Below are 144,179 nucleotides of genomic sequence, written 5' to 3' on the forward strand. Positions count from 1 at the left end.
TACCATGTACACTCTGAGTGGCACATATTTATTGTGCCAACTTGAAATTTTGCTCAATATTTTGAATGGGGTTTGGAATCCAGATCGTTAATGTTTTGTACATCCTTAATTAGTGTGGAATAAGTGATACTATCTATGAGTTCTGGAAATTGCTGCTTCTTGAGGTCTGTCAGCATCGAGCAGATCAACTCTGGGCGGGAAGCTGGATGGGGTTGGTTGCTTGGTTTAGTTAGTTGCCATTGTTCTGTTTTGAAGATGCTAGTAAGGTACAACACAACCTGTTTGTCCATAATCTGTAATCCCTTTAGACTGATTTTGCTGCAGGGCATTATAAAGACTGAGAGGCCTATCACACCCCTGTAAGAAGTGGTAGGAGACCACCGCAGTACTGAATGTCACATAATTACGGCTGTGCAGGTGGCAATATCTGTTACCACCACCACCCATAAAGAAACACTGAGCTGAGAAGAAGCTTTATGAGGAGTAATTGATAGACCTACCGAGGGAACCAGGATGACTTCATAGCCAACTAATAATCATTCTAGTGATTGACATTCTGAGAGATCTGGCCTGTTTAAATGAAAGGGTTTTAAATTCCAGAATGGAAAGCCCATTCATCCACTCTCCTTATCACTTTTCAAAGCTTTCCTTCTTCCTCTCACCCTCTTGTTTTTTATGGCCTTCTAAGGGGAGCAGCGGGCACAAAAATACTAACTGGTTTAATGCCTGAAGCTTGATACAGTGATGAAGGAGATGGTATGATGAGATTGTCTGCAATGGCATGCTCCCCATCTCCAACTACTAGTAACAAATACCTCCAAGTGAATTCTTTCCCAGATGTCTGGCTGGGGGTCTTACCGATATGCTTAAGGTCTAACTGATCGCCATATTTGGGGTTGGGAAGGAATTTTCCCCCAGGTCAGATTGGCAAAGACCCTGGAGTTGTTGGTTTTTTGTTTTGTTTTGTTTTTTGTTTTTGCTTCCTCTGCAGCATGGGGCACGGGTCACTTACTGGTTTGAACTAGTGTAAATGGTGAATTCTTTGTAACTTGAAGTCTTTAAATCACGATTTGAGGACTTCAGTAACCAGCCAGAGAGAAGGGTCTATTACAGAAGTGGGTGGATGAGGTTCTGTGGCCTGTGATATGCAGGAGGGCTGACTAGATGATCAGGATGGTCCCATCTGACCTGAAAGTCTATGAGTCTAATCTGCCAGCCTAGCCATGCAACAAGTGCTGCTTGGCCAGACAAGAAAATATGTCCCTTTGTCTCCTCCTTGGTTTACAGTATTTATTCAAGGCCTGAGATCAGCTCAGGTAAAATATCAAAATGTGGGCCAGTATAAAGAAATAACCCCCTTTCTTTCTGTGACACTATTTTGTTACAGGAAGACATTAACCTTAATCTTAGGATCATTTAAATATCCCCTGTGGACAACTCAAAGAGGTGGCATTATATAGAATGTCTACAAATCATTGCCATTAACTTGCAGTGTGCCAAGGAAGCCTCATTAGAAGAACTCTGGATCCGTATCAACCCAACAAATTGAACAGACTTAAGAAATGACCTGTTTCCTGTCATTCATAGCTTTAAACTCTCATGCTAGTTCTGGTACAGACACTCCTGTTCTATCACACTATGCCCAAATGGTGGTAACATACTCATTCGATTTATCTGAACTAGAAATGCATAAGTGTCTTGCTCTTGACATTGCTATTCAGATTATTTCTTTTCCTTTGTTCAAGTGCTTATTTTTAATAGCAACTTGGGCTCCAAAATATGGAAACTTTTCTTTCAACAAGGCTCTGTGGGTTCACTTGATGTTCTCCAGCTGTATTTTCCTATTACTCAACAGAGTTCTTAATGTAAACGATTAAGAGCTTGTCATATATTCTTGGCGTATGTTATTTTAACTTAGCAGTTGGCCAACTTGATACCATTCAAATACTGCTATACAGGACTAGATTGTGTGTCTCTGGATGAGTTGCCAAACGGTAACATATCTTTTAACATATTTACTTTTAACTAGTAGGAGACATCTCCGCAATCCTGGCCACAGGATTCTCAGATGGCTTAGCCCAGTAACTTTCATGCTACTGTGACACATGACATGGAGTGACTGACCCAGTGATTCACCACTGGAAATAGTCTTTGAAATTCATAAATTCAAGGCAAGCCTGTTTTACTGGGACTGATAGTGCTGTATTAGTTGCTGGAAGTTAATGAGGTCCTGTGTTTGAGTACAACCAGATTAAAATGAAAAACGAACCACATTATATTCTGTTTCAACAATTATTATCAGTTGGTTGTAATATAAATATGCAAATTTTTCAGCTTGAACTTTAACATCCTCTGTAGAGACCATTCATCTCTTTAAAGTATTAATTTAAGTTGTAAAAGGATCCATACATCACTACATGTCATTTTGAAAACAAATATTAATCAATTTTACACTCTGAATTGCCACTGAGCAAGTGTAATGTCCATTATTTTGGAGCAAGTCAGTGGCAAGAAATTTACATATTCATCTTTGGCTTAAGAAATCATATGATAATACAAGTACAACACAAGAAATTGAACAGACTTAAGACCTTATCATCATCTATTCAGTGGCATAAAGACTGCCTTTGCATTCCCAATGCGTTGGTTTGCAGAGTAGAGATATATGTCTCATTCCTATCTGTATAACCTTGAAAGCCAGAGACAGCTGAAGTGTAGTCATAAGTTTTATCTCCCACAAATAAATAAATATAAGACAGAGAAAAAGAAGCAAAATGAGCTTAAAGGATGTAATAATTTCAAATGTTGTGATTAGCTTTTCGATCGGAATGTTTCTGGCTATTTAGCCATATTATTCTGTATGACTAGAAGCTAGGAAGAGTGTTATTTCAAACTTTAGCTAGAAACATTACCATTTCACTTTGTCTATGTCTGTTGTTGTTTAACTAGACTAGAGTCCACCTTAAATTATGTTCCCTAACTCATTTTTCTAAGCGGATCATTCTTAAGGGTAATACAGCAGCTCCAAAATGTGTCTTTTGTTAAGTTTTGTAGCATGGTAACAAGGTGTTTTGTTTTTAAAAGAATGTGAAAGACACTGCAAACAATGTACTCTCTCAGTTCAATTGGCTGACTTCCCACTGAAAGCAAACAGAAGCATGCAACACTGTTCAGAGCATCCAGATTCAGTAGGCAGCCTCTGTCACTTAACCTGCTCCTCCTCTCTTTCTTCCTGAGTGAATTCGAGTGCATGAGCATGGTTGTTGTCTTTCAGTCAGTATTAAAGCGGTTTGGCATTGGGATCTGAGGAAAGTTTGTCTGTCTGCTATCCTGAAAATATTTCATTACGGTGTATACTGCATGAACATCAGTTGCTGGTGCAGGAATCATTGGAAAGCAGCCATAAAATAAAATAGCAGACAGAAAAACTTTTCTCAAATCAGTCCATTATACAACTAATGACAAATATGTTGAGGTGTTACGTGATACAAACAAGCTCACACTGTTATGGGATTACAGACTGTTGCTTTAATTAAAGGCAAAACGGTACAGGAAAATATTTCTCAAACTTTCCAAAACACTACTATTTTGAACACGTAGTTGCACAGAGCTAAAAGCCCCTGCTGATTTCCTTTGTCGCACACTGCAGCTCATAATACAATAGACTTCTAAATCTATTTATGATCAAGAACTCCATCAGTCCTCTTGTCCCAGGTTGAGGCTGTACAAGGAGGAACCAAAATCATGCATCTCCTGCCTGCAATGGAGGGAGGCCATGCACTCACTCTACATCTAAAGTGGGATGCAGGGGGGAGGCCAGGAGTGGGCCTGTGGGGGAGCCACAGGTTCTGCCTTTACACAGATTCAGCGTTTCTCATGTCCTGTGCTAGAGGTGGAGGGGAGGGCTTTAATTCCAGCCTATAAGGGGTGGACTATGCTATAGGGCTCCATGCAGTTGCCTCATATGGGGGATGGATTTATTCTAACCCCCTCACCTGCCTAAAAACAGGTTATGCAATGGAAAATGAACCCCCATTCCATTCCTGGGCTTTATGCAAGTGAAGCTCATTTCAGCCTCCCAGACCTACTAGTCCAGGTAGATAAAGAACACAGCTCTCACCAATTCCAGCAGTTCTAATTCTTTCACAGGATGAGGATGTAAAAACTGTTGCTGTTTTCACCTCCTCCAAATTTCACTCCCTTTGAAATTTCCGACAAAAATGGCTATGTTCATGTCAAAAGCATGCATTTTAACATTTCCATTGTTCAGCCATTTCTGCCCCAAATAGAACACGTCTTCTCAGTCCCTCAGTACTTTGCCCTAGCAATTCTTTTCGTGGAAATGGGATCATTTTTAAGTTCATATGGAAATGTGGGGGGAAATCAACAAGACCCCAAAACAAAAATACAGATTGCAGGTGGCTCTGCTTTCCATTAAGAATAGTTCCAGTCCTTTAGGAGCCTTTCCCTTTTCATGTGCAGTAATCCTTTCATTAATATTTTTGTACCTGTGTGACATCAGCAATATAAGTTAGGCTTCAGTGGTGTGATACCTTCCACCCTCCCCCCGCCCCAGGCACTCCGTCTCCCTGACAATAGCCCTTCTTCAAGACCAGGCTCCCATCACAGGTTATCCTCTTTTTATTGTAGGTTTTCCTTAGACCCCAATCTTATTTTAATGGAGAATTTTTATAACAGATCATCTGTCTGTAAAATGTTTCCTTTCAAGTAGTTCCCTGAAAAGAGGATTCTATGTAGCTCAATATAACATAAGGCTTTCCATTCAGAGCTGTCTCTAGTTATACATATTTCAGCTACAGCATATTAAAATGAAAACAAAAATGATACAAACTGAGGCTTCTGGCCACTAAAAACATAGCATATGGACTGCATTGTATGAAGCCTGCAGTTGCTTTCGTATCATCCTTAAAGGCCATAAATATGGCTGGGGAGGAATGTGTTACTCTTGTTTATGGTAACTGATGCCGCAGCAAATCTTAGGAATGATTTACAAGCGAGGTAATATCAATGTGCAACTGAAACTCTTACTCTTCCTTGTTCTTTCATAGGAACTTTAAGGAAGATCAAATATCCAGTGGGCTCTCCTGGTGTTAATCAGCAGAGTTCCATTAAGCCCCGTGAAACTATGTCAAGTTCTGCTATCTGCGGATCTGGCCCGGGGTTTTATAACAAGGGTCAGGGAATTCCTAATTAATATGAAATTAAAGTTTGCTACCAAATTCTCTCATAGACAATATGCTCAATTTTTCAGGGAAGAATCAAATTGACATTTGATAACTGCTTAAAAAACATACCAGGTCCAATTGTGCAGCTATTGAAGCCAATGGCAAAGCTCCCTCGACTGGTATTAAGAGCAGCAGCAAGCTGACATTTGTAAAATCCTAGCAACACTCGATTGAGCTGGAGAGGGCCTCTGGGTCGCTCACACGAGCCCCTGGTTGAAGTTTCCAGCACTCTGATTTTTTTTTCCCCATGTGAGGTTGGGACAAAGGAGCCACTAGTTCACCTTCTCTTGTGAGGGCTGCCAGAGCTTTTACAAGAGGAACCACACATGAGTAGACCAGCTTCTGCACCCTAGCGGCACCCAGAGGAGTGGGAGCTCCTGCCAGCAAAAGCTGCAAGACAACCATGCTGCTGCTGAAAAATACAGCTGGCATCTCCAGAAGCTTAGGAAAGTTGCATCTAACAAGTGCTGGGAGGACCGGGAGCGTGGTGGACTGCTTGAGGACTGGGTGACATGGCAGGGGCCTCCAGCCACAGCCTGGAGGCCAAAGGTGAAATTTGTTAGTCTCGAAGGTGCCACAAGCCCTCCTTTTCTTTTTACTTTCTGTGAAGTATTTCATTGTTCTTGTCAATTGCAGTTGAAAGGTACCCGGAAAACATCACTGAGGTGGAACATTTTTGAGAAAACCCTGTGTTTAAAACTTGTTGCAAGCAGCACATAAAAAGAAAAAAGAATTGAAATATTAAAAATGATGATTGTGATGTAGTTCTCAGTGTCACTTCTCCACTCCTTGCCCCTGCCTCCCCAGTCTCAAAACAAATTAAGACAAGAAAAACAAAGCAAGTTCTTCTCAATACTGGCCCTGAATGAGGTGCCCGCATGCTATCTATGGGCCAAATCCTCGGCTGCTGCACAGTACCATAGCTCCAATGAAGTCCATGGAACTATGTTGATTTGCACAAGCTGAGGATCTGGCCCTTAGGATTCTGTGCAGAGATTTTCAGCTGAAAGATTAGAGAATGAGGAAGTCTCAGATCTCATTGTAAACTCAAAAGGGAAATTTTATACTTATCTGGCTTAACACCATTTTCCAAAGATTGATACCAAGGAGTAAGTTGGTGGGATAGATTTTCAGTGTTTTAACCAATTTTGTTTCTTCCTTTCCAGCATACTATTTTATATCTAACATATTACCAATATTAAGGAAAACTAGATCTATTAGACAATTACCTAAGGGGACCGTGAAACTAGACTCTGCACTATAAAGCAAATGAAGTTATGACAGCTGTGACCCAAGAGGAATCAAGGCTGAATAAAGACTGTCTCGGTAGCAGACAAATGATGATAAAGTGATCCTTTTAGCCAACAGTCAATGGAAATTGACAAGGCCAAACCCCCAACTAATGAACAGCCCAACCTTTGCTACCGGTGAAATGTACTGAAAGTTTAATCTCAATAAGGATCAAAATAAATTTGCCCAAACATTTTAACAAAAGAGTGGCATGTATCATTAGATGTCCACCAAGCTGGAGGGGAGTCTTTATATTCCTACTATAACAGGTGCACAAAATTGTCTTAACAGAACAATACCTTATTTTTCTTCTGAAATTGAATTTCAGATGGTACCTACGTCACACAGACCTAATAATACAGAAAGCAATTGTCTCAATGATTTCTATTAAATCTGTGCATTTCCAGATTCTTATAGAGTAATGTCAGTTACAGAACAATGTCAAGCTGATGGACGTAGCACAGCACTAAAGGAAAAAAAACCACGCACACAATGGGCCAGCTGCACATTAATAAATATGTAATGTTTGATTAAAAATATGGATAGTATTTTTCCCCCAATTGCTGACTACCCCTAAGGCAGGAGATGTGATCTGGCTTCCACTGATGGGTTTATTTCTCACTTGCTTTGAAAATACAAACTAAAATGTTTTCCTGTCCCAGCTGTTTCCCATTGTTCATGTTTATCAGCTCAAAGGGTGAACAGAAGAATAAAAAATACGCCTGCATTTCAAATGTGCCAGTCAGTCAATCTATTGTTAAAGAAGAAAGCCTAATTGTCTCTGCTGGCAAACTTCTTTTTGGTGAATGTCCAGTTTTTAAGAAAAGCTATTCAGCTGTGCCATTTGTTTAATACATGCATAGAAAAGCACATAAAATCACAAGTTTTCTGTTGGGGGGGAGAAAAAAAATCACATCTATAAGTTATAGCCTGGAAACACTCTGGTCATGGTTTGAATAATTATCTATATATCCTTTATTTGATCCTTTATCAGGCTATAAGCAAATGCTTAGAGCTGACTGTGCCACTAAGAAAACTTCAGGGAGCAAAAGATATAATGGTGACCTAAAATTGGGTAAAATCCTGGTCCTACTGACATCAGTGGGAGTTCTGCCATTGAATTCAGTGGGGCCAGAATGCCATGTAGTGCATAATGGCTGCTTTATATGTGTCTTTCCTTTCTGTTTGTTTGTTATCATTTCTTCATTGTGAAGTTGGCTTTGTAGTGATAAAGAACTGGCTCATGAAGTCCTTTGACTTCACTGTGGGCATTAGATTGGGATGGGGAAAAGGTAGTGGTACTCTTTTAAGCGCCTCCCTCAAAGTAAGTTCTGCCCATGGAAGTTGTCAAGATGAGAAACCACTCACAGATTGTGCAGATGGTCAAAATATGATCATGCTGCTCCACTGGGCTCCTTCAGTCGGGCTTCCACAAATCCATGTGCTCAGCTGCTTGATGGGGGTGGGGGGGAGTGGTGGTATCTCCCAAATACCACCAACTTGTGGCACCAAAATGTCACTCTCAGCAAATCATGCAGGTCTGTGACCCTCCCTCTGTAGTAGTTAACAATGTTGACATCTAAATTACCTTCCCTGGACACCTGAGTTAACATCTCAGTGAAATGAATGGAGACATTCACACCTCAGAGCTATTGCTCCAGGTTCTCTGCAAATTTATATAGACGTGTCTGCATCAGTTACACTCACTTCACATTTTTGAAGTTTTCTTTGGAAGTATAAGAGCTAGAGACCTTTTTTTAAAATTGAAATCTGAGGATCTGGGAAATGACATAGCACAGAATGAACTCAGAATGGTTCAGAAATACCTATGGAAGAGATATAATTATAGAGTGAATTCCATAGGTGTTCAAAGCAATTTCTATAGATCCCTATTAAACTTCTGTAGAATCCCCATTACATTCTGTCGGACCTTTCCATCAAGGTTCTGGCTGTTTCAGAGCCCTGTTTCCATGGGACTACTAGTAAAAGTAAAGATATTTCAGGAGGGGAAGTAGGATCAAGCCCAATTTCAGAAATATTGAAAACAAAATTCAGGAATAAAAGATAATTTAAAATATTGTATTGAGCAAGGATATACGGCTTTCATTGTTCACAAATTTAGAGGTTGATCCTGCAACTGGATCCTGCAAAAATGTGCTGCCATGGATCCAGGTGGAGGGTCCTGCCATCCAGTGCCCTGCTAGGTGTTATCTCCATCCCTGACCGGTATTTGTCTAACCTGTTCTTAAAAAATCTCCAATAATGGAGAGATTCTACAATCTCGCTAGTTAATTTATTCCAGTGCTTAAGTACCCTGACAGTTGGGAAGTTTTTCCTAATGTCTAAGCTAAGTCTCCCATGACCAGTTTAATTAGTAATTTGAGTTGTGATGAAAAACTACCTAAAATGTACTCAGAAGAATGTAATAATTTCTCAAGATCCCATAAAGGTCCAGCTAAATAACAGACACTTGTTATCTTTAGACACTCTGCCTCTGAACTACACCAATGAAGATCCGGCCTTTGGTAGCTCTCCAGGGATGCATATTTTGGGCCTTGTTCTCCAGTGCCCGAGGGTTTGTGTTGTCATTTATACCAGTACAGGGTGTGTGTACAATATTACCAAGTCAGAACTGTAGCATTTTTACCCACTTTGCACTCCAGGGCCACAAGGCAATGAAGAATTAGGCCCATAGGTCCCATGATTATCAGTCAACCCTACATATATAAAACCTGAGTTCATAAAAACACAGAAACATTGACCCATAAGCACTGACCTGAAGGAGCAGTTCAAGAAGCTTAGCAAGTATTGGAACTGCTACTCCCATGGGCTAGGCTGGTATATTCCATCCCTAGAAGGGAAGTTGTCCATGCAAGCCAGGTCATCACAGTCTATTTAAGAGATTTTAAACATTTCAGAATGGAGTGCGTTTTGAAAAATTCTTGTACAGTGGTTGCCATTAGAAAGTCAGCATGTGCCAACGCTTACCACCCCCCCAAAAAAAATTTGGTCACAGCCTAAACAAACAAAATTCAACTCTCAAATGAATAAAGCCCCAATACGACAACTAGATCTATGTGGATAGCCTCCTGCAAATCAGATTACAGGACTAAGGTCTTTGGAAGTATCAAAGATAAGGACAGATCCACACCATCAATCAGATACAATATATATTTACAGCAGAAGTGGAAACAAAAAGAAGCACCATGGGAAATTTTAATAGAACCCTTTTCTCTGGTTTATAAGAATATTCTTTCACATTATTTTCTCCCTTCCCCCTTAATTTTTTGTTAAAGCTAATTTTCTCAGTTTGAAGCTTTTCTTTAGTTTTTGCTCACTGGGAGACACAGAATAATTGGCAAGACTTGGCAGAATTAGTGATATTATTGAACCTGTAATTGTCTAGTGTCTCAGCTTACAAGATAGAAAGTCAATACAATATGATGTCCCCCAAGCCAAATTAATATAATGTAAAATGTGCTGGATTTTTTTCAGAGCTATTTGAAATCCTGCATTGTCTATACTTAGCGATTCAGAAACTATTAGTTTAGCATAGTTAGCCAAGCAAAAATTGCTGCCTTTTCTCTCCTGGGATAAAGTTACCTCCTCCTGTCTAGTTTGACTTTACTCTGTTGGGTCTAAACGGCAAAAACATTTTCCCACCAGGTTCTGGTCTGATGGATTTCCTTACATTGGCCCAGATCATCCCCTGGGGCTCTGAAGGAGGCACACAACCATAACTTAACTCTGCACAAGCAACCTTTACTTTGCATTCCCTGACATTTAAGTGTTTCACTTTGCAACTGTAATATTCTTTTAATGTAGCATTTTGTACGGAATTCTTTACTTAACTGGACTCATAGTGACTTATATTTTCATATTTTATTGTTGAATGTATCATTACTCCCTTGCCTTTCATAAATTCTCTAGGACAGTGACCATATCTACCTCTGGTTTTGTACAGCTCCCAGCACAACCAGACTCCAACCCTGCATAAGATTTTTGGACACTATTGTAAGTCATTATGAATAAGTTATTAAGCATGCGGTATTTAAATAACAAAAGTGCATAAAGTGGTTTCTTTTTTCAAGGCTTCCTTGCAAATATAGAGTGGGATTTTCAAAGCACTGGCCTATTTCTGCTCCCATTGAAATCAATGAAAATTTTACTATTGTTTCAGTTGGAATCTGAGTTAGACCAATGCGCTAAGCACTTCTGAAAGGCAGCGTATAGATTTTTCACGAAGAATAGAACGATTACCGATTTTCTACTTTTAACTATTTTTTTAATACTGTCAGAGAGAACTGGCTTCTTGTAAACCCATCAGTTACATGAAAAATGGCATCAGGAGTTTACTGTTTTTTTCTTCATGTGGTAATTTCGTGGTAGCCACAATGCAATATGTTATTTTATATGATGTGTTGTCATCTTGCAATAATCAGGACAATTAATTTTGTAGCAAATTATGGTCACCCAAAATAACTTTTGACATGGCCTAATGGTGTTATGTATGATCTGTGTCAACAGTTGCTCTGATAAGCCAATCATAAGCCATACTTTTTAAAAGGCATAATCAATCGTTCTGACATAAGGAAGTCCAGTCCATCAATCTGACATTAAAATGTCATAATCCATTGATCTCACATTAGATTAATGGATTTTGATTACTTTTGAAAAGGCATTCAGATGAACCAGTTGCATGAGCAGTCCTGAAATTATCGTTTCAATAAGGTCATTAAAACACTGACTCAGTGACTAAGTCCCTTCACTCTTCTCTTGAAATTTATTAATAGCGTCCATCATTTCTAACATAATTGTTTTGAAACTTCAAACAATCTTAGATCCAGGTATTATCTAGTAAAATAAAAAAATAAACCAAGACACCTGTGGAAAAGAATAAGCTGAATGGATTGAATTCCCTATTGGGGGTCATTCTACCTCTGCTCTCATAATTTGTGATGTCAACACAGCCTTTCAAAGAAGTTACTTCCTGCTGCCCATCTGTTCTTTTCTGTATCTCCCAATGACATATCACCATTGGTAGCAACAATTTCTTACCCAGGGCTGTCAGAAAAAGAATAGTTTAGGAGCTTAGAAACGAAGTTCAAGCTATAAGTTTCTTTGAAGTTTGATCTGCTATTCAGTAAAGCACAATGTAGAAGAAATGGTAAACATGTTGACAAAAGGGGGAAGAGAGGATGGAGAATTACTCATGACAGGCAGAGATTGGATTTACATACATATCCAATATGTCATTTAGGCCCTGATCCTGCAAAGTGTTACGTCTAGACTTAACCGTAAGTGCGTGAGTAGTACCATTGAATTCAATGGAAATAGCCATATGATTTTAGTTAAGCAAGTTGCATCAGTATTTGCAGGACCTGAGCATTAGGGTTTAGTGGGATATACATTTTTCAGCTGGGTTAACTGTTTAAGACAGAATCAAACTCTTACTGCGTGACTTTTTGTAAAATGTGTTACTGTTGTAGTGTAAAAAACACCTGTCAGGAATGATCTAGTTACTACATGGTCCTGCCTTGAGTGCAGGGGACTGGACTAGATGAGCTATTGAGGTCCCTTCCAAGCCTACACTTTTATGGTTCTATATGAGCTGAGAGCTGATTGATTGGAGTATTCTAAATATCCACATTAATATTCACATTTAATAAAATCTTTGGCTCAAGTCCTCAGGGATGGCCAAGCTGCACATGGGGTGGGGGGCAGAGGTGGCTCTTATATCACTTCTCCCCACCTCCAAGAGCATGAGGCTGGCAGGAGCTGATTTGGCTCTGGCATAATTTAGCTGATGAGGTGGTTCATTATCCCCAAATCACCAGAGCAGTGTGTGTGCTGGCTACTGGGCTGCCCTGATATACTCATGTTCCAGTGCAGGGGCTGCAAATGGGTGGTGTAGAACTGCCTATTCCAGCTTTATGCCACCAGGGCATTCCTTATACAAGGGATTCTCCCTTTGCCCAGGCTGCTTTGCACTGTGCAGCAGGATGCGGAGCTGAGGCTCAGGCCCACTGAAATCATGTGATGAGTCATTCATGATTAAATGTGTTACCGTCTAGTTAAAAAGCAGGTTATACACAGAGAGCTGTGCTTTATCGCAAATTATACATTCCATAACTGATATGTACAACACAGATATAACAACTCTGGTAAATTAGGGAAACAATTGCTGCATCACCTGACTGAAATTCAGGCTTTTGCATTTTGGCTGTTGTTTCAAAGCATGTTTTACCACTGTGACCTCAATATCATCACTTGAAACAGGGTTTGAGCGAAAGTCCATTGAATCCTCTGGAAGTCATTCCTTTGACTTCAGTGGGCTTTGGGTTGGGCCTAAAGAGACCTAGATACAGGCCAACCCACCAATGAGTTCCCAGTTTTTCTGGATGTAGATCACCAGAAATACCTGTCCCCATCCTACAATCTGAGAATGCTGCCCGCCCACAGGGCTTGCAGCCCTCTCAACACAGGGCCACATTATTTGCTGGCTATTTCTAGAATTTTTAATTGCTCTGTACTATAAACTCTTCGGTGCTGGGAGTGTCTCTTTGTTATATTTGTGTACAGTGTCAGCACAATGGGCCCCAGTCTCAGTACAAATAATAGTTATATCACCCTGTACTGTACCATGAGTAGCTCAAGTTCTTGAACAAACAGAAAACAAAAGTCCTTTATAAATATTACTCTTTGTATTAAAATAGCACCTAGAGATCCAACTGAGACCAGAGCCCTAGAGTGTTAGTCACTGTACAAACACTTAGGAAGAGTGAGTCCCAAAGAGCGTTCAGTCTAAATAAGAGAAATGAAGACAGAGGGAAGAAGTGTTTTATCCCACGTCACATAGAAAGTCAGGGCACAGATGGTAATGGAACTCAGCGTTCCTGACTCCTTATCCAGTGCCCAGCCACTGGCCTTTGCTGCCTCGCAAATACCAGAAGACAACATGCAAGGGAGACATCACAAATATAAAGATCCAAAGCCTTAAAAGTGTTAAAGTACCAGTTTGTTAGTTTTGTTTTTAAATGTACAATGCCATCCATTTAATTCAGCCACTAATTCAGTTGATCCTCCATAGAATCAGTGTGAGAACTGAAATTTCTGGTCTGTGAAGAATGTCCAAGATTTTGACATTTGTTTTCATTCCTAATAAGAACAAAAATCTTCAACATTTCTGTGAAACAGAATTTTCAAAAAATGTTTCAGATGGATTGTAATGTTCCATTTCGATAAAATCAAAGTATGTTGTTCCAATTAAGATTTTCAGAAACTAAAATTAATTTGAAAAATAACATAAAGTAAATTTGAAACGAAAATTCCCAAAAGTCAAAACATTCTATTCTGAATGTCAAAACAGAACATTTCAACAACAAAGTGCTTCATTCTGAGGGGGGTGTTAATGAAATTAGTCAAAATCAACACATTCAGCATTTTCTGATGGGAAACATGTTCTGTGGGAAAATTTTCAAACAGATTTAGTAATCGGATCAAAACGTTGGGAGGCAAAAAGCAATTTACATGCTATGAGCCTGATTCTGCGGCATGCAGAATTCTCGTTGACTCCAGGGGGCGTGCAGGATCTGGACCTTCACTTTGATCAATGCTGATCCCTTCAGGCAGAGTTTATTGGCTAATTCAATCAGGCTGGCTATTTAATTAATAAAGAAAGTCAAAATTCCTCTTGAGATGGAAGGATAGAGAGTCCAGAATTGACCTGTAGTGGTGATGCGGATAAAAGATAACTGCAATGAAGAACTTCATTATTCCACTTTGCTATTGACGTTAGAAGCACTGCCATATGCCATGCAAGCTGTGACATGCACCCTGGTGATCTCAGGCACCACGAGATACCCATTTCTTTCTGTATTTCAGTCAAAATGGACTTGATCAGACTAAGGAGTAGGCACTGTATATTATTTTATATTTTAAGATGTCACCCAACAATGGCAATGGTGAAAGAGTTTTATTCACGAATCTGCAGAATGACATTTCTGGATAGGACTGTTCAGTTAGAAAGCATGGGAGATGCGCCTTTCCATGGATATTGCACAAAGGGCTCTGGAGAAACACTGCATGTGCAGAACTGCCCGAGCTTCTGGGGTCCCCGAAAAATGAGGAAAAGCAGGGTCCAGAGCTCAGCGTTGGGCAGTGTTAGCAAGGGATCATCAGTAACAGAGATCTTTAAGGAGAGTCATAGTGAAAACCTTTTAACGCTAATGATCGGTTTGCCCTCACCAAGTTCCCTTCGCCAGGAGAAAAGCCTGAAATGAACCCTGACATGGTTCCAGTATCCAAGGGGAGAGGCTGGCCTTGCAGAGCCCCAGCAGTAGCACAGGTCGGTATGTGAAAGGCAGGCTGCTGGGAAAGCAGGTTGAAAATCGTCTGTCAAAACATTTTTTCCTATGGACAAAATGGAAGTTTTTTGTGAAAATTTTAGATGTTTTTGTCCAGAAAATGGAAACAAGAAATGTCTGGGTTTTAACTCCAAAAATTTCAAAAAACATTTATAGAAAAATGAAAAAAAATCATTTTTCTTGATTTTTTTTTTCTTTAAACAGGAAGGAAAAGCTTCACCATCAGCTCTACATGCAGGGGCCAAATTAATTCATTAAGAAATGTTATTATTTCTTTACGCGTCTTGCAGTCGTGCTTAGGAACCCCAGTCACAGGCCTTATTGTGCTAGGTGAGACGAGCTGAAGAGAAGCCATCATCACTGATGGAGCGCAAAGGCAGGGTGAGACATAGGGGGCAGATGGTTGATGCTGAAAGAGACCAGGAGATAGTTGGAGAGGGGTAACTCTGCAACAGAGAGATCAGGGAGAGCAGTGCTTGGTGAAGACCAAGTCATATGAGTGGCCTTGGAAGCCTGAATGGCATTTTTTTTATCTCCGCTTCTGTAGCACTAGAAATGGATTTGATGAGTATTTCACATTCTGGGGTGCCATCCAGACCAGTGAGGGGGCTGTGTCACCATCTGCCCTGTAATTCTGGGTGTCTCACCATGCTTTGCTGTTGTCTCACAAACAGCCAAACAGCATGCCAGTCACACCCTGAGTGTCTGTGTGTAACTACCGTAGAGTTGCCAATTTTGGTTGGACGTATTCCTGGAGGTTTCATCACATGACATAATCTTTAATTAAAGATTAATCTTTAATTCCTGGGGACTCCCGGCCAATCCTGGAAGGTTGGCAACCCAAGTTACAGCCCTGATTCAGCAGCCTGTCAGCAGCACTCTAGTCACACACTGGCTTCCACCAGCCATGGTTACTACTTGCAGGTTAACCCCAACACAGTCCCAGTCCTGAATTATCCCCCAGAAGTGTGTTCTGCACCATCCAGCGCTCTCCTGGGCAGTTCAGATACTACAGCTCTGTTGCCCATGGCAGGGGTCAAATCGTACTTTAACTGGAGTTACCCAAATAGTTCAGTCTAAACACAATATTGGATTAGCACTGATTAAAACAAGAAACACGTTTATTTAACTACAAAGAGAGTCGTACTTTTAAGTGAGTACAAATATAAGGTTTTAAAGTCAGAATTTCTTACAAGAGAAATAAAGATAAAGCACTTTCTAGTAGCTAAAACTTAACACGCTAGACATGGTTCAAGGCAAAAGCTTTACCACATGTTCCCAACAACATTGCTGACCAGATTCTGAAGTTTGGAACTCCCGCAAAGTCAAGGGCTGGTTCATTTGTCATCTTAGGTGAAAGAGAGAGAGAAAGAGAAAGAACCTGGGATGGTTTTGCCCTCACTTTTACAGTTTAGTCATCCTATGACATGCATTTTCCTGAGGGTTCCCCCTAGATAAAGTTTCTTCCGGCTGTGAGGACTGAGACGTGGAGTCTCCTGGTAAAAGAGGTTCCATGTTGTTGCTTGTTAAAATGCAGATTGATCTGTTCCTACTCCCTCCCCCTCGCCCCCCAGTCATTGCCAAAGAATGCCCACTTAATGCAAATCAACTTTGACGACATCTGGCTGGAGGCATCAACTTGTCCTTTGCCTTTGAGGAACCGGTTTACCCCCACTTGCTGTCCCAAAGTCCCCGTTTACTACTTATATGTAAATTGAGGTAAACACACATTTCTTTTCTTTTTGCGAATACAGACTATGCATCTGAGGAAGTGAGCTGTAGCTCACGAAAGCTTATGCTCTAATAAATTGGTTAGTCTCTAAGGTGCCACAAGTACTCCTTTTCTTTTTGCGAATACAGACTAACACGGCTGCTACTCTGAAAACTAACACGGCTGTTACTCTGAAACCACACATTTCTTTGTTTCAGATAGAGCTGTTTAACACCTTGTGCCAAGGCTATCTGGGTTTGAATATTTGCGAACATCATCATATGGGGGAATTCATAACTTTACATATAATGTTGCTACATACATGGTGCCATGATAATATTGACCAGTGAATTGTTAGTTTTCAAATGATACCTCACAAGACATATGTTATACAAAGGGTGTGAATACAAGGGTGCATTGGGTCACAATGGGGTTGAAGGTTTTATGCTTTTCTCTCTATCCTGACAACTGACAAAAAAACCTGAGCCACCAAACAACCACAAACCAACACTTTTGTGAAAATCTGGCAACTTTTTAAAAAGCAAAATTTATTTTCTTTTGCACCATCTCTACATGCAAATATCCAAGGGGCTTTCCAACATATCTCTGTTGCCCTAACAGCTGAGTCATTTAGAGGGATTGCTTATTGAGAACTTCAGCAGAAACTTGTACCCTGTCCGAACTTGAGTCAAAAGGTAAACTTTAGAAAAATGCATGCCGCTTTTAGATGTGCAAGGCTAAATTTACATTTCTTGTATCAAAGGTACCCCTCCCCCCCAACTCTTTAAGTGCTGCTGGTCTGCGTGTGCATCAGTTGGTTGGTTGGTTTGATCTTCTGATCTTTATTCACTCATTTTTTTTATTTTCTCGTGCAAATAATATGAACTTAGATGTGCAATCCATAAGAGACAGTAAATGCTAAAGCCTATGAGGGCAAGAGTTGATGTTGGCTTGAGCAATGTCCTTTCTCATGGCATTTATGCAGATTTTCTTGAAACATAGAAATTAAACTATAAGATTCCTAGTTCTCCACCTCCCAGCTCATATAAGCATGGGACAGAATCTCCATCTCTCTACAGTGCCAATTAGGTGCCTGACTCTCATTCTTTCATATGGATCCTTTTGTCCCCTGCCTAGACAATCTCCAAAGAACAGGAACAAAATGTTCCATAGTTTGGCCTAGGAAACTGACTATTGAGAAGCAAGCTTTTCTGTGTCACTGTGCTATGAATCCAGAAGATGCAAGGAAGGGAAATTGGGCAGGAAGGAATAGTAAGAATAGATTATCTAGGAAAGAGGCTTTTTGTATAAAATTTGGTGTTAATATTGCGGGGGGGTTAATTAAGGCACTGTACTGGGAGTCAAGACATCTGGCTTAAATTCCTGTCTCTGCGGCAATCTCCTTGTGTGACCTTGGGCAAGTCATTTAATCTCTGTGCCTCCATTCCCTGCCTGTAAAATAGGGACAATCACACTTCCTTTTTGCTATCCTTAGTCTTGTTTATTTAGATTGAAAGTTCCTGCGAGCTGGGATTGTGTCTTGATGTGTGTCTCTACAGTGTCTAGCACATGTCCCTGATCTCATCTGTGTTCTCTAGATTTTCTAGTAATAAAATAATAATAATTAATTTTATAAAATCTTCCTGATTTGCTAAAGAGTTTCCAGAGTTATATTGATCATTAAAAGCCTGCATCTGAGAAGCCAATGTATTTGATTTGTAATGAATGTAACCCTTCAGTAAGATCACAGCTGTAATGTTACAACATCACTCATGAAAAGAATGGTCCCTGTAGGAAAACCTGCTGCTCTTTTTTCTCTTTAACCTCAATAGAGCGGTTCTTTTGTTAATTACAGTTACTGCACACTGTGATATTGAAGTGCTCTGTTCTCAAACATATTCTTATTTATTTTAGTCCTTTTTTTCCCAGGTAATGAAATGTCAGAACCCTACTTTTTCTGGTTTTGTAGTATGTTGATCAAAGTGACCTTTGCTTTGCAGCAGACACAAATCAATATAGCGCTCTGCAACATTTGACAGATAAAGGTGCAACATATAATAAATGACAATCACTGACGAGGAGAGCAAGAAAATACCTGCCAACTTCAGTTCATACTAGCAATTTTCAGACAATGCAGCATGTTATGTTCAAAGCAAAATTCATTTGTCCATCTAATAACAGAGATGGAGGATATTAAAGGACTCAGTTTTGTTAAAGAAATGTTTCATCTCACAGTAATAATTCAGCGTCTAGTCAGGGCCTACAGTGGTTGGTTGTGAGTAAAGTTATTATATTTTGAAGAGAGGTTAGAAGTGCAATTTTCCTCACCGGCGGTAGGGGGTGGGATTTATTCATGAAATGAAACCGTAATTTTATATCTATAATATAAACATGGAACATGGCAAATTTCCAAAGTGTTTCTTAATGCTCCAATATATGTTTCACACCAACGTGTGTATGCAAAAGCCCATATTTGCACAAGCAAAATGGTAAACGTGTGCAGATGTACCTGTTTTCCACTTGTAATGCCAGTTTACTGCAGGGGCTTTGTGGGGTCTCTCACATCTGCTCCAAATAGGGTCAGATGGCATTCTCATCCTGTTCTGAATAAAGGCTTCATGAACTGTGTAAAATCAGACTTACCTCCTTCCAGGGGTTTGGCTTTTTCAGTAACTCAAATAACAACCGAACTTTGAAAGCTCAGGCTAAGCTTTCTAGCCAAGCCAGACTGTTCCTAAAGTTTCCTGCAGGACCTTGCTGTCCCTAATTCCCTCTGATCAGAAGATCATACCCTCCTTTGACATCCTGCCGCACCTACCTCCAGGAGTCACCAAAATGAACTCCAGGGAAAGGCTGGTTGGAAGTTTTCCATTGGAAAATGCTGTTTCATCAAAATCAAAATATTTCATGAGTTCCACCTGGTTTCCTGCCAGCTCACCTACCCACCAGTTGGGCTGCCTCAGGGTCAGGGCTTCCAGGGTCCCAGGCTTCTAGACTCAGCAGGCTACTGCAGCTCCAGTTGCCTCAGGAAGCCTCAGAAACATTTTTTTAAAGGGGTTGAAATGTTGAAATGAAATTTTTGGAATTCCATCCTGCAAGAAATTTCAAAATCTCATTTTTCATTTAGCTTTGGAGCATTCCTTCCCCCCCCCCCCGAATTTCCCACAGAATGGGATTAACGGAAGGGCCCTATAAGATGCAACCTACCTCTCTGTTCTAGAAACCATTTGAAAACTTGGCCCCAAGACTACTATTGTGTGTTTCCTTGATGAACATACCCATGTGCGTGCAGTTATTAGCCTTAATCTAGAATACTTGGTATGATCCCTTATATAACAATATATCACTGCATTATTTGAATTATTACAATGATGACGAACAGAGCCGTAACATTCAGATAGCAAATGAATGCAGCAACGAGATGAAGCATGACTGAGGTGGGTCTGTGAGTACTTGTAGGATTCCTGAAGGATCTGGGTGATTAGCACTTAAATTCTATGTATATACCTGTAAACTCCTCTCTTATATTCATTACCCACAGGTAGCCTCCAGGTTACCTGAAGCTCCATAGAATTAAGCAAAGAGATAAATAAAGGCGGATGAGCCTACTTTGGGGGATTTTATGTTACACAAGATTCTTCCTAATGGACAGTAACTAGAACCACAATGAACTTGTTGCTAGTTTATTTATTTTACGTTTGCAGTGTTTGTACAACCGCAGCATACATGGCTTTCTCTGGTTCTATGCAGAAGGCTAGAAACCTGATTGTTTGCATTTTCCTAGCTGCTAGTCTGTGTGACAGCTATAGCTTGCTGACTGGCACGAAGTGTGAGACCCTTCCGTTTTGTGTTGCAGCAATATGTGTGCACTACTTTCTGTGGGTTTTGGTACACATGTCCAACCTCCAAATTGCACCGTGAGTTTTGTATTTGACCAAAGCCAAAATCCCAAAGCAAAGCTCTATAACTCCATCTTGATTTCAATGAGAAAGCTTTGACAAAGCCCAAATTGCCCATGATTTTGACACAAACTGTAACCTGGCCCATGTTGGCTCACAGTTGGTCCTAGATGGACTGAGATGATTTTTAGCAAGCCTGGTTCCAGTTTCCAGTTTTTTATTCAGCCAGTACACAAATCCCTTGGGTTAGTTTTATTGTGAACTTTTGCACAGTTCTCATGGGAGATTCTCCAGCAAATGTCTCCATGGACAATATAATATGATATTGTCAAAGTTGTATGGGAGTTTTGGACACTTAATTCCCCTTTAAATTAACTGGAAATTAAATGTGTGCAATGCTGTGTACGTCCTTGTAACTGGCTTGATATTACCTGACACCACAACTTTGAGCTGTTTTTCCCCTCTACAGCTGGGGCTGTTAAGGAGCGGTTAGTCCACCTTGTATTGACCAGCAGGACAAACGTGCTTAGTTTTCAAATGTATTGTAGGTGTTCAAATGTCGTGTGGGTTATATGTGTTCATAGATTTCTTTCTCCACATTTTTCCATTGTATCCATCACCGTAGCATCTAGGCGCCTCAGATCACTAAATTCAGGTATTGCAATAGTGATAAATAACTTCCATGGAGATGAACAAATTAAATTATTGTCATTACAACCCAATCCGTCATTTGTCACTGAATGCTCTTCTCCACCATATATATGTTCAGCCAAAGCTGCATGGTCATCTTGGTCTGAAGCTTGTTAAACTTAAAACTCGTGCTCCAGGCCCTCCATCAGTCTGTATTAGAAATCAGGATGAGACTTTATGGAGAGGTCAGATTATCCCACATCTGGCTACTATGAAGTTTCACCTTCCTCTGAAATGCTACACTGGCCCGTGTCACAGACAGGACACTGGCCTAGATGGACCTGTCCAAAGTAGCTACAGGAGAGGACCCTTTCTCAGAATGTTCTACCATGATAGAGCACCTTGGATACTTTCCTGTATTCTGCTCTTTCCATATTAGCATGCACTATTTTTACATATTCTTCATAAAAGGCCTTTATTCACCTGCTGTTTTTATTATAAACTCATAACCTGGTATTTATGAATTACGACCTGTTTCATAGCTATTTTAATTTAGGAACATATTTATATACTTAAGGAATGATTCCAGTGTGTGTTTTGATGCAAATACTCTCATATTTCAAATTCGCAATAGAACTTACCCAGTAATCGACATCTAAAGTAGATGAGTCTAAATTTAAGGGCACCTCAAATCAAAGTATGAGTCTGTAAAGCCTATTCCAGAGCCTTTTGACTTCAGTGGGCTTTGGATCAGACTGTTAGTCCTTTTCTTTTAATTTGCCTTCATATGGAAACATCTGATTGCCTCTAATCATGTTTGTTGGACCTCTTCCATTTCTGTTCTGACCTGTTTGAGATATGGTGACCCAAACCGCACATGGCCTGGTATTCAAGGAGAGAATTTATCACTAATTTCTATAATGTCATTATGTTTTCTGTATTATTTTCTAACCCTTTCTTAATGCAAACATACTTTGTATTTGCAAAAAGAAAAGGAGTACTAGTGGCACCTTAGAGACTAACCAATTTGTATTTGCTTTTTTGATCACAGCAGAACATAGAGCAGATGTTTCCATTGAAGTATCCACAGTGATTTTTTTTCCTGACCTGTTGAAGCCACTTTAAGACTGATCTAAGTGTATGAGTAGTTTAAATTGCTCCTTCCAATGCTTTTACACCTGACCGGTCTGCATTACATTTTATCTGCCATCAAATAAAGTGTCCTGTTTCTCAATTTCCCACAATCCTGTTTAGTTTTAATCAAAACAATAATTTTGCATCATAACATTTTGCAATTTCACAATTCACCTCCTCTTCCAGGTCATTTTGAACAATATTGGTCCTAGTTTCAGCCCTCTTAGGGTCAGCTAAGAGATGTGAAAGACCGAGTAGCTGCTGACCTTGCTTGTACAGGGAAGTGCTGTTGTGTAAGATCAGCAGATGCTATTTCTTTCAAGATAGTGTCTGGTTCCTTCAGAACTACTAAGTGTAGAAATTACTGGTAATACAAGCCTAAAACATCACAATTAGTCATGTCCTTCTGGTGATTACCAGTTATGAAAATACAACGCAGCTCCCAGGATCTATATTCTAAAATTGTATTATTAACTTTGCTATTGTATACTTTTGGGAGGGAGGAGGGTCTACATGCATCATAAATTTGCTATGGGGATTGTCACCCCAAATCGCAAATGGTTAACTGTGAACAACAGATTTATTACCTGGCATAATTAATTGCCTAGATAGTGACATTTCCCATATTATAGACAATTGTGAATTATGAGCCCAGCTGTTAGCCTTCTCATTCACTGAAATCGGTTGATAAATATGTTTATTCGAGGTCAGCTCAGCCTCATCCATTAGAAATATTGTTTTTCTAAACATTACATTGATTTAATTTAACTCTAATCAATTTAAAATGGTTCTGACAATTAACAAAAGCTTCAAATATGACCTTAAAGTAATAGGATTCATTAGCTATGTTTAGGATTAAACTTATCCTAATAGGGCTATTTTTCTTCTGAGGGCCTTTGGTAAGCCTACTGGTGGTCAGTCAAAACCAAATCAATTATTATAAATTATACAGTTTAAGTTGATTATGTAGTGCCTGCTAATTTGTATAAATTAGGACCTCAAACAATAGAAGCAATTTATTAATAACTATCTGTATCCTGAACCTGTATCACACTTTGTTACAGCTGCAGGGTCATCTGTTAACCAACAAGTATTATATTCTCGCAGCCAGACATGTATGCTAATTAAACCCATAATTAATTGTAACAGTTATAGTTAAAGTCAAAATGCTGACAGCCTTTTTGCCCTATTATTCATGGCAATCAACTGATTCAAAAGGCAATCTAATCAGCAATTCATACGTTAGCCAGGGGATCATAATACAACGACAGTACCAGTGACAGCTGGCACCCACAACAAGTCTTTGGATACAATAAGAAATATAAACCTCTTGAATTGCAATGCTTCAACATGAAGTGTCCCTGTTGTCTTCCAATACAAAAACAAGCATAAGTAATATTTAAGAATTGAAGCCTGAATCCAATAGCTAATGGGAATTCAGCAAGAGCCATCTCTCCATAGAATCTGTCCTGAGTCTTTACTATAATTGTATCGTAGCAATTATAAGAATTCATTACAGCTATTTAATATGCTCTGGGATACAGCTATAGATCTCCAGGAAAACTCTTGGTTACTTGTAGCGTTAAATCCTATTGGCAATAGCCAGAGAACTCTAGAGAGGGTTTTCACATAGCAAAAGCCTGAGTTTAGGTTGGGGTACTGTCACGAGAAGGCTTTCTGCTCAGAGGAGAAAAGCACCAAAAATGCAAAACAGCCCCAAATATTTCTGAGGAATCTTCAAATACTTGAATACTTGCAAGAAGATGAAATGTGGTCCCAGTGATCTGAGCCCAGCACTGGGGACTACTGAATTCTGACACTGACTGTGACTGGGGACAAGCCACTTAATCTTTCTGCCTCCATTTTTCATCTGCAAAATTGTGATACAAAACATTTAGATAGTACAGTGATGGGCCTATAAATATACCACTCTAGGCGCCACCCTGCCCTGCTTATGAGGGTTGTTATGAGGATTGTTTACTTAACGTGTATAAAGTGCTCTGAATATGAATGTATTGTATACCCGGCACCTGAATTAAGCAGCAAGAGCTCCTGCTTTCTGAAGCAAAGCTGTACTAAATGCTGTGGTATTCTATAGAATTTTAATGTAAGCAACTGGTCAGTGGATTACAGCTCCCCATGCAGGGGAGCTGAGTCTGTTCCAGCCCTCTCTCGACTTTAGCTCAAGCGGTAGAGACCCATGCATTCAGCTCTGGCAGCTTCCAGATCACTCTCCAAGGTGTCAGTCAATATGGCAGCTATGACATGTCATATAAATTGATTGAAAAGTAAGTCTTCTGATAAGTTGCATGGTACCGGAGCAGGTGTCATGCAGAGTCATAAGGGCATCAAACACTGTCTTGGAGCAGTAGGATCAACCTTCTGTTTGAGGGTTTCTAAGCCATGCAGCATCAAAGAACCACAGCTACATGACTTATGAGCTCTTTAGCCATGCAAAAGTGGAGCTTCACTGCTGCATGAGTTCTGGGATGGCAGCCATCTCTCTCTCTCCAAACCTCCTCCTCCTCTCACCAAGACACTGCTTATGCTTTCATGCTGCTGCATCCCCTCTATTCGCACACTCTCCACTCAGCTACAGTGCCCTCCAGTGGACCACTAAACACGTCAAGGAGCTGGAGGGTAGCCAGAAAAGGCCTTTAATAAAGGTGCATGCAGCACAGAGATTTATGTGGCACTTTGACAAACAGGTATATTAAAGAGCTCTTGCCCTGATCGCATAACTGCATTACACACAGGACCCTGTCTGCTATGCTTAAAACACCTACATACAGCCTCAAAGATGCATTTTGGGGGCTTCTGCAGTGCAGATCAGATCAGGAGCAATTGGGCGAAAAAATAAAGAGTAGAGATTCTGATGCTACTTTGAAAACAAATGATCAGTAATGAATCTGCTTTGCAAGCACAGAAATCTGTCGTCGTAATTTTTTTTGTCGCCACCATTACCTTCCACTTCCCATCCCATCCCATCCCATCCCATGTAGTTCTTTGCCCAACATCCTAATTATTTAACTCTATGGGCCAGTTCCTCAACCCCACTTAACTCTACTTTGCTCTGTTCCAGCAAACTTGTGAAGTTGTGGTAGCTAAGGTTCCCCTATGTAAGCCACCCCCACCTTTCAGTGCCCTGGCAGAGGAGACACATAGACTGCCAAGCTCCACAGATTCCTGTCTGACTTGGAAGGGGAGTCATTGCAGTTAGGAACACATTAGAGCAGCTTAGAATTGTGCTAGGGGCTCCCAGCTGTCTTCCTCTCCAGAAGTGGAGGAGAGTGTGAAGTGGCAGTCCTGCGCCCAGCACGACTCAGTCATGAATGTAGGTGATTTTCTGACACTATTGCATCCGGTGGGTGTATATCTTTGTGCCGGTCCCTTTGTGCTTCAGCTGCGCATCATTTCAGATACAATCTCATAGTCAGCCAACCGGAGTGGCCCCAGTTCTCAAGTCCATTTCCAAGTGTCTCCTTCCTGTCGTTAAGCACGGAAAAAGCATATAGCACTAGTCAGTCAGCAAGTCTTTACATACACAGTTGCGCTCACACGTGCAGCTTCTTAAACTTGACTAGCCGTTGGTTCATTAAGCAGACTTACATTGTCAGTGTTAGGTCTGTGACACAAACATATGTGCATCACGAGGAAGTTGCTATGTTACATCTCATGTACAATGTGTGCCTTTAGTGACATTTTTTGCCACAAAATATATTGCACTTGTGATTGTTAATGCTTAAAATAAAACAGAATAATAATCAACCTTTAGCTGCAGTTTCCTCCTGGTTATTGAGCAGCAGTTAATGACTGGCTGAAAAGTATTTGTCAACACAACAGCTGGAGAGCCACACTTCCTTGTAGCTTTATGTCACAGCATATGCCAGCCACTCAGAACATGTGATAATTCACCGGGAGCTGATACTACAATAGCAGATGGGTTGCAGCATTGTGATTCTCACTCTAGCTCCCAGCCCTTGAGGGATCACTAAATAAAATCAAAGCAGATGGACCACGACAAGCTCGTTTGTGGTCACTACGAGCACCTCAACCTCCAGTTGTGATATACTGCACCTTGGTATACAATGACATGTATGGGACCATGACCTAATGAAAATAGCATCAGACTTGGCAAGTGAGGAATGAAGCAGGAAAATATGCGCAAATCTATTTATCACTGAGCTCTTACCTTGCAAAGAGGGTTTATTTTCCCCCCATGTTATCATTTTGTTTCTACGCCCTTAACGGCAAGTTCCAAGAGAGGTGGACACTGGGCCCTCTCCATGGAGCCTGTGGATGCTCAGGAGAGAAGTTAGTGCTCCCACTTCTCATTTCTAGAAGCAAAGGTTATTATAGTTCATGTATATTTCCCAGCGTCCTGTCATTGCTTTCCCCTTCTCAAGTGGAGCAGCTCTGGGCCAGCTTGAGACCACACTTACACCTGTGTTGGGCCCCCAACTCATTAAACCACATGAATATGTGCATTTCTGCATCGGGGTCTATGTTGGAGTCATTCTCTGAATTCACGGATCAATGATTCCGCCCAACCTAATCATATGACCACCAGGCCTTAGAAAGAAATTCATTTTCGCTGTTAATAATCAGTCATCCAGGAAAGGATCCTGAAGGGTCTGCAGGCAAGTTACAGGAGTCAGCCAGAGGAAGAGAAGTGATGTGTAACAGGGTGTGGTTTCTTGATTTCCTTTATTACTACTTGGCCTCCACCCACCCATGAATAAAAAGTTCCAATTTAGGTAATTACATTTGCCAAACTAAATTTCCCTGTAATTTCAATTGGAAACAGTAGGATCCTTTAATACCCATCCTTAACCCCTGCTAGTTTTGCTGTGTGCTGTTAAACAGCTGCTATGTTCAACCCGGAGATGGCTGCATTTCAGAGATTAACAATGTGAGTCAGAGCTGTATCCTATAGTAATACAGTCACAGTGATCTGCTGTAGAGGGGTTTTTTTGTTTAAGAGGTTTTAGCTCTATATCAGTGAAAGCTCCTCTAGAAATATATATAGGGCACAGGTCCAGGAATGCCTGCAACAGGCCCACAGTGATTCAGCTGCTGCTGGATTTTGAAGGCCAGCATATGTGCAGCAATAAGTAGCCAAGAAAACTGTTTTTCTTTCTTTCCTAGGTGTGGATTTTTTCATCAAACCTATTCATTCATCTCAGTGTTATAAATGCATCCAAACTGCTCTGAATGGAAGGCGCAAGCTGAAAAAACCCTTGCCTGAAACTGCTGCCTATTGCCTGTATGAACTGTATAAAAAGCACACATGAATCCACTAGTATTGCTCACTTCAGCGGAAAAACGCCAACAAAGTAGAACAGCCACAGAGAGAGACATCCGCAGTAGCACCATGTTTTTCCTTGAAGTAGAAATGTCACCTAAAGAGGTCGGGCCGGATCCTCAGCTGCTTTAAATTAACATAAATCCGACTTCACTAATGTGTGCGCTTCAGGCCTCCACAGTGCATGTTATTTACCAAGATTTCCCACCTATCAAACTAATTTGTTAAGAGAATTCTGTTTCTCGGCATCCATTTCACTAACTGAACAAATAAAAAAATCACGGTTGCTCTGGTTGACGTCTATACCAGCTAATGCTCTCGCCTTATTTCTGTTACTGTATAAAACACCCCAAACCTTTATTCAGCAGCTTATGAAAGTAAGAGGGTTTCAAACAAACCATTTGATGTTCTAGGCTAGCACTGTGCCTCTCATACTACTGTGCCGGCAGTGCTTGAGTATGCTGAAACGTGCAAAAAAGTAAGCATTTCGTTCATTCCGTTATAAAAATGGTCTCTGAAGGATTGGTTCTCAGTAGTGCTATGGAAAAAGGAGAGAATATACAGTGATGAATGCATTCAGCAATCATTAAAGATATCGACACTCGAGAGAGTTTTCCACAAAGGGTGGACCAAAGATATGTGACACGTGCCTGGGGATCCTTTGTGACAGCCCTTTAAAACAGGAGTTCAGGAAGAATAAGGATGGTCTCATGTGCAAGTTTGACTAACTATACTTTATTGTACTCAATAATAAAACTGCACCATTTTTTTTCTGGTGGAACAGTTTTCCATCGGAAAATGCAGTTCTGGCGACATAAAAATATTTTATGGGCACATGCTAATTTTGATAGGGCAAAGTCAAATTAATTATTTTATTTTTCTCATTTGGTTTTGATAATGTTGAAATGTTTTGTTTAGGCATTTATATTACATTAAAATGTTAATTTCAATGTTATATTTGTATGTAATATTTAATATAGATTATGTTTTGCCATTTAAACATTTCATTTTTGACAGTTCTGAATCAAAATTTTTCAGAATTTCTGTCCTGCCAGAAATCTCAAAAATTCAGCATGAAAACAAAATTTTAAAATGTAAGAATTTATCATTGAATGGAATTTCTGTTCTCCAACTAGCGCAACTGGATAGAAAACTGAAGTCCAGGGACAGTAGGTTGTGTTACCAACGTGATAAGACCGACAGACCCAAGGCATGATCACTGAATCAATCATTGGGCAAATGCTTGTTTAAAGATAATTACACATTCCTCACCTTTAAATATTCAAGGGAAAAGTCACAGAAGAGTTGATGATAGTAATGAGGTTGAAGAGGAGTATTATGGAATGAATCCATATATCTCCTGGTTTCATTTACATATTTAACAGATGCTCGTTTCTCTATCATACAACGACCAACACCTGGTCTGAAAGAAGAGTGGGAAGTCTGCTCACCTTTGGGCAAATATCTATCTCTGCATTCATTAATAGCTGTTGCCCATCTCATTATACATTTAAATGCTACATTATAACCTATTTATTCATTGATTTATTGCAATAGCTGGCTGCAAATAGAATTATCTTTGCAAATTGCTTTGATAGGTGAGAAACCTGGAGAGTAAATAACATGCAGTGTGGCGAATCTAAGTGCAATCTGTATAGCTCACAAGTTATCATCTACTACATGGCATCTTGTTTTATAGCATCAGCTACACATTTAAACTGCCAACTTGTGGACCACTAATGTTTGTGATGATCTAACTGAGGAGTATTTTATACTCACATTCCTCAGTTTCTCATTGTGAAAATAGGGAGGAGGGCAGGAATGTTGAAAAGTAGTGATAGAACAGTAGAAGGAGTTGTGCATCAGAACCACACACATAGAAAGTTTGCAACGCATTTGGGTAAGTTAGGACTATCCTTCTGTTAGTGCATTTCCAGCCAGCTTTCACACTTACAAGGTCTGCATTCATATTCAGAATTTACTGGCCTTAACTACCTTGCAGATGTAACATTGGACAGGGATACTGCCTCACTGTTCACTGTGCTGCAAAGCAGACCAAACGATTCTGTAAAGCTGGGACTGAGTAGGTATGTGTATGCTGTAGCAGCCTGAGCCAAAGCCCCTTGAAGTCCATGTAAAGGAATCATTAACTTCAGTGCAGTGTAGATAAGGCCCTACAAGAGCTAAACATATAGGCTGCAGTAAGGTAGAAGGGCTGCCAGCTAGAGGACATTTCTGTTTTTCTGCTATCTCCCTTTCTTTCATACTGTTTCAGGGACTGATCCAGTCTCTAACTTTGCATTTACATCCTGCCTCATTGAAGTTAATGGCTAAACTCCTTTTGATTGCAATGGCACCAGCATTTCACCCATCACCTTTTAAAGGGTCAGAGTGATGCCATCAGTCTTCTCATAGACTTTAAGGCCAGAAGGGACCATGATGATCATCTAGTCTGACCTCTTGCACATTGCAGGCCACAGAACCTCACCCACCCACTCCCGTAATAAACCCCTAACCTCGGGCTGAGGTTACTGAAGTCCTCACATCATGGTTTAAAGACTTCAAGTTACAGAGAATCCACCATTTACACTAGTTTACACCTGTAAGTGAACTGTGCCCCATGTTGCAGAGGAAGGCAAAAATCCCAGGGTCTCTGCCAACCTGACCCAGGGTGATCAGTTGGATCCTGAGATGGTCAAACTGAACAGTCATTAGTAATGAGTGCTCCTGAAAACTATTTCTGCACTAGTTGACCAGCTCTGTTTAGTGGCTATTAGGGCTGTCAAGAGATTAAAAAATTAATTGCATTGTTAAACAATAATAGAATACCAGGTATTTAAATATTTTTGGATGTTTTCGACATTTTCAAATATATTGATTTCAATTATAACACAGAAAGCAAAGTGTACAGTGCTCAATTTATATTTATTTTTATTATAAATATTTGCACTATAAAAACAAAAGAGAGTGTATTTTTCAATTCATCTAATACAAGTACTGTAGTGCAAACTCTTTATCATGAAAGTTAAACTTACAAATGTATTATTATGTATAAAAAATAACTGCATTCAAAAAGAGAACAATGTAAAACTTTAGAGCCTGTAAGTCTGCCCAGTCCTATTTCTTGTTCAGCCAATTGCTCAGATAAACAAGTTTGTTTACATTTTCAGGAGATAATGCTGCCTGCTTCTTGTTCACAATGTCACCTGAAAGTGAGAACAGGTGTTCTCATGGCACTGTTGTAGCCAGCGTCGCAAGATATTTACATGCCAGATGTGCTAAAGATTCATATGTCCCTTCATGCTTCAACCACCATTCCAGAGGACATGCATCCATGCTGATGATGGATTCTGCTCAATAACAAAGCAGTGCAGACCAACACATATTCATTTTCATCATCTGAGTCAGATGCCACCAGCAGAATTTCTTTCAGTTGATTTTCTTTTTTGGTGATTCAGGTTCTGTAGTTTCCTCATCGGAGTGTTGCTCTTTTAAGACTTCTGAAAGCCTGCTCCACACCTCATCCCTCTCAGATTCTTAAACCTTGGGTCGAGTGCTCTGGCTAGCTTTAGAAATCTCACATTGGTACCTTCTTTGCGTTTTGTCAAATCTGCAGTGAAAGTGTTCTTAAAACAAACAACATGCTGGGTCATCATCTGAGACTGCTATAACATGAAATATATGGCAGAATGCTGGTAAAATAGAGCCGGAGACATACAATTCTCCCCCCAAGGAGTTTAGTCACAAATTTAATTAACTCATTATTTTTTTAACGAGCATCATCAGCATGGAAGCATGTCCTCTGGAATGTTTAACATAAATGGCATGTAAATACCTTGCAATGCTGGCTACAAAAGTCCCATGCAAACGCCTGTTCTCACTTTCTGGTGATATTGTAAGTAAGAAGTGGGCAGCATTATCTCCTGTAAATGTAAACAAACTTGTTTGTCAAAGTGATTGGTTGAATTGATTAATGTCATAGAAAACCTAACCAATGAGGAAAGATTAAAAAACTGGGGCTGTTTAGTTTTGAAAGAAGATGACAGAGGGGGGAAACTGATACCAGTCTTCAAATATGTTAAGTTATAAAAAGGACTGTGATCAATTGCTCACTGAGTGCCCTGAAGGTTGGGCTTAATCTGGGGCAAAGGGGCAAAGGAAGTTTAGTTCAGATATTAGGGAAAACTTTCCAACTGTAAGGATAGTTAAGTTCTGGACTAAGTTTCCAAGGAAGGTTGTGGAATCCCCTTCTTTGACATCATTTGTAAGAATAGGTGTCACCTGTCTGGGATGGTATCGGTTTACTTGATCCTGCACAGGGGACTGGACTTGATGACTTCTCGAGGTCCCTTTCAGCCTTTATTTCTATGATACTATGAAACAGCAGAGAGTGAAAATGCTGCATGTCATATCATTCCTTTGGCCTTAACAAGTCAAAAATTTGTTTCCCGCTCAGTGCCGATTGGAGCAGTATACTGGACCTGTGGATGCTGTTTTTTTCCTGTATACCAAGTGCCTAATGCACCTCTCCTGCCTCAGAGACGCTCCAAGGGGAAAGGAATGGTAAATTATAAACATGTAAGCAGAAAGATGGAGAGTGCAATCCTAAAGAGTCTGCTAACTTGTGTTTAATGATGAATTATAATGTAATGTCAGAGTGATGTCTACATGAAGAGCCTACCAAATGATTTCCCTGTGATCAATGCTATTACAATAAGCACAAAGTAGACTCATAATAAATGGACACAGTGTCCCTAGTGGAGCTTTGCTATGAGTTTTTGTTTGTTTGTTTCATAATCAATTATGCATATTTAGGTTTTTCACTAACATTTCAATAAAATGATTTTCTTTTTGCTGTGAACTAATATCCTCTCAACTTTAGAATAATTGGTTATGAATTTACATTATTTTGTACATTAAATGAGGATTTAATTAATGTGACTGACTGTACACTCAACATGCATTGCACGCAGTCGTTCAGATCTGCTTGGAAAGAAAGCTGGTTTTACTTTGCAAATGAAAAAAGGCACACAGCTATATTAGTGGGGGGGGTGTTTATTAGCTATGACTTTACGTAACTGAATGCCTTCAGCAACACTAAATAAGTCTGGATAATCAGCTCAGCTCTTAAAGGCTTCAAAGTTTCCTCTGAAAGGAGCTGAACACACTCAGAAATGAACTGGCAACCAATGGAGCACACATACGGTATGATGTCACCTAGCTAGCTATCCACTCAACGGCAAGCAGCCATGTGCCGCATCCGCAGGCGCTTCCAAGGTTAACTCCACATGTAGAAACCCTCTTGCCTTGAGGGAACAAAAGCATGGCTGACGTGGTGTGGGCTGCAGGCAAGAGGAACGATCCTAATCCTTTGCCCAGCTGGGGATGAAATAGCGGTCTGGGGCCAGATTCACAAATGTAGTTAGGTGCCTAAAGATGCAGATGGATGCCCAGTGTGATAAGTCAATGGGAGTTGTTGGGGGAACCGAATAGAATTGTAAAAAGCATGCATGCAAGTTCGGCTTCTATCTGCAACTTTAAGGGCCTAAATCCCTTTGTAAAATGGACCTGTGGTCCTGGCCTCTGTGGCTATCAGAAAAAAGTGAGGCCTCCTGTAATACCACCCCAGGGTAGTTCTCTTTGATTGTTAATTGGGAGACACCCTCAGCTGTGGAAGCAGACCTAGTTTTTGCCAAAGTGCTTTCCTTTGCTAATTAGCATGATTTCTGTCTTACGTGGATGGACTAGTGGGCTTTTATCCTAGTCCTTATCTCTATTGGGAAAGCAGAGAGCTAGTTTAATGAGGATAGCACACACATAGCCTCCACTGGTTTTAACCAGCTAAGAAGGGCAAGGATTCATCCCACAAGGTAGCTTTATGGCTTTTGGCCATTTTCTTAGTCCAGGATGACAAAGTCCCTACTTAAGCCAATATGAACTCATCTTTAAGTAATATTTTGGGTGAGACCATTTCAATTGCTTGACTATAAGCCAAGCGTATCACAAACAGGCACTGTCCCCTAGGCACTACCAGAATACAAATGATAATATTCAGTCTATTCTTGTTACCAATCACATTTTGTGATTTTTTTTCCCTCATCATAAGTAATTGTGTTTGTCTGCCAAGTTTTATTTCACACAAACCCACAATACTTATTACTCATTTTCCATCACTCAGTAGCTGCCCAGTGATTTTCCCCAAATCTCATTTTCTACTGTTTTACTAAAGATACAAATGACAGTACCAGGATTGTTCTCACAGGTGCTGGCATTTGCTTTTGAAGAGGTGTGTGTGTGTGTGTGAATTACAGTATATTAAAATCATTGCAATCACCTACAAGCTGTCTTAACCAACATGTCAGTTTAAAAACATTATGTCTCATGTAGCTGTCTGGATGAAGCTCTCAGCAACACTGTGGCTCATGGTTGCTCAGTACTAGGTTTACAATGGTGCCGGGACACCAGGCCCTCATGCAGAAGGGGCCCCTGTGCCCGGACCATGGCTCCAACCCCCCCCACTCCACCCATGCTCCGCACCAAGACCCCACCTACATGCCACCCTGAGGCCCTGCCCCCCCACTTGCCCTCTTTCCCCCAAGGTCCTGCCCACTACTTGCTCCTCTCTGCCCCCCCCACCTTCTGTGCTCCCCTCTCCTCCCCCTCCCCGCCATACGAGCAGTGGGCAGAGCCTGGGGGTGGCGGAGAGGTCTGACCTTGAGCGGAGCACAGGTGGAGCAGGGGGCTGGGCCATGGTCCGGGCACTGGGGCCCACAAAAGATTAATCCGGCCCTGCGGGGACTGAGCAGCCCCTGTTTTTTTCGGTGGGTGCTTGATCCCCAGAGAGTCAGCGCCTGAAAATCAGTACTCCATATGCTTGTCGGTACCACCCCATTCATCCATGATTTTTAACAAGTAATGATCAGGGATGCACTAAACTCATTCCCTAGGCTATCGTGCCCAGATTCCGTGTGTACGTTACATTTACCAAACATTCGCTCATCTGTTCTATGACAAATCATTATTTTAGTGTATTCAGCCTTTATTAATTGTTCAAATTTATTTTCTATATTTTCATTGTGGAGCGTTCTTAGAAAGATTTCAAAATTGGGGATCGGCCCTGCTTTGAGCAGGGGGTTGGACTAGATGACCTCCTGAGGTCCCTTCCAACCCTGATATTTATGATTCTATTCTGTGATTCTCTGAAAATCATGATTATTTTTGACTTAGTGTCATTCCCCTTCCTCATTTTACAGTAGACCTATTTTCTCCATAGTATTAGTTTTTAGTGATATATTTTTCTTCCCGCTCCCCCCATCCCTCTTTTCAACTAGTATTAATTGATTCTGTTTTTGGCTGCCTTTATCCATGTGCTTAAGAAGAAGATACTTGGGGGTACTTCCTCTTTTTTCTATTTCAAGTCATTCCTTTTTAAAATCTCCCAGGCATTCTTCATGAAGCCATATTGGCCAATCCTTATTCACTGCATTTTTCTTTTCCACAGGAGCTTTAATCTGCGCCCTACTTATACGGGGCCCGAGCTAGATACCTGTGTTCACACTGAAGAGTACTTTACTTGGCACATGGTGTTATTAATTCTGTTGAAGTCAAACAACTACTTATTGTGAATTGGACTGGTAGAATCTGACCTCTTGTATTTTAGGATTTATTACCTTTCTTCCATAAACTTCTTATTTCCAAGGTTTGCTTTCTTGCAGTACATATCCTTGTGCTGATGTACTCTAAGATGCCCTAAGAGTCCATTTCTTGCTATGGTGTATTCAAGGCACTCATGGTCACTGGTTGCAAGATTCCCTTCCAGTAATAAGCAGATAGAAAGCAAATAGAGGACTGATTTCCAGACTTTTCTTCTGGATAAGAAACTTGTGGGTTGTAGGTAATGTACATTCAGTGGTAAGTTAGTCAATCAATTTCTAACAACTCACCCACATGCACAGTATCCTGTGTTTCAAAGGGCCCTGAGATTTAGTCCAGGGATTTGTCATTCTTGTTTTCCCGGTTAGCTACAGGAGTTACTACTTTGTTTTTCATTTCTTGGCGACACTCTCAACTTGCAAGTAAAGCTAGTTAAATTTTTTTGTTTTAAACATTTTCACTGAAAGTTCTCTCTTTTTCATCATGTTCCCATCTGCCAACAAAAAAAAAAAAAAAGAAAACCTCCAACCCAATTTGGGTTGAGTTCAGTTCCAAAAGGTTTGGGGGAAGAGGTGGTGATAGGATCCATTGTTTTATCCAAATTACATTTTCATCTGTCTAATTATAGGTCCATTTTACTTAAGTTCAGCCTACATTTAATTTTATAAAAAATAAATTTAATATCAGACACAGGCATTAAATGAGGGTTATAAACCTCAGTGATTTCTAACAGTGAAAACTACTATACAGGCTTACTTAAAATCTTACATCTGTAGCCATTTAAAACTGAGACAGAGCATAAGTGGTGTGTATTTGTGTGTTTTTGTTAAAGCACAAGATTATTATGAGCACCTTGGATAACTAAACAGTACTTTTAACAGACATCAAAGCAACAAGGCATGCATTCCCCTATTGCTTCAGGACATTGGGACTTCAATCACAGGGGTAGGGGGCCAAAATATGTTCTGGTTTTGACCTCTTCAAATATCATTGTCTGGCTCAACTCCTGATGTTTGGTTGTATTTTCCAAGTCAAACTGTGCCTTCTCTTTGTGGTTATTTTTCCCACCCCCGCTCCCTCTTTTTAAATTCCCCAGCTGGATGTAGTGACCATTTAGAAAGAGCAGTTCCCTTTGCTTTTGAACAGTCTGATTGTTTAAATAGGCTTGTTTTAAAAATGCGTTTGATGTCTTGTGAGTCAGCCTTGAACCCTGAGTCCAGGATCATTCTTCGTGAATATCTTTTTAAACGTTTTGTATTTTTCACTAAGATGTGAAGAATTATAATGTAACATTACTTTCCTGCTTTCAGGAAACTCTAGCATAGATTGTATTAAGCATTCAAAGTGAGAGGTCCTTAAAAATTAAACAATTTGTTGATGTCTAGGGTTTGGTTTTTCAATAACTAATTTTTGGGAGTACTTTACTCCACATGCAGCCCTTGAAAAGACATCTCTCTACTCATCTCCTGCTGCTCACTTCTTAGGTAATTTCTGTGGCAGGAAGCCATCAAATGAGGACTCCATAATAGAGCTGGTCAGAAAGAAAAACCAAACAAAAACAAAAACCCTTTTTTCCTTGTGAAAAAAAAAATCTTTTGAAAGATGTTTGGTTTTTCAGAGGAAATTTTGAAATAAAATAAATCAATAAATTTCACAGAGAATTAAAAAAGTTTGTTTTGATTAGGTTTTTCAATGAAGCCCCATTTTTCTGAGAGAAAATGTTTTGGCTGAAAAAATGTTGACTAGCTCTACTTCTAGACTTTTTCTAAAGCAAAGAACAGAGCATTTAGAATGGAAACTATTTGTAATCACCTTCCCAGGTTTCTCAAACCAATTCCGTCTGCTTCATCCTTCAAGAAACCACCAAAATTCCCTTTCAACCAAACATTTCTCATCATTAATCTTAGAAAAAAGGAGAATCTCCATTGGAAAGTGTGAAGTTTTGAATGATGGGACTTTAACACATTAGAGGAGCACCTTTACTTTATTAGATGTCTATAACAAGCACTTTGACTAAGAAACCCTTCTGGGGCTGGATTCAGTATCTGGAGTTCAACTTAACAATACAAAACGGAACCAGGTTGAGCCCCACCCACTAAACTGAGGAAAGTAAACACCACCCCTGGTCACCTCTAAGAGGCAGTACTTCCCCACCTGCTAGCACTGAATCCGTGTATAACAGAAGAAGACTTAAGAAAAGAGACCCCAGCATTAATTCGGGAAAACACCACAACTATGATTGAAAAGCATGTGACCGTAAACCCACACCACAGTACGTGGGCAGTGACTTTTGCCTCAGTTTCCTACTTTGGAGTGTGAAAGGTCAACAAACAAATGTCCCTTTAATTTGCCACACCCCTTTCCTTCAGCTGCACCTCACTCACAGTTAGTTGTCCTTGGTCAGCAAAGACCCAGAGTTCAGAAGCACATTTACATGGGTTCACCACCCACCCTTAATAGGAGTGGGGGGGGTGCTTGAGCAGTGCCGTCCCTCCTGCCACTTACCGCTGTGCTCTGTTGCTGGCCACTCATTGCCACTTCTATGATGCCCCCTCCGAGGTTTCACCTTAACCCATCTGTTGGTGCCTCTTCATTTTCTTTCACTGCAACCCTGTCCTCAGACCAAGTCTAAGGGTTAGTCCCTAGACCTGTCCATCAGTGATTTCAGCTCTAGTAATCAGGGAACAGAAACAAAGACTCTCAATAGAATCCAGCCGGCTGGTCTTTAAACATTGGAGATGGGAAGGATGAAATGGTGTCAGGCAGAGTTTACACCATCAGACCGGTACCCCCGTTTCCACACTCTCCCATTTTCAGTGGGTGTTGGCCTCCCTACCCTTCAAGTGCTGTCCAGTTGAGGACCGCCCCCCACTCCCCCATCAGAGCAGCTACGTATAGTTCTGCTGCCGGTTACTCATGCAATCAGGATAACAGCGCTTCATTACCACTGCATTCAATTTTAAAATGAATTGTAACCCCAAACCAGGCAAACCTGATCACTTTGACAACACAGCTCTGCCGGCTGAATACGTAGGCAGAGTAAGTGTGTCCACGCAAATATGGCTGCTCCTGAAGTCTTTTCCCACCGTTCATCACTAGATGTCAGACCCTGCTCACATTACAGCCATATAAAAATGCAGTGTCTAAGTGATAATCACTTCTTCTGTTCATAGTCACCAGGCGCTAATTGATATTGGCACTGTAAAATGCAAATATGACAGTCTACACCATTGCCAAGGAGGGGGTTTTATAAACTACCCCAGTTTAATTTTTTCTTCCTTTTAAAGCAAGCACAACAGAGAGTCACTACCCTGACCCTCAGACAAAGCTTGGTTTGAATTCACAAGAAACTGTTTTGGTGACTGCCCAGTTAGCTGGGCGCCTCTGTCGGCCAATTTTTAAAGAGGTACAGGTATCGGAAGGAATCAGAAAGTTAGAAACCTATTATAAAGGCCTACAAAGCTGCGCTTTGTTATTTTACATTCTTGACCAACTTGGTTCATCTTAATGGTGGCTTCGTTTTTGTTCTTAAACCCGACCTGCTTTCCTTATTCACGCTTAGATAGCATTTAACTTCATTTAAGCACGCGCACAGCAGCTACAGCTCTAGAACGCAAAAATAGTCCGTAAATATACAGGCCACATTCACAAAAGATAGGGAAGGAGAAAAGAGGTTTTAAAAAAAACAACAAAAAAACAGGGCGAGAGAGATTTTTTGCTCTTCTGTAGAGGGTCAGTTATGAGACTCTAGTAAATACGGGTTTAAAAAAAGAGAGGGGGAGTGTGTTTATTTTACAATAGCCATCAAACTTTCAGCTCTAGCATCTATTTCCCTGCCCGCCACCTCCCACCCCCTGCTTCCTCCCCACAGTCTCAGCGTTGCAACAACAACAACAAAGTCATGCTTGCATGAGGATTTAGCTGTGTGATGTAAATCTTCTGAACTGCTGGCTGAAATCTTTAGTATAATTTTTTTTTTAAAACTTATGCATACGCACAGTAATGCTCCCACCACTTTGCTTGCTTCTGTCCTCTCAAACTATTACTATTCAAAGGTGAAAACTGGGGCTGGCAATTAATTGCAGTTAACTCATGCGATTAACACACAAAAAATCGTGATAAAAAATTAATTGCGATTAATTGCAGTTTTAATCGCACTGTTAAACAAACAACTGAAATGTATTACTTTTTTTGGGGGATGTTTTTCTACATTTTCAAATACATTGATTTCGGTTACAACACAGAATACAAAATGCACACTGCTAACAAATATAAAGCGAGCACTGTGCACTTTGTATTCTGTGTTGTAATTGAAATCAATATATTTGAAAATGTGGGAAACATCCAAAAATGTTTAAATGAATGGTATTCTATTAGTATTAATCACATGATTAAGCACAATTAATTTTTTTAATCTCACGATTAATCGCAATTAATTTTTTTTGATCACTTGATAGCCCTAGTGAAAACTAAAGCAGCCGCAGAAACTAGCTTCCCCTGCTTAGAATAACAACTATTTTTAAAATCTCAGAAAAAAAAATCATTTCCACATGTATTTCAAAATAAAACAATCCAATGACAAATTTATATATCTGAGGTTAAGGCCCTGCTGCTAAGTGTAAAGTATATGAATAACTGTGCTTTCTACATCAATACCTTGTGCTGAAATTCTGATATTATCAAAATCTATTTGAAGAGGGGGAAAAGATTAGCCAGGCTCTGGTGAATGCAGCAGTGCCCTTTTGCCACAAGATGGCACTTTATGCATTCAGTCACAGGAATGCTAACTTCCTCAAACTAATGATGAGTGACAGTTTGTTTTAATACAGCAAGAGGTGTAATTAAAATACATTTGTGTTTGGCCTTTCAGTGAGACGTGTGGAAGAGAGCAGTTGGGGATTGCTGTCTGCATCACAGGGAAATATTTAATCAAATTTTGCAGAGGTTTCCTTTCAAATTCTGTGAGTAAGACAGGCAAAAAGACACAGGGCCAGAAACTCATACCTGACTTTTATTTATGTAACCCACACATCTCCTGGGTGTGGTGCTCTGTCCCATCTACTGGCACCAAGACCACTTAGGGAGAGATTAATGATTAATGACCCTTCGCTACAGCCTTAGCTAACAGCCATAAAAGGCTAAGGCTAAAAGGCAGTAAAGGAACATTAGCAATTGTAGAGCAGCCAGCTCAGGGAGGGCTCCCTGAAGGAGTGCTGGTTCTCAATGGGGTCATAACCCTACCTGCTGAAGCCCAGGAAAAGGTGAGTATACTGATTGCTAATGAAACAAGCCGTGATGTGGTTATGAAACAAGAACAGAAGATAGAAGACCTCTTTGAGCCTGAAACCATCGTGAGACCCCCCAGTGTGAAGCTGAAGTTCCGGCGATAGATCTTGCAAAGTTTGACTTTGGAGACTCACCGCTGTCTGAGGAGTGGAAGGATCCCCTGAGGAAGAAGCTTTGCAAAAGATCCAAGGCATTCTCACTGCATGAGTGGGACATGGAATGTGCAAAAGGAGTGGAACACCACATCCAGATACAAGACTCCCGACCTTTCAGGGAGAGATCTAGGAAGATGGCTCTCTCTGAGATGGAAGACGTGTGGCATTGTCTTCAAGAGCTGATCGCAAATGGCATCATTACAGGGTCCCTCAGCCCATATGCCTCTCCCATCGTGGTGGTCTGTAAGAAGAGCGGGAAAATCCAGATGCACCCTAAACAGCTGCACTGTGGTTGACCAATACACCATGCCTCAGGTACAAGATGCCTTGGACTGTTTGTTGAAGAGCCAGTCGTTCTCAGTGTTGGATCTTCGAAGTGGATACTACCAGATCCCTCTGGGAGAAAAAGATAAAGAGAAGTCAGCCTTGATTTGTCCGTTAGAGTTTCATCAATTTGAGTACATGCTGCAAGGGATTTCTGGAGCACCTGCTACATTTCAGTGTCTTATGGAGAAAGTTGTGGGAGACATGAATTTACCACAAGCGTTAGTTTATTCGGATGACCAGATTGTGTTTGGAAGAAGCTTGGAGGGGCACGAAGAAAGACTTAAAGTTCGAGATCAGTTGGAAGCCTATGGGTTGAAGTTTTCAGTTGACAAATGCGAGTTCTGCAGAACCTCTGTGAAGTATGTGGATCACATTGTGTATCAAGAGGGTGTGAGTACTGATCCTGACGAAATAGGTGCCCTCACTACATGGCCACGGCCAAGTAATTACAGAGCACTCAAGACCTTTAGTGGCTACTACCGCAGATTTGTAAAGAGCTATGCTACCATTGTAAAACCCCTGAAAGATCTTACCCGGGGCTACCAGTCCAGCAAGAACAAATCTAAGACCAAGAATAAGGGGAAGTCCCCAAACATCCCAAGCAGAGACACTATGGCCCCTTAGAACCATTTGGACCACGGTGGGATGAGAGATGTGAAAGGGCTTTTTTGGGAAATCATTAATTGCCTATCTCATGCTCCAGTCCTAGTCTTTGCTGACCCAAGCAAGTCGTTTATCCTGCATACTGATGCCAGTTTGGGAGCAGTCCTGTACCAGAAAGTAGAAGGCAACTGTAAACCTGTAGCCCTTGCCAACCACGGGCTGTCTGATAGTGAAACTCACTGTCCCAAACACAAGCTGGAGTTCTTGGCCTTGAAATTGGCCATCACTGAGAAATTTAGAGACTACTTGTATAGTGCTCAGTTTCAAGTGTGGACAGACAACAATCCACTGATTTTTGTGTTAACAAGTGCTAGGCTGGATGCTACAGGGCAGAGATGAGTGGCTGCCTTGACGAGCTATGAGTTCAGCATTCAGTACTGATCAGGGAGAAGCAATGTAGATGCGAATACATTGTCCCGGCATCTGTTGCTGTGATACCTATGGACAGAGTAAGAGTTATTTGCAGTGTGAGTTGTCGAGAGTCAGAGGCCCATGAGAGCCTTCATGGGTGTGTTGCAGAAGCTCTGGGTCTGCCCTCTGAAAGCATGCCATCTGCCTTAGTGAATTATATTGTGTAGGACTAATCTCCGTGCCCATGCTCAATGCGTCTGTCTGGCAAGAAGCCCAGCTGCAAGATATTGAAATTTGTGATACACTACTTGCCAAAAGGGACGGGAAAAGCCCCAGTGCGATTATCCCACCTAACCCACCTAATAATAAACTATTGAGAGAATGGAACAAACTAAAACTGATTCAGAGAGTGCTGCACCGAATTACCACTGACCCTTCATAGAAGCAACGAATGCAACTAGTGCTACCAAAGGAGTACAGAACCCTGGCCATGAGGGCCCTGCATAATGACTTTGGACATTTAGGAATGGAGGACCCTGGAACTTATTCATAGTAGGTTCTTTTGGCTCCACCTGGCAAAAGGGTTACATTTACTATCAGTCTAGTTCCCTTAGGGGCAGTAGTCTTTCATCATTTTACATGAGCGAGAATCTTGACTATTACAAAGCAGCTGTTTAGAGACCTAGACATATATTCAGATGGTCATGCAAATAAGCGGTGGCTGGCCTTTTCCAGAATCGGTGAAACAGGCACACTGAACAGCTCCTTGTGTAAACACTGGACAACATTACTGCAGTGGAATAGTACATTACAAAGCAAAGGTTGTACTGGGTGAGCCACTTCAACCAGTGCAATCTAAGCAGGTTAGAGTTGTGTGTGTGAACAAGAGCCAAATTCATTTGAAAATCGTTTTATTTATTTTCTTTTCAGAGGGGAAGGAGGATGACTCTGGATGGTGGTGTTCATGCTGGGATCCCTTGCACATATCAACTCAGGAAAAGAAGCTTACAAATGCGGCCATGGAAAGAGCAAAAGCCTGGGACTGAGGAATACTAATGAGTTATTCAGGGTGAATTAACAATTTTTAGATACATTTGAAAGAATTCAAGGAGAAATCTGACCTCCACCTCTGCATCCAAAGGGGAGGGAGGAGAGAAATGGGTAGAAGGGCAGAATCCAAATCTACTTCTGAATTTCACAGGTGGTCCATCTCCCATTTAGATGCACACACCTCTTAAGACTGAGAGAATTCAAAACCCAGATACTAAGGTGGAGACTCAAATATTAGTCTAGTTTTGGCTTGTAGGTAAGAGGACGGGCAGGTGCAGTTAAGGCTCTGGACTAAGACTTACATTCAATTCCTGGTAGGCCTGTCGATTAATCGCAGTTAACTCATGCGATTAACTCAAAAAAATCAATCATGATTAATCACAGTTTTAATCGCATAGTTAAACAATAGAATACCAATTGAAATGTATTAAATAATTGGGATGTTTTTCTACATTTTCAAATATATTGATTTCAGTTACAACACAGAATGCAAAGTGTACAGTACTCACTTTATATTACTTTTGATTACAAATATTTGCACTGTAAAAATTATAAAGAAATAGTATTTTTCAATTCACCTTGTACAAGTACTGTAGTGCAGTCACTTTATCGTGACAGTGCAACTTACAAATGTAGTTTTTTTTGTTATATAACTGCACTCAATAACAAAACAAACTTTAGAGCCTACAAGTCCACTCAGTCCTAATTCTTGTTCAGCCAATTGCTGAGACAAACAAGTTTGTTTACATGTACGGGAGATAATGTTTCCCGCTTCCTATTTGCAGTATCACCAGAGAGTGAGAACAGGAAGTTACATGGCACTTTTGTAGCCGGCATTGCAAGGTATTTACATGCCAGATATGCTAAACATTCATATGCCTCTTCATGTTTCGACCACCATTCCAGAGGGCATGCTTCCATGCTGATGATGCTTGTTTAAAAAAAAAAAAAAAAAAAGCGTTTATTAAATTTACGACTGAACTCCTTGGTGGAGAATTGTATGTTTCCTGCTCCATGCTTTTACCTGCATTCTGTCATATATTTTGTGTTATGGTAGTCTAGGATGACAACCCAGCATACGTTGTTTGATTTAGGAACATTTTCACTGCAGATTTGACAAAACACTAAGATGATTCCAATATCAGATTTCTCAAGATAGCTACAGCATTCTCCCAAGGTTTAAGAATCTGAAGTGCCTTCCAAAATTTGAGAGGGACGAAGCATGGAGCATGCTTTCAGAAGTCTTAAAAGAGCAACACACTGATGCAAACTACAGAACCAGAACCACCGAAAAAGAAAGTCAACCTTTCTGCTGGTGGCATCTGACTCAGGTGATGAAAATGAACATGCGCCTGTCCACTCTGCTTTGGATCATTATCGAGCAGAACCCGTCATCAGCATGGACGCACGTCCTCTGGAATGCTGAAGCATGAAGGGACATACAAATCTTTAGCCCACTGGCACATAAATATCTTCCAATGCTGGCTACAACAGTGTCATGCAAATGCCTGTTCTCACTTTCAGGTGATATTGTAAACAAGAAGCGGGCAGCATTATCTCCTGCAAATGTAAACAATCTTGTTTGTCCGAGCGATCGGCTGAACAAGAAGTCGGACTGAGTGGACTTGTAGGCTCTAAAGTTTTACATTGTTTTATTTTTGAATGCAGTTTTTTTTTTACATAATGTACATTTGTAAGTTCACCTTTCATGATAAAAAGATTGCACAACAGTACTTGAATTGAAAAATACTATTTTTTTTTATAGTGTAAATATGTGTAATCAAAAATATAAAGGAAGCTCTGTACACTTTGTATTCTGTGTTGTTAGTGAAATCAATATATTTGAAAATGTAGAAAACATCCAAAAATATTTAAATAAATTGTATTCTATTATTAACAGCACAATTAATCATGATTAATTTTTATAATTGCTTGACAGCGCTAGTTCCTAGTTATGCCAGCAGACTTCCTGTATGACTTTGAGCAAATTACCCAATTGCTTTGTGCCTCTCCTCCCACCCCCACCAGTGTGGTGGGAGGTAAACACCTACAGAATCAATCCACTTAAAGACAGTGCTGATTTCTATAAAGGGATGAATTGGGGAGGGACACTTAGGCTTCACCTACACTAGCAAGTTTTACAGCATAACTGTCAGCTAGGAGTGTGGGAGGAGAAGGGATCACAACTCTTGGCTGACATATCTATGCCTGCAAAACTATACTACCACAAGAGTGTTTTTTGGCAACCTAGCTAATGTTGTTCAGGGAGCTGGTTTCGCTATGCCAGCACAATTCTTTCTGTCAGCTTATGCTCTGCCAGCAGCTCTGTTGTGTAGACAAGCCATTAGAAAACCATTGTTCCAAATGCCATAGAGTTAGCGCTAGCTAGATATAGAATAAGGAATCTACCTTCTTTTTCTTGTTTACAAGTAGTTTACTGTAATTTTTAGACAGTAACTTGCAATTAGTTTGTTATAACTCAAAGTATGCTTATTGGTTATGTTCTACTGAATGTATTCATCCTATTTATATGCATGTATCATTTTTATATCTGAAGTTATAAATGTTGGCTCTGTGCTTGTATTTAAAGCATTTGCAGTAGAAAGCACCCAAAGCAGATTCAATCAACATAGGGGTTAGTCGAGTAAATGGGAGTACTTGGCTAACAATAGACCTTGATAGATGCCAATCCACATCTGAGCATTCCTGGGAACATTCCTGTAGAGAACTGAGTCATGCATGGACATGTGACTCCAAAACTCCATCTTGTAGCTGTGATTCTACACAGGGGGAGAGGGGTTTCCAGCCACAAGACAGAAACTATATACGCCCATGGGATACCCCTTCATTTTGTCTTCTGCTGGCTCAAGAGACAGCCTCTCCACCCCAAACAGATGCCTGAAAGAAACTAGAACAAAAGGACAGTAAGTACAGGGATGTGAGTGATTGCTGGACCCAGACTAGGAGGAAGTCCAGTCTGTAAAAGAAGCTTATTGGAACATCTCTGAGGGTGAACTGGATAGCTGGGTGTTGGAGACAGGAATACATCTTAAGTGGTTTTCAGTTAAACCTGCAGCTTTTGGGGGTTGTGGTTCAGTTAGGTCTGTGGTTGTAGCAGGCCTGGCACAACCAGGCAAGGCCCTGAAGTCCCAAGCTGCCAGGAAAAACAGGCTCAGAGGTAGAACCAACACATCAGGTGGCAGTTCCCAAGGGGGATTTCTGTGACCTAACCCATTACAATTCTCATCAGCAAGCCAGCCTTTGTGCTTCTGGCATGGATGACTAGGGCACAGATGATGGAAAGGATGACAGGTTTCACGGGTTACTATGGGACAATTGGGGTTTTCTGGGGCAAGTCTTGATTTCAGGTCTACAGCTACAGATTAAACCGATACTATGAACGAGAGGTTAACTGCTTAAACCAGGACACTGCTGTGAAGGTGAGAGCAGCTCTAGCTTGTCTATTAAGAGTCATAGGGGAATTTAAATCTTTCCTCCTCTCTGACAAGTGTGAATTTACTACTGCAAATTAAGCAAATTCAGTGTTTTCCTGCAGCAAATACTTGCAGACAGAACTGCCTAGAGTACAAATTTTCAAGACTAAGAAAAATAAGGAAAGGCTTCTTAAATACAAGCGTTTTGTAAATGAGTTAAAACTAGTAACCCTGCTCTCCTGCTGGTAATAGTTCACCTTTCCTGATCACTCTTGTTACAATCTGCATGGTAACACCCATTGTTTCATGTTCTCTGTGTATATAAAATCTCCCCACTGTATTTTCCACTGAATGCATCCGATGAAGCAAGCTGTAGCTCACAAAAGCTTATGCTCAAATAAATTTGTTAGTCTCTAAGGTACCACAAGTACTCCTTTTCTTTTAAGTTAAAACTAGTAATCTTTCAGTAAACTGAAAATTATAAAACCAAGTGCAGTTTTAAACACCCAAAAGCACTTCAGAGTTAATCTCCTTTTGCCAAACACCACAGAGGACAATACTTCCAAATCAGGTTTTTCAGCTGTTACAAGTCAGTGTCCTCCTATGATGAGATATTGGAAATATGCAGCCCAGTTTCCAGTAGTCAGTCATTTTTTGTGTCTCAACTTTTGGCAAACTACTTGGTTCAATGTAGGCAGAGGTTTCCTGGTACTAGGGGTAGGGGTTGTTTTGAATACATTTTCAGTGATGATTGCGAAGTCCTAGACTATAAATTTATTTATTTTAAAGAAAAGTTACGTTACACAAATGAGAGTGGCTCTCTCAGCTAACAGGCATTAAACAAAATTGACATTATAGCAATATTACACTTATATGGAGAGGTTACTCACCTTGTATTAACTATTGTTTTTTTGAGATGTGTTATCCCTAATGTGTCCCAATGTCAAGTTTCACATACATTCACCCACCTACTGCCACATAATTTCTGCCTAGCCGCATCCTTGTGCTCTGCCACCCCTTATGTCTGGTGGGGGACAGGGGGTAGTTTCAGAAGGGATATTAAACCTCATGCTTAAGGACAAGCCAATCTGTAACTAATAGAAGTTAAGAAGTTTTCTCGAGGGGAACCTAATTCCACAATTGTCTACTGTAGGATTTCTTGCACTTTCTATTGTCACATCAGGTACTAGGCACTGCCCAAGACAGAACGTAGTCCTAGATGGGACCCCTGATGTGATCAGATATAGCAATTCCTCTGTATCCTGTACAGAAAGATTGCAGAAAGTTCATAAAAAAACCAAACTAGTTCACAGGATGAAGTCAATATTTCTATTTCCAATACATGCAGATGACCTCTAAGCCCCTGAAGAAATGAGAGCCAGAAGAATGTTAAGTTTAATAACATATCAATACAGAAATAGTATAGGCCTTTCCAGTAGCAATTCATTCTTCTCTGAAGTTACCGAAAACTATAAAGGCTAAATGAGGGCAACCTCATTTTTTCCTCTCTAACCACCCTTGGAAAGGGTCTTTTTAAATTTAAAGAACTATGTATGCACAAAAACTTGGTATGTTTATTTAACAAAATACCAAAAATAGAGCAGACAAATGCAAAACATGCTTCATTACAATGGCAGAACAATTAACTCAGACCTTAAAACAGGCAGCCTTAATAAAGGTAAAGCTTAATTTAACCTTCATGCCAACTCAATCTTTGAACTGTAGGAGTCAAACAGAAAACATTTTGTGGTTTAATACTACAAAGCAGACTATCAAGGACTGAGGTGACAAGCTCATCTATTCCAAAGGAGTGTGAAGTGCACAATAAAAAATTTGTTTTTTAAAAATGTATTGAACTGAAGTAACTGACTGCTTATGACCATGAGTAATAATTGTTACAGCTACAGTTCCTTAAAAGGAAAATTCTCACCCCATATAATAAAAACACAATTACATTTTTAAGAGCAGAATATCAGAAAAAACATCAAATACATTAGAAATTCATTGCACAGAAATTCATTGCACAGAAAACGACAAGACAGTCACTGAAAAGACCTCAACTGAACATAGGTCTTCATATGTTTTTCTTCCATCACCTCCAAACCGAAAAACCAGAAGCAGCTGTGTGTAATGCACGAATCTATGCTGCTTGTGCATTGATGTATCTGCAAGGAATTGCTTTAGTGACCTTTCTCTGACCTCATAACCCCAGCCTAAGTATATGACCATTGGTGTGACTTGCTCATGTTTCCATTGACTCCAAGTTTGTTCATAGAACAAAAACTTAATACATAGGTGTGTTATGTGCTGTTCCTGGAGCCATCTATCCAATTTAAAAGGTATTTATAAGTTAAAATTCATGATGGTGAACCATGTTCTTTTCACATCAATTTTAGTGGTTTAAAGTTTTCCTCAGGCACACTTGCAGAAGGGAAATCTTAGTTTAAATAATAAAATCCTATCCTCTGAACATCATTACTTCAGGAGAAGATAGGCACTTCATTACGATAGTGTAAGAACTGAAAAGGGAGATTTTCAAAATAATAAAAAGGATGCTAAATGTCCAATTCCCACTGAACGTCAGGGAGTTGGGCAACTAATTGCTTTTGGTGACCTGGAAAAAAAAAAAAGTCTCCCCCAAATGCATGTTGGCATTGTATAAAACAGTGGTAACTGCTTAAAAAATGCTGACTTTCTGTGAGCTCCCTTTCCAGGAAATAATGGAGTGTAAAGAAAGCATCTTTTCTTCCCTACAGAATCTCAAATTCCTTTTCATTTTTTTGTTGCCTCATAAATAAGATTAGGTAACTGCCTTGGATTTACATCACTCTGGTAAATTTGTACATTATTTACAAGTTATTCTTCATAGTTTAAACTTCTCCTCTTATTTAAGTCAGTTTTATATATTTGCATAATGCTTTCAGTAAAGAGAACCAGAATGGTCAACTTCCATACTCTTTAAAACATACTATACTGTGTCAGAGTATGTATCTGTTTCTCTAATCTGATGCAAAACTATGCCATAGAGTAATACGAAGATTGAGATTAGAAAAATAGTTCTTTTTCCTCAAAAGTGTTTCCAAACTACTACAAGCATCTCTCCCACCTATTTTAACTCCTCAAGACTAGACTACAAGCTATATAGCAAACCACTGTATTAACATACGATCCCCAAAGTGGTGAGTGGTTCATAATTAAACAAATGCATACTGCACAACCCGATTATTAAAACGATATTAGACAATCACCAAAAATGTATAAAGCAACATACAGACATTCCCTCAATTCTTTATACAAATTTTCCAAGTATAACACAGTGAAAAAAGTATTTATGTAAGAAATCACTCTCTTTGGAAAGAAGTCCAATGATTTGAGAGGGAGAAGCCAAGAGGCCATTTATATTGGCCCTCATTCACATTGGTCAGTAGTCATTTCTATTCTCTCTGAAACATTAGGGTCAGTGGAACTACTCAGCTCTGATTGATTTTTCTAAGCTCTCTCTGTTTATTTGAATACTTTCAGCTAAAATGACTGCACAAGCCTGCCACTGTTTTTTTCAGTTTGCTCCCCCCCCAACAAAAATATTTCCTTTGAGTTAAATTTTGTTTTGAAAAAAAAGTACTTTTCTTAAAAAGTCAATTTGAATAGAAAAAAAATCAAGAAGTTTTGTTTTGAAAAATCTTGAAACCGATTTTTTTCTGACAATTCCACACATTCACAAAATATTTTGGTCAACGCCAATCTGCATTTTTCCATTAAAAATTTTCCCCCAGCTCTTCCCGCCACTGATGGTCATTTGAAGAGCTAGAGATAGCCTTTTCAGTGTCTTGCCTGTGGACATGGTAGGAACAGAAGTTTTTCCTATAATTTTTCATGGCAGCACATGGTATTCTATCGGTATATTTAAAAAAAACAAACCCACAAATAGATATTGGGACCGGAAGAGTGAGAGGTGTCCAGTGAAAAGGAGATGCTGAAGGTTTCATTCTTCTCACCAAAATTGTGTGTGGAAACTAAAGAAACTAACTCTGGCTGGATATGTACCACACACCCAACTGCCTCTTCCTTACAGAAGTAAAGTAACCTCAAAGCAGGATCATCATCCACCTCTTCACCCAAACCTTCTTTTCATAGAAATTGATAAAGCCACCTAAAATCCCTAAGGCTGTTTCTTGTTGGAAAGGAAAAACAAATGTGTGCATCACCATAATCTTAAAATTTGTGAGATGCACTCAGATACGAGGCTGATGAGGACCACAGAAATCAAGGACAATATTTAAAAAAAAAAACAAACAAAAAAAACCCCGCACAACACCTTTACAGTTAGTGGACTTGGCTATTTCTAAGCAGAAGCTTCTTCCCTTTTTGTTCTTCAAATGTTCCTGCCTTTCCCCTATATGCACTTCAAATAAGTGAGATTCTCAGGTGTTAGGAGGCAGTATGCTGCTCATGTTTTCCCTGGAGCTGGCTAAATATAAGACTTATTAACAGAACAAATGAAAGAAATGCATAAGAGTCGAGCACATGGCTTGAAAAATCCACTTATCACTGCTGAGCCAAAAGCCATTGCTAGCCTGAGGGCCTAAACAATTTGTTAAATTTAATTTTTTGTTTAAAGTAAATTGTCACTAGCCTTTGTGCTTAAGATAACCTAGTAATGGAACTGAATGTGTTGACTTTTAGTCTGTAGAAAGACAACTTGTGTGCACGCTTTCTCCAGTAGTTGTGCGGCCCCCACAAATGAACAGTTTCATAGTTGTTACTCAGTTTCACTGCCACCCAGTGTTCTGGACCAGGAGGCAGGCCCTGGAGTTGCACAAAGAACCCACCACCTACCTGAGGAAGCAAAGACTATGAAACACAGACCTGTTTCCTCCTCACATCTCACAGAAGCCAGGAGGCTCTTTGAGTGTCAGTCTCTTCCCCTCCTCAACAATCAGGCAGCTCCAGAGAATGAAGAGATTAAGTTCTCTCCCTATGTTCCCATTAGCTATGATCTGGACTTAATACCAATTTTTCCCTGCATCTCACTAACTCCAACCATTTCCTTACCCAACCCCTAACTTTGGTACCAACCTTCAGCTGGCAGCTTTTAGTCCGCCAGCTACTCCAATGCAATTCTCAAGTCTTGCCCTAGCATGTATCTAATAATCAGCAAACAGCCAGAGAGAAATATTCTACATTTTCTGGCACAAAAGTGCAAAACTAACCAAGTTTTTACAATATTCTGAAGGCAAAATCTTTTGGTATTTGGTTTATTTGTTTTGTTTTAAATGATAGTGTATTTATCTGTTCTTCATTCTTTCTACAGAGTAGATCCCAGAGAGGCTCTTGTAAAACATGTAAAACAGCTCTTACAAATCTGAAAATATGTGCTACAACCCACAATAATGCAGTTTATGACCTATAATTATTTCTACAACATCCAAATTTTTCTGCATACAGATGACATTTCCAAACATTTTTTAAAATAGTTTAGACAGAAGTAGCTGAAAGGCAATTAATATAATAGAATTCCATCGCAAATAAGAATCAACTTCCAAGTCACAAAATATCAATAATACTTTATACAGTGATTTTTTTAAACTAGTGTAATTCATTTTGTTCGTACGCCTCAAGTACCAAGTAGAATGTTTAAAATGCTATTTTTTAAATTTGTAATTTTATCTTTCCTGATGTTCATATTTTTAACATTGATGATCCCAAACAATGAAAAATTTAGACCTATTACACATAGCAGCTCAGTACGTTGTAGAACAAAGTGTCAAATTCATTTTACTAAGGACTACAGATTCTACTTTATTAACACTCCCTGAGGCAATAAGCCACATTGTTTAGCTTGCCATCCAAACATTTGTATATATTTAATTTTATGTTTTGCAAAAAAAAAAAATATGAAAGACATTTCCATTTGTTAGTTCATGTATCTACGGTTACGCTTGGACAATATTGCCCCAGTCCCTGAAGAAAAAAGTATCACATACGAAAGGAAAGTTTGTTTGACTCGCCCAAATAAAACAGGAATAAAACCCTCAGGAATAGAGCAGTTTTGAGATCATGGGTGTTGTAAAGACCTAGAATTCTATAGAAGTAGACATGCATGATATCAGACAGCTAAGGGTTAACAAGACCACAGAAGTAAATTGTAATGATCTTATTAAAACCAAAATTATTCCTTCCTGACGGCAACTGTTTGCTACAGACCAAAAAAATAAAAAGTCATCCTTGGTCCACAGAAACACACTGAGCAAGTACACAGCGTGTGTTTACATTTTCAATGGACTAAGGAGGATTTTCCTGTTACATTTCAGCTTCTCATTTCAAAACCCAACATATTATCAATGCACTTAACTTAAAGCTTTAGTTTTTAGAAACTTCATTTAGACTTTGTTTATAAAACAAACACACGCGCACACATCCTAGAGTGCAAAATGCTTATTAAATATTTCAACAGAACTCTACGTGTAGTTTTTAAAACATTCATCTTTTTGTTCTAGCAGTCAGCTTTCCCCCTATAATAGCATCCATTGCCGGCAACGGTTGCATCAAAACTGACTACGGTGTATAGTGAATCCAACAGTAGAAATCTGCGTACAGTTTTTTCTCCTTTCCAGAGTATAATGTTCATTTGTACAAGCTCATGGTTGGGCTTTGATACATGCACATGTAAGCATCACAAAGCAGTCTTCGTGCACATCCTTGAATTTTTCTGGAGTCCAGTGAATGTAGTTCTTCTAGAGACATTTTTAGGTACTCTCCAACTTCTGGGCATGGTGTAACTTGTGGAATGTTAAAACCATTCTGGCCTCCTTTTGTGGGGGAAGCAAGAAGAGAAACAAGATTAGGCTAGCATCTTAAACATCCATACTTCCTCTTTAATGCGTACATCTTTGAAACACATCTTGGAGATGTCTCAAATCCAAAGCTGTCACTGTGGGCTACTACATGGTGAACTTCTGTATTAAGTATTAACACTTCCAATGATTGCAACTGCCACAGTAGGCTTTTCTAACCCCATGGGAACCATTTGTAAGCTTATGGGAACTTTGTGAACAAATATAAATTATTTTGGTCTTATCTGTTTAAATGAAACAAGATTAGTGAATTAATTCCCATAGCTAGTATGAGGACTTGACAATGTGTCCGTCAAATAGCATTGCTGTACCACACAAAACCATCATCACCACAATCTTAACTACTTGCCTAACTAATGGGGTGCTATCAGGTGTGCTGAGGCATTCAATAGGAAAGTGCAGTAATAGTCAGAAAAATTACAACTTAATCATCAGATCTGCTGTGTGCATCCAGTCAGATTTGTGTATTTTACTGGACTTTTACTTTTGCAACTTTTTATTCCTGTTAGCAATACCGCTGTAGGAGAGAGAGAGCTGGAGTCTACTGTGGCTTGCCTATCATCACTGGAGCTACTTATAATGTGCGAACCACAAAAATATACAATGGTTCTTAGTCGAACTCCTGTTGTATCTATTACTATCTGCTTTTTTAAGGCACTAGCCACAAGTACTGAATGTACTGTCCTCCTCAATTCACCAGTGTTAATTCAGAGAATGTCAGTTAAAGAAAATGTTATCATAGGATAATGGTCTCCCACTGCTACCAAATCAGAGGACACTGATTTTGCAATAGAGAGAGATTTTATTTCTATTATGCCAAAGACAGCTACTGTTTGAATTGTTTAAGCCTGAGATTTTGGAGAAGTGAGAATGACAGTTACACACTGTAGAGTTAAATAGCTACATTCCAGTGGACTTGAACTAAACAAAAACAGATTTCTGTGTCTTGGCATTTAAAACAAAAATTACTTTTCAAGCCTCATGACATATAAAAAGGTATGTGTTCTGGTACTGGAAAACTTTTAAAGTCACAGTATTTAAGAGCTAACATTGTTTAATGTGACAGTCTAACAGAAAAAAATAAGCAAAGATATACCATCCCGATCTGCCATGCTGTCAAAGAAGAGCCAGGCGGAGTCATCCCTCCCATATTTAACAAAAGCTACATAATGGCTTGTTTCTATGCAGAGAACAGCAAATAACTCCATCTTCTGGCAAGGGATACATCCATGTCTCCAATCCCAGTCTGGTAGATCTTTAGGAAGTGACACTGGATTGAATTTATGACTCTGTCTCTTGGGATGTAGGTGAACCTAGAATTAGGTCAATATTTCAGAAAGAGAAAAAACACAACAAAAACAAACAAAACCAACCCACCCAAAAAACTCCCAACCAAACCCACTTGAGGGCCAGACTCATGAAGACAATGTAGAAATTGGTCTTGTTTTTGGCTTAATTGGCTTGAGAGTTACTTGTTAGCTAGTTTTTGCCTTGTAGCTTTTTTTTTTTTTTTTTGGATCAGCTCCGGGCAAGCCAGGGCTGATCAAAGTCAGGGGTGCACAGAGGACCCACCACAGTCCAGACTGCCTGCAGGGGGGGGGGTTCTGGTCACAGTGTTGGGGTTCTTAGAGATTGGTTTGTTTTGAAATGGGATTAGCTTGATTTTTGGCTTATTGTGAGTGTTGGAGTGGAGTGCTTATTTACCACGTGAAAGTTGGCAACTGTATTGGGGGGGGGGCCACTCTTTTTAAAAGGCTGTGTGGATTTTAGTATTTATGAAAGGGCAGACTGACAGCACTAGAGAATGAAGTCTGTCTTAACCAAAGAACAGGTCTACATGGACAACAGCAGTGCAAGTTCCCCTATGCTGTCTCACCAAACGTAGCTCCAACCCGCCATGGAGAAGTCCACTCTAGAGATGAGAGGAGTTCAGTCTCCAAACCTATTCAAAGTCTTTGCGCCGCTCCTCCCGCAGACTTACAAAAATAATCATCACTATTGACACCTTTAGTGGAAACAGACATCTATCTGTCCACTGGAAACGATATCAAGACCAGATAATTTAACACGTCAAACAGTATGCCAAACCAGACAGCCAAACAGTAACAGTAACCAGACATGCCAAAACAGTAACCAGACAGTACTCTATCACTACTACCCGGAACTGAATTTGAACAAGCAACACAGGAAATGAGTAAAATGCTTTTACTATTAGGTGCACTCCTGTTGACCAAAGTTAAAGGATACCAAGCTCCTGTAACCTGGAATTACTGCATTCTCCTCACAGGTTCACAAGGTTGGACTGTGTAGTTACCAAAGGCTACAGTAAATGCTCAATTGATGTAATCAAGGGTGTGTTAATGAATTAAAATCAAGAGACTGATCTTGTTAACGAGGACTGCACCCTTCATGTTGTGCCCAATTGCTAATATCCCTGCTTCCACGTGTCAGTCTGTGCCTTCTGATACTACTATACTACACCAAGCTGCGAGTACACATTAGTTTAAAAGGACCACAGAATTTAAAAAAAAAAAAAAAAAAGTACACTTACTTGTGTGTTGCAGGTTTTACAAAACTGCTTGATTTTTCCAGCAGAAATGTCAGTATCTTCATAACATTCTCTGCATTCATACATTGCAAGTCCTCCACATATACGGCACTGCCTAGGAGCTACATTGTGGTTTAAAAAAAAAATGCTTTGTCTCAGATTTTTGTACAAAAGATCTGTTTTGACCTAAAAATATAACCTACATTAAGCCATTTAACATCACTGTTGGTAATTAAAGAAAGACAAAAATAAAAAAATTCCATCGTTATTTTCTGTGGGCTTACTTTTGCTCTTCTACTAGTCTACAGCAGAGGGGCTGGGGGGAAAGAGCGACACACACACACACACACACACACACTTATTAGTCTTAAGCTCAAATACTGATGTAGAAAGTGTTTCCGTACGAGTTTACTGGATGTAACCGCACACGTGCTTTTTTTTTTTTAAGCCTACTTCACAAGTTATTCTATATTTTCTTAATCTAGTGAGTGTTACACTAGTTAAAATAGCTTAGCATTTAAGCAGAACTTAAGTAAAGAACCACAAACAAACCCTTGACTCAACTAATTGAAAATCCATGGTGGGTCATCTAAAAGCCACATTCCAGAAGATTAGGACTTAATAAAAAGTTGCTATTGTTAGATATTTGAAGTAATTTCAACCAATTTTAAACTAGAGATTTACCTACAGGCACAGTACTGAAACACAGATAAGTAGGTATTATATGTGTTTTTGTTCAAAAGTTGACTAGCAGTCCCAGAAATTAAGGTCATCCCAGCTTTTCCAATATAAACACTACGTCACAAATTATAGCTAAAAATACTAAAATTCCCAGTTTTTTCCCTTTCCTCTTTTCAATTAAAAAAAAAAAAAAAAAAAAAAAAAAGGTAAAATTGAACTGATTTTTGGCCCAGTTTGGTGAACCGACACTGACACGGCAAGCTACAGAAAGAGAAGACTGAGGGCTAGTCTACGCTAGAAGCACTACATCAGTGCAGTTGCACGGATGCTGCTGTAGCGCATCTTGTGAAGACACTCCATGCTGATGGGAGAGAGCTCTGACTGGTAGAATTACTCCACCTTCACGAGAGGCGGAAGTGTGCCTGTTGCCGACAAAGCAACGGTGTGGACAGCACTTGGATCACTGTTACCTTGCGTTGCTTAGGGGTGTGTGTCTTTTTCTGAGCGATGTAAGTTAAATAGACTTAAGCGATAGCATAGACTGCGCTAAGCGTGAAATGAACTTTAGGAGTTTTAGGCACTAATCTGGTGGAGCTGGAGCACCGGCAGGTGAAACTTGACTGTCACTGGCTGTTCAAAGTCTTCAACTTAGCTGATCTCAGAGCTACTGCTTGCCTCTAGATGACCACTATTCACCCACAATTCTGATACATATCATACTTGTGCTGTAACACCTCTTACAGCTGCTAACATCTAATTATTCCTTAGAACTAGAAAAACAAAAGAATTCTAAAGAAACACTATTCACACAAGACCTGACAACGACTTGAATTAAGATTTAATTCTATCCCCGAAGTATAAAAAGAGAGAGGAAAGGAGTATATCCAGACACAAATCTACATTCTACAACGTCTTCAAGATGGTGCTTTGAATTATTGTGAAGAGGAGGAGCAATTACTCACCTTGTGCAATAACTGGAGTTCTTTGAGATGTGTCCCCCGTCAGTGGTCCACTTCAGGTACGCCCGCATCCTGCACCCTTGAGCTGACATTTTTGGTAGTAGTGCCCCTTTTCCCATGCTCGTGACCCACACATGCTTGTGCCCCACACCAAGGCTATATGGAGCTGTGCAGGCAAACTGCCCTCAGTTCCTTCTCCACTGGAAAGTCCCACTGAGGGCCACATCTGGGTATGTAAATTGTATGGCGGGCTATGAACGTTCATGAAATTGGGGGTTGGGGTGCAGGAGGGGGTGAGAGCTCTGGCTGGGGGTGGGGCCAGAGATGAGGGGTTTGGGGTGCAGGAGGGTGACTCCAGGCTGGGACCAAGAGGTTTGGAGGATGGGAGGGGGACTCAGGGTTGGGGAAGGGGGTTGGGGTATGGAAGGAGGTCAGGGGTGCAGGCTCCAGGTAGCACTAACCTCAAGCAGCTCCTGGAAGCAGCGGTATGCGCCCCTTCCAGCTCCATACGTGCAGGTGCAGCAGAAGGCCGGCAGCAATGTGTGCTGCCCCGTCTGCAGGTGCTGCTCCCTGTGGTTCCTGGCCAATGGGAGCTGCAGAGCCGGCACTTGGGGCGGGGACAGCATGCAGAGCCCTTTGGCTGCCCCTACGAATAGGATCATGCTGCTGCTTCTGGGAGCCCCGCTCAACAGAGGGACTTTGAGGGCCGGATTAAAAGGTCTGATGGGCTGGAGGCAGCCCATATTTTGCCCACCCCTGCACGATACTAAATCTCCTCTTATTAACATGAGCATAAATTTCTCAAGGACTCAAGAGCCATTCTGCAATCCTTGAACTATAGAAAAATGCATCTGCCAAGTCTGCAAAGAGTGTGCAATGATCAAAGGGAAAGTCTTCAATGGTCATCTAGACCTCTCTCTTGGGAAGCCCAACAGCTGTAGCCAAGATGCTGTTCCATAACCACTGCAGTGGATATAAACCATGCTAATGTATCAGCACTATCAAAAGGAGGCCTGGAGTGATGTTTTTGCCAGCAGTTGACCCTCTTGTACAATGGCCTTAAACTGTTCATGATGTTCCTCTGGCAAGCGCTCAATAAACTAATTAAATCTGTTATAATTCAAATAGTTGTATTTGGCCGGGAGTGCCTGATGGTTTGCTATTCTGAAATTTCGCTGAAGAATAAAAATTTGTGACAAAAGCTCTGGTTTCTTGTAGTTCTTATTGTACAGGGTGGACTCTGAGCTATGCTGTCTGCCCTGTTCATTAACAGCCTCCACTAGTAGGGAATTAGGAGCTGAGTGAGAAAACAGAAATGCTGATTTCTTTGCAGGAACCTAATATTTTTTATCTGGCCTTTTACAGGCGTGGAAGCTAGGATTTGCCAACAGTCTTAGTTGGCTCCATAACAGTTTAATTGACCAGAATGGTGATCCTTATAGATGTCAGAGTACTCAAAATATCTAGGAGTTTATGATGGAGCTCCTGCACCTCTAAGTGAATCTGAAGCGTCTCTGTGATTCATCTCAGTGATTCTTGGAACTGTCTGAAGTCATATGCCATAGAAGGTGGTGGAAACATCACGGCTGCATCCGGTGATGAGGCAGAAATTTTAGTGAGAGGAGTCAGCGCCTTATTCACCCTAGCTTCCTGCTCCTTAAAGGTCTCTTCCTGATATAGGTGGTTTTGGAAAATGGGCCCTTTTCCGCCCCTTCCTGTGGTGTGACAATTCATTGTAAATTTTGACAATAGAATGCACACAAGTCCCAGAAAGGCGACTGAGGAGGGGCCAAATGGCATAGGTGGAGGCATACATCTGTGTTCCAGTCACGTGGGTGTCACTTGAGGTCTATCCTTCTGTATTATATCAGTGTAGGAGGGAGAGCAATATGTCCCACGATAGACAGGGGAACCCTGCATGGATATTTGAGAATCTGAAGAATCCTCTTTCATACACTTCAATGGTGAAGAGGGGGGAGGGGAAGAGAGAGATCGTTGTTCAGCTTGTTCACGTATAGGAAGGGGAGTATGAAACTGTAAACAGAGGGGTCAGTGACCAAGTCTTGATGCTGACACCCCTCCAACCACCAACCTGTTAACAGAGACAACTCTGGCTCCATAGATATTAGCAAGTCCTTAGGGTACCTAAATTCTTGCAATATCAATGTTATTAAAGAAGGGATCAAGCAAGAACTTGTAGAAGATGGCTTCAGTACCAATGCAGCTGGTACCAGACATTTGGCATAGGAGTGAGCTGACTTCAATTCCATTAGTATCATAGGTAGACAACAGTATTTGGTACTGTTGACTTTCATGCTACCAGTAGCCAGGGACAGGCTTAGAACTTTTACCAGTGTCTCTGCCATTCTGGGCATGAGTACCCGAACCCAGTATTGAGTCTGCCTTAGAAGGCTGACTCCTCTTCACCTTTTCAGTACCAGCATCACTCAGCCTGCATGGAGCTCCCCTTGGGACTTGAGGTCTCTGTCAACTTCTGTGTCAGTGACTAAGGGCAGGTCTACACTACGGCAGGGATCGACGCTCTGAGATCGATCCACCAGTGGTCAATTTAGCGGGTCTACTAAAGACCAACCAAATCAACCGCAGTTTGCTCTCCAGTCGATCCCTGTACTCTACCCCTGACGAGAAGAGTAAGGTAAGTCGATGGGAGATTCTCCCATCGCTCCGCCGCAGTGTAGATCCCGTGGTAATTTGACCTAAGGTATGTCAACTCCAGCTACGTGAATACTGTAGCTGGAGTTGCATAGCGTAGATCGACTTACCACGATAGTGTAGACATAGCCTGAGATTTTCTTGGAGATTTACTCCCACTTCCTTTTGCTTACAGGCAGATGTTGAGGCTATCTCTATAGAGGACGTTGGTACCCTAGTTGTACTTGGTACCAAGGTACAGTCGACCTCTCTACTGGTCTCCTGTGACCAATATCTTGATGTGGACAGGGCACTAGCAGTACTGGAAGATCTATGTACAGGGGATTCCTCAGCCCCTTGATCTGAAGCTGGGCATAAAGCTTTATCCATCATCAGAAGTTTGAACTGGATTTCCCTATTTTTTCAGAATCTGCCCTTGAAGGATCTGTATCTCCCAAACAGCAGAGGTTCTGGGAATGTCAACCACAGAAGGGATATTGTCTCACAGAGGAGGCACCTTTTGAATCCTGGAGAGTCTGGCACTCTTAACTGCCATCTGACTACATACAGTAATACATTTTTAAAACATTTTTACGAAGAGAAAACTGGGAACTGTTCCAACAACTATGCACATTATACGAGCCAGAAGAGTACCCAGAAGTTACCTACTATGGGACAGGCCCAACAAAGAAAACAACAGATCACCTTCAGCCCCCAACTAAAACCTCTCCAATGCATCATCAAGGATCTACAACCTATCCTGAAGGACAACCCATCACTCTCACAGATCTTGGGAGACAGCCCCCCAACCTGAAGCAAATACTCACTAGCAACCACACACACCACACAACAGAACCACTAACCCAGGAACCTATCCTTGCAACAAAGCCCGCTGCAAACTGTGTCCACATATCTATTCAGGGGACACCATCATAGGGCCTAATAACATCAGCCACACTATCAGAGGCTCGTTCACCTGCACATCCACCAATGTGATATATGCCATCATGTGCCAGCAATGCCCCTCTGTCATGTACATTGGCCAAACTGGACAGTCTCTACGTAAAAGAATAAATGGACACAAATCAGATGTCAAAAATTATGACATTCAAAAACCAGTCAGAGACCACTTCAATCTCTTTGGTCACTTGATTACAGACCTAAAAGTAGCAATTCTTCAATAAAAATACTTCAAAAACAGACTCCAACGAGAGACTGCTGAATTGGAATTAATTTGCAAACTGGATACAATTAACTTAGGCTTGAATCAAGACTGGGAGTGGATGGGTCATTACACAAAGTAAAACTATTTCCTCATGTTTATTCTCCTCCCCCCCCACCTCCACTGTTCCTCAGAAATTCTTGTCAACGGCTGGAAATGGCCCACCTTGATTATCACTACAAAAGGTTCCCCCCCCCCACGCTCTCCTGCTGGTAATAGCTCACCTTAAGTGATCACTCTTGTTACAGTGTGTATGGTAACACCCATTGTTTCATGTTCTCTGTGTATATAAATCTCCCCACTGTATTTTCCACTGAATGCATCCGATGAAGTGAGCTGTAGCTCACGAAAGCTTATGCTCAAATAAATTTGTTAGTCTCTAAGGTGCCACAAGTCCTCCTTTTCTTTTTGTGGATACAGACTAACACAGCTGCTACTCTGAAACCGCACATTATAAGGTAACTAACTATATGCTAACTAAAGAATACTATAGCAAATAGGCACACAGTAGACTCCATCTCTGGCCAAAGATGGTGGAGAAGAAACTGAGGACATTTTCACCCACTTGGCTCTCTATAACTCCAGTGCAGGGCACGATAATTCATAGGGCACGTGTGTGTCAAATGGGCACTGCTACCAAAAATCTCCACTCAAAAAGGCAGACACACCCCAAGTGGAGCACCCACAGGGATTGTCCAGCCATACCAAAAGGAGGACAGGAAAAACTGGATATGGTTTTAATCAGGCTGCAACTTTCTCATCAGATGTCTGGGAGTACCCAGCAAATAAAAGCATACACTGCAGGTAACTATGTTCATTCAATAACTACCCCGGGGGTTTCCGCTAGCCCTCCTGTTCTTTTCCTAGCCAGGTCCCCCAGCCAACCCACCGCGGGGTCCTTACCATCCAACCCCCCTTCGTAAGGTGGGCTATAAGAAAGGACGGGTTGGCTCCCAGCTGAGCCATTCATAGAAGCCCCAAACCCATCCCTCTGTCCTGTTCCATTAAGTAATACTTCCTTTTTAAATCCTTTACCAGGCCATTTATCCAGTCACTGTACACCTTCCCTATGGACTACCTGCACTGGACATCTGAGCCACACTTACATAAGTTGCAACATATAGCTTAACTCCTTTCAGTCCACACCATAACAAAGCCCTCCTTGAAACTGCTGTGGGGAAAGCGAACCCCTTCCCCCCCAGCCCAGCCAATTTGGTGGTGAGGGAAAAATCCCTCATCCCAAAATCCCCTAAAGGAGTGGCTAGCGTGTCACCCACAGCAGGTCCTGACCAAACCTGATATTTTGCCACCTCAAGGGCAGAGAGTGTGGGTGCGGTCTCGCCTCCTCTGCGGAAAAAGGGCTTACTCTCTTTCACCCCTCTCCACCTTTCTGGTCCCGGGGCGGAGTCATCACCACAACACTGATCCACACCTCCTTTTGCAGCGGCTTCTGACCTCTCCTCCCGCACCCTACCCATAAATCACTGTTCCCTTTCCCTCAGCAAGCCAGACAACAGTTACCCCACTTAAAGGTGGGGTGTGGTCACACTGATCAAAAGGAAAAAAAGTTATTGGTTATGAACAAAAGTTCATTCCAAGCTCAGTCTATTTCACAGACTTCTACATTTTTAATATAATCTACCAGGCTACTTACTTTTACAATACCTAGTAATTTATACTTACTGTCTTCAAGTAAGTCTGTTATATTTAATTCCAGAGATGGAAATATTTTGTTGAACATTTTGAAGTCTTTTCCAAATCGAGGCATCTGAATAATCAGACATGAGGGTGCCTACCAAAAATCCCAAAATAGAATGCAATTTAGATCTTCCAAATATACATTTTATAAAATTTTCATCTAGTATTATATTGGTTTATAGTTGCTAAATCATAATGTTTTTAAAGCTACATGTCTATATATTAACCAAAACAACAATGAAAAAATAATTTAATGTTTACAACTATATCACTGTAATCTCATAAAAATCCTAAAATTAAGAAGAAAGGACTCCAACCTAATTCTTCATGTGCAGTAGGTACCAGCCATGTTTAAATGGTATATTAAAACATATACTAATTCCCCTCCCCTGAACAGACAGTATCTGCACAATTTTAACATAGGAAGGGATCAAAAGTCTTACTCCTCTGTAAAATTAAATGATTAACAAAAGAAAATTAACCTATTTAAATGTCAAAAACTTTGTTTTTAAATATACCAAAACATTAACCTTATTTCCAATCAGTTTGGTCAAAAGACAGAGACACACTAAACCATCTCAATGAGATTTTATAAAAGGTAATGTCTAGCATCATGTCATGCACTTTTTCCTACCAGTATTAGTAGACCACTCTTCTCATAAATATTGAATGTTCACCCAGTGATTAAGATATCACAAAATATACATTTCTCCTTTTTTAGGAAACAGAATATTTTCCACTGTGTGTAAAGGTCACATCTGTATAAACAAACTAACAACTGTGACCAACCTCTGCAAACTTCAAGCTGCTGTTGATAAAAGACCATTCTAGTAACTGCTGAATTGTCGGGACTCCAACTTTCTCATTTTTCTCCATAAAAATTTGATAGAAGTAACAGTCTTGTACCTTTTGACCTGCTGACCTAAGAATACAGATAAAAAATATCTTGAAAATAAATGGAATATTTTTACAATGGTTAACATATACTTACATACAGCCAGTAAGCTAAAGGAAACACAAATAACTATTAAAAAAAGCTACAGTGAACAAAGTAAGATTTAAGATTAAGCAAGGAAGATTAAGATTAAGCAAGGAATATGGAGGTTGTTCTGACTGCCCCTTGGCAGAGAGACAGAAGGAACCGCGTGGCGGTTGGGGTTGCATGGGCTTTTATGCCCTTGGGAGAGGTAGTGCATGAGGCATGCAAGACTCACAAATGACTCCTAATAGATACTGCTAGAAAAAACATTCTGAACTCCTACACATACAGTGCACGTGGACCATGAGGGGGATCCACATGTACAAATACTTGAATAAGAAAACCATTTCACACCATTCCCTTTACTTTTAAGTGTATTTTCATTTTTTATAACAACTTCATAATGCTATGCACTTTTCAGGTTGCCACAAATAAAAGCTTAAAGGGACATGGTCAAGTAGTGGATAAGCACAGGTAGAGTTAAGGAAAAGGGTGTTTTATAAAAAAAACATTTAAAGGAATAGAAATATTTTGATTAATGTTTTAAAAATGCAGGACAATGCATTGCTGGAAACACCAACAGAAACACTTTCAAATGCATGAGTATCAGAAAACGAGACACACCAAGGCAATTTTCACTCTGAAAGCTGAGTGAAGGTGCAAGTAGTAAGATAGCAGAAAGACTGAAAATTACATCATAAGTCATATCATACTCTCCTGCAGTAAGTCTTCAAAAGGAGCTTAGTAAATTAAATGTTCACGTTGGACAGATTGACTGACTAACGCTCCCATCAGGGAAAAGGGGTATGAGAGAGTCCATCATTGGTCTCTAACCCCATAGATCACAGGGAAAGGACATTATTGAAGAGCTACTTCATCACACTGCTGGACTTTCTGCCTAGCCAGCATGGATTCCTGAGGACACAGTCATTAAACTTCTTTGTCTGTGCAATAACTGCTACCTTAGAGCACAGATCAATGCTGTAATAAGCAGCATTAACTTCTTCCTGGATATAAGGAGGATTCTCAGAGCACAAAACTCAAAGTTGCTGCTATCTTGCCTTGCCCTACCCCTTTCACAAACTGCCTCAGTGTTCCATCTTTATGAAACAGGGACAAAAGGCATCTGTGAGGTGCTGCAGAAAAGATAGGTAAAAGGCAGGCATACAGCAGAGGCACTCTTCCTCACTTTCATTTAATTCTCCAGCCCATCCATCTGCTTGTGTGTGGAATATGGCGCTCCAGATTAGCATGTATTGCATTTTAATAAAGTCTGTCACTAGGAACTCTGATAAAGATTACCTCTGTCATAAACATAAAGGGGAGGCTAACCACCTTTAAATCTCTCCTGGCCAGAGGAAAAACGAGGGGGTGGGGGGAAGGGACCAAAGGGTTCTGTCTCTGTTTTTTCTTTGCCCGGACCAGAGCAGGAATGCAAGTCAGAACTCCTGTAAAGGGCTAATAAGCAATCTAGTTAGATAGGCGTTAGATTCGGTTTTGTTTAAATGGCTGAGAAAATAAGTTGTGCTGAATGGAATGTATATTCCTGTTTGTGTGTCTTTTTGTAACTTAAGGTTTTGCCTAGAGGTATTCTTTATGTTTTGAATCTGATTATCCTGTAAGGTATTTACCATCCTGATTTTACAGAGGTGATTCTTTTACTTTTTCTTCAATTAAAATTCTTCTTTTAAAAACCTGATTGCTTTTTCATTGTTCTTAAGATCCAAGGGTTTGGGTCTGTGTTCACCTATGCAAACTGGTGAGGATTTTTATCAAGCCTTCCCCAAGAAAGGGGGTGTAGGGTTTGGGAGGATTTTTTTTGGGGGGGGGGAGGGAGGACGTTTCCAAGCGTGCTCTTTCCCTGTTATATATTTGTTAGATGCTTGGTGGTGGCAGCAATAAAGTCCAGGGGCAAAAGGTAAAATAGCTTGTACCTTGGGGAAGTTTTAACCTAAGCTGGTAAAAATAAGCTTAGGGGGTTTTTCATGCAGGTCCCCACATCTGTACCCTAGAGTTCAGAGTAGGGAAGGAACCTTGACAACCTCCTTTGAAAGCATGATTTTTGTCTTTTCAGTGTTCCTTTAAGAAAGCACAGCACTGGGTATCCTTGGGCTTAAAGCATTCTTAAAATTTTGTTCAACTATAAAAACTATACTACATCTATTTTAATGTGAATATCCAAAATTCCCAAACTGTTAAATCTGGAACATCCACAATTTCTACAGATTGATTAGGCAAATCATCATAGTTTAACAGTGCGGAAATACTGCAGTATAGTGGGCCAGGATCTTGCATGTTACATTCTGAAAATATTCTCTATATGGACTCAGTTTTTCCTTATTTTTTGAGAGAGGAGGGGAGACAAAAGCCCATGAATCTGGGCTAGGGTAGAAATAGGAAGAAAGTAGAGAGTGTGCCAGCTCCGCAGCATGCTTCCTCTATCTTTTCCCACAACTTACAGAAGCTTCTCTGAAGAAGCTCCAAAGGAGAGGGCTAGGAGCTGACCACAATAGGTTTAATAATATCAACTCAAATCTGAAGGGCAACTCAGGAAAGTTTATTGCAGAGCTTATGGGGAGAAAGGGATTCCCAGTGAAAGAAGCCCTTGAGAAATTCCTGGCAACAAGGCTGCTGCAAGAGATGTATTGTCAAGGGGCCACAGAAAGGCAAGGGCTAGGCAACAGCATGGAAGCAATAGGCCCTCCATTGCATGCCCAAAGACATGCAGATTTAGGGGGCAAAATCTCTGCCAATTCTATGTGGGGGTGAGGGTGAATAAACCCCCAACATCCTATTCCCAAAGAATGAATATAAAACTCCATGAGTTAGATTAGTTCTCTCATCCTGCCTTAGAAAGAATAACTTGCATAGGGGAGAATGAGGCCCTACAATTTTATAAAGAATTATTTTTAATAAGGACTGCATGTGTTTAACTTTGAAAGAAATAAGGAATCAAAATCTTCATGCCTCCTCCACAGCAAACTATTACATTTTTCCTGAAAAGCCATAATATTTTATGTCAGATTCTACTGCTTAAGATTGCTTCAAAAAGTTGTTCCAAAAGTAACTGGCTACACAGTAAGGGCTAGATTCAGAATTGCTCTATGGGCCCTGTGGGTTAGCTATGCTGGTATAAAGGGGCCATAAAAGGTCAGGCACATAAGACAGGGGCAGGTACAACAAACAGGGGCAGGAGACCTTTACACCATCCCCAGGGAACCAAAAACCTTGACACAAAGGGCTTTTAGGAGCAAGCCAGAGGCAGCAGTAGGCAAAGCCAAAGCAGCAATATGCTTTGCTGATACCCCCGTCGTGAGACGTAAGCTGGGCCCCTCTGGTTTCTGCCCCTGCTTCCCTCGCAAACCAGTCAGGAATGCCTCAGGTTGATGCAAACACCAGTGCTCTTTATTTACAGCTGTTTCCCACCACCGCCTTACTACTTACGTACAGGTTTTTCACAGCCAAACTTTGCCAGCAGCAGGCCCCGGGCCCGGGCCCGCTCTGCCCCACCCAGTCCCAGTCCCAGTCCCAACCCTTCCCTGTGCCTGCCTCTCTCCTCCCCTAGCTTTTATAGCCCCTAACTAATAAGGCTGGCAGCTGTTTCTCTTTGCCAGGCAGGCACAGGGCTCTTCAACCAGCCCCAATCCAACCCCCTTGATTGAGGCTGGAGTGGCAGGGGGATGATTAAGCTCTCCTTACTCAGCACCCTGTCACATCCCCAAATGAGGCTGAAGGCAGTGTTAGCAAGGAGCATAATTTAGACCAGCTTTAAGGGTGGAAGCCCTTTTTTCAGCTCCTGCACTGGCACTAGCATCACTGGCAGAATAAATCTGGCTGTGAGAGTTCAACATGTACATTTTTATTGCTTAGTCAAAAGAGCATTTTACCTTATTTTTAACAGTGGCTCTACTCTTAAAATATGATGAAATAAAATATTCAAGAATTCTTCTGGATCTGGACAAAAATAAAAGTAATAGTAGCATGTTAAAGCACATACCATCTCCAAGACTGTTTTCTGTAATAAAATTAAGCAGCTTTATTCTAATTGGAACAAAAAAACCCAACAAAACATTCAATTTTAGTAGCATCGTAATTATGTCAACTTATCAACTGCCACATTTGGGAGCACACAATCCTCAACTTCATCATCTACTAAGCACCAAACAGAACCATAAACAGATGAAGGCTAAATTCTGGATAACAAGACTTACAGATGAACAAAGATATCCTACTCCAAAGGGAATTATTTGACCCTGTGAAATTTTATCCTAAGAAGATGGAAAAAAGCTACCACCAGCAGAGGAAATAGAAAAGTAATTACAGTATCTGCTAATCGATGCAAGAAATATCTACAGTGGTAATCATTTTTACTTTGTTGGTGCGTCACAGCCTCCAATTTAATATTGATCAGACAGACAGACATCTGCTATCCAGATCTCAATATCAAAAACAGTGGGCGTGTCTTCTTATCACTCCTAATTGAAGGGATTATTAATTTGCTTCTAGCAGGACTTGCGAAGTGCATGCTACTTTCCCAACAGAAAAGAAGGAAATTAGCTGAATAGTTGAGCAGTGACTGGTCACATCTTGGTAATAAAATATTGTGATTGTTGATTTTTTAATATATTTTACAGCTAATTAGTCTCAAACCTGTAAGTAAAAGTCAGCTAGTTTCCCTCACAACATAGGTGAGTCTTCAGGAAAGACCTGAAAGCAGAAAGGGGAAGGGCTTTATGGAGGAGCTCAAGATCATTCCATGAGGAAGGTGCTGGCCTTCCTAAAGAAAGTTCTTTTTCCAACCTCTCTCATGGTCTCTGGTTTTTTTTCATATCAGCCTTGGACCTCCTCTGGCTGGTGGAAGAAGTTTCCCCTTTGTAATACAGGGAAGGGGGAGGGGGGGGGGGGGACCAAAAGCTTAGATTCTGCAGAAATTGCTAGTTTAGGCCTCCTCATCAGCAGTAGCTAGCAGGAGAGTAAATTCTTCAATCTCCATCCCTAAATCAAAGTTTTGATACTATAGTGATGGGTGCTACAGAAAAAAAAAAAACTCTGTATATCTTAACATAGAATATGTAATTAATATATTTTTTCAGTCCCTTCTTATAGCAACTACTAGATATCTAGAAACAAACAAACAAACAAAAAAAAACACCTCTACAATTACCTTTTTCCTCAGAAGTGAATCCTGATGCAGCTTCAACTTTTTCAAGTATTTTCCTCAATTTCATTATTTTCGTGGCACACACATATCCGTAACTACATTAAGAAATTGGTTTAATAAACTATTAGCTAACCCTTTTCATCAAGTCAATAGAGAAGAGAGACTTAATAACCAGAAGCTAGAATACAGACTATTTGCTCAAAAAACTTTATTTCCCTTACTGACTTTTATAGTATCTGGCATTCCCCTCATAAATCTAAATGCCAGACCTCTTGTATTCTGCAGCACAATGGACCAAGTTCTTTATCATTGCCACAGTTTTCTATGACAGAGTGCTGCTGAATTCTGAGGTGCATGGACATTTCTGTGATCGCTTCATGTAAATTCAGAGTTTTATAAAACATGAAACAAATTAGTTTCTTGTGTTATTTTCTTGTGTTACACACATTTCAGTTTTGGAATAGTTGTCAATTTAACTTGCACTACCCCACCATATTCAGTATTCACCAAATTTTATAATGACAGTACACAACAGCATTGCAGAAATAGTTCCAGTTAAGAGTATTTCACTTTTTTCTGAATGCAAAAAGCTGCGTTTGAAACATGGAGGTGGTTGAAGTTTTGTGAATTAGAGAGGAGACGTGTCTCCTCTTTCTATATTGTGGGAAGGTGTAGCGAAAAGCCTTGAAACACTGGGGGCAAGGGGAGACAAAAAAACAAAAACAAACAAAAAGTTTTTAATTTTCTGTCCTAGCAATCATCTGAGATTTCTTTGGCTGGAGATAGATTGTGCAATCCATTCTCTGGCCATGGAATCACAAAATACACCAGTGGTGTGCACGTCTTCACTTCTAAGAGTTCAAAATCCAGCATTTTTCTTCAAAGGAAGAAAGCTAAAACTTTTACAAAGAAGCTATTAATGGTAAAACCAAAGTATAGCTTCAGAACTATAACCATTACTAATTAATTATGTTTTCATAGACCCCAGTGATTTTTTTTGAACTAAAGATGAATTTATAATCCCCACTGCATATTGCTATGTATGTCCTACTGTAACATTTCCTTTGTTCTATGAGCCTCAAACTTCTCATCTCTACTCATTACCTTTGAATTTCTCTTTTAATATAATTTGCTAAATGATTTATTTCAGTGTATGATATACCCACAAAGCAGAATTTTCTGAAACTTTTTAAAACCAGTTGTGATCGTTACTAATGACTAACGAGGAAGAGAAGAGTCCGTCTGAATCACACAATCCTAAACAGAAGAGAAACTGAGGTACAACTGTTTTTCATGCCATAGTTATCAAGATGTTGGGTAGTTAGAACAATCTGTCTATCCAAGTCACCATTGGTGACTACTACCACTTATTTTGTGCCAACACATATGGTTTATCTAAAGCTAGAGACAAGTTTGTTTCCAGTTCCAGAAAATGGAAATGCCGATATAACTATGCCGTCTTACATTTTTTGTAAGATCATCTGCAGTTACACCAATTAGATTAAAAATCACCAGAGCAGTTTATCCTCGCTGCCTTACAATAGCAGTCCTCAGGAAGGAACTTTTCATTCCCTTGACATACTATTGCACAGTTGGCTAGGTATTTATGAAATTTATACTAGACTGGAGACTCATTGGCTACTTCTGATACAATGTTTTCTATGCAACTACTTACATCCGCAGAGGGTTTACAATCTCTGTCCTTAGCAGCTCTTGAGTTTCACTGTAATATTCTACATCATTCTTTTCTTTTGGTCTAAGTAAAACAGTGTCCAAAACAGAGCTAAAAGAAAAAAGGCTGAAAGACAAAAAAAAATTATTTTCATTCTGTAAAATGCTGAGGAACATAACTAAGTCTCAAGACAAACCAATGAAGGCCAGAGGAGGAAGTAAAGAACAAAATCAAGCAAAAATAAATTACTCCACACCAAAGAAAATAAAGGTAGAAGACAAGAATAATGACTGGAAACCATTCAAGAATTCAAATTAAACATTTCATGTTAGGAAGTTATTTAACCCACTCAGTGAATATCACAATGTATAGTCAGGAGCCAATCCGGCCCTGGTGGGTTCCATTCAATTGAAATGAATGTAATCCCTACACTGGCATAACATGTACAATAGTTATTCCACTATGTTCATCTCCAGTATGTAATCATATATATGTATTGTTCGTTGCACAGCAATAATGCAAAACATTCAATACAAATTAGTACTCTGCTACTCTATTATGTTTGTAACATTTCTCCTCACCCACATCTTTGAATTCAGTTGCACAAATTAAAAGAAATTAAAAACAAAATTAAAAAAAACCTTACCAGAATAAGGTGGAGTCTAAGTAACAGGAATTGTAATGACCCTGGATACCTTTCTTCTTTCCAATCATGGTCTCTAAACCTTCTTTTTCTGTTTTTGGAGGAGTGTTTTCTTCTACTACTTCACTTAAGTATCCTCCAAAGGCTGAAAATATTTTTTTAAAGTTACTTAAAAGCTTCAAAATTTCACCTCCATCAAGATTTTTCTATAAGTGTTTTGTAGACAACATATTGCTTACTTTAAAACCATTCTTTCCCTATACTAGAAAGGGAGACAAGGTTGGTGATGTAACATTCTATTGGACCAATTTGTCTTGAAGGAATGTACAAACTTTCAAGCAACAGAGAGCTGCTCTTCAGGTCCTGGAAGGAAGCAGTGTGGCATTTATTGTACTATTTATTCTCAGTGAGTGAAACACATTCTGCAGCAATGGTGCACAAGTCCTTAAAGCCCCACTGATGTCCTACATTACCACACTTGGATTGAGCCCACTACACTGGAATAGTTTCATCTAGTGTGCATAAATGAATTTCATCCTAATTTTTACATATTTTATTTAAACCATCTTAAAAGGTACAAATGTTTAGAAACTCTCTCTCTTTGCCAAAACACATCTAGCACAAGATCATCAAGACAGTCTGAATATTTTGCATCCAGAGAATATGCCTCCACCACATACACAAGCACTCTTTTCCATTTAATAAGTTGTTAGTATTTACATGCTGATTTTTTCCCCTCTCAAAATAAGCTGTATTGAAGGAGAATGGAAGCGGACTTACAGGATCTGAACCAGATCATATATTGCTGGAGTTGCAAATGTAATTGGCTCAACCTGCATCAAGGGAGATTTAGGAAAAAGGTTCTAGCTATAGAGATAGTTAAGCATCGAAACAGGCTTCCAATGAAAGTTATGGAATCCCCATAATTGAAGGTTTTAAGAACAGGTTAGACAAACACTTGTCAGGGTGTCCTACCTCAGCACAGAGGACTGGACTAGATAACCTCTTGACATCCCTTCCAACTCTACATTTCTATAAAACTCGCAGCAAGATTGCTGCTGCCATCAGTAAAGTGAGAAATGCCAAGTGTAATTAAAAACTTCAATTTCCAATACATTTCACAATTTACACACTGATCTTTGTCATATGATATATAAGACTGCAATAGGAAAAAGCTTCAACTTTCTTAAAAGTAGTGGTAGAACATTTTTTTGCTTTAAAGTCATTGACGGAATAATTCACAGAAAAATGTTAAATTGTGTTCTGTGCATAGTACTCTCACCAACTACTAATCAGATTAAGTAGTGTTTGTACAGCCTTTTAAATGGTATGTATTTCTAGCTGACTACTGCATGAAGAACCAAAATCAGAAAGAATGTTACTTCCACATTAGTAAATAATTGTGAAGGACATGTTCAATACCTAGAGAGTTGCAGCGTTCAATCTGGTTGGGAACAGGCTGCAGTGACGCAAACCTAGAATCTGGCCTGCAGCTCTTGAGTTTAACAAAGAGAGCCTTTTTGGGGGCACAGGTGAAGTATCTAGTTCCTTTAAATGTTCCATCTGTACAGCTGGCGCATTCATCTTCCTGAAAATGAAACAGAGGGGATTTACCACTTTTTTTTTAAAAAACGGAAAAAAATGCATGCAGAACTACTGTCCTAGAAGTCCAATTCCTAGGATTCTGGTGATTTAGGTGTTTGACAAGATATCTATGATAAAGACACCTCTACTCAAGTTTTCTACTCTGCGATGCAAGATTGATTTAGAGCTGCAAGTTGGTATATATGGCTTCAGTTCAGGAGTGATTTATTTTTTAGTTTAATGATAAGACCAGCAAAGCCACATTGCTGTGCCCTTCAACCCCTCTGCAATCAGGTAAGTTTACGGTATTCTCTATGCAGTATTTTTCACCACCATAAATAATTATCGTTTGAATTTTTTCATTGCAGGCTGGGGGGAAATATACCAGTGCAGCTTCTGTAACCGTGTGAGCATGAAGGAAGTCTGAATGTTTGAAGTATAATTCTAACAGGGAACAGAATGATTAAGACTGGAAGATAGCTATTTCAAGGATGCTGTCAAAGGTATTAATGACTATTAAACAGATGTTAGACCTATTGCAGAAGTGTACTATGTGCAAGTCCAAAGGCCAAGTTTAGCCCATGGAGTCACAAAACACAGCCTGCAGATCATTTGTGACTGCAAATATAGGATGAAGGACAGAGTTAATCAGCTACAGTGGTTTTTTTGGTGACAAATCAAAATGCACCCATGTCCTCATCTGCCTCCTCTTTAAGAGGGAAAACATGTTTACCATATGTATACCGCTAGGATTTTAATACATACTTGTGTAAAATTCAACAGAAAATTATTCTTAAGAGGCATCATATTACGCGCACAGAAAATAATTTAGTTGCTGCACAGTCACAACCAGGTCTACGACTACCATAAAAATATCAAAATCATAACACAAATCTGTATAATTCTGCTGCAACTGTGGCTTTATTTGAAATTTGTGTAATTGGCCTTGTAAGTAGAACTGGTTGGGAATTTTCGGCAAAATGGTTTGTCAATGACAATGCTAATTCATCAAAACTGAAAGGGGAGGCGAAAAAACAAAAACACTTTTTCCAGTAACTTTTGTCAGGAAAGATTTCTTGGGACACTCAAATGGGACATGAAAGACTCATGGACTGGAACCTGGGCTCACACATCCCAATGAATACTCTAATCACTTGGCTATAGAGTCTCTCTCTAGCCCAATAAATATTACTCATATGAAGTGAAGACACTCCAACAGGAGAGACCGGGAGAAACCCACCCCAAAATAACCAGTTGCCTTGTGGTTAGAGCACTCTTCATCTGGCAGTGCAAGGATTTGATCCCAGGTCTCCCATATCCCAGGTGAATGCTAGTATATAGTGGTTAGAGCTATTCTGGGGTGGGTGTGTCTCTCTTTTCTCTCCCTTCCTCCCTCCAAAAAAAATTTGAAAAGTCCCAGTTTTGTTCCAAAGCAGAGCAGGACTTGGAAAACCATTTTCTGCTCTGCTCTACCTATTAGGTATGACTTAAATCCACTGCTAAATTCAAGTCTCTGAATATAACTATTAGTTACCGTGGAACTATGGTGGCAATCATTGTGCTAATATTCTACCATCTGGTAACAGCCTTCACATTCTGAAGACTATTACAGACAATATTTTATGTAGGTTGTATTCCCTGTCTTTTTAAAGAGAAAATGATGGATGTCCAGTAATTCACAAATTCTGATGGAGCAGCCTATATAAACTAAGAAACAAATAAAAGGAATTTAAGGCTCTTCTACACTACAAAAATGTATAACTACAACAGTTTTATCTGTAGTACAGAAAGATCCCAACCATCTCATAACTTGGTGATGAAACAGGGCTTTAATGGAGTTATAAAATGATTAAGTCCTATTCAAAAATTTAAACTATGCTGCACTCAGATCATGTGACAACTATATTTCAGCCAAGCCAAATTACTGGTATTTTGTAGAGTACATGGGCTCTGGTCCTCAGTTACAAAACTATTACTTAAATTGCAAGACAGACAGAAAATAGAACTGTAAACAATACGACTGTGCAGTTTGTATTATTTACCAGTTCCAATCCAGCCAATACTTCATTTACTCCTGGGGGCTGACCGATCCAGCGGATTACTCCATAGAAAGGAGGATTTTCTTTTACTTCAGCCAGTGAACCTGCCTCAAGACCATGCAAGTTATTGACAGGCACTACTGTTGATGGACTTTCCTGGGTGGCAGCAGTGTTCAAATCCCCAATAACTGATTGAACAGACAGAGAGAGGGGGCTATGTCCAATAGTACCATTAGTATGAGACGTTTTTGTCAGGCTAAAAGGTAGAGAGTGAAATCTATTTTCGTTAGATAAACAGTTTGTTGGAGGCGGCTGTAGTGGTGGTGAAGAATGACCGAATCCAGAAGATGGGTCGGCAAGTGATTTTGCAGGGTCTTCAGCAACTGTTAACAAAGAAACAAGGGACAAATTAAGTAGCTCACTTGCTTCCCAAAGAAAGGCTCTGTAGGTCAAAAACAGTATCTTACTGTAGCTGTGGATAGAAAATGCTGTTATGATTGGTCCCTGTGCGGGTGCACCAGAAGGTATTCCCTACCACTGCAAGTGGAAACTAGTCACAAATTGTAGAGATACCAGGAATCGCTGTGTAGTGAGGTGGTGTGGTTCCCTGCCACCCTGGAGAGGGACGAGCCCCTCCAGACACCACAGTGAGCGGAGCCAGGGAGCTCTGAGCCCGCCCCCAAGAGTCAGGCGTTGCCCTGGAAGTATAAAGGCCCAACCTCAGGGCTCACTAGGGAAGCAGATGCTGGGAAGGCCAGACGCCTCCGGCCTAGCTCACAATTGGGAAAGCCCAGCGGCCTGCGGAAAACCAGAGGACTGGCCCGACCTGCCCCGCACCAGCTACCCAGAGGAGTTGCCCCGTGCCAGCTATCCCAAGGAATCCATGGTGCTGGACCCCCATGAGGACACCACCCTGACCCAGGTACCTCAAGAGGGGGAGTCTGGGAATAGCCTGGGGGCAGCCAACTCTAGTCGGGTTCTCGCAGTGCTGCAGCCAATGTCAGTGGGTTGCGGCCAGGATCCCCACTGAATCAGTAGCGGGTCTTCTGCTGCTGCTAGGGCCCCGGGCTGGGATGCAGTGGAGTGGGAGGGTCTGCATCCCCCTGCCACCCAACTTGTGGGTGGCAGTCTCCCCCTCTCCTAGGCCCATTGGAACCTAGGGCTTGGGCCTGTTATTATATACTGTTACTGCTCAGCCCCTGCCTGAGGGCCTGACTCACCATTGCCCCAGCCTGACCTAGGCTCACTGTGTTTATCTGTACCTTCACTAAGGCCATAGAGGAAGACTCCCGCAGCCAGACTAATTCCCCGCAAGAGCCCAAAGGTAGTGAGGCGGTGTGGTTCCTGGCCGCCCGGAGAGAGACGAGCCCCAGCTAGCCTCTCTACACGCTGCCTCCAAACACTACTGGAAGTATGAGACACCCGGGCGAGTAGGTAGGGCTAGACCTGTGCTCACTTCCACAGCAGCCAACAGAACTGCTAGGCTCAGAGAAGGGAATTATGCCATGTTGTGCTACTGTATATGGTGCTGTAAGCACATTTTCCCAGTATGCCAAAAAGCTCCAAGAATTGTGTGTCCCAGATGCATGTCTTCTGCTGGGGAAGAGAGTGTCTATCCCTCTTCCTTCTGCACAAGCTAGTATTCAAAATTACATAGCTCTGCTGAAGGCCTAAATTATTTCATTTCATTTAAAATGAAAAGGGGCAGCTAATATGCTATTATGCTTGTGGAGCAACATTTCCCGACATCACAAAACACTGTTCCTTTTGCTTCTAGATTTTTCCTGTATTTAGTCAAGTTTGCCAAACTAAGTAAATAGTTTATAACCTCACATCTCTTCCTAATGGACAATAATCCACTTCACAAAGTTATCACCCTAAATCAGGCAGTGTTTGGTGAGGAGACTCCACAGCATAATGCACCAAAGAGCACAGATTTTCTAAGTCAAGGTAGGGTACATTAGCAGGCAACTATAGGAAGACTTAGTCTAAAGATAAATATAGAGTAGAATTTTCTTACACTGCCAATCTTTATAGCTGTGTCCAGGTGTCACAAATTTTAAGAAATATGCTATGTGGAATGGCCAAAAAAAAAAACCAGTTGTCTTAATATACAGGTCAACAGGAATCATGGAATGACTTGACAGCTGGCAGTTAGTAACTAGTGTAGTATGTTTCACATTTGCTTGTTATTAACTATAGGTTATAAATATCTGATTTAGGACATCATTTATCCCCTGGGCATATCGTAAGAGTATATTTTGGTTCACGCAGAGATAGGATCTGTCATCTAGTGCTTATGCAGGATAAAGTAACTGACTTGCTACCTGAAGAAACGTAAATAAATCATGAGTAATTCAGTGCTAGATAAATGAGGTCACAAGCAGATGTACTAGTTTGATACTATTTATAAGCGTCTTACGTCTTGTCTCAACTCCCTAGCTGGTCTACGATGCACAACTGGCATTCACAGAGCAAGTAGCAACTTATTCTTTTCTTGTCAGCCTTTCATGTGACAGTATTTAAAAATTCCAAACACACAAAATTAACTCCTTCATGCTTGTTACTTTCCAGGAAATGATAAGTTCTTACTCACTTTAAATCAGAGAAATTCTCTCTCAAACTGATTTTACACTGAAATAATGCATTTATTATTTGCTAGGCAGCCAGGAATGATCTTAACTCAGTTTCATTTTTAAGTTTATTGACTTCAGTGCCTGTTACTGCTGTATGTGCTTTCATTGTAAACCCATGTTTTTAGCAGTCCCCCTCCCCAGTTTCAGCCATAAGAACTCCTTGCCAGATGACACACACCTGTTATGACCCTAGAAGCAATTTCTGGGGATAGTATAAACCTCTGTCTTTTGTTAGACAAGAGCAGAAACTATCAAGATTTACTGATCCTACATGCTTTAGGTATTTCCTTAAAATCAAGTGTGCAGTTTCAAGAAACTTTAGATACAAAAATGCAAGTACAATTTTGTTTTATCAAACATAGCTAGCTGATTTTGTTATAACTCTGAACAACTGGTGTACTGAATATGGCAATATTATGATCCACTTAAAACTGGAGAGTTAAATAAACTACAGAAGGATGAGTCAGATAAAACTCCTTTATGTACCAGGAGGAGGTTTGAAGGTATCATCCACATTCAGTGATGTGCCTCAACAATGTCATGTGTAACACGTATAACTCGCCCCCATTTACATACAATGAGTTTGTTACATACCTACCTACCACAGAGTTGAAAAGCTACAATCTTCAAGTTAAGATTAAAGTGTATATAATACCTCTCAGGCAGTGGTGGGCAACCTGCAGCCTGTCAGTGTAATCTGCTGGAGGGCCACCAGACAGTTCGTCTACATTTGCACGGCTGCCTGCAGCTAGCTCCCAGAGGCCCCGGTTAGCCGTTCCCGGCAAATGGGAACTGCAGGAAGGGACGCGGACCATAGGGATGTGCTGGCCACCGCTTCCCAAGGTCCCATTTGCCGGGACGGTCAATGTTAAACTGTTTCGCAGCCCACCAGTGGATTACCCTGACGGGCTGCATGTGGCCTGCGGGCCGCAGGTTGTCCACCACTGGTTAAAGGGGTATTCATCAATGTTTGGCATGATCAAACACAGAACACCTATTTCAAACAGTTTGATTCCCCCCTCCCCGCCCAAGTAACACTCACTTTCCACAGTGCTAATGAACATTTCATTATAGCCTTATGTGAAACAGCATGCATTTGTATAAAAGGGTAACTTATCCCTCATTACCTTCGTCAATATACCATGTGTTTTTTGATTTAGTTTGTGGTTGAGAATCAACTGGAGAGCCATTTAATGTGTAAAAAAATTCAGATCTGTTTCTATTTCCAGGCTCGGAGGTAGATCCTAGAAGAAACAGCATTAATAAAAATCCTGCTTTGTGCTCATTTCATTACATATCTTGTACACAAGCAATCCTGCCTCCCACTTTCCAGGGGCAGCGAGTACTCCTGCAGCAAAGACAACAAAGTTCAAAGCCTGCACTGAGGTAACATTGCTCCTAAAACTATTTTAATTGTCCAAGCTGAAGTTTCATATATATTTATTTAACTGGTTACCCTTTAAATAAAAATTAATTATTCAATTAACTAGTTCAGAGTAGAAGAGCAAACTAAAGTCCAATTCCACACTGAATTCCATGCAGGTAGATCCCTGTGCCCACAGAATTACACAAACCTCAATGGACATCCATTTAATGTAGGACTGGAGCCGGGGAGTGGGGGTGGGGATATTTTTTGCAAAATATTCACTTTGCAGATGGTAATTTTACAACTTGGCTTGGCAAAAAACTGATTTTATTTAAAAAGTTTTTTACAGTTGTGCAAAATTATGGAGGGGGTTCAGAATTTAATGAAGGTAGACACTGAGATTCAAAATGTTAGAGCTTTAACATTGTTAAAAGACAAACTATAATATAATGTGTCAAAATATACACAGTAAATATTCCTAACCAAAACAAATTCTCGAGTAGCATTTTTCTTACTTTTGCCTATCTGCAATCTCCAATCATCAACAGAAGGTTTGCTCTTTTTTTTTTTTTTTTGGGGGGTGGGGGGGGAGAGAAGCCAGAGAGAAATTGACATTTACCGAAACGTCTAATCTTTCCAAACCTATTTACAACCAACTAAGTGAACCTCCAGGAAAACTGAAGGAAAAAAAAAAAAAAAAAAACACATTCAGCTTTGTATTCTGCTTCTATGCAATGTATTTTTTTGTATTTCCCTGCCAGTGTTTTTTCCTACAGCCATTTTCATGGAAACAGTTGCTGCTATTCCTCACCTGAAGTCTTTATTATGATTTCACAAAGGACTGACTTCAAATGCCAAGGAAGAGCAGATGAACAAATAAATAAATTAAAAATGCTCCCTTTTCCTACAAACATCCCTAAAAATAAAGTAAGAAGGACTGTTTTTAAGAAGTAAAATTACTCTCAAGTACCTGTGACCTTTTGCTTACTATGATTGAATAAGCTTTTGTCACCACCACCTCTTGAGGCAAAGGCAAGTTTGGGAAGTCTCCTGTCCTGTGATACAGTCTCTAGAATAGGCATAGAGGTAGAATTTTAGTTTTTTCACATAGGTGCAAGCATAACTGAGGTTATAAAACTATGCTTATAAGGCAAAAAGTAAGTAATAAAACCTTTAAAACCATAGTACAATAAAGCACAGTAAATGTCCCTCTACTACCACTACCAAGAATCAGTAAAATAAAACGATCATCAACATTTCTCTTATTAAAAACTTAAGGCCAAAGATTTCAAGCCTGGGTATACAAGGTCAGAGTCTTAACACGTGGCCCGATTTTCGAGACTACTGGGCACATGCAGCTCCTGTTGATTTAAATGGTCTCTGTGGGTGACCATCACCTTATAGAAAGTGGGGGTTGGATGAGGGGAAAATCAGACTGATTTCATGATGAGTTACCTAAGTATGGCTTTTGTAGCCTAAGTTTAGGCACCCAGATTTGAAAATTTTGGCCTATCAGTTCTCACAATAATTGGATGGGATTTTGAGGTAGGTACCTGAAAGTATTCCCCACTTAGTTTTCGAAGTGGACCAGATTTCAAGTCAATGGTACCTTTTTAAAAAGCGCACTTACAAATGTTCCACATAAATATATTCTTGAGGAAGCAGACCTACAATATATTTTTTTAATATCAGGCCTTTTATGACTACATCTTGGAATAGGTCTGATGTCATGATGAAGGTGTAAGAAACACTTTAATTTCATTGTAAGGTTCTCCCCCCCATTTCATTAACTATATTTTATGTACTGTTCCACGAGACATCCTTTAACATTTCAGACAAGCAAAAAGATAAAAACTTGCATTTTGTAACATGTCAATTTTATGTTTACTGCAAGAAGTTGAAGCATGAAGAACCAAAATGTGTTTCAGAACTATTCATGGGATTTTTCTCGAGATTATGAATGAAATTTTAAGGAGCAGTTCCCTGCTACTGGAAAATCTACAATATACACTGCAAAATGAAACTAAATAATAGAACCTTGCAAGATGACAATATAGAAGACAAGACCCCCAAAACAAGCATAACTTTAAATGAAGTTATGCCACAATCTAGCTGCCTCAGTTTTCCAAAATTATATCAATTATACGTTTGTTAGGCTGTGGTTTGTCTTTGTATGTTGTAATGTCTCATATTCTGCATGTGGTCAAAAACCCACTTATTAATTGCAAGCCAATGAAGAACTCTTCCTCCCCTCACCCCCAAGTAGAAGATGTTCTCCCCCACCTTTACAGAAAGAATTGACAAAAAATTAAGAGAATTAAAAAAAAAAAAAAAAACAGGTCATGCAACAATTTAAATATAATGTTGATTGCATTTCCGCCTATTTTATGCGCAATGCGCTAAATGTAGTTCATTGAAAACAGCAAGTTATCATGCATGCAGAAAATCATTTCTTCTGCATAACATCAGAAGATTTGGAACATGCAACATATCTTTTAGAGTTCAAATAAAAAAAACCCCTCATGTTTCTGAATAGCAGTTCATTTACATTTTAGCAGCATAACCCCTTAGGAGTAGTACATTTAAACACACTTCAGTGACTTCTGCTGGAGTACATTAGCTTATCTCTGCCCAGCCATCCAAAACAACATCCCCTGAAGATACTTGGGATTTTTTTGGAAGGATTTACCATTTTACCATGATAAAGTGTATAGTCCTCTTAAGTTCCAACAACTTACCATGACACAGTTGACAATAAAACTGTATTTAATATATAAAAAAAGACTATAGTCATTCTTTTTGAACTGTTAGGCCCCAAGTAAGCAAGGCATTTAAACATATGCTTAACTTTAACCATGCAAGTAACTCCATTAAAATAAAATAAACTAGACTACACACCTACTTAAAGATAGGCAGGGATATGCTTAAATACTTTTGCTATATTTGGGCATTACACAGCAACTTAGCAAAACTGAGCGGAACAAAACCTAATTTTTGGATGACTAAAAGGTATACTCAGTTGTATTTATTAAGTAAAAGACCACAAATTATTTCTGTACTTTGAAGTCTACATTTTAAAAGCAGAAAAACTAGATTCACTGAGTTCAGGTTTTGTGATATTAAAATTCCTATTCAAAAGCATAAATATGAATGTCGCTAGTAGAAACAACTAAGACAGACCCACAATTTTGAATACTTATGACTTATCAACACTGCTGCAACAAACGTTCTTTACGGATAATATGTGGGAGTCCTTAAGAAACCTATTTTCTGGAGGAAAAACTAAACAGAATCCAGTGCACCCCAAGTACTGCAAACTAAACAAATGAGTAGGAGATGTACATAATGCTTCCATGAGTGGCATTATGTGTCTGTGCTATTTCACACCACTCCTCAGCATGAATGTACTCTTGAAGAACGGTTAGAGTGGGGAGAAGGTTGTAGTTACAGACCCCAGCAGTGTAATACCACAACTATGCTAGGCCCCACCCCCCAAAATATATATTTTTTTATAAATATATATAAATACTAAAAGTAACGAATTTTAGTTAGGTGTTTACATATTCTAGATCAGAATTTTGATTACCACAGAGCACAGCATTTTGACCAGAGCTAGAAAAATCGCAATTTGAAAACTGAATTTTAGTACACCATTTGTGAAGTATCCACACAAAAAAGGGTTGTAGTTATTGCAGGTTAGTTTGTTGAACCGATGTGAACAACAAACTGCATGCATTCCACAGTTTTAACTTGGATGTTTCAGAAATTAATACTATGGGTATTTGCATTGTGTGATACTGGTAAATCACATGGTATTATTTGCATTGTACTGGATGACCTAAGCTTCGTACTACACAAGAAATTACTTTCTTGTTCCAGATATTCACAATTGCTCAACACAATCTGATGGATGATTAATAAGAATCTTTTCAAGAACGGGTGCATTGCCACCACCAGTACTCAAATATTTATCCACAAGTATTCATTAGACAATCTGCTTCCCATCAAAAATCCTCTCCACTTGAATGGTTATTGCATAAACAGAAGGGGTTGCAGATACCAGGAAAGCTAATCAGTGGGGTATATTTAAAAATATTAATGCACTTATTTTTGCAATTATATACTTTGCACTGATTTACATATTAACTAGCCAGTTATTTTTCAAATCCACAAAGTATACCTGGGATAACATCATTGATATGCAAGAGAAGTGTACTTTCTACACTTGCAAAACTGCAAAGTTGTCTTCCATTGTATCTTCCATCCCAGTTCCCAATAGGATTATCCTAAAAATAAAAAATTAAAGATCTCAAAGTATTATCCAAAAGAAGTATTTACAGAATTTAAAAAAAAAAAAAACACACACACACACTTGAGAGTTTAGATACAGGTTTGGCCATATGTGGCACAAAGTGGAAAAATGCAAAGTTTGAAAAATAAATTTTTGCTTAGCAACAAAATTTCAAGTATAGAATTTAAAAAAAAGAAAATCCATAGTACACCATTCTCAGAATCCATAAATGTTGGCAACAGATAATGTTCTGCTACAATATTTTAACATGCAATAGACATGTGATCATTAATTAACAGAAGTGCCTTAAAGATAATAAAAATGTGAAAATTGTTCTTGATTTAATACTGGTCATTAATATAGAAATGCCAAAACTGATGCAATTCTTCATGCAATGGCACAATAGGTTTTTGCACCATGGAAGACTCTTATTCTTCTTTTAGTAAGAGTTAAAATATTCCACTTACTTATAACATGTATGGGCTTAAAAAAAAAAAAAAAAAAAAATCTTACAAGCAATATAAAAAAAGAAAAAAAGATTACCTCTTCCAGTCCATCTCACAAATATTTCCTGTTTGCATGAATGTGCCATCTACTAAGTTCTCTTTCTGTACTAATAATTAGGTTAGCTAACAAGCACTGGAGCTGTTCAAACTGCTGCTGCTGCTGCAATCAGGAAAGGAAGCACAGGCCAAAACATTTTGCAGGTTCTATCAAAAGCATGGGTATTGTTTATTTTAAGTAAATTTTTCAGAAATTGCTAAGAATAAGTTAAACAAAATGAACATGACAACTAAATTTAGAGAATAGATTTAGTATTTTATAGATAGGTAAAGTATCGTTCTTCAAAACCTCAGTGTTCTTGCAAATACAGACCAAAAAAAAAAATGATATGCAAACAAACTCGTTATACCAAAATAAAATCCAAAACAAAAGAGGAAAAAGTAATTCAGTGTATTTCCCCTAAAGGCAAAATAAATGTAAAAATCACACTCACAAGCCAAACCATTAGTTCAATAATACCCAAGCCTCATGTGATACCTAACAAAGCAAGTAACGCAGTGGAGGCAACTTAATCAGACTATTCTGCCTAAAAACTTTTGAGTCAAATACTATATTGTTACCTCATGCCAAAAATAGCTGCTGAATGCCATCTATATATGTCAGTGTTGATTTTCCACTTTCCTGTCATTAGCCTCCATCGAAGTAACTTGTAGATACCTGTTTATCTTCTAATTGCATGTACTTTCACTAACACACACGCAAAAGTTATTAAAATCAGATTTTCTTACCATGTCCACTCCAACAACGTATCCTAAACTTTCGTTTCCTGGTAAGACATCACAGAATATAACTGTCCCATACTCTATACCTTCTCCTATCTTCAGAGAAACCCTGGAGTTGATCTCCAAAGGTGGAAGTTCTACCTGCATCGTGTCAACTGGAGCTGCATAATCACTCTCTAGTTCACTGTCATCATCTTCCACCAACTCTAGTTTGTCCAAGGCAACAAAAACTCCACAATCCTCATCGCATCTGAAAAACTGTTTTCCTTGGTACAGTCCATCAGTAAAGCCTTGACCACGACCTTCTTCCTGGATTTTGGAAAGAGAAACCAAAACATTAAAAATACTAATATTTTTGTAGGAATTATTATTCATCATTTTGGAGAAATTCCAGTAAACAATTAGGACCTGATTCAGCAAGGTATTTTAGGAGGTGAGTAACTAAAAGCACCTGAGCAGTCATATTGGCTTAAGTTCCAGGGCTATTCATATGCTTAAAAAAAGTTAGCTATGTGCTTAAATACTTTGCTGAATTGGAGCCTCATTTAATAAAAATAATAAAAACCACCCATAAGTTGTCCTTGTTGCTAGCTGACTTTAATGTGCTGGAAGTAACAAGGCTGAAAATAGATGCTTTGTATAATTCTGTATTCAATTTTAAGTAATTGCAGGGCATCCAGACCTTCTGGATGGATGTCATTTTTTACAAATTGAACTATGTGACAAATTTTGTTTGAGCTAATGTATCAAGCATGCAAAAAAAAAAAAAAATGAACAACTTACCAGTAGTTCTACTCCAAAAAATATCCCTGGTAATAATCTGTCTTGTGACAAGGGTCCCCGGAAGCGAACAACTCCAGGAAATTTATCATCTCCCGACCTCAGCTGTACTCTCACAGGTGAGCCAACATCTATGTGCAGGCCTTTACTTAATCGGCTTTTGCTTTTAAATAGGCTGTATCTTTCCTCACAGCTGGTAATAGCCAAAAGCAACTCAGCTAGTTTCTCATTTATTTCAATAACATCTTTCTCATCCACAAACAGGACTGGATACGGTTGTTCCAGAACCTTTAAACCAATCTGCATTTTCTTGCCTTTAGATGGGATATTTCTGCCGTGTCCCACAGAAGAACGATCTTGAATAAACTGGCTTATACTACCCTTGGGTACTTTCAAAAGCTTTTGATTTTGTTTGTCTAAAACACTGCATTCCTGGAGAAGCAAATAAAAGATACGCTCTTCCCAATAGGATGAACTGGCTTTTTCTTGACTCCATAAGCCTGAATTCATTGTGATTAAAACTTTATAACCAAGCAGTTATATTCAAGAAAGATGATCTGGTGACATAGTTGTACAGGAGTTACAAAGGAAAATTCCTAGAGGATCCAACGTTTAACGATTCTGTGTCGTTAAGGGCTAAATCCAGAAGAGAAAGCCTAGGATAAACAAAAAAACAAACATAACATTAAGTTTGAGAATCACAGTTAAAATTAAGCACAATAAGAATTCATTTTAAAATGCAATCATTTTTCACATAGAGTAAAACGAAAGTAGCTGGGTGACATTGAAGATAGCTGAAAACAGACATTTTTGCAGAATATGTTGTGATTATTCAAAACATTAGAGAAGGGTAACCAGAACGTAAAGGAACTATAAAATTTAAATTCAATGAAATGCAACAACCACATATAAGTTAAAAGGAAAAGAGTCTTTAAATTTTAAGTGACCAGAAAAAGGCCAAACCAAACATATAGTGACCTTTTGAGAAGAGACTCTCCACAACAAACGATCCTTCATGCATTTTAGTGACTGTCCATTTCTGATACAGCAAAAGTATTTCTGTGTTATATTAGGTAAACTACTGAACATGTATGAAACTTCTTCTGAACCTACCACGTTTAGAAATTATAAAGAGTATTTATTACTATGAAATGCTATGTCAAAGACATAGAGCTAAGTAGTATTTTCACGAAATGAACAAAACTAGAACTTGAAAAGTACAATTTGTGAAGGATACTATGTCTAATACACGATTTTTTTAAATCAAAGCTAATGTTTATAAACTAGGTCAATTTAGTATTCAACAGTATCACTTTTCTTAAAAAAAAATTTAAAATATATCAGCCTCAACACCCTATGGGATGGAATGAAACCGACTACAGAGAAAGGTTACACAAACACACCTTACTTTTTATTGTACAGCCATGTTTTTGGGTTCTCAAGATCAACACCTGAGCAACAACTCTGAGGATCATGAGGACTAATCAACAAGTGGATCATACTTTTCAGTAACAAATATCTAGAAAAGGCCATCCTGGTGCCTAAAAGTGCACTGTACTGCTGTTTAGTAATCCAGAATGAAATATTGACCTTGGTAGTATCTCATTTCCAATGCCGGCAGAACAGAGGCAACTGTCTCAGCTACAGGGGTTGGAAGGGCAATAAGGGAGTAATTCATCCATTTATAGTGGCTGATTTAGACAGAAAGCAACCCTCTGAAAGAGGCCTATTCCTTGCTTATATTTAGGGAAGCCTACTACAGTGCAGTCCCCATATAGAAAGGGGTGCACTTGCTAGAAGAACTGTTTCTCTGCCACCTTATGCACACACAAAAATTCGCTGGGAAGAAGGAAATAAATTTAACTGGTCTTGAAGACACAAGGTTTAAGACTCAATTTCCTGTGATGTGCAAAAGAAGTAAGAGTAATGAAGAGAAGACTTACAGCGGAACAATGAAGACTTACAGCGGAAGGAAGGTCAGGTCTTCTCCAAGAAGCAAGAGAAAGCTGAAAGTTTAGTTATTTGAGCTAGCTCGCTAATGAATAGTTCGTGAAATGTGAGAAACATTGAGAGATGTTTTATAATGGGATCTGCCATAAGACACCACATCAGACAGAACTCATTGCAATACTTATTTTTAAACAGACTATATCTGATTCTATCCATTCCATTTAAAACCTATCCTTAACATTTAACTTTGTTGCTTATATTTTAACACGTGCCAGAGAGAACAAGATTGAAAGAAGAGGTCATCTCATTTAAATGCTCTGGTAAACTGGAAGCCATAGGATGTATAAATTAAACTTTAAATAAGTAATGTTCCAAAACACTTAACTGCAGATTATCTATCAGGAGATAGAGTAAAAGAGCTTTCTACAAATTGTACTATACCACTTGATGATTTTTCCTTTAAATAATCACTGGAAATAGATCACAATTTATTTATATTCAGAAAGTAAAAGTTACCATAGGCTAAATATATATTCTCCAGCTGAAATTTTTGATGTCTATAACTTTGCTGAATTTTGGTTAGTGGATGACTATTTCACTGATGATTTAGTCATCTACCCTCTAATTCTGGTGATTTTTTTTTTTGGTTCACATCTTCTCTCCTATTGCATTCAGCCAGCCCCACTCCCCAATCTATTAATATTCCTGTCACTCAGTTTGATCCCATATTTGGAATCTATCCAGAAGCCGCTGAAGTGGCTATAGCTTTTCATTTATAACGAACACTCATGCTGATTTCACCACCACCCCCGCCCAAAACAAAGGTACATTTTTCTCATGCTTCAGAACAAACCAAAAGTTATGCTATGACACAGCAGCAGAAGGTTAATGGAAACATCTAAAGTAACCAAACATTTTCTAATCACTAGGCTTTCACAGATTTCTGCACTGAAAAACAATACCTTCTTCTGATGCTCTTTTACAATAACACAGCCATTCAGCTCCTGAATACACTACTTGTTTCATCTTTATTAATGGGGCACATGCATATCAACGTCATTAACATTCTGTATCACTGCAGCAACTGGTAGCACCAATGCATTTAAAAGTCTGTTTGCATTTCCAGAATAAGTCACATAGTTGAGGTACAACATCTGGACAGTTTCACATCTCACTGAGCTGAAGTCTGGTAGAGGCTGTCAATCTGTTTTCAAATTAAAATAGAAATACACTATTTATTCAATTTTTGTTTTGGAAATTAGCCAATGAGAAAATAGAATCGATAGTCTGTTTGCCGTTTTTCTTGCCAAACACCAGTAAACTTTATTGAAGCTGATTAAGAACTGACAGGATACACTAATAGCGTTTGCACACGTGACACATTAGATCAAATACAAATTACTACAAGTAACCCCAGATATTAAAATCTGAAATTTGATGCATTCATAGTTACTTCCATAAACTTATTTCTATGCACTGATGCCACACAAACTTTTATTTGCAACTCAGGGAGTCAGAAGCCCCGTTCTCCATCATTCAGTCTTATGTCCTGATCCTGCAAAGACTAATGCACATGCTTAACTTTCCATACTGAGTGGCTTCACTGAAATCAGTGAGCTACTCACATTGTGTAAAGTTAACCACAAACATCAGTTGCTGCAGAATCGGGGATTTAACCATTTCAAATATCATAGGTCTAAAACTCAGACTTCACTTAAATATGAAAACACATGAAAACGAAGATGTGTAAACAGAAATGTTTAAAGCAGTCTGCACAAAAATTTAGAAGGAAAGATGAAGCTCTATTTAATTAGGGCTCCTTTGTAACTATTACATGAACTATAGCTTACTAACTGGCCCAGTTCTGCGATGTTATAATCTGATTTGATCAAGAGCATTTAATTCAACTGGAAACGTGTAACAGTTTTAATTAGATTATATAATGGCATCCTTAATACAATCTATGGTCAGTCACTCAGCATTTACATAAACCTTACGAAGTTCTATTCACTATAGCAAGCAAATTTTTTTAAAATGATTAAATGGCAAAAAAAATTAAATTAGCTCAAATACATTTACCCACTGATTGCTTGTGTCTATCCAGAACAGAGTTCAGCGAATCTCAAACTTCTGAAAACCAGGAAATACATAGTTAAGGTAAACACGCACTCAACCTTAATTCAGTCCCACTGGAGCTGGCAAAAGCCACTGGGATTTGTCTGCATGCACTCCAGTTGCATTCAGCATTTTAGGTATATCGGTACTGAATGGTGGAGGCAGTAGATTGGACAGGTTGGTAGATGTGTTTGTGATATGAGAAACATCACAGCTTTGGCTGTGATATGAGGAGATGTCAGTCTGAATCTCTCAATGCCTGTGATCAAAGGAAAAGGGTGAATGGGTACTCTGAGGTTCCACTCTGCATCATTTCAATACAGCATTGTGTAGGTTATGTCAATAACAGGGCACTGGTGGTTTCTTGCTATGAGTAAGGCTAAGATTTTCTTACGGTTATTTTTAGTAAAAAGTCACAGACAGGTCACAAGCAGTAAACAAAAATTCATAGAAACCAGTGATCTGTCCCTGACTTTTACTAAAAATAACTGACAAAATGGGGAGGGAGGAGTGTTTAGCACTCACTGCTGCTGGGGCGCCAGGGTCCCCCCACACTGCCCGCGGCAACTGAGAGCTGCGGAAGGTGGGGGGAGCCATAGTGGCTGGGGCTGAAGTGGAAAATGTCACCGAGATCTCTGGAAATCACAGATTCTGTGACTTGTGACCTCCATGACAAAAAATCTTAGCCTTAGCTATGAGTAGGGCCTTACAAAATTCATGATCCATTTTGGTCAATTTCACAGTCCAAGGATTTTAAAAATTGCAAATTTCATGACTTCAGCTATTTAAATCTGAAATTTCATGGTGTAGTAATGGTAGGGGTTCTGACCCAAAAGAGTTGCCGGAGGGGAGGGGATCATAAGTTTCTTTGGGGGGAGGGTGGGTGTCGCAGTATTGCCACCCTTACTTCTGCGTTGCCTTTAGAGCTGGGTGGCCAGAGAGTGGCAGCTGTTGGCTGGGTGCCAAGCTCTGGAGACAGCCCCGCACCAGCGCCGAAGTAAGGATGGTATGGTATGGTATTGCCACCCGTACTTCTATGCTGCTGCTGGTGGGGGGCTGTCTTCAGAGTTGGGCACCTGGCCAACAACCGCCGCTCTCTGGCCACCCAGCTCTAAAGGCAGCGCGGAAGTAAGCGTGGCAATACAGTGATCCCCCCCCTAAAATAACCTTGCGACACCCCTGCAACTCTCTTTTGGGTCAGAACCCCCAATCTGAGAAACACTGGTCTCCCCCGTGAAATCTGTATTGTATAAGGTAAAAGCACACAAAAGGCCAGATTTCACCGGGGGCGGAGGGGGGATGACCACCAGATTTCACAGTCCATGATGCATTTTTCATGGCCATGAATTTGGTAGGGCCCTATCTATGAGTATTGTCAGTAGTGAGAGCAGTCTGCAGATTTAATGATAGGTAGGAGAAAACATAAGGTTTAGTTCATCTCCTGTGTGCAACGATGAAGGGTTTATAAAACCGTGAAAAGTGGTTGTTAAATTTTACAAGGGTGGTAATCTATCAGGGGAGTACGCTCACTGTTGTAAGTGTAGGACAGGTGCTGGTAGTGCCTCTGCATTGCAACGAAAAGGCAGATTTCAAGCATGTGTGTTTTGGGGCATCACTTGAGGAGGGCAGAGTTAAGGTTGAGCAGACATTTACCTTAACTTTCTATTTCCTGTATTTCTGTTTCCAAGAGCTTGAATTTTGCTGAACCTGACTTTCTGAAAGGTCATGAGCTATCGCTGGGCAACCTTAACTCTGAGTTAAAGTTTTTGCCATTTAATTTCCTTCTGTTTTTTTTCTCTGTTTTGTTATTTTAAGAAAGAGAGACATGTTTTCTGGTAGGAGACTGTGGTCATTTAGACAGTTGTTGTTCTCACCCAGCTTTACAGCGGATGTACTACTGAAGTACCTAGCTTTTATATAGTGCTTTTCAACAGTAGAGCTTAAAGAACTTTACATTGTTATCCCCATTTTGCAGCTCACATGGAAGAGCAAGGAAAGGGGCTCAGCAGACCAAGAAAAGCAAGGTTTCCCTGATCCCAGACCACACAGCAGAGGTAGGACTCGCCCGGATCCCGGCACATACCTGGTAGGATAGAATTTGGGGCTAACAGGCCCACCCAACCCTATACCTCCATCTCTCACTCCACCAATCCCTATTTCCTCCCTCTACTTGAGCCCCAACCCTCTCTTCCTTTCCCTACCACCCATTGCCATTTATTCCTCTCTCTGTAACACCCCATCCTCCAATGTAGATTTAAACCTCTCCACCCCACTCCCCATCTACTCTTCCACCCCATTCACCATCCCCTCAAAGCAAGCATTCACATGTATAATTTATTTTCTCTTCAAACAGTTGAAGTGTTCTCTGAATTATCTTCCATACTCAGATTCTCTCTCTCTCTCAAACCCAATGTACACCTTGAAGAGGTGGATTCACCCCTATGTTTACACAGCTCATTCTCAGATTTCTGACAAGGATCAGTGGGTTTCAAACTTACAAGCTGCTAGAATCTGTGAACTTTATGAAATACTGGATTTTTTCCAGAAGATTGGGGCTGTATCTCAGGAATCCCTTACTCAAATTAACCCGTATTAGCATCACAAACCCTATCCTACACTCACAGGGACTGTCTCGAAATTTGCATTGTCTCATGGAAGCATGCTGACGCTCCACTAAAATTATGTGATGTTCTCAGCTGAAAGACCATACCTCCTGCATATGAATACAGCCTGAAACAATAACTCCACTGTGAGCTGCTCCACTGATGTCAGTGGGTGTCTCATCCCCCTTCCTCAGTGCTAGAGAGCCTATGATATTTGCATGTGTAATTTACTACATTACATAGCAATGCGGTGATGAATATTAAGCCCTGCGTATGACAGAGTACTTAACAATACTGTCACAGTCCCGTATGACAAACTGAAGAACTTTTTCTATCCAGCTAGGTTCTTATCACAAAGATGGCCATGGTATATCTGAGCCTATCTTACTACCAAAATGGGTTGAGGGGTAAGAGAGACAACATCTTTGGAACAGGAGTAAAGACCTGGATCAAGTGACTGAAACTTTGTAAGTGTGGCTAAGGGGGTGAACCTTTGCACATCTTTAAGCCTACACATCTGTAGTTTAGCCCAGTCAGAAGTTCCCTAAATTCCTCCCCCACATCCCCTCACCCTTTGAGTCACTAGCATATACTGTTACATCTCACTGTGTAAAAGGTTTGTTCTGAAATTTGAGACTTTGTTTCTGCCTTGTGATAGCATTACTTGGAGTAAGCAGTGTGGTTTGTATCTCCTATCACATTTCAGCATGAATATACACAAATCTATTGCCTTGATTCAGATTATAGAACAAGTGGGGAAAACTGGATCAACTTGTTTCAAATTGTCTCTTGTAGAATCCTCAGTTTAAATATCATGTTTTGAATAACCCCATGTACAGAGAAAACAATCAAAATTGTCAAACAGTCTGAAAAATGTTTTTAAGTGGAAGAAGCTATAGTAGTTGAGTGGGCAAATGTAATAGCATCCAAGGGAGGCCAAAGCTGCATGTTTGCTATACTAAGTGAAATAAAAATATGCATTGCTAAGTGAAAACATGCATCTTAACACAGAGCAATGAATTATTGGAATTTTTAAATGTATTTTTACTATTTGGATTTTACTATTTAACTTTTTTTTAAGCAATACTGTAAAATATGAAAAATATTTTTCAGTTTTAAAAAGCATGTTTTGGTAATATAATTTGTTTAAAAGAAAAAAGCACTACATTGTAGCTGTTTGGTATACTATGTACGTAGACTTGATTTGGGGATGACACTTGTGTGTCAGTATGTGCCAGTTGTCTCCAATTCAGAGGGGTTGTGCATTGTGTTCATATTTTGAGATGAAAGATGAAAACACTATTTTCAGTCAGATTTAATGTTCTTGCCTTACGAGTTAATATATACTTCCTTATACTTGTTATGAATTTTTATTTTCTGAACAGCATAAAATATGCTTAAACATTTCCTTGCTTTTAAATGCTTATTTAAAAAAAACAACAGATTTTTATTTTTCATTAACCTAGACGTTTTCTCTTAAACTTTTGGGCACGTGTGTAAGTGAAGATACGGTTTAAACTTTTAAATAAAAGGGATGACTGGTGACCAGATCATTACATTAAAGCTAGGTTTCAGAGTAACAGCCGTGTTAGTCTGTATTCGCAAAAAGAAAAGGAGTACTTGTGGCACCTTAGAGACTAACCAATTTATTAGAGCATAAGCTTTCGTGAGCTAGAGCTCACTTCATCGGATGCATCTGATGAAGTGAGCTGTAGCTCACGAAAGCTTATGCTCTAATAAATTGGTTAGTCTCTAAGGTGCCACAAGTACTCCTTTTCTTTTTACATTAAAGCTGTGAGCTAAACTGGCCAAAAAAAAAATCAGTGCCCCCTGCACAGCCCTTATCTATTTCAGTGTACCCCTGACAAAAGCCAGAGATCACTATGTTACTAAATCCTTAATCCTACCTACAGTCACGTCTGACAGTATGAACCTCTCACCCAACTGACTTCAGTGTTCTGCGTGAGTTCCCGGAGCCAGCTGCAGGATCGGGGCCTAACTCAGGTAGGCAGCACAGGCTACCTACCTGCCAGCCGCACGCTGGTTGAAAAGGCGAAACCAAACCCCTCACCGTGCGAAGTCCTAGGAGAGGAAAGGTCACACACGCGCAGAACTGGAACCCACGTCTCGCTATGCGGCGCTCCTGCCAACGTCTAACCCCGCAGGCCCGCCGAGGCGACCCAACCTCCCCGGCCGGTACGCGCCCGGGACAAGGGGGCGGGGGGGCTGACGGCGCTCAGCACTTACCCTGTGCCGGCCCGCCGCTAGCCCGCCGAGCGCGGCCCCGGGGTGGGGCCCGTATTGTCGCCTCACGTACAGAGCGGCACGGTCCGCGGCCAGCAGCCCCCGCCGACTTCGAGGGACCGGGACCAGCCCCACGCCCAGGGCAGCGGGAGGCAGCCCCGGCGCGCAGCGCGACCGCCCCGGACCCCTCACTCACCTCTTCATCCTCGGACCAGCGAGCCGCCTCGTTGCTGCTGCCCAGGCAGCCCCTCCTGACAGGGCCCGGAGCCGCCGGCGCGGGGACTTTCCCCGCCCGCTCACACCCCCGTGGGGCTCATCAGAGCGACGCAGCCCGTAACCCACCCACTCAGCGGCCCGGCCTGTGAAACCTACCCTGCTATACAAACAGCACCGCCCCCTGCCATCTGCCGGAGCCAACTACAAGGCCCGAAGCCGGCCACTCTCCCTCCTATTGGGCTGACACTCACAGCCTGCCCCTACGCGGGGATTTCCACTCCATCATGCTTGGCAGAGCCGCAGATGAAGGCGGGAACAGACGTGTGGGAGGAGTCAAACCGATGGGATTGATTGGCTAAATCCTTTAATCCCGACCGGCCCGCAGATTGGCTACACAGAGGGGGTGGAGGGAACATAAGAGGAGCAGAGGTTTGATTGGTTGAGCCATCAGACTCGCTGTCTAGCGATTGGTAGAGTTTAACCAGGTGGGCTGTAGGACAAGTTGATTGGCTGAATCTTTCAGCAACTGGCTTGCTATTGGCTGCAGTGGGGGAGCGAAGGCGGGGCTCAGGAGCGGGCAGTAGCCCTGTCCTAAGGGGGTAGTAGAGTGAGCAGTGAGCAGTGGCAGGGGGGAGGGGCCCACACCCAGCAGTACTCCTCATGCAGTGAGCCCAGGCCTGGGGTCTGCCCTGACACCCGCCCAGCAGCACTACCCTGCCCTGGGCCCTTGAGCTGCCCCTGTCCCTGGTGCATTCAGTTAGGCAAAATGGTGAGAAAACCTGGATTTGTGCTGGAAATGGCCCAACCTGATGATCACTTTAGATAAGCTATTACCAGCAGGACAGTGGGGTGGGAGGAGGTATTGTTTCATATTCTCTGTGTGTATATAAAGTCTGCTGCAGTTTCCACGGTATGCATCCGATGAAGTGAGCTGTAGCTCACGAAAGCTCATGCTCAAATAAATTGGTTAGTCTCTAAGGTGCCACAAGTACTCCTTTTCTTTTTGCGAATACAGACTAACACGGCTGCTACTCTGAAACCAAGGATTTAATGTGACCCTGTAACTGGCCCAGTTTTGAACATGGTTTGGCATACAGAGGACTCAGGCAGCTTAGTGCCATGGCAAACCGTTACATTTTGTATTAAAGATGGTGGGGTAGGGGAAGAGCAGTTAAAACATTTGAAATATAAAGTATCAAATAAGGCTTTCATTTTAACAGCCCTTGTTCCCTTTCCTTTTAGCTAGAGAGGTTTCTTTTTGTTTGTTTGAAGAAAGAACCTCCCATTCCTTTGTTGGACAGTCTCTGAGATGGTATTAAAAATGGTAAAACCATGGGCAGCACGTAAACGACTGGCTGGGGGAGGCTAGGCCCCAGCTCCGCCTCTTCCACCCAAGGCCCCGCGCCTTCTGCACCACCACCCCCTGGAGCCCAGAGCCACGGCTACTGGCCCCCCACCCTAGCCCTGGAAGGACGAGTGGCACGGCTCCTGAAACAGGGCCACTGCACAGGGTGACTGGAGCTGCATGCAGAGCGGGAAGCAGGGGTCGGGGAGCAGAGCATGGTTGGGGCTACACTTGGCTGTTTGGGGAAGCATAGCTTCCCCCAGTCTATAGTACCTGCCGCCCATAGGTAAAACCCATCCTTTCAGGGGAAAGATTAGAAGTTAGTTGAGATCGGCTGAAGCTGCAGTTGTTGCTGTTGTTAAAGGCCAATTCCATTTCCTAAAAGACAAAAACACATGGAACAGGAATGAAAAGTAAAGCAAGGATAGAAAATGCTGGATTTCCTTCCACAGTCTCTTCTTTTACAGACCCCAAAAGGGAGTGATGGGAAAAATAACCAATCCTCTTATTTCAGAGTAGGAGCTGTGTTAGTCTGTATCCACAAAAAGAACTGGAGTACTTGTGGCACCTTAGAGACTAACAAATTTATTAGAGCATAAACTTTTGTGGGCTATAGCCCACTTCATCAGGTGCATAGAATGGAACATATAGTAAGAAGACATATATCTACACATACAGAGAAGGTGGAAGTTGCCATACAAACTGTAAGAGGCTAATTAATTAAGATGAGCTATTATCAGCAGGAGAAAAAAAATCTTTGTAGTGATATCCACCACTTAGACCTAATTTCCAATATACCAATTTTGGTCCCACATTTTTCCTGTTTATCAGGCACAATCTTTGAATTTTATCAGTAGGGCTTTTTGTTTGTACTAATCAATCTATTGCCCTTTTGCATCTTTTACCATCATTATTTATTGTTATAGGTTATTGTGGCACTTTATGAACTGTCATTCATTTTTCACAGTAGAGCTTACAATTTAGGTAAATTTATAGGCCCAATTATCACAACACCCCCTAGATGTGCACTGAGCCCATGTATCCTTGGCAACAGCAACCTCTGCCCTGGGCCCCTAAGACATGCAGTAACCCCATGTAAACCCACAAACCACTACACAGAGCTGTTTAGCTCTACAAGGACCCCACATGCATCTGTACAAACTGCTAATAATCTGAGATGCCCCCATCAGATATCCAACAACCTGATGTACCATTGCATTCATGCCTAAATGAACAAGACACTTGCAAACTCACTCTCCCCTTAGACATGCATGACATAATGTGCCCCCAAGCACACCAGCCCCAGGCTTCTTAACATGATACCACCAGCACTGGCAAAACTATGTGTTAAAAAATCATGAGATTGGCTTAACAATAATGAGCTGTTTTGTTCTGAATTTTTTTTTAAACACAACATAGTTTGGAGATTTTTTTATATTTCTGATTTCAGCACTTTTTTTAATGAAAACAGAGATTCTCACTAAATTACAGGAACCTGGGGATTGAAGAAAAACACCAAATATTGCAAGATCTGTGATAAAATTGCTACATCTTCACCTTAGACATGCAGTGAGCTGTAGCTGTGCAGGTAACCTGCAGTGACTTGTCTTGTACAAGTACATACTCACCCTTTAGATGTATAATGACCTGACATGTCTGTCCAAAACATGGTCCATTAGATATGGAATAGCCCCATCATGCCTACATATTCACCCTCCCTCAGATGTGCATTCACTCAACATGCCCGGGTCCTCACAACCCACACCTTAGATATGTAATGAACTTATGTGCAGTGCACATATGGCCCAATCAGTGATACAGATACAATCACTAACTGTTAGATGTGCAAATACCCAGTTTGATGACCACGCTTCTTTAAATGTGAAAGCGTCCAATTCCACATAAAAGAAACAGTAAGTGCAAATTTAACATATTTCAGTATGGTTACCTGATATCCATGCATGATGCTGTATCAGACATTCACTTACCTCATTTGCACATTCAAAGACAAGTTAGACTGCATTTATCCAAACTGGAGGCGGTGCACAATGTTCATTTACACTTTGATAAAAGAAGAAGGAAGTTTATTTTTATTAATTAACTAGACGATATGCTGCAATGCACAAAATATCAGTTGCTACATCAGTTTTATGTAGTAGGAAAAAGCGAAGGGTGTATTGTTAAATCATTCATTATCCTTGTGAAGAATCCAATTAATATTGTATGCTAGATTACCTACAGTCAACATAACTGGGGATTTAAGAGCCTGAATCGAAGATCATTGGAAAGACTCCTGTTGAATGAGTGAGCTTTGAATTGGGCCCTGACAAAATATTTTGGCAGGATAACACTTTAATTATACAGCATATGTGTGGTCAATACATTATTTGGCACCTGTACATTAGTTAAATAAATCCACTTGATATCTTGTAATTTTTTCTTCTGGTAAGTAAATTCACGGCCACTCTTGCATCAGTTAGCACATTTGCTACTTCAAAGACATACAGCACTTTTAAAAAGAAGTCTTGAGCAGAATTTTCAATGCTTTATAACAAAAAGGTTTTCCAGTCAAAATTTTTCCATGTTAACAGTTAACTGCATGCTTTCAATTAACCACTAATGTTCCCTTTAGAAGTCAATGCCAGTCAGTCATTATAATAATACTATTATAAACCTATTTAAATTAATACAAATATGAAATAAAACTTTTCCGCAATCTATAGCATTGTCAGTCAGAACTCACAGGATAATTATTTTAAATAGTGCTTCATGGGATATTCAGTAGCGAAGACTTTGTGGCACAGTTACTTACACACATCTTTGTGTGAACATTAAACTTCCTCTAATCTTAATATCCAGTTTAAAAATGCTTCAGACTCTTAGGAAAGTGAAAAGTAGTAGTACAAAATAAGATTACCATATACATGAATGTATTAAAATCCAAACTTAGCAGCTGTTTAACTGACCCTCTTTTTATTTATGTGTGTGTGTGTGTATATCTATATATAAGCAAATATTTTCTCTCATTCATTATTTATTTTGGGTTTCTGGACCATGGCATTTATTTTTAGGCAGATTTATGATTTATCCTTTTAGGCATATAAGACTGTTTTTAACCAGTGACTTAAATAATTGTTTTCCTTTAAATCATATAAAACATTTGCCCTTTCTGAAGCTTGTGCTTCCAGCAGTGAGCTCCCAATAAGCATAGAAAGCTGTAATTAAAGACTGTATCATAATGCACATGCAGAAGGAGTTCAAATTAAGATTTCACAGGCAACCTTAAATCTGGTATTTCCTAATTTTTCAGAGCTTGACTTTGCATCCTTAATGTTCTTTTAATGTGTTTTTAATGTAATTTAGCAATTGTTGCAACACAGCATTAATTTAAAAAATCCTTGGGGCTGTCCTAGTTTATGCTGAGTACTTACTGTACTGGTCCTCACAGGTCTCCAGAACCCAGTAGATGCAAAATTAACACACAAGCAACAAAAAGCTCAGCTGCAGCCAGAATCACGGCTTGAGAACATAACTGTGGTAAACGTTATGGACTGAAAAATGCCCACCTTTAGGTAAAATGGAGAGAGGGCACAAGTAAGGACCCTCGGTTATTGTGATGATGTGTGAGATGGACTAAATTCAGTCTGAATGTCAGAATCCAAGGTGAGTTGGGTTGACTGCTTGTAAGGAAAAATATGTTTTCCTTACAAACGGATACAATTTGTTATGTAATTAGTGAGACACAATGAATATACAACCTCACCACAGTATCATTTTACACAATCACTTTTTAGAGTAAAATTGCACTTTAAAGTCATATTTACTTTATCAAAAATAGACAGTGCTGAAAAAATAATAATATTTGTGCAGTATGTTTCCTTCATTTTGCAAGCTAAAAGCACATAATAACACCAAGTTATACTCTGTTAATGCTCAAGATGGCTATCTATACAAAGCAACAGCATTTTCCTTCATTATTAGGGCTCCCTTTGTGTTGCTATAGAAGGCATCACTATGTCCATTATAAATCCTATTATCCCAAATTTCATGGGGTTTATAACTTGCCAATAAATACATTATACTGGGAATTTGGCATATAAATCTTAATCCGAGTATATGTTAATCACATTTGAAAATAAAATTGGATTGTTTGTTAAAGTTATAAGAATGAACCATCTAAAATATTAGGAGTGATTGCCTTTCCCATCTGTACTTCAGTAATTCAAAAACAAATTGAATATTTTGAAAATAAATTTGTAGTTCAACTACATTATGGACTGATCCTTTCAGGTATTTTGGGAGGGAAATGACTACATTATTTCATTTAGCAAATCTACTTTCTGTATATAGAATAGCCTCACTACTCAAGCTAAATTTAATGACTTCTATCACACAGATTTAAAGATCATAAATTTTAGCTGTACTTTTATGAAAAAATCACAGAAGGAACAAGGCGCCTGATTGTTATTTTAGAGAACATTAAGGCCCCTTTATATCACTCTGGCAGAGTAAGTGGGCCTTAAAGTGAGTACATTATTAAATTAATCCCACTTTAAAGGCCCCACCTTTGTTTTAACATTGACACAAGAACACACTTTCCATCAAGGTGTGTAAATAAATTTTATGAATCACATTCTTGATGAAAGGAAGCAGACTACACTGTTTCTTTTACAATATTAACTGAGGCAAAACAAATCTCAGTTTCAAATTAAACAATATTATACATTTAAACATTATACAAGTTAATATGAAGTCATTTTTTGTTCTGTATTGGCATTGTAGTTTGACACACACTTGTCACAATTTAATCAATGTACAGCAGCTGAACTTTTCTGTTTCGTCAGATACCTTGCTGCATTAAAAAAAAACCAAAAAGGCAGATTTCTGGGGGAAACATGTAAGGTGACAGTACCACACTATTTAGATATCAGTAATGTGATTTTAAAAGGGCTTCAGATAAATGTGTTGGGCATTTCTGCCTCTTCTTGATTTTTCTGTCACTCAGTGTCTAATGAATCATGATATTGATAAACAAGGATTAGTTACACAGTTTGAGCCATAAAAGAAAAAAAAACAATGGACACTCAAGTCATGTTTGCTAAGAAAGGGAACGGAGTGAGTACTGTTTGGTAATACAAATATCACAGCCATGAATTGACTGAGACATGGACATGGCTCCAGTAAACAGGATAATTAACATGTCAGGATCCTCAAAATATTAGCACAATGTTAACTTGCTATGCTCATTACAGGAAGATAACATTTTCAGAAAACTAGTGTCTTCACAAAATGTACAAGCTGCTTGTCTGAGACTTGTCTGAGACAAGCTGGCACCCACTACACTGAATTTGAATCTGAATGGACAAATGTAGTCAGATGGCCAAATAAGATTTTTGTTCTTACTATCCCTAGTGGACAATAGCAGAATATGGAACAGATTTTTTTTTTTTAAGAGTGAGGGCAATTTTCCATTGAAACAACTTACTAAGGGTTGGGATGGATTCTCCATCACTGGAAAGTTTAAATCAAGACTAGATTTTTTCTCAAAGATATGCCTTAATTCAAACAGGATTAGTTCAGGGAAGCCCTGTGGTCTGTGTTACACTAGAGGTCAGACTACATGACCACAGTGGGCCTTTGGGCCTTATAATCTATGAATAACATGATCTCTAATGTGCACATGCTTGAATACAGCAGTCAACATAGCAGCTGATACCCCCAAGCCTCCCTCACTGGAACTGTCAGGTTTTTCTCCCTAAAATGAATACCACATTCCTTCCAGCAAGCTGAACTGCGCGATACAGTCTTGACATCTCCTAGGGACGCTATTTTTATGTGCTGAAAGTCATATGGACATAGGACTAGAAACATACCATTTGTCCAATAATACAATATAACATCACAATTATTTCTATAGCCCTAGGTACACCTGTATCATCTTTTAGTAGTGTGCACTAATCGGTATATGCCAGACAAATGAAGTGAATGGAAGTATTTCATACAAAATGCATGATGAATGAGCCAGTGCATGTGGATCCAGGCATCAATCACTACTAACTTTCCATAATTTTTAAGTAGTCAGCTAAATTAACCTTTTAGAAAATCTTTTCTTCCCTCAGAATGTGTGCTACCACTATCAAAATTGCACTATTGTTCTGCATGTGAAAAATCAAAACCAATGTTTCACCAGAACACTCAATGTACCACTCAATACAGGTTGCAAGAATTATATTTTTTTTACAATAAGAAAAGGGTTCCTCCCACCCCCACACGCTCCTCGTACTCCCAAACAGCTAAACTTGCTTAAACTTTAAAAAAAATTCACATTTAGAGAGAACCTGTATAATCTATTTTTGTGCTCTTAAATTCATTTCTCATGCTTCATTTGATTATTTAAATGAAACTGGGGATATAAAGAGACATATTATTACATATTTATTCTGTTGATATTCAGAGTTTCATTGATATGCCAATTTTATTGTTGTTAATTTTATGAGATTGCTAATGATCATTTTGACAGGTTTTAGTAATCAAGTCAAAGTTTGAAAAATTATTTTTAGAGTCAATGAACAATGCTGGTAATAACAATGTGCTTATATTTCTGCAGGGTATTATATTTGGAGTTCCTTCTCTTGAAATAACTGAGCACATAGGTCTTAAAATGCTGAAAGAGATTCTTTGCCACTTTCCTTTAGCAAGACCAAAGAGTATTCAGACCCTTGAGAACCATAAAATAATATGGCTACACATAAACTGGCAGATTTAAAATTTGAAATTCTCATATAGCTGTATATTATCATCATGAGTGAAAAAATCTTGTCTCCATTGAAGTCAAGGATTTCACCCATGGTTGTCTGTTCACAATGTAAGCAAATACATACCCATCTAACTTTAAAAGAGTTAGACTTGTGACAGAAACCAAGACAATCCAAGTTAAAGTTGGCATTATCTGTAACTTGCAGTGTTGTTAAAAAAAAAATTTTTAAAAAGAGTATAACAATGGGAACGGGATTAGGTTTATCCTGCTTGTAAACTATATGAAAAACGACTTAAGGCAGATAGCCATTTTCATTTTGAGGTAACCACCCACTAAAGCAACAAACCAGCTGAATGAGGAAGTCAGATTTAAGCAAGACTTCCTCCTTCCTTTTTGTAAAAATAAAGAACTTGTCTGCTGCAAGACAACAGACATGTTTTTCTGTGTTCTGAAAATAAAAAGCAAGGCTCCCATTGCAATCTCATCACCCTTGAAAACTCTTCAGAAGCTCAAAGGTCTGTATTTTGTGTGTTATATTTTATAATATTAATAAGCATTCAATTAAATAACTTTGAATGGTATTTTTCAGTATAAATATTACCATGGAACAACCTGTTCAAAGCAACAGACTCTCTTTGTGCATGATAGTGCAGATTTCACTTCATTGTGCTTTTAGATGTTAAGGTAAATAGTAGTTTAATAATTAGTTAAAATAATTTAGATTAATTTTTGTATGTTACAATGATAGACTATTCCTTCATATATATATATATATATATATATATGTAGTACTATACTTCTGAATACAATGAACAATGAAGTTTGGGCCTATTTAATCACCAGGGTGGCACCTTTAGAACCATTATATTTATGAGCATGTCAGCATTTCCATTATACAATTATATTTTCAGAGGTTTATATCTTGAACATAAATATCACTCTGCTGCAGCTCATCAAAACTTGCAGCTCAGGAGGAATATCTAGTTTAAATTTGATCAGCCATTTTTTAGTTTACAGGTGTTTAAGGTAAGTTTTATAATTTAATCTGCTTTTTTGTGATTCTTATTGTCACATTCCCATTTTTAAAAAGTAAGGTTTTTCAAGTATATAGTCTATAAAATGAACTTGTTTCTCTGGGATTTCAATGTAATAAATCAAACTGGTTGACTAACTGAACATTAAATAACTGGCTATTCTGAATGTGCAATGAGCAGTGGTTGACAAAGACTGAAAGAGCAGTGAAAACATTCATAGAACATAAGAATAGCCATACTGATCAGACCATTGATCCACCTAGCCCAATATCCTGTCTTCCAACAGTGGCCAATGCCAGGTGCTTCAGAGGGAATGAACAGAACAGACAGTCGTTGAGTGATTCATCCCCTGTCATTCAGTCCCAGCTTTTGGCAATCAGAGGCTAGGTACATTCGTAGCATGAGGTTGCATCCCTGCCCATCTTGGCTAATAGCCATTGATGAACCTATCCTCCATGAATTTATTTAGTTATTTTTTGAACCCTGTTATAGTTTTGGCCTTCACAACATCTGTTGGCAAGGAGTTCCACAGGTTGATTTTGCATTGTGTGAAGAAGAACTTGCTTTTGTTTGTTTTAAACCTGCTGTCTATTAATTGGGTGAGTCCTGGTTCTTGTGTTATGTGAAGGGGTAAATAAATTTTCTATATTCACTTTCTCCACACCATTCATGACTTTATAGTCATCTATCATATGCCCTCTTAGTTGTCTCTTTTCCAAGCTGAAAAGTCCCAGTCTTTTCAATCTCTCCTCATATGGAAGCTGTTCTACCCCCTTAATCATTTTTGTTGCCCTCCTCTGAACCTTTTGCAATTCTAATATATCTTTTTTGAGATGGGGTGACCCGAACTGCATGCAGTGTTCAAGGTGTGGCCATACCATGGATTTATATAGTGGCATTATGATATTTCTGTCTTTCCTTTCCTACAGGTTCCTAACATTCTGTTAGCTTTTTTGATTACCGCTGTACATTGAGCAGATGTTTTCAGTGTACTATTCACAGTGACTCCAATATCTCTTTCTTGGGTGATAACAGCTAATTTAGACCCAATCATTTTGTATGTATAGTTGAGATTATGTTTTCCAATGTGCATTACTTTGCATTTATCAACATTGAATTTCGTCTGCCATTTTGTCACCCGGTCACCCAGTGTTGTAAGATATCTTTGTAACTCTTCTCAGTTTGCTTTGGACTTAACTATATTGAGTAATTTTGTATCATCTGCAGATTTTGTCACCTCACTGTTTATCCCTTTTTTCAGATCATTTATGAATATGTTGAACAGCACTGGTCCCCATGCAGAATCCTGGGAGACACCACTATTTACCTCTCTCCATTCTGAAAACTGGCCATTTAGTTACTAACCAACCAGTTACTGATCCATGAAAGGACCTTCCCTCTTATCTGCTTACTTTGCTTAATAGCCTTTGGTGAGGGACCTCGTCAAAGGTTTTCTGAAATCCAAGTATACTATATCCACCTGATCATCCTTGTCCATGTTTGTTGACCCCCCTCAAAGAATTCTAATAGTTTGGTGAGGCATGATTTCCCTTTACAAAAGCCGTGTTGACTGTTCCCCAACAAATCATGTTCATCTATGTATCTGATAATTCTGTTCTTTACTATACTTTCAACCAGTTTGCCCAGTACTGAAGTCAGGCTTACCAACCTGTAATTGCCAGGATCCTCTCTAGAGCCTTTTTAAAAAATTGGCATCACATTAGCTATCCTCCAGTCATCTGGTACAGAAGCTGATTTAAATGATAGGTTACATACAACAGTTAGTAGTTCTGCAATTTCATATTTGAACTTCAGAACCCTTGGGTGAATACCATCTGGTCCTGGTGACTTATTGCTGTTTAATTTATACATTTGTTCCAAAATCTCCTCTGTTGACATCTCAATCTGGGACAGTTCCTCAGATTTATCACTTAAAAATAATGGCTTCATTGTGGGAATCTCCCTTATGCTCTCTGTAGTGAAGACCAATGCAAAGAATTCATTTAGCTTCTCTACAATGGCCTTATCTTCCTTGGGTGCTCCTTTAGCATTTCAATCATCCAGTGGCCCCACTGGTTGTTTGGCAGGCTTCCTGCTTCTGATGTACTTAAAAAAAAATTGCTGTTAGTTTTTGAGTCTTTGGCTAGTTGCTCTTCAAATTCTGTTTGACCTGCCTAATTATACCTTTACACTTGACTTGTCAGAGTTTGTGCTCCTTTCTTTTTTTCTCAGTAGGATTTTACTTACAGTTTTTAAAAGATGCCTTTTTGCCTCTAACCACTTCTTTTATACTTTGTTATTTAGCGCTGCTGGCACTTTTTTTTGTCCTCTTACTATGGTTTTTAACTTGGGGTTTACATTTAGTTTGAGCCTCTATTATGGTGTTTTTTAAAAGTTTCCATGAAGTTCGCAGGTATTTCACTTTTGTGACTGCACCTCTCACTGCATCAGGGGCTTGACCCAAACCTTTTTTAAGCCAATGGACTTGGAATCAGGTCCCTGCCAAGGAGAAGGGAGAGTTTTGTGGAATGCTGCTTGCCCAAGCCAGGGAGCAGAGGCAGCTCTCCCTCCGCACTTTCAGTAGAGCTGGGGAAGCTGCATTCTCTTCAATTCTGCTCCGCCTTACTGTCAGGGCGGGGTTAAAGTAAGTGCTTTTGCAACCTTGTAAATGTCTACTGACACAATAGACTGCAAGTGAGGCCATGAAGGAATTCCCCCACCTCTAAGTACAACATTGCATGATTGTACACAAAGATCCCTAAATGATGCAGAAGTGAGAACCAAGCAGTCTTGAGTAGCTCCCACTTCCTAAACATACTGCACCAGTTCACTCTTAATAACATCTTTCACTAATATTTTGTTTTACTGCAGGAATGGGAGCTGTGACTTTTTAAAGTAACCTATATTATTTGTCTTTCCGTCTTTTTTAGCCAAACTGTGAGCAAAAAAGTTCATCTCACATAACTGATCAAACACCAATCATTGACAAAGTTGTTACAAGTTTTTAAAACTCTTTCTTCACAATGCTATTATAAATAGTTATTTATATTATAGTAGTGCCTATAGGTCCCAGTTAGGGAGCTGTATTGCAGTACTGCCATATGGAAGCTAAGGCCCTATTATAATAAGCTCTATACAAACGTATAGTTTAAAACACACACACAAACAAAACCCAAGCCCCACCCCAGAGAGTTTACAAATCTAGACTGTGACAAGACTCAGCAAGTAGCTGAAGCAGACAAGCAATGGGGACAGGAGGAACATGCTATTACATAATAAATAGAAAACTTAGTAATTTCACCTGCCTAGCTATTGACAGATTCAGGGGTTCATCTCCAATGCAGCAGGAGGGGTAACTTCCAATTCAGGTCAACATTCACATGGACTGACTGAGCTAAAAACCAGCAGTGTTGCTGTGGTGGCAAGGCGGCAGTTTGCCCAGATACCTAAGCTTTCAGATGTGATTCAATGTATTTGGTCAGCTAGCCTGAGCTATTGCCTATGCAGCTAGGACTATTAAATCTTGGGGGGGGGTAAACTCTCCAGCAGTTTGGCTCTTTCACTTAAGGGTTTCCAGAATTTGTTCCCGTCAACAACTAATCTGTGGCCAAGCCCAGAAAACTTTGAGGCAAAATACAAGAGGTGAAAGCCTGGCCCCAACGGCAAACATCCCATTGACATCCGATTCAGGATTTCACCTTAAATACACATTTTATTTGGCACAAGAATTTTATTTGGCATAAATTCTTGCTTTTGTCTGTCTGATCTTAATTCCTGACAAAATGACCATGTAGGTACCAGAAATCTTACTGGCAGCTGCAGCATTCCTTTATTGCTATCCCTTATGGATATTTGTATACAATGTCTGTTTCTTTAACTTTGTGTCAAAGCACATAGGTGTTGAGGAATTCGCAGCTCTGTAAGCTGCGGCCCACTGACTTTTTATTTATCTCAGTGGGAGTCAGATCAAGCCCTAACTCAGTGAAATAAACAATTATCTAGAATAGACTTTGGGAGACTTTTAAAGCTCTTAATATGTCTGATGATGAGAAGTGCATGATTTTGTATTCCTCCTGCGACAGCTTTGCAATGGACAGAGACCAGCACCACACCGCAGAAGGAGGTCAGCGGGAGTGGGTAACAGACATATCTACGTGTTCTGCAGCCGCTCAGTCAGATGAAGAACAAAATGAAACCGAAGCTGAAATTTCATTTCAAGTGAACAATGACAACCCAGAAACTGCTGCTCTCTCAGGTTAGGCCCCACCATTCATTCTACTTATTTTTCATGGAGCTATCAGTGCTATGTGTCTCATGAGTTACAAACAGTGTACTTAATTCACTCCTACATTACTCTAGTTTTACATTGGCATCATTCTACTGAACTTGGAGCTACACAGGAGTAAAGCAACGGCAAATCAGGCTCTCTCTCTTTCTCTCTATGAGAAACACAAACTTTTCCTTTCAAAAGTCTTCTTCAAAAACTTACTCCGTTCTAAGCTACACAGGAGTGATCAAAGTTAGTTACCATCTGGTGACTCTTAGGTGGCCGAAATGAAATAAATTAGTGCTCTCAGTTTAGTTCTCACATACACCACAAAAATGTGCCATCACATTGCACAGAGACCAAGGAGAGAACAGGAATGAAAAGTGAATGACCACTTCCATTCCAGTGGTAGTCTCTTCAGGCCAGGGTGAAGGCTCGCTGTGGTATGGTGTGTGGGAAGTTTTGCACCGAACTTGTACAATGGGTAAGCACTCCAATGCTGTCAATTGTGCAAATACATTTACTGGTAATTTTTTAAAGGTATGGGTTTTATTTAAAGGAAAACTGACTATTCATGTTTCTTTCTGTAATGCTGTTATGAACAGCACACCTTTCTTAAAACCATACATTTAGGAAAGACTGGGCCAAACCCTGAGGAAGTGAAACTCGTTTTAATGGTATTTTAACCTAAATAGCAGGTTAAAATAAATCCAGCTATGTAAGGGCCTTTCTGGGCACCTACAATTTTAATGTGAAAAATATAAATGTTTAGTGATTTCCTTCTTATCCATTTGTGGTAATGCATTTCCATTGTTTGCAATGCTGAATAATTTGCTCATAATGATCTAGGTTGTCTAGACAAATAATTTCAGTGATGGAAAGTCAAGATATGCCCATACAAAACAGCAGTTGTAGTGGTGTCCCACGTTGTCCACACTGCTGTGCCGTAGTTCACCTGAGCAAAATTATCAGGACTGGATTCCAAAGACAGAGAAGTATCTTTCATTGCTAAAATCTAGTCCCAATTTCCCTGCAAGTTAACTTCCCAGCCTATTATACCCCATTTTTACATTTACAACAGATGATATTCTGGCTTTGGTTACGACCTAACTACTGTGGTCTAGATTGTAGCTTGGACCATGTGTACACAAAAAGGAGTTGGGGCAGTAAGAACTTCCTTTTTGCTCCTGCACTGGCTACCTGGAACTGAAAAAAGGGCAGAGTATGGAAGGAGTCTTGGCTTCACCCCACCCCCCTAGTCATCAACCCAGAGCACGTGACGAGGTGCAGGGGGTTTCAGAATTTGCTGCAGATATGAGTCAGCCATATAGTACCCCTTCCCTTTCTCCCCTGCCTTTCCCCACCCCCTGCACTGGCCCAGCAAGAAGTAAACAAGACAACAGTGTGACTCAGAGGCACGTGTGAGTCGTGACCTCCCTGTGGCTACTCCTGAGAGAGTGCAGCCTGTTCACCTATAGTGAATTCACAACCTAGCTCTGCAATATGCTTGTAGGATATTTTTTTCACCACGTTTTCTTCAGGCAAAGTTGTTGTCATCAGGATTTTACTAATAAGCCTTCATATTTTACAGTGGACTGGATGAGTTTAATTTTGTGTAATCAGTTTATTTTCTTTCAAATTTCGGAGCAACAGTGTTCACAATTAGATGTTCCTATTAGCCTTTATCAGTCTTAAAGGTAGTGATATACACATTACTCATGCAAAATCGTATCAGAAATTCAATTTTCCACTTTCCTGGTGAATGTAGACGGATATTCTTCCCAGATGCACTGGCTACAACATGAGATATTAAACATATTGTTTTAGATACCAGTAAATCCCCAAGTCCCAGCTCTTCAATGACAACTAAGCAACTTCAGGACTACTGGAGGAATGAGAAACGTCGCTGTAGACAAGTCAAACTCCTTTTTGAAATCCCATCAACCAGAATCGTAGAACAGTATTTATCTAAATATGTGGTAAGCTAATAAATGAATTTGTAACATAATTTCATTCACTTTGCAGATGTCTGGACAGCATGGGTCTTTACCTGAAAGCCTCACTCAGGGCCAAATTTTGCAACTAGGGTGACCAGGTGTCCAGTTTTCGACTGGAACACCCGCTCAAAAAGGGACCCTGGCAGCTCCGGTCAGCATGGCCAACTAGGCCGTTAAGGCAGGCTTAGTCCCTACGTGTCCTGGCACTGCACTGCACCCCAGAAGTGGCCAGCAGGTCTGGCTACTAGGTGGGGGGCCTCGGGGGGACCACAGGGCTCCATGTGCTGCCCCCACCCTGAGCACTGGCTCCGCACTCCCATTGGCCAGTTCCCAGCCAGTGGGAGCTGGGAGGAGGCAGTTCCTGGGGGTGAGAGCAGTGCTTGGAGGCTCCTGGCCTCCTGATAGGCAGGTAGCCTGCCTTAGCCCTCACACTGCGCCGCTGCCCACGGTAAGCCCACCCCCCAATTCTGAGCCCCAACCCCTGCCCCAGCCCTGAGCCCCCCCCAACCCAGAGCACCCTCCTGCACCCCAAACCCCCCATCCCTGGCCCTACCCCGGAGCCTGCACCCCTCCTGCACACCAACCCCCTGCCTCAGCCCACAGCCCCCTCCCACACCTGGAACCCCTCATCCCCATCCCCACCCCAGAGCCCTCAACCCCCCCCGTACCCTAACCCCCTGCCTCAACCTGCAGCCCCCTCCCACACTCCCAATTCCTTGGTCCCACCCCCCCCCAGCCTGGAGCCCCCTCCTGCACCCCAACCCCTCATCCCCAGCCCCACCCCAGAGCCTGCACCCTGAGGCAGAGCCCTCACCCCCTCCCATGCCCCAACTCCCTGCCCCAGCCTGAAGCCCCCTCCCACACCCTGAGCCCCTCATTTCTGGCCCCATCCCAGAGCCCTCACCCCCAGTGAGAGCCTTCACCCCAACCCCCTGCCCCAGCCCAGTGAAAGTGAGTGAGGGTGGGGGAGAGCAAGCCACCGAGGGAGGCGGAATTTAGTGAGTTGGGGGTGGGGCCTCAGGGAAGGGGCAGGAAAGGGGAGGGGCCTCAGGGAAGGGAAGGGGCTACACTGTTGGGTTTTATGTGACTAGAAAGTTGGCAACCCTATTTGCAACCTTTGTTCACATTGGGTAGTACCTACTCTTAGAGTAAGATAGTACTTAAAGCAAGCATGGTTGGCAGAATATTGTCCTCAAAAAAGCCCTTCAACAAGCAGTTCATAATAAAGACTGCATCAGTGGGAGGAAAAACATTAACAGAGCTAGCAATTTGTAGGCCTTGTCTTCATTATTGTTATTTGTATTAGTAGCACGAAGCACCCCCAGTCATGTGCCAGGCGCTGTACAAACAAAAGAAAGAGACAGTTCCTGCCCACAAAGAGTTTAAAATCTAAGACTAAGACAAGACCTAGAGTAGGAAATTCATACTGGTGCAAGCACATCAAAGCTACACTGGTGTAAGCCTCACATTGTGGCTGTATAACATACCTATAATTGGAGGTTTGCACTGGTGCAAGTACACATTTCCATATGCAGACAAAGCCTAAGGTTCCACTCCTACAACTAGACCAGCTTTGGACTGGATCCTCTTGCACACACAGTTCTGCAGTAGAGTATTTATTTTTTAAAGCATGAGTGAGAGGGGCAGGGACAATAGCAAGTGAATGAGCATGCATTTCCACTGTTCTGACATTTCAGATCTATTTATCAACAGTAAGGGAAAAAATCCCCTATTGATCATATCTAAAAAACCCCATGTTTTTATTAATCACATTTTCCAAGTAGTGTAAACAATTTGCTCTTTCATCTAACATTTGAATGTCAAGAGGGGAAAACCAACCCAATGGGCCAGATTCTGATATTCTTACTTGCTGTGCTGAACTCTCAGGAGACCTGGGTTCTATTCCCAGCTCTGCCACTGACTAGCTGGATGATTGTGGGCGAGTTACTCTGTGACTCAGGTTACTATTTACCTCCTCTGTAAAGTGAGGTAAACAGATGAAAAGTGCTGAGAACTATGTATTATTATTATTCACACTGGTGTACTGATGTACTGATCCCAGCGGGACTCCTCTTGGAATAAGGTGCTATTTAGCATGTGAGTAAAGGTTTCAGAGTCTGGCCTGGTATGACCTTATATTTTCAAAGGAGGTTTACATGCTCTACATGTTCTAGTTAGGTTCTGTTACCCTTGCACAGGTTGAACAATATCTGATTTCCTGAGTAGTCCCACTGATTTCAATAAAAGTGCTCAAGGAATAAAGGTACCACATAGCGTGTGTGAGGGTTGTAGAACTTAGCTCCAAAAGCTCACTAACTACTTAAAGATTTTTCACCTTAAAAAAATTGCTGCACAAATTTGAATAATGTCTTTATTAGAGGAAACCACCTCTTTTGCTCATGGACATTCCCTAAACCAGGGAAGAGGGGATAAGGGATGAAGTCATCTAGCAGATTGTTTGTTGTGAATTATTCACTCAGCTGCCCTTGGTAGTCAGACTTCTTAAATCATCATTTTACATTCTATGCAGTTTTCTTGCTCTCTTGCAATGTTGTTACGAATCTGCATAACCAGTAGGTCCTTTATTATCAGCAGGGAGCAAGGCAGAGTATAGGAAAATGTCACAGTGTTAATGAATGACAAGAGATCAGAGCAGTGGCACCTCAGCATTAGGAAGCTACAGAAAGCTTGCTAAAACTGATGATTTATCAGGCTTAAAATCAAAGGACAGAGAATGTATTTTATAACAGAATGAGGGAGATTCTTATGCTAGTATTGGTTTGTAACATCTAATGCCCATTTCCACAAAGGAGCAGTTTGACTTAAGCAAACTGTGGGCCTAAATCCATTTAATTCACTGGGAACAGGATGAGATTGTATGTGAGTAACGTCTAGACCCAATCCAAAACCCATTCAGCTGGTGTAAATTGGCATAGCCCAACTGACTTCAATGGAAGTACATTGATGTATACAGGCGGAGGATCTAGCCTAATGGGAGACTTCTTCAACTTCAGTGGGTTTTGGATTAGGCCCTGGGTGGAAATCTATTTGAAGAATATGTAGCATCAAAATTTTGTTTTGCAACTCTGAGGTGTGTGTGTGATGTTTACTAAATTCATTTTGCTATCAAGGTCAGTGCAAAATTCAGGGAAATTTATTCTTGAATACTATTAAATTGTGAATTATTGTATAAGAAGTATTTCTGCTAGAGGCTGCTGAAGGATCTTGGATAGCAAACAGATTGTTTTAGAAAGGTGGCAGTCACTCTTGCAGTATTTACATAAAGTGGTAGGCTTTGCATAATAGGACAATGATTTAGAAAAAAATCTCTCTGCAGTTGCTCCATCTCATTTTTGCATATACCAAATGTCCCCTCCAGCTCTCTCCTCTTCCTTCAGAGCATTAATAATGCCCAGTAATATCTGATGCAAATATTTCTAACAGTTATAACCAATGAAAAATATATTAAATTCAATATTAGGCCTGGGAAATCCATTCAGTTGCTATGGATGATTGTTTGTAGTAACCATATGTGTTATTAAGGAGTACAGTTATATGAATGAACCATAAATTATTTAAAGGGCTCCTTCTAAACCTTTACAAGCAATTTGCTAATTTACCAGATTAAGGACCCCAAGGTGCTGAGTGCCTTCTTACTGAAATCAAGCCCCTAAGGTGCCCAATATGCGAGCGCTACATGCAAACACTAAGTATTAGTCACAACAATCTGAAACAGTAGTGGTTAGGAATTACTGACTTAATGGACACCTATCTCAAAGACCTTGTTTATATTGGGAATGTGCTCTAATTCTAGCAATTGATGGTTAGTCACTGATGTAGCAGAACCAGTACTGCACACAGTCATCTAGAATGCAGATCAGCGCAATTAGGTGTCAATTGGTGCAATTTGCAGTGGGGGCTGGGGGAGGCTTTTTCAAGCAGGGACAAACTCCATTGGTGCAAATTGTGGCTTTCCTTATCTACATTTGCACCTGCCTCAGTGTCAGTCCTATCAGGGCAAAATCCCAATACAGACAAAACCAAAGTAAAGTTTAAAATATGTTTGTCAACAATCAGCAAGACTACAGTTTTATGTAACAAGACTGAATATTTCTTGCTATTTGCTTTTTTTTTTTTCCCTGCCAGTTGTATAAAATCATCATCATCCAGACAGGCAGTTTTGATGGCAACAAATCTGTAATTGAGCGTCGATATTCAGATTTTGAAAAACTGCACAAAAATCTTTTGAAGGACTTTAATGAAGAAATAGAAGATGTGACCTTTCCCAAAAAGTGCCTAACTGGAAACTTCACAGAGGAAATGATCACTGAGAGAAAATTAGCCTTCAGGGACTATCTGGGATTTCTGTATTCTATTAAATGTGTCCGGAGATCCAAAAAATTTATCGACTTCTTAATAAGACCAGAGATGGAGGAAGCTTATGGCTGTCTGAGGGGAGGCCAATATACCAAAGCTTTGGAAATACTTGTGCAAGTCATTGCTCTGCAGGAAAAATTAACCAAACACAGCCCTGTTTTAATAGTCCCTACACTCTGTGCTTTAGTTGTGTGTCACAAAGACCTAGAGAACCCAGCAAGTGCCTATGAATATGGAGAGAAGGCTTTACTTTGCCTACAGATTCATGGTGGGCACAGGTATTATGTTCCATTGCTAGAGACAATGATCACTTTGGCATATGAACTAGGCAAAGACTTTCTATCCTTGCAAGAGAAACTGGAAGAGAGCAAGGCAAAAAGAGACCAAATAAAAGTGTTTACCCTAAAAGAACTTGCAGTTCGAGAGTATATACAATGAGTGCAAGAAAAGATCACTGATTGTATTTCACTGAATAGCAAAAACGTGTGATCATGCTCCCATTGAAGAACATGGACTTCAAAATGTGTTTTTAAAGCAGTTTTGAATGGAGAATGCAGCTTACAAATACAGACAGCTAAAGTTAAGATTCTGATATATTTTATCATACTTTTTTAAATTGAAAGCTAAAAGGGAACTATCCCATTTCTGTAAGACAATGCTTACTACATAGTTACAAGTAACACCGATGCTTACTAAAATGGGAAGTAATTTGTGGCAGGAAAAACCTCTTTTTTCAGTTTGTTTATTTTTGACAGTATTTTGTGTATAGCCAGTTTCACGGTTTCATCTGTATAGTCAGTTAAAATGGAACCACTCATATAATTAAAGTTATGCGAGTGTTTACATATTTACAGGATCATGGACTTTGTTACTAAAAAAAACCCTTATGAACAAAGAAGGAAGGAGAAAATGTTTTTAAAATAAATTTTCAGGACCTATTATTTAAAGACCATACTGTCAGAAATTAGCTCTTATTTTTTTCTGCAACTATGATCAAAGCATTTTCAAAGACTACTCAGAAATTCACAATCATTTTCTGACTTTTAATACCATGGGGTATACTCCCATTGAAGTCAGTGGATAGTTTACAATTTACTTCAATGGGAGCAGCAGCTACCAGTGGTCATCATTTCACTGGGGATGGGGGTTACTTTTAATTTCCTTTTTAAAGCTGATATGATTTCATGACTTGCATTGAAACCACATTCCTGTTATTGGCAATTTTTAACAGAGCTCTTACTTGAGAGGAAAATTCATACCCCATGCAAAATACACCTAATGAAAAGGAACCACAAAAGAATGCTGTAGAGGGAACATCTGGCTCATACAATGGTGGCCTTTAATTCTGATCAAGCTGCAATACACATGGTTAGGATTTTGTTTAAAGTTATAATGCATTCATTTTAGAGCCTGTTATGACCTAGGGAAATGTCACAACTTAGCACTGACATGACAATTCTTTCAGGAGCCCCACCCACAGGTGAAGATGTTGAGCTCGCCGTGGTCCTGGCATTTCTGTGAAAGCTTCTCAAGTGGAAGTTTGAACACACTCGGAACTGTTCAGCTGTGTCACATAGTGCCTATGCTGCTGACAGATTCTCTTGGGAGGGACAGGGGCTGTTTTACCTACAGGCAAACTAGGCCACTGCCTAGGGAGGCAGATTCCGTCTAGGGTGGCAAGGGCACAATGCACTCACACAAATTTGGCCTGGTCACCCCTCTGTCATGACCACCAAACTATCAGCAGGCTCCCTATGAACTCCCTATGCACCCCATCCGAGCTGAGAACCTCTGTTCTAGCGGATAGGAGTGGCACACTGTAGTTTTGCCTAGGGTAGCAGATTGTCTTGAGCAGCCTCTGGGGAGGGACCTGCACTTTTGGAACAGAAGGAACTGAACTCTATCCTTGCTGTCACCCTTAACCACATGGTGACCATTCTGTGAATCATCATGGCATACATGAAGTTCATATGTGTTCATGGATGTTTACAGCATGTAGATCAATATTGGGTGACAGTGGTGTGGTCTGTTGCATAAAACACAGAATGGGGAATCAAGCAATAAAGAGTTAAAATCCCAGCAGTTCTGAATATTGAGTTCTAGACATTGAGGCTCAGATCCACAAAAGCACTGAGATCCTCAAAACCCCATGCTCAGCTGCCACCTAACTTTGGAGGTGCCTACATTTTCACAATAAAAGTCCTCCAGGTGCCTACGTTTCTGCCACTGGGCATGCACACAATGCCTCAGTGCCATCTCATGCTCAAGCCCGGTGAACACCTACCTACTGCTCTGGTAGGTGTTATCAGAGCACACCTAACTCCACACAAAAGGGAGGTGGATTCTCCCCTTACAACCTGTATCGCAGTGATTAGGGAACTCACCAGGCAGGCTGGAAACACCCACTCAATTCTCTGCTCTGCCTGATGGGGAGAAAAGATTTGAAGATGGGTTTCTTCACTCTCAGATGAGTGCCCTAACCTCTAGACTACAGAATCACTCTCATTGGCTCTCTGGCCCAGTACATAATTATGTAATAATAATGTTAATATTATTAATAATAATAATATAATATAATATTATTAATAATAATGTTAATATTCCATAATAATGGAACAGCTTCAACAGGAGAGACCGAGGGAGACCCATATTAGAATATTCCAGAGTCTGGTGGAATTCTACCCCCCGCCCACCCGCTCCCCAGAGATAACTTGGGGATATGCCTACATAGCCAAATGGAGCCTTCAGGCCCTAATCCTGCTATTGACTATATGTGGGCGTACATGTTGTATACTAATGAACATTACAAAAAAAGTCCTGCTGGAGAAAGGAAATAACAGATCTCAATTAATGCCTATTCTGTCTACACCCCTGTTGTGATGCCATAGCTTCCGTCTTCTGAAAGGGTACAGCTGATCATGCAGATAGAAGCCACGTCTACATTGCAAACTTTTACCAGCATAACAATGTCAGTCAGGGGTGTGATCCCTGGCCAATATAGCTATGCTGGCAGAAGCCCCTGCACTTCGGGGTTGTGGGGAAAAGGAGGGAATAAGCTATGCTGGCAAATGGCATTCACACTAGGAATGCTTTGCTGAAACTTGTAGTCGGAGCAAGGTGTTCCTGGTCTAGACCTGGCCCTAGCCTCAGGCCATCCATCATCAAGTGTCTTACAAAAGAGACACCAGTTCCCCTGCCTTATGGAAAAACTGTGCTCTAATTAGTAACTGAATTCAGGACATAGGCAGAAGAAAGAGCAATCTGTTCATTGTGTAGTTCTCCCATTGCGAACATCTTTACATGAAAGGCATTTTAATGTTGCCTATGTGCTAACTGATTGGCCAGGACTTTTATCATTCCCTAGAGCAGAAGTCATTCATCTCGAGTGCTATTCAGAGAGAATGTATCAACTGTCTAATTTAAAGTGCTGATTTTATTTTCTGCTGCTTTGACATTTCCAGTCAAGGAGCTTCTCATATGAATCGGCAAAACCAACTGTGCACAAATGGCACAGGGTCAGTTATGAGCCCATAAAAGGCTTCAGCTCAGTTTATGACCTCACCTCCAGTTGCCACAAACAAACCAACTAAATGTTCCCCACAAACTAAAGAAATACAAATATATTCCCTCTCCGGAAATGCTGAGACTATAGACCTCTGGTGACAGCACAAACTGCTTATTAACAAATTCAAGGTGGACATTAAAAAATAAATACTTGAAAGAGAAAGGACAGTATTGTGGCTTGAGCACTGGATGAGGCAAATCAAGGGACCGGGATTCTACTTCCAGCTCTATTGCACACTTCATGTGCAATTTTTCACAAGTCACTCAACCTCTCTGTGCCACCAGCTAAAAAAAAAATGGAAAAATAATATTTCATTTCATAGTTTTTTTTTAAATGAGGCTAAGTTCATTAATGGGTTGAGAGATATTATGGCAATGAATGCTATACAAAAGTCTATAAAATATACATTAAAATAACTCCAAACTTTAATCTAGAAATGAGCATTAAGGAGAAGATAGTTGAAACCTATACAGGCCTTTTTCATTTATTTTAGTATTTTCTTAAACAGGAAAAAAAGAAATTCGCAGGCAGTAAGTCACCAGTCTAGGAGCCTATTGTTGATTCTATGATTAATACTTTATTACTAGTACAGTCTCATTTTAGAACTGGACATTGCTCTGGTTTCTACACTTACAAAAGTTACAAACTATTTATTTATGGCATTGGACTGGGGTTATTCCCTGATGCTGAATCAGGCTTATACAAAATAAACTCCTCCTAATTTCAATGCTATGTACTCCCAGGTTCACAGATACCAAGGCTTAATGAGACTATTATGATCATCTCTTCTGACCCTTTGTATAACACAGACTATAGAACGTCCCTGAAAAAAATCCAAGAGAATTTTTTTTATATATCACATTTTCATTTAAAAATTGCCAGTGATGGAGAATCCACCATGATATTGGTAAATTGTTGCAATGGTTAATTACCGTCACTGTTAAAAATTACAGGTTTCAGAGTAGCAGCCGTGTTAGTCTGTATCTGCAAAAAGAACAGGAGTACTTGTAAAAAGAAAAGGAGTACTTGTGGCACCTTAGAGACTAACCAATTTATTTGAGCATGAGCTTTCGTGAGCTACAGCTCACTTGCATCCGATGAGGGGGTATTGTTTCATGGTCTCTGTGTGTATATAATGTCTACTGCAGTTTCCACGGTATGCATCCGATGAAGTGAGCTGTAGCTCACGAAAGCTCATGCTCAAATAAATTGGTTAGTCTCTAAGGTGCCACAAGTACTCCTTTTCTTTTAGCAAAGACAGACTAACACGGCTGCTACTCTGAAACCTGTCATTATGCAAGGAGTACTTGTGGCACCTTAGAGACTAACAAATTTATTTAAGCATAAGCTTTCATGAGCTACAGCCCACTTCATCAGATGCATAGAATGGAACATATAGTAAGAAGATATATATACATACAGAGAACATGAAAAAGTGGAAGTTGCCATACCAACTCTAAGAGGCTAATTAATTAAGATGAGCTATTATCAGCAGGAGAAATCAACTTTTGTAGTGATAATCAAGATGGCCCATTTAGACATTTGACAAGAAGGTGTGAGGACACTTAACATGGGGAAATAGATTCTCTTTGTGTAATGACCCAGCCACTCCCAGTCTCTATTCAAGCCCAAGTTAATGGTATCTAGTTTGCAATTTAATTCCAGTTCAGCAGTTTCTCATTGGAATCTGTTTTTGAACCTTTTCTGTTGCAAAATTGTCACCTTTAAGTCTGTTACTGAGTGACCAGAGTGGTTGAAGTGTTCTCCTACTGGTTTTTGAATGTTATGATTCCTGATGTCAGATTTCTGTCCATTTATTATTTTGCATAGAGACTGTCCGGTTTGGCCAATGTACATGGCAGAGGGGCATTGCTGGCACATGATGGTATATATCACATTGGTAGATGTGCAGGTGAATGAGCCCCTGATGGCGTGGCTGATGTGTTTAGGTCCTATGATGGTGTCACTTGAATAGATATGTGGACAGAGTTGTCATCGGGCTTTGTCGCAGGGATAGGTTACTGGGTTAGTGTTTTTGTTGTGTGGTGTGTGGTTGCTGGTGAATATGTGCTTCAGGTTGGGGGACTGTCTGTAAGCGAGGACTGGTCTGTCTCCCAAGATCTGAGAGAGTGAAGGATCATCTTTCAGGATAGATTGTAGATCTTTGATGATGCGCTGGAGAGGTTTTAGTTGGGGGCTGATGGTGACGGCTAGTGGCGTTCTGTTATTTTCTTTGTTGGACCTGTCCTGTAGTAGGTGACTTCTGGGTACTCTTCTGGCTCTGTCAATCTGTTTTTTCACTTCAGCAGGTGGGTATTGTAGTTTTAGGAATGCTTGATAGAGATCTTGTAGGTGTTTGTCTCTGTCTGAGGGATTGGAGCAAATGCAGTTGTATCTTAGAGCTTGGCTGTAGAAAATGGATCGTGGATGGAAGCTGGAGGCATGTAGATTAGTATAGTGGTCAGTAGGTTTCCGGTATAGGGTGGTGTTTATGTGACCATCACTTATTAGCACAGTAGTGTCCAGGAAATGACCAGTCTGCTTGTGTGGGCTGGTCCAGGCTGAGGTTGATGGTGGGATGGAAATTGTTGAAATCATGGTGAAATTCCTCAAGGGCTTCTTTTCCATGGATCCAGATGATGAAGATGTCATCAATGTAGCACAAGAAGAGTAGGGGCATTAGGAGATGAGAGCTGAGGAAGCATTGTTTTAAGGCAGCCATAAAAATGTTGGCATACTGTTCTCACCCACAACTATTTCACATGTGGGGACAATGTATACCTTCAAGTCAGGGGCATGGCCCCACACTATGCCAACATTTTTATGGCTGACTTAGAACAACAGGATCTATTTTCCAAAAATCCATGTTGATTGACATTAATTATGGTCCCCTCCTTTAATTCTTGATTAGTTAAATCCTGCATCAGCTGCTCTATTATCTTTCTCAGGATCGACATCAGACTCACAGGCCTATAATTACCTAGGTAATCTTGTTTACCCTTGTGTGCCAATATTTTAAAAATTAACTATTTCCAGTCTTGTGGAACTTCCCCAGTGTTCCAAGTCTTATTGAAAAATCAACATTAATGGTCCAACAAATTCCTCACCAGGTCTTTTAAAACTCTTGGATGAAAGTTATCCGGAATTGCTGATTTAAAAAGGTCTAACTAACAGCAGCTCTTTAACATCCTCCTAAGATGCTAGTGGAATGGAGAGAGTGTTATTATATGATAACTACATCATGTTTTTTGGAAAATACAGAACAGAAATATTTATTGAACACTTCTGCTTGTTCTGCATTAGTATTGACTATTCTATCATTTCCATCTGATAATGGACCAGTAACATTGTCAGGAAGCTTTTTGTTCCTAATATACTTTTAAAAACCTTCTTTTCCTCTGTTCTACTGGCGATAGATTTCCTTGTGTCCATTTGCTTCCCTTGTCAATTTTCTGCAATTCCTAGCTTCTGATTCATATTCATTATTACAAACTTCCCCTTTGTTCCATTTGTTATATATTATTTGTTAATTTTTTATAGCTGCCTTTACTTTTCTTCTAAATCAATCATGGCTTTTGGGGCTTTTGATAAAGTGTTCTTAAACAATTCCCAATTTTCATTCACATTTTTCTGATTAAATTCTTCCTTCCATTTGATTTGGTTCATAATTGTTTTCAGCATTGTGAAAATATGTGATTTGGTCTTTATTCTGTTTACACATTTATAAGTATTTACAAGTGCGACCAAGTTATGATCACTTGTACCTAAGCTACCATTTAATTTTTAACTGTGATCAGTTTTTCTTTGTTGGTGTTACACCTCTTCTTGACACAATTCCCACATGTAGGATGCAACATTTTTTGAATTAGGAAATTATCTATAATATTTAGAAATTCCAAGGATGTTTTAGTACTGGAAATATGAGACCTCCAGCAGAGGTCACTCAAATTAAAGTCCCCCATGATTATGGAGCCTTTTTCCCTACCCATTATAAATTGTTGCATAAGGAGCGGGTCATCCTGTTCCCTAGTATGATTTGGAGGTCTGTAGCAGACACTAACTAATACCCATCTTGTGTTTCACCATAACCATTAAAGAGCATTTTCTTCTGAGTTATCAGTGACTCTGAAACAGGTAATGTCATTTTTGACAGAGTGCTACTCACTCTTCCTTTAGAGAATTGTCCACTCAATATTTCATGGATAGGTTATAACCATTGATTATAAAATTCTAATCATGAGAATGATCCAACTGGGTTTCAGTAAAACCAACTAGATTGAGTTTATTTTGCAATTAGCAATCCTAGCTCTGTTACCTAGGCTCCTAGCATTGGTGTATAGGCAATTAAGCAATTTCTTCCTTTCATGTCCTTTGGTTCCTAAATTAATTTTGTTCTCAACATCTTGATTTCAGGTCAAATGAGTGCTCACATCTTCCCTCTTTTTACCTTCCCTTCTTATTATGTTATTAGCTTAACATCCTTCTAACTACTCTAGCCAGCCTGTCAAGGGGAAATTGGTTCTAACTATACAGCCCCCACAAGTTCTAACTATTCTCTCCCCTAGAAGGTGGACCAATGTTCCAAAACCCCCAAACCCTACACAACTTACCTAGCCAGCAGTTCACTTCCAGAATCTTCTCTCTTCTGTCTTCTTTCACTCACAGAACAGCAAGGATCTCGGAGAAGATCACTTAGACATTCTTATTTTTAAGTACACTTCTGAGCTCCCTGAAGTCATCTATTATCTGCAAGCTATCCCATGATGCAATGTCATTAGCGTTGATATGAATCATTACCAATGAATCCTTGTCCATCAACTTCAGAAGCCTATCTGAGATCTATTTAGCACTTTTCATCCATAGATCTCAAAAGCACTTAACAAAGGCAATCAGTATCATTATCCCCATTTTGCAGATGGGGAAACTGATGAACAGGGAGGTGAAGCGATGTGCCCAATATCAGCCAGTAGGCCAAAGGAAGGCCCAAGAATAGAATGTAGGTTTCTTGAGTCACAATCAAGTGCTGTAACCACTGCACAACACTGCCTCCCACACATACAAGCTATGTATTATTGGTATCACCACTCAACAAAAACATCCTAACGTTTAGGTATTTTTCAGGGTGCCCTAAATCAGTGTTTCCCAAATGGTGGGTGGCCTAAAGTATTCGAGCTTGTAAATACACCTCTTTTGTGAACAATCACACTAACCAACACAGCTCAAATTTTTCTCGTATCAAATACTTGCAGCCAACTGCTTGTGATAAATCTATTAAAAGGGGGGGAAAGTTGAGTACATTTAAATTGATAAACGTGAAGAAATAGCAAACTGTTTGTTCAGGGAGGATTGTTATGACTATCATCCAATTACAAATAGATGAGAGAGAAAGTTAAGTGTCAGAAACACATTTAGAAATACAGCTGGTCAAAATTTTTCAGAAAATCTAACATTTTCCACAAGCACAAAAAAAAATAGACAAAATCTCTTTGCAAAAAACTCTAAACAACTCACCTTAGAGTGGTGGCATTCCTTGCGTCACTCCTGTAGGCATCATTTCAACACTGGAGAGTAATGTGACTATTTGCAATAACATTTTCTTAACATGTAACGCAGGTATGTGCTGCATGATGGATTTGACCCTTCCGGCATGATTTTACTCTTTTCACTGTTTGATGTTATTGGTGGCTCCTCTCTTTTCTTTAACATACCTATAAAAACTGTCAAGCCAAGTACAGAGCAAGAACATGCTAAAAATGGTATATTTAAAAAAAAAAGATCATCCAACCAACATCTGTCTGGTGTTTTCTAGCAAACCGCACACTGCACAAATACACACAAACTAGGGAAAATTTTAAATAAAATCTGGGCAGACCATCCTTAAAAGTCCATTGAGAATTGCATACAATCTATTGAGCTTTGGCCCATTTCCATATCAATTATTAGATCATTTGGGGGCATTAAGTAGATAATACCCTTTACACAATTTACTAAAATAACTAGAAAAGCCCATGAGGATGCCTCGTTACTTATGAAACATATGCAGACAGGATGCTCCCTGTGCAACGCAGCATCTTGTTTACAGGAAATCCTGTGATCTTCCTTATCACATACTTATTATTAACTCTTGTTATCTGCTGCATCGCTAAAGGATAATATCTGCTTCCTTGTAGCTTAATAAGTATTAAATACTGTCACTGAATTTCAACAGCTTTGCACAGGCAGCACAAAATTCAATCTCAGGACATCAGCTGGACTTTAGAAAGACCATGGGCCCAGCAGCAGCTGAGCAAATCAAGTCAAGAATGTTTATTTTCTGATAAGATCAAAGACAGGGACAAGACGTGTTGAAAAATGATACATCAGTTGTAATGGTGTAAAATACTGAATCTCAGCTCCTGTTTGGATGAGGAGAGCATCCTAAAAGACCGACCTGTTTACATTAAGATCATATTACATAAACTACACACAAACCGCGTACTGATTCAGATCTCATGCCAGTGTAAATTAGGAGTAACTCAAATGAAATTAATTAAATTACAGTGTGAGAGCAGAATCAGGCCTACTTTGTCTATAAATACATGCACAAGACACTTATTTTTAAAATGTATAGAGTGGATCGATATGAGATGTAGGTATAAGATATCATGAAACTTAATAAATATTTGCTAAGCACCTTAAGATCCTCGGATGAAAAGAACTATAAGATGTCAAATTTTATAGACATAGATTTTTTTTTTATTTTATATATATATATACACACACACACATACATTTTTAAATGTAATAGTTTCTTACATTACAAATAGACAAGTGCCTATAAATCTATTGTTTGACAATGAAAATACTAAAGCACCCACTTTGGGTTGTGTTTCATACACTAGTATCTCTAAAAAAAATCAAACGCTGCTATATCCTAAAACTATGTGTGAATTTTGACCGATAATAGCTCACACTGCACTGATTATCTGAAGTAAATTCTGAAGGATTCCACTGAAAATGCAGAATGTTAAATCCTTATCCTTTTCTTAATAATTACTGTTTCAAAGAGGTTTGTCTTTGCTCTGACAACTAGCAACAATACCACTAGATGGAGCTGCAGCATTTGCAAGAACACATACCTGGAAACTTGCACCATATAAAATGAATGAAAAAAACTTTTTTAAACAACAAAAGGATTAAAATGTCAGGAAAAAAAAATTTCTACTTAGAAAAGTCTAACATTTAAATTTTTAATGCACTTAAAATTAAAAAAAATAAATTGCATGAGTTTTAGAGCATAGTTCCTACCTTTCTAGTTGTCCTTAAGGACAATTTAGCATCTCTTTATCAGGCAGCTATATGAGCAGAGTAGAAAGCTGAAAGAGAAAATATTCTTGTCGGCTTTTAGACCTGGTGAGTTCAAAGACAGAGTCACTGCAGTGTCTCAGTTCCTACAGTACCTTTTCCTTCTGATCAAAAGAAACCGAGTAAAACTCGCAACTGTTAAAAGAACTATCAAATAATGGGGGGAGGGGAGTAAAACAAAATGAACCCATAATGCATTCTGAACAGTGCTAGGGGGAGTGAAAAGACTGTTCGTTTATTGGCTCCATTTTACTTGTCAACATTCTCAGTTTTGACCCTGGGTTCTGATCAGGTTCTGGTTTTAGTTACTATAGAATATTTTTTAAATTCTATTCAATTATATATACACACACAATACACTCTCATTTATCCAAATGGCCTGGGGGATATCTGAAACTTTCAGATAAATGGAAGTGCCATTAACTATCATAGGCCTACGTGGGGCACACACGGGGATTCGGATAACAAGGATTTTCAGGTAAAGGGAATTTGGATTGTACTGTCTATAATTTCATCTTTTTCCCATTGTTACTTATGCTGAAAAGGAAGAGACCTCAAATCTGGGCAAGACTGATTAGATTCACCACCCACCCGTTTCTCCCTTGCTTTAAGTAACCAGACACCATAGATGTTCTTGGCACAGCCACTGAAAAATGTCAAATTGTGTAGGTTTAGGTGCAGTGGGCCTAGCTTTTCATGCATTGTGCTTGTGATTTCAGTGAGTTGCTGAAATGTCCTAGTTTTTGATGCTGCTTCCTTCCCCCCCTGCATGCTGGCTGCAGACAAAGTTTGAAAGCATCCCCCTGCATCAAGATTCTTTTCTTTTTTTCTTTTTTTTTTTCTTTTTTTTTTTCTTTTCCCCTTTCAAAGACAGTTGAGGCTGCCAGCTTTCAGAAGTACTTAGGAGTCAGCGCGAGGAGACGGGGCAGTCCAGTACCAGGGGAAAAAAATCATGAAGATGATGTAAGAGTCTTTGAAAAAAGTCCCTTGGGAGGTGAAATCTTTGAAGGGGGTCTCCTCCTCCTTCCTATGCAATTTCTTCCTGCAAACCTGAAAAGACAGATGTAATCTCAGAAATCGGGAGGCAGGTTTGACTGTGACTGTCACCGTACCTCACCTCCATGAACAGCAGCTCAGGAGGGACTTCTGTGAATTCATTAATAATATACAGCACTTTTTGTAGAGTCTTACATGTTCAAAGCTCTTTACAAATCTCAGGCTAGATTAATCCAGGATTTATGTCTGCATGAACCGTGGCAAAGGGCTCTGGTGCCCAGGAGATTAGAAGGCCTGCTATGAAACTCAGTTCTGATGACATAAAGAGGACACACAGAAGGTGGACAGCCAAAGAAGAAACCCTGGGGAAGGGAAGTGGATAGTCAGAGAAGAAACCCAAGTGAGGGGAAGTTCACAGTTCTAGAGAGTAAAGAATTCTGGGAAGAAGTGAACAAGCCACTTTGGGCAAGGAAACAGAAGGCCACTGTTCCCTCTAACCCTTGCACATGTGCATGCGCACACAGATCCTAAACACCGCACACATGGTGAAACACCGCACGTACAAAAATTTGCACAGAAGAAATTTTTTGCGCACACGGCCTGTCAAAAATTAGAGGGAACATTGCAGAAGGCTCAAGCGCCAAGCCAGCTACTTACTTCCTTTTCCAGGACCCCAGGTAGGAGCTTCTGGGAGAGCGGGGACACAAGTTCCTTTTCATTTCTTTACATTCAGGTGCAAAGATATGCAAAAATCCTCTGATAAGAGCCTATATCCCAGAGAAACATGGGGAAGAAGAGAGACTGATAAACCTTGTTTATTTAGACTTTCGTTATGCCAAGAGAGGAAGGGTGGAAGTAGCTAAACATAAAATAATGGTGTAATTTATATATTCCTGCACAACTGTGAACCTAGCCCAATAACTTCAGCTCCAAGTTAACCACAGATTCATTTGATCCTGTGTTTCCATTTGACTGTTCCTCTCAGGAACCAAAACCGGCATATTGATTTGTATTGTTTCTTCACAGCTTATTTTAAATCACGATTGGTCCTTACTGCAAGGAAATTTAAATCAGAACTGATTGAATTGGCCATTTAAAATCTATCATATTGTACAAGAAGCAGGATATCAACTCATGTTTGGAGGACAGTGCATTCTCAAATTCACTCTGTCATCCGCTCAGCACCTTAAACACTCATCACCTGCAGTCAGAGGCTGAGCAAGATCTGAGCTCCATCCTAAGAGGATAAAGATACAATAGAGCAGAGATTAGACAAGGGAGAAATAAATACCACATACAAGAAGAAGATTGGGAACTGAGACATTAAGTGACTAGATCAAGGTTACCTAAAGTGTGTGCCAGAGGTAGAAATTGATCCACAAGCCCATCCACCTTTTACACAAACCTACAGCCACTATTTTGCTACCCCTTTTGTAAATGCCTCCCCCTTCTCTTTCCACCTTAGCAATTGAATTGAAGCTTCGGACAGTTCACACACTGGATCTTAGGCTTTGTAGCTGGACACATCTGTGGACACATAGAGTGGCCCAAATTTGTGTGAACTGGTCCTGAAAATAGCTATGAAATCAACACATTTTCTGTAACCTAAATCTATAGTGTACCTGTGCAGAAGTTCAGAAGAGCCCATTTAAATGGTAACTCAAAAAACATTTAAAATAAATCTAGATTTCCAGTGCACCAAAAGTAGGGTGACCGTATTTCCCAAAGGGAAAACAGGACACCGAGCAGGCTGTCCAAAGGGTCTCCCCCGGCTCCCCCAGGTCTAGCCCCAGTTGCTCGCCCCAGGACCCCCTACTGTAGGGCTGGCCCCAGCTGCTCACCCGAGATGCCTCCCCCAGACTATCACTGGTCACTCAAACCCTGCCAGCCCCCTGCTTGAGGTTGTCACTGGTCACTCGAACCCTGTTGGCCCCCCATTCGAGGCTATCGCTAGTCGCTGTAACCCTGCCGTTGTCCCCCCCCCCCACACACACACTGGAACCCTTCTTCCTGTCCCATCCAGTCCAGCCTCCCGCCTGCACTGGGCTGGCATCTCCACTTGCCCCCGCACTTTTTTGACAAAACTGGGCATTTGTCCCATTTGCTCTTGCCTTACTGGCAAGAGCAAACGGTTAAATGCTCACTTTTGTCAAAGAAGTCGGGACAGCTGGGACAGGGCTTACAAAAGTGACCATCCCCACCAAACGGGACGTATGGTCACCCTAACCAAAAGGTATAACACAATAGAACAGAGCCTTTCTCTTCAGTGTTACATCTTCCTCTGAAAGGACACACCATTTCTGCTGCCAGTGCTTTATGTAACCCACACCCACTCAGTGTGGGGCTCCATTCCCTTTTAGTGGTGCCTGGGCCAGGCGTATGAACCTGCCAGAACATTAACTAACAGAGCTGAGTCTTTTAGCTCAGTCATTAGAGGCTCATGCTTTAGGATGCAGGGCCCTGTTTTGATCACCAATGCTCACAGTTCACCCAGGGCTGCAGGTTACCTTAATTCCCAAAGATGTACCAGAAAGCTTTGCACTGGCTGCAGGAGATGCAGAGGATTTGGGACAGCACCTAAAACCAAAGGCACCCACTGAACACCAGTGAACAGAGACAAGATCACAAGAGGTCGTGTGGGGCTGGAATGCTGCAGGCCCAGAAGTGGATCAGGATGGTGCTGGTGGTGAACAATCAGGGCAGTTCCAATACCATTCCTGTGAGAGATGGTGCCGTTAGGCGGTTGTCTATTTAGATTATGCCTAATGCTGCCCTCTCTGGCGATGCTCAATAACATGGTGGTAAAAACAGCTGCAGCACCACAATGGAAAATAAATTTACTCTGAAAAAAAAGTTTCCATCTGGCTCCAGCCTTGGCCACAGCAGAGAGTGTATTTGTGAACACCAGCAATGGTCACCTGAGTTAGGTTGGTTCGCATCTAATGCATTGTTCCCCCAACTGCAGCATCTTGACTTACATCTTACTGGGTTTCCAGCTCTGTTCACTGCTGATTTTCAGGATGTGTTGACCAGACTGTGGCCCAGGTAATTCTCCATTTTTTCAGGTTTCTGGTTTGGGCCCAGTTGCTTCAATAATAGTCACATTTCAAATGCTCAGTATCCCCATTTAGGTGTTACAGGGAGAATTATCACTGTCATGCCAGCAAAACCACACTATCTACTGTACAACTCGGAATAACTGCTGTACATTGATTCTTCTCTGCATTCACTCATTTGATAAATCAGCAAGAATGAATGCCCTGTAATTATGTCTAGCAGCATGGAGCACTGCTTATCAGAGGCCAAATCCAAAGTCCACTGAAGTCAATAAGAGTCTTTCCACTGAACTCAAAAGGCTTTGGATCAGACCATAGTAGAGTCTATCCAGAAGCTGGTAGGTAATGTACACATATATATGGCCAGCATTTTTATTTTTTTTTGCACTATAATAAACAATTCTGGCAGAGTTTACTTTTCCCATTGCTACAGCCCAGGTAATCTCTGTTTTGTTCTTGTTCCACTCACATTTTTCTTCATACTAAAGAACTTTAACAAGAATTCTGCTAAAACATATTGCTCAGACTTACATTTCCTGGACTTCAAGCCTGTCCTGTCTAATGTCACTATGTTTTTGGGAAAGCTGCTGCATTCGTATCTTTAATATTTGACAAAAACCTACAGCCTTAGAAAGGGCTTTTTATGTTTTGTATAAATTTACAGTAAATAAACGTGTGGTTCAGGCTATACATAGTTGTCACGCTGTCTGGAGTGGTTCACAAACGTGGATGCTAACCTTAGGGCAGACCGTTACAAACCAGGGCACAAAGCCCAAACTGGTTGTGTGTTCTATAATTAGATTTTGCCAACCCAAGTATCCGCTGTGAACTCCTCAAGCATTATAACAGCCTTAACATGGAGTCACAGACAGCCTCCTTGGGCACTGCAGCTATCTTGCCACCTAGGCAAGCCTGGCTTTGTGATAGATGGTCCCTTACACCAAAAATCATAATATTCAGGTTACTCCCACTCCCAAAGGACCAGTCACTTACTCCAGTCAATTGTACCTTAGCTATCTCACCAAAGGTAACATTTGTAGCCAATACTGTAATAAGCTAACTGAAAATTTATTAACTAGGAAAAAGAAATAGGTTTTTTACAAGGTTAATGCAGGTAAACACACAAACACATACTATCAGTTTAGTCTTAGGTTCCAAAAAGCAACAGAAGCTGCTGTAATGTGTGAAGCTCTATGTCCTTAAGAGCTAACCCAAGCTAAACAGCTTGGGTATCCCTTGCTTATGTTTAGAAATATTGCCCTCTCCAAATTCCCAACAGCAAAGTGATACAGTTCCTTCTGGTCAGGGATTTTTTTTCCCCTTCCCCCAAAGTTCAAACTGTGATGGGACAAGAGTTTGTGTATATCCTCTCTTATAGGTGTAGGGGCAGCAATCAACAAAGTCTTGTTCACTGATGTTCCACAATGGTTCGTTTGGTGTCTATAGGCCTTCTTTTGTTGAGCAGGAGATGACACCTCTTGTGGTAAACTAGCATTTCACACTCCTTGACTATTTCCAGTTTCATAGCAAACACTTAGCTATTACCTTATAACCTGGGATGCAGATATTATAAGTGAGATTGATGCATGCAGCAACTCAGAAGCAGTTCAAAAAATGCAAACACTAAACAAATTCTTATAAACTTAACATCTGTTTTAACAATGAGAACACACAGGTGAGCCAGACTGGTTTTCAGCTATGCATTAGTCAGTGTTCATTGAATCTTAGGGGCCTTGGCATGGGCCAGCATCTGGCCTGTCAGAGTCACAATGGTAACGTATGAATCTGCCCTTCCTAATATGCTATGACTGTAGCTCATCCTGGCATTGTGGAAGCCAGTTGAATACATGATCTACACATGTCAAGTGGGTCACCGAGCACATGCATACAAGACATTCCAATAACCCACCATAACTGTACTGAAACTTGACCTCACCTTGCTCATTACATATCAGTAGTCTTAGATTAATACATAACAGCTCCTTGCCATCACAACAGGTTCTATCTCAAAGTCTGTTTGTGTAAGGGCCAACTGGTTCAGTCTCTCCTGTCAGTTGCTCCGATGTAACAGAGCTGTAGTTGGCCCTCTGCCTGTTGTAACTTCTAACTAGACACATGCATTAATAGCCCATATTTAGCTTTTTTTTTTTAAATGACTCTTTTAGGAATTTGTTTGTAGTTCAGTGCTAATTTTAGCTCGATCAGAAAGTGCTCTGGGGATACTTGCATAAAAGGTGCCACAGAAATGCACAGCAGCTGAACCAAATTCAACACCATTTAAAATTAGCTACAGTAGTAAAGAATACTACAGGGATTAAGCTGGCACGGTGTCTGCATTGTAAGAAAATACCTGCATAATTGTGGCCTTTGTAGGTATGCAAACTGAGATAAAGGGAATGAAACCTCATGCTTCAGGGTGCAAGGTGATCCTTTGGTCAGGAAGGGATTTTGTGAGCATTACACAAAGACGCTACCACTCAAAAGCACAGATGGGGTGCAAGACTAAAAATGGACAAGTGTGCAGCTATACTAAAGGTGCTAGGGTGTTCACAAAGCTGTGGAGGAAGAGGTATGTCCCCTTTATTCTCCTTCCTTTTGCAGGGGTCATGCCTGTATTGCACATTTTGGCAAGGTATATGACGAGAAGCCAGCTCTGCAGGCAGCATGTCAGCTGAACCTGTGGTCTGATCCTGTGAGACAACTCTTATCTTCCTAAACACGGAAGAAGAAATGGCACTTTGAAGTCAGAATGGGCAGTTAATGGGGCAGGGAGTCATACATGGAAAACTACAAGCTTTCAAATTTCTATCAACAATTTTCACTAACATCCAATAACTATTACCAACACCGAATGCCTCCCTAACAGATTCTTGAACATTCTCCCATGAGAGACACTTTTTTGCCCCAATCCATTGTGCGACTGCTACAACCTTATTTTTATTTTCAACAATTTTCACTGCCTCACAGAATTCCTCTCCGACTCAGCTCACCTTTTAAAGATATTTTCCAATTGATCTAATCCATCCTTTCTACCTAAGAGCTTCTTTGCCTGTTTAAAAAAAAAAATATCTAAGGATGCATGTAGAATGTAGCATCATTAACAATTCTTTAATACATACAAGCAAATCTGGCAACTTTATATCACGTTACTTCTTTGAAACATGCCCACAGACTGCCTTTTCCACTTTCTACTTAGCAAATCTTCATAGGGTTTTTAATACTCTTTCTACTTTTGCCATGATCAAAGGAATTGCTCTCCGTTTGCTTGTTCCTCTGATAAGTGATAAAAGATGTCAGTGAGACTAATGAGAGCTGCCTCCAGCTTCCTTCATAAAGCCCCGTAGAAAAGAAATCACAATGCATCGTCAAACCTGCTAGTCTTTTAGGAAATAAAGTGTGGGAAATACTAGGCACAAAGGCAATGGCCAGGGGGGTGGGGGGAGGGGGGTAAGGAGGGACTTTTACAAAAGAAACAAAAAAACAGGACAATAGTCAGTAGAAAATACTTCTATCAAGAAACTGCATCTAGGTAAACTCCCAAATAGCAGTCTAGTGAGACTGTCTATGGAAGATGTTAAGAGTCTCATTGCTTTGTGTAATAGTATTCACTTTCTCTTTCTCTGCCCCCACCCCATACTACAGATGCTGAAACGTATTTAGCCAAGTATTTATGAAACAACAATGCTAAAACTTGAACCTAGATCCTGCAGTAGACCTTTGCACTTCTCTGTTGCATAGCTGGTCACCATACGTTACCTTTTCAGGATCTGCAAAAGGTAAACTGTCATTGACTTTAGTGCGTATTTTGCATGAGTAAAGGCCACAGGACCAAGCCATTAATATAAATGTTTCTTAGTTTAAGAAGTAAGGCCCCGAACCTGCAAGAACTGAAAGCAATCAACACATCCCTGGATTGGGCCCTAAATCACTTATGTGTCCCTGGTCACACACCTTGGGATGAGGTGGGTGTTCCAGGGATAAATCCAATCAAGCCTAAATGGTCAAAGTTGTGAGTGTACTGAGATAAACTTCTAAATAGATGGCTAGGTTTTAATCTCAGGGCTGAGGGTGGCAACTGGCTTTCTGAAAGAATGACTTGTCTAGTTTGCTGTTTCTAGGTTGCTTTGCAAACATCTTCTCTATGTTTTTGCTTCCCAGGTTGCTCCCTGCATTAAATCAGAGGTCTCAACCCAGCTTAGAAGCATAGGAGAAAGCAAAGAAGAAAGGTTGCCAACCCTGGTTGCTCATCTGAAAAGTTATCAACATTTGACCCCAAAGTCCTACTCGAAGGGAGCAGTTATGCACAAAGGAGAGGATTGATAAGGGAGATTCTGCAGAATCGTACCATCATCAGGTGGAAATATCTAGTTCTCGGTTGCTCTCTCTCTCTCTTTAACTGAAGCAATGGCTGAATGAAAATAAGGGAATGGTTTAGGGACATAATATGCTGAGCTGGGGGAGGCTGAATGGCAGATGCTAGTTAGAGACTACTCCCAGGGCTAGAGGTTACCCTGGTTCATCTTGAAGTCTGACCCAATAAATGTCCCCTACTTACATGATGTGTTTTCCCTTTTAAAAATGATGAAACTGGTGTCCCATAAAGAGGTACTTTTAGTTGAACAAGACTAGCTCCAAACATTTTCTCCATAAGGGCTGTGATAAATGAAGGGGGCAGGGGCCTCCCTTTTATAGACACCCAGCCAGCCAGTTATAAAATCCCTTTTCGTAGCTGTTCTCTACTTGCTTTACCTGTAAAGGGTTAAAAAGTCTCACTGCTATGCATAGGCAAAGGAAATGAGTGGGCACCTGACCAAAAGAGCCAATGGAAAGGCTAGAACTTTTTTAAATTGAGAAAAAGCTTCCCCTTTGTCTGTCTGTTTGTTCTCCCGGGGAAGAGGGGATCAGAGCAGTGATACTGTAAGAAGCTTGGGGTCAGATATGAAAAATCATCAGTTATCATACCCAGAAACCACTCATTTGAAACCCCAGAGATGTAAGTAGATCAGGAAATGTCTAGGAAGACACAATTAGGTTTATCCCTTTTATTTCTTTATGGCTTGTGGATTCCTCTATGCTAACCCCAGTGCTTTTGTTTTGCTTGTAATTTTTAAGCTGGACCTCAAGAAAACTATTCTTGGTGCTTAATCCTTGTAATTGCTCTTTTAAAATAGCTGAGTTCCCAAATGAATTTTCTTTCCTTTCTTTTTTTTAAATAAAATTTACCTTTTTTAAGAACAGAATTGGATTTTTATGTCTTAACAGGTTTGTGTACATGTTGTTTAGTTAGCTGGCGGCAACAGCTGATTTCCTTTTGTTTGTTTGTTTTCTCAGCTCTTCCCCAGAGGGAGGCTTAAAGGGCTTGAGGGTACCCCACAGGAAGAAATTCCCAAGTGCGCCTTCCTGGTCTCTCAAAGGGGTTCTGTACTTGGGTGGTGGCAGCATCTACCCATCCAAGGCCAGAGAAAAACTGTAACCTTGGGAGTTTAATGCAAGCCTGGAGTGGCCAGTATTAAGTTTTAGAGTCCTTGAGGGTGCCCACCTTCTGCACTCGAAGTGCCAGAGTGGGGAATCCTCCTTGACAAGGACAATCTGAAAAAAATCTTACAATGGGTTCAGCTCCTCCGTGACAGAACTTTTTGTTACCTCACCTCATCCCCACCTTCCTGCTCCTTCCATCACTAATGGCCTTGACAGCGGTATGCCCTTCGTTTTCCAGTTGAATTGATGTATCAAAAGGTCGTAGCAACATCATGCTTTCTGTGGACAACCTGCGCTTCAGTCCCTGGCTCTTCCAAATGCTTTGCTGATCTCACAGTCCTCCACATTGACTTAGACCTGCACTTTTCAGCAACAGCTCTCTTAAGTCTGCAGACAGAACAGCCTGGCTGAGGGGTGGCCGCTGCAGAAGGAGATATGACTCTGTGGTAATGTGGGACTCATCTTGAAGAAATGCCTTTTCTGCTGTTGCTGTTCCTGACTCTCTTCGTGAAGGGGAGAGTAACGCTGATGCCTGAACAGAAGAGAACGCTGATCTTTCTCCTGGGGCTATTTCTCCTTTATACTAATTATAAATAGAAAGCTTCTACAGAATCTCAGATACTGGAAACGCATTTATTTTTCCAGGCAGGTTGAGGGAAGGTATTAAACTGGGCAAGTAGGCTAGGGGAGTGTAGATCTCCATAAACAGACAGACAGCGGAGGCAGTTTCTATGGCCATTAGCTTCACTGGGCAGAAACACCAATTAACACCATAGGTGAACTTAGCCCATGCCTCTGAGGCCACCACAGAACAAATTCTCAAGGGTGTGTTCTCCTTGTAAAATGATGACACTGATAATAACTGTGCGACTTCATGAAAAGCATAAATAACAGATACACACAGGTTTTTCTTGCGGGATCAGACAGCAACTCTTCCCCACTGAAGAACAGAAGGATGGCTTCTGCCAACCTTCCTCACCATATTCAGTAAGTTTAGCCAATCAGTAAACCAGAAGAAATACCATGCAATACGTCCCAGCTAACCCATTGTAATTCAAAGATGCACCATGAGAGTTGTATTGACATCCTGAGATGGGGCAAGAAAATCCCATGCACAATTTCAACAAAACTTGCACGGGTGCAAAAAAAACTTGCAAAAGAACACTCTATCACAAGCGCAAACCTGGGCAGATTTTTAGTGTTTTGAATTCTGGATTGACTATTTCATGCAATTCTAGTAATCAGTGGGGATGGATCCAGGAAACAAGACAACAATGTGACAGAACCTATGGGTCCAAGTCTACAAATCTCAGTAAAGTCAACAAGGATTGAGGGCATTAGTAGTTAGCTGACAAGAGGTGCTCAGAACTCAGGACTGGACTCTATCAGGGAAAGGCAAACCAGTTTGAATGAAATAAGAACCAACTCAAGTCTCTGCCCAAAACTGGAACCAAACCTTTGGGGTTAAAAAAACCCCCAAAACCACACAGCTAACTTTTTAAGAACTGGTTTCAGAGTAACAGCCGTGTTAGTCTGTATTCGCAAAAAGAAAAGGAGTACTTGTGGCACCTTAGAGACTAACCAATTTATTTGAGCATGAGCTTTCGTGAGCTACAGCTCACTTCATCGGATGCATACCGTGGAAACTGCAGCAGACTTTATATACACACAGAGAATATGAAACAATACCTCCTCCCACCCCAGGACAGTATGGGATGTCCTGGGGTGGGAGGAGGTATTGTTTCATATTCTCTGTGTGTATATAAAGTCTGCTGCAGTTTCCACGGTATGCATCCGATGAAGTGAGCTGTAGCTCACGAAAGCTCATGCTCAAATAAATTGGTTAGTCTCTAAGGTGCCACAAGTACTCCTTTTCTTTTTAAGAACTATTCATCACTTTGAGGTTTGTGATCCTATGTATTTTTGGGTCCTGTCCAGGATTTCAAAAACGCTAAACTACTACACAACTGACAGTTCTCGTATCTTTTCCATTCTACTTTTGCAGACAAAATAAGGGTCTTGTTTTGCACCTGTCTCTAATAGACAGAAGTTTAAACACCTAACTTAGTTTGAAATACAACTTAGCTTGATTCAACAAAATATTGCAGGGCATGTCAGGAGGACACTGACTCTGTTTCATGAAAACCATGTGCTTAATTTCCATACCTACACAGCAAAACTGACCACAGTAGATCCAGAGAGAACAGAAGCTGAAAATGAACCAGGGGCACAGCAATAGCAATAATCTCATTCTCAGAAGAATGAGAGGAGGCTGACTACTGGATTGGCTTGCTAAGCATGTTAAGCCTGTCAAGCAATCAGATAGACAGCTAAGTGTTTTTGGATGTTGACAGGCTGACCTCATATTATGCTCCTGAATTCTTGCCTCTACACAATTCAGTGATTCTATTGTTTACAGATTGCAATGCTAAACAAAACTTGGAACTAGCTCACTTTCCAAAAAGAAAACAAAACCAACAATTAATGCCTGTTAACAGTGATGCTGAGATAGCTGCTTTGGAATTAGAATCTCAGAACTCTTGTGGATTAGTGGATTCAGATTTAAAAGTATACCCTGGGTTTTTGATATTCCCGATTCAATCCATCAGCATTTTCTGTCCTCAGCAGTTTTATCATGAAAAATCAAGGGCACAGCTGTTCTCCCAGTAGAGCAGCATCCAGCAGAAAAGAAAAAGAATATGGGAAGGTGTGGGGAGGAGACAAAGAAGGAAACTCAGGCAAAAATAGATTAAAGGAAAAGTGAAAGCAAGTGAGTTAGGATATAGAGAAGAAACTAAGACATAAAGAAGGCATTAAAAAGTGACCCTAAGATAGTTATAAAAGGTAAGAAATAACAGATTTGGAATTGCACAGGAGGAAGCAAAGTACAAAAATTAAAAGAAAGGAGAGAATAATGAAACAGGGTCAAAGAATTAGAAGTTAACGAAGTTGAGTGTAAAAGGAAAAAGTGCATTGGAAAAAATAGGGAATAAAGTCTAAAAAGAACCAAAACAAACAAGGAAAATTAGAAAAAGGCAGGAAGTAGCTAGAAAATTAAATAATAAAAGGTCTCAATTAATGTGAATTTCCATGTGGGACCCTGGAATGGTCCTCTTGATGCTTCTATGCATTGTGTATGTTGATACTCAGTAGTCAGTTTATGGCTTGTCCACAACTGAAATGCTAGAGCGGCACAGCTGCACTACTGCAACACTTTGGCATAGGAAGCGTCTACACTGACGGGAGGGATTCTCCTACTGGTGTCGGTAATCCACTTCTCCAAGAGGTAGTAGCTAGGTTGACAGAAGAACTCTTCGGTCAACCTAGCGTTGTCTACTCTGGGGGTTAGGTTGACTTAACCTTGGAGTTTTCTGACCTCTGAGTGATGTAGTTAAGCCAACTTAATTTTCTAGTATAGACCAGGCCTTAGCGATGTAACTCCCTTTTTCATTTTCATAAGGTAATTAGCAACTCTTTGAATTTACATAGCCCTTTTCACTGAACTATCTCGAACACTTTACAAAGGCAAATAAGTATTCTTTTTAGAGATGCCTGAATTTTTCAAAATTTGGAGTTTTAAATTATTTTTTTGTTAAAAACGTAACTTTGAAATAGGAAAAAAAAGTTTGGATTTTTTTCCTAGTTGCTTCTAATTATTATTCCCTTTTCATAGGTAGGGGATCTGAAACACAAAGCAGTTGAATGACCTTGGGCAAGGTCACACAGTAAGTCTGTGACAGAGTTGATAATAGATCCCAGGTCTCCTGACTCCTAATCCAGTACATTTGCATTTTTCTTCATTCAGGTAAAATACAGAACAGTACCTTCAGTAACATCTATGAGAAAAATTCTAAGACTATTGACTTAAAATTGTGAACAAAGGAATTGTTGAACAAAGGAATTGATGCAGTGGAAATGAAAAGCGAAAGGTGCTAGTGTTTTTCTAGGGGGTTGGGGCTGATTTTCTTATTGTTGTATTTTAAATCATTTCAAAGGCACCCAGAGTAGCTGGGACACACCTTTTTTTGTTGTATAAATTTAAAGAAATAAAATAATAAATTAGTATTTTCATGTAAAAGGATAAGAATGCTTGTAAGTCAGTACCAGAGATTCCAAATACAATATCACAAAGACTGATATTTCAAGTCAAATATTAGCCAGAAGAGTTTATAATAGCAGTGTCATTGAAATGGTTATTCTTGTGAAAAGTTACATTTGATGGCTATTAGTTGGATATCTTGAGATAATTTAGGGTTTTTCTACATGGGGACACTCAGGAAAATTAATCTGAATTAACTAAAAGAATGAATTTAAAGTGGATTAGTCAAACCACATTAAACTCTTGTGTGGAATGAGTGTCCATACAGGGGTTTAATGCAGTTTAACTAATCCACTTTAAATTCAGTTTTAGTTAATTCAGATTAACTTTCCTGAGTGTCCCAGAGTAGACAGCCTGTAGGATTTACCATGTCACATCACATTATGGCTTGGGTGGTGCTGTGGCCCCTTCAATGCATTGGTCTTAGGTACTTAACAATGTGTTACTGTAGCTTAACATTTAGCACACATAGAGCACTTTGCCTCTGCAATGTTTCATTTAGTTTAACTTTTATTCTGTTTTAAACATTTCTAGCCAGACCTATATGTTACAGAAACCCAATGTAATGAAGCTTTGTTTAATGTTGCATAGAAATAAAGGATGAAATTCATTCCCCCAACATAAAGCCCAAGAAGTTCAGGGAGAATGGGGAGATGTTTCAGAGTAACAGCCGTGTTAGTCTGTATTCGCAAAAAGAAAAGGAGGACTTGTGGCACCTTAGAGACTAACCAATTTATCTGAGCATAAGCTTTTGTGAGCTACAGCTCATGCATCCGAGGAAGTGAGCTGTAGCTCACAAAAGCTTATGCTCAAATAAATTGGTTAGTCTCTAAGGTGCCACAAGTACTCCTTTTCCTAATGGAGAGATGGAATCCCCACACACATACACTTGGCCAAACTTCCCCTCACCACCTCCACCCAATGTCCATGACCTTCTGCATCAGTTGTACAGAGTACTAGGACCACTGAATCCACATAAATGCAGACTCATAACCCCTCCCAGTCCTGTCCCTGCACTGCCACCAAAGTGGCTTTCCATGCCAACCTATTGCAAACACAGCAGGGGATTCATAGAGATAAGACCAGAAAGCACAATTAGATCATCTAGTCTGACCTCCTTTACATCACAGGGCATTACATTTCATCCAGTTTCCCCAGTACTGAGTCCAATAACTTGTGGCTGACTGAAACATAAGTTGTATTGGGCTTATGCATAAGCTTCCAAAAAGACATCAGGTCTTGATTTAAAGACATCAGGAGATGGAGTTTGTTTCAATGATTAATCACCCTCACTATTAAAACATTGAGCCTTATTTCTAATTTGAATTAGTCTAGTTGCAGCTTTTAACAATTGGTTCTTGTGCGTTTCTCAGTCAGATTAATGAGCCCATTAATACCTCGTATATTCTTCTTGTGAAGGTACTTACACACTGTAATCACGTCACTTCTCAATATGCTTTTTGACACACTAACCAGGTTGAGCTCTTTTAAATCTCTCATTGTAAGGCATTTTCTGCCCCCAAATAATTTTTGTGGCTCTTTTCTGCACCCTCCCCAATTTTTCAACTTCTTAAAAATGGGGACCCCAGAGCTATATGCAGTATTTCAGTATCAGCCTTGCTAATGCCATATAGAAAGGTATAAGCATCTCCCTACTCCTACTCACTACTTCCTTTTATACATCCAGAGATCACATTAGCCCTTTTTGCCACAGAATCACACTCGTGGCTCATATTGAGGTGCTTGTCCACGATGATGCTTAAATCTTTGTCAGAGTCATTGCTTTCCAGGATATAGTCCCCCATTATGCAGGGATGGCCCGCATTCCTTGTTCCTAGATAGACAACTTTCCATTTGGCATTTTGTTTGAATGGGCCCAGCTTAACAAGCAATCCAGATCGCTCTGTGTGGCTGCCCTCATTATTTACCATTCTGCCAATCTGTATGTCATCTGCAAATTTTATGGTCAATGATTGTATATTTACTTTTAGATTGACAAAAATGTTGAATAATGTTGAGCCTACTCCTGATCGCTGCCAAACTCCACTGGAAACACCCCCATTCAGTGAGCGTTCCCCACTGACAACTTCTTCTTGAGATCTGTCAGTTCTTATTCTACGTAATGTGCTTTATTTTTATGGTATTGTGCTAAATTTTTAATCAAAATGCTGCGCAGTACGAAGTCAAATGCCTTACAAAAGTCTAAGTATATTACAGCTATGAGGTAACGTTTATCAACTAAACTTGTGCTTTCTTTAAAGAATGAAATCAATTTTGTTTGACAGGAGCTATTTTCCATAAAACCATGTTGACTGACATTAATTATATTCCTAACAAGAAAACCTTTCATGTCTTTGCCACTTGAACTCTCACAGGGCCAGAGATACATTACTACATCTCTGTCGTCTTTAGGAACTTTGGTAACTCATTTGTGTGTATGTGCTTCCTTGCTTTAACTTGTAATAACTCTTGTTTTTTTTTACCTAGTTAATAAACCTTTAGTTAGTTTATTACAGGATTGGCTACAAGCATTGTCTTTGGTGTGAGATCTGAGTTACAAACTGAGCTGAGGTATGTGAATGATCCCTTGGGGCTGGAAGTAACCTGAATATTTTGTGATATTTGGTATAGGTCAGCAGTTCTCAAACTGCATTTTAATGGGGTCACCAGGGTCAGCATTAGACTTGCTGGGACCCAGGGCTGAAGCTGAAGCCCAAGCTCCACCCCCACACAGAGTGGCAGGGCTCGGGCTCCAGCCCTCCCTCCCCCGACCCGGGGCGGCAGGGCTCAGACTCCAGCCCCCCTCCCTCCACCTGGGATCATGTAGTAATTTTATTGTCAGAAGGGGGTTGCAGTGCAATGAAGTTTGATATTCATTCACTGGTATAGGTGACCAATTATCACTAAGTGCAGCTTGCCTGGGTGGCAATATAGACTGAAGAGCCTAAGGGGACTCTGTGACTCCATAGTAAGACTGTTATAGCAATCCAGGAGATCATATTTGTTAGTGGGTTGGTGAAAGCTAATTATAGAACATATCACCAGTTTGGGGGATCAACCCAGGTTTTGACAGTCTTCCCTGAGGTAGGCACCAATGGTTGTGAGTTGTTCCAGACAGCATGACAATAGCCACCTAGAAACATTAAAAAATGTTTACAGTAAAATGAGGAGATTTTATAACCATTATGAATTTTAGCTGGTCAGTGTACAAAGTCATCATGATGGGTATTAGGCAAATGAGGATTAAAAACCAATAGGAACCTAATTACCTCATCCTCCTCCCACTCATCTACCCGGCCCCTCACATCTGCCTTCAATTGTCTAGGAGCCAAAAATATGAAAAATCAAACAATATCAATACATTTTAATGAAGTTATTACAAAAATCATCTCCAAATTAAACCAAAAAAATCTTACCTTTCCTGAATGATACGTATCTTTAAAGGGAAAACAACTGGTAATGGGCCAGTTTTAGCCCTTGCCTAAACAGGCATAATTCCATTAACTTCAATGAAGCTGCATCCACTTACAAATGGGTATGATGTAGTCCTATAGTATATTCTTTATTTCAAATTGTAAACATTAAATCTAAACAGTCTTAAAAGTTACAGTCATTTAAAAAAGAAAATCAGGTTGTTTTAAGATTACATTGCAATAAAACAGAGCTGTGAGGCACAGAAAGATCAGCGCATCCTCAGGGTAACATTTCCCTCTGTTCTACACAGGGTAGATCTCCACTGTGCATCGTCTGCATATGGAACTTCTACAGACATCAGTTGAGGTTGTATGCATTCCATGAGTGTACAATTTGTTTAAGATCATTTTCTGTCAATGCAATATTTGGGTATACTTATTTTGCACTTGCAGGAGAATGGACAATATATTTTCCGCACTATTCACTTCTGTGGTCCTACATTCAAACAGATACACTCTGCAATATTTGAAAAAAGACAACTAAGGGTGCAATTCTGACCTCACTGAAATCAGTGGCAAAATTCCCAGTGACTTCCATGAGGCCAGGATGTCAGCCAGTGTTTCTCACAGGTGAACACTGCTGTGTCTAGAGGGCATGGATTGTCCAGTGCATTAGCCTTCGTTGTGGGAGAGCAAGGTTTATTCCCCGCACTACCACAAACATCTTGTGTGAGCATGGGCAAGTCACTTAGTCTCTCTGTTCCTAAATTCCCCTATCAGGAAAATGGGAGGAAGAACTTCCTATCCTCTCAGGAATGTTGTGATGATAAAAAGATTGTGAGGTACTTAGATTCTAGGGTGATGGGGCCTGTAAGTACCTAAGATACCTAGTGAGATTTGAGATAAATCTTTTGAGGGGATTCGCTTATGCAGCAGGTAAGGCTATTCTTTACCACTTGTAAAACATATTGAATACCCATGCACTTACATTTCTTGAAGCTTTTTCTCTCTTGTGCTTAGTCAAAAATTCACACATAGGGTGTGTGCAGAGGCATGTTTCACACATATTTTTGGCTGAACTCTGTGCAGTCAGAAGAGATAATCTACTGTACAGAAGTTTTGCACAAGAATACAAGCACGCAGAACTATAAGTCAAATATTGCTTTTAAAATGTGTAATGTAGGCATAAATTCCTAAGGAAAAATTAGTACCCTGCACATGGTAGAACAGGGTGCCCAGAGCAATTTGGAGCAAAGAGGTTATTATGACTGTAAGGTCATTACATAAAATAAAACATATTTTTTAGATTTATAAATACATTTAACATGCTCAGAGAAGACAGCAAATTATTAAATATTGGGAACAGATGGGGAAAACTTCAGACCATGGCTACTTGTATTTCCTGCATTTTACAGCTGTTTGGAAGTTTGGAGCACGCAATGTTTTAAACCACTCAAGTCAAAAGCTCACAGTGGACCAAATCCTGTGGCCTTTACTCAGTCTAAACTCCCACTAACTTTATTAATTCAGCTGAGTGTTTGGTTGAGTAAAGGCCATAAGATTTGACTTGGTGTCTTTACCTTTGCTAAATGAAATAACTTATTTAAATCTGTTCAAGGACCCACAGCAAATCAGGGACAGAGCTGGGAATAGAACCCAATCTCCTGAGTCCCACTCTAGTGCCTTAACCACTGGACAACACTGATACATGGGGGACAGCTCTGTCCAAAGTATTCCTGTCCTCAGCCCCACCCATGTCTTAGATGAAGAGG

General features: G+C 40.1%; 2 protein-coding genes across 3 annotated transcripts; one reads left to right on the forward strand and one right to left on the reverse strand.

Annotated features, from left to right (window-relative positions):
- Positions 1-48,104: 48,104 nt before the first annotated feature.
- Positions 48,105-94,835, reverse strand: CYLD (CYLD lysine 63 deubiquitinase). Of its 2 annotated transcripts, none has more exons than XM_084644765.1 (17): positions 94,660-94,835; positions 85,555-86,207; positions 84,913-85,080; positions 83,375-83,480; positions 80,165-80,263; positions 78,956-79,072; positions 75,196-75,575; positions 72,992-73,157; positions 71,573-71,714; positions 70,930-71,052; positions 69,258-69,349; positions 67,981-68,047; positions 63,904-64,036; positions 63,100-63,208; positions 55,906-56,024; positions 54,451-54,667; positions 48,105-53,309 (listed from the first exon to the last, which is right to left on the reverse strand). In XM_084644765.1, exons 2-17 carry the CDS (start codon positions 86,059-86,061, stop codon positions 53,125-53,127), a joined length of 2,730 nt encoding a protein of 909 aa, XP_084500891.1. In that variant the 5' UTR covers positions 86,062-86,207; positions 94,660-94,835; the 3' UTR covers positions 48,105-53,124. The 2 variants fall into 2 exon arrangements, with proteins under 2 accessions (XP_084500891.1, XP_084500890.1); XM_084644764.1 differs by having other exon boundaries at positions 84,778-85,080.
- An 8,358-nt stretch (positions 94,836-103,193) lies between these two features.
- On the forward strand, positions 103,194-115,166 carry SNX20 (sorting nexin 20). The gene is made up of 4 exons (XM_084644264.1): positions 103,194-103,296; positions 107,898-108,070; positions 109,910-110,061; positions 114,226-115,166. Exons 2-4 carry the CDS (start codon positions 107,905-107,907, stop codon positions 114,892-114,894), a joined length of 987 nt encoding a protein of 328 aa, XP_084500390.1. The 5' UTR covers positions 103,194-103,296; positions 107,898-107,904; the 3' UTR covers positions 114,895-115,166.
- The last annotated feature ends 29,013 nt before the right edge of the window (positions 115,167-144,179 follow it).

Source organism: Lepidochelys olivacea (assembly GCF_965140295.1).
Source record: "Lepidochelys olivacea isolate rLepOli2 genome assembly, chromosome: 12".
In the NCBI taxonomy this organism is placed as follows: Eukaryota; Metazoa; Chordata; order Testudines; family Cheloniidae; genus Lepidochelys; species Lepidochelys olivacea.

What these genes read in the sequence shown, in the direction of transcription:
- CYLD (XM_084644764.1), bottom strand. Translation starts at nt 86,061, where the DNA reads ATGAATTCAGGCTTATGGAGTCAAGAAAAAGCCAGTTCATCCTATTGG. An exon ending in GTAAAACCTGCAACACACAA is followed by an intron (nt 54,668 to 55,905) that starts GTAAGTGTACTT and finishes ACCTAATTCTAG; the next exon opens with GTTCACCTACATCCCAAGAG. An exon ending in CAGCATGGCAGATCGGGATG is followed by an intron (nt 53,310 to 54,450) that starts GTATATCTTTGC and finishes CCCCCACAAAAG; the next exon opens with GAGGCCAGAATGGTTTTAAC.
- SNX20 (XM_084644264.1), top strand. Translation starts at nt 107,905, where the DNA reads ATGGACAGAGACCAGCACCACACCGCAGAAGGAGGTCAGCGGGAGTGG. An exon ending in AGAAACTGCTGCTCTCTCAG is followed by an intron (nt 108,071 to 109,909) that starts GTTAGGCCCCAC and finishes ATATTGTTTTAG; the next exon opens with ATACCAGTAAATCCCCAAGT. An exon ending in AGTATTTATCTAAATATGTG is followed by an intron (nt 110,062 to 114,225) that starts GTAAGCTAATAA and finishes TTTCCCTGCCAG; the next exon opens with TTGTATAAAATCATCATCAT.